The sequence below is a fragment of the Fundulus heteroclitus genome, chromosome 10 (assembly GCF_011125445.2).
Source record: "Fundulus heteroclitus isolate FHET01 chromosome 10, MU-UCD_Fhet_4.1, whole genome shotgun sequence".
Taxonomy (NCBI): Eukaryota; Metazoa; Chordata; class Actinopteri; order Cyprinodontiformes; family Fundulidae; genus Fundulus; species Fundulus heteroclitus.
In genome coordinates this window covers 16,600,241-16,719,025 of record NC_046370.1, presented here as the reverse complement: position 1 = coordinate 16,719,025, position 118,785 = coordinate 16,600,241, and the positions used below count along the sequence as shown (strand labels likewise).

Sequence of the window (118,785 nt, the reverse complement as noted above, 5' to 3'; positions counted from 1 at the left end):
AGATGAAGAAGTTTGAATGATAAAAAGAGACTGGAGGTAGGGAGGGAGTTTCAAGGTGAAAAAAAAACAACAAAGACCAGACAAAGGCCCTAGCTCACATCTGCTGAAATCATTTTGATGATCCCCAAGACTAGTAGAAAAATATTCTGTGGACTGACGAGACAAATGAGCAACTTGGAAAAATTGTTAAACCGCACATCTGGAGTGAACTAAATAGAGAATTTCGGAAAAAGAAGACCACACCAGCAGTCAGACATGGTGGTAGCATTATCATGGTATGGGGCTGCTTTGCTGCTTCTGAATAATCCTCACTTTTCCACATGAAACCATGAACTCTGCTCTCGTGCTGATCCTGAAAGAGATTCCTGAAGCTCAGGAAACACACCAGTGAGCCCACTTCTGAATGACTAAAAATAAATAAATAATTAAATAAAGGTCTTTGAAGTGGCCTAGTCAAAGTCTGGTTTCAAACCCAATTGAGATTCATGTTCAACAACCATCCAATGTGGCCGAATAAAAGCGATACTGCAAAGGAGACTTGAACAAAAATTCGTCCACAGAGAGGTAAAAGAATCATTGCCGGCAATCACAACGAATTATCAATGAATTTCTGTTTCCACGTAGGGCCTACACACGTTGTCTTTGCCTTATATAGAAATCTGTTCAGTGATCTGATAAACGTGATAAAAAATTGATCAAGGGACAAATAGGTTCACAGCACTGTATGCATAAATAAATAAAAATGTGCTCGGGTGTGATTTTATTTCAAGCAGCTTAAACAGAATGCATGTCTGGATGTTTTTTCTCTCTCTCTCTCTCTCTCAAGAAATCTGGTATTTCGTAGAAGTGACTCCGCATTTTTCCAAGCTTCTCAGCGACCTTTGTACTGGTGGAGGAGGGCCAGCTGCGTAACGATGACTGTTTCTCTGGTTTTCTTTCTTCGTCTTTCACGGGAAACGCAGTGCTCCTCTGGGCCCTTAAATCGGAGCGCAGCTGGCACTAATCAGACGCTCTGCGCGGACGTGCGTCCTGCAGAAAGGAGGGGGGGGGGGGCTGGGTGATTAGCCAGCGGTGAGGAGGGTCTTGGCGAGCTGGAGTTTAAATGCGCTTCCAGTCGCTGTGCGCGCTTAAAGAGGAGCGCACTGACTGAGTGAGGGGGGTGACAGGATGGCGTTGGGACTGGTCGGAGACGCAGTGGCCTCCGTGGGCGGCTTCTTCACGGGAGTTCTGAACTTCTTCACGGACTTCTTTCTGACTCCGCCGCTGAAAGCGACCCTGATGTTCCTGGAGGAGGCTGAGCTCAAAACCCTGAAAGGAGGTCGGTCTGAATTAATAAGAAGTGTTTTTCGTTTTTTTTCAACATGCACTGATACTTTTATCGGTTTTATTGATGAAAGAATTTGCTGTGCTGCTGGGCCTCTGATATGACTTGACTTTTTTTTTTATCTGTTGCTCAACTCTTCCCCTCTGCCCTCGTTTCTTTCATCAGAAATTCGGACTTTCAAGGCCAAATCTCTGTGGGAAAAGTCTGGAGCGGTGGTTATGGCAGTGCGGCGGCCTGGATGATTTCTGTGCAGAGAGGTAATCCGTCCTGCGTGTTTAACGTTCAAAACAGGCGTTCATTGTGACACATGGAGCCTTAAAAGGCCCCTTCACGCCCAACCCTGTGGCTTTTTCCCCCCACGCTACTATAGATTTTCATTTTTTTTTCTTTCTACATTTAAAAATCTGAGAGGTATAATGATTCAGTTCTTTTTGTAGATACCTTTTGGTGCAGTTATGGCTGCAAGTCTTTAGAGCTGTGTTTCTAGCTGTGTTTTTTTTTTTTTATTATCATATTACAAAAACTGGATTTATTTAATTTTCTTATTTGCAAATTAGCCCAAGCCCAGTCAGATTTGATGACCCAGGAACAATATGGGTCATAGTACATGAACAGGATTTGGTCTAAACCATTCCATTGTAGCTCTGGCTGCATTTTTCGGGATCCCACAGCTTTGCAATGTCTCCAATGGCTTTCATAAAGGTTGGTTTTCTAGGGTTCACGACTTGTGGTTCTGTCCAGTTATCTCTCCCTTTTTTTTTCTGTCTCTCTGGCTCCTCCAAAGTCATCATGGGCCTCTGGGCTTCTTCTCTGAATTGATTTCTCTTTGATTAGCCTGTTTGAGTAGATGGTGATGTCTGTGTTGATTACCTGCTCCACATACAATTGTTCCTCTTTAAATGACTGCTTATACAATACTCCACTGTATACTTTTCTTGTTGCTATAATTGCGTACTATTTTTTGGCATCTTTTACTATCCCCATTTCTGCCTGTTACAATGCAGCAGTTGTGAAAGGGGAAGGGGGGGAAAAAAAAGCTCTGTCCTGCCTGGTTAAATATGGGTTAACAAAGCACATTGTACTTTGTATGTATAACGTGACAACTCTGTTAATAGTTTTGCAGGTCACTGTAGTTCAGAGGCTTTAAAAATGTGGGTTTAGTTCAACCCTTGGTCCCCAAGCGGAGACAAATGAAATTATTGGCTTTTTTTTTTTTCTTTTGTTAAACTCAGTCCTAACTCCAATCACTGATGTATTTGGGAACTGTAATATCAGATTTTAAACTGTAATCTTATTTAACCAGTATTTTACAGTATACAATGTTCCTGGAGAGATTAAAGCCATATTAAACTTCTTATGCATACCAATTGTTTCTCAGCTCAAACTATTTAGGTAGGTTTTTAGTGATGAATTTCAGGGTCTCAGACACAAAACATTTGTGAAATTTCAGGTATTTCAGCTTTGTTTCCTCCCCCAACAGGAGGCTGCAGAGCTGTCCTCTCTGAAACCCCAGCTGGACAAGCTGGGGGTCCCTCTGTATGCTGTGGTGAAGGAGGACGTCGGAACCGAGGTCCAGAACTTCAGACCGTACTTCAAGGGGGAGATTTTCTTGGATGAAAAGGTTGAGGCATTTTTTGTGTAATTAATTGGCACATTGTTTGGCCTTGTGAGGGAAAAATTAGTGTAACTCTTCAGACCAGATGCAGCCTGTTTTACATGCGTTTGGAGAACACTGGGCTCATTGAGTTTCTGTGATGAATCTGTTTAACTCTGCATGGCTGACTGAAGCGCTCTGCTTTGATTGCAGAGGAGGTTTTATGGGCCCCGACTGCGGAAGATGGGACTCCTTGCATTCATGCGTTTAGGGGTCTGGCTGAGCGGAGTGAGGGCCTTCAGAAAGGGCTTCGTTGGCAACGTTTTAGGGGAAGGCTTTATCCTTGGTGGAGTGTTTGTCATCGGTCGAGGGAAGCAGGTAACTCTTAATGTGAAACAACAAAAATGATCAACTGCATTGTATAGATTTGATCTGTAATTTTATTTTATTTTTTTGTCCTGCAGGGAATATTACTGGAGCACAGAGAGAAGGAGTTTGGGGATAAAGTCAACATTTCAGAAGTCCTTGAAGCAGCCAGAAAAATACCACAGGAAAACTAGCAAGCACCTATTTTAGATTTGTTTCAGGGGCAAGAGGATGCATTTCGTATAGCTGGTCATGAAGCTTCTGGTGCATTTATGATGGTCTGTCTTTCAAACTCATAAGAAGAAGCAGACTTGATGTTTGGCACAAAGTTTCCTGTATGACTGTTGTACTGCAGTGCAACCCTGGGACCTGAGACTGACCTGTCAGAACAATAAAGCATGTCTTTATCCTCTGGTTTGCCTCTGTTATGTAAAGGAGCACAGATCCAAGTTCCCCTGGTGTAAGACTGCTTCAGTGGACCAAGATTGTTGTTTTAAGTCTGTGTTTTTCCATTTGGCTCAGATTTCCACAAACTTCCAATAAGTTATTTTACAGCTGAAGAACCTTTCAAAGGGAGTGGTAGACTTTGTTCAGCCTATTTGCTTTGGCCTGAGCAAAACCTTTAGGAAATAAGTCATGGCTTATTTCCTAATGCCTTTTTTTTTTCCAAACAGTCAGGCTTTTATAAGACACCTAAATAGCGGCGACTGACAATTCTCCAGTTTTTCACTCCTTCACAGTTCAGTGCAGAACCATTCATGGGGCTGTGATGTGCATAAATGACTCCTTTTGCCTTTTTTTATAATCACAAGACTTTTTATCAAGATTTTATGTGAGACTAGATTTTTAACAGTTTTGTATTTGAATCTCCATTAATTTGTAAATCTCAATTTACGATTACTGCTGCAAGTGTTTTTATGGGAGGTCTCGACCAACCCACGGTGCACAACAAGAAAAGGTTTTGTATGTTCCTTACAATAGCTCAAGCTGTTTGGATGCAGTGTGTCTGAACAATTTTCTAGTCTTGTTAAAGAGTCTCAGTGGGATGTACTGAGACTCTTTAACAAGAGGCTGTGACTTAGACCTAGTTTTTCACCACCCTTGTTTTGCAGCCAGGCCGATGGGTTTAGTTTTTAGTCTCAACCAAACAGAGCACCTTAGTTCACATGTAAGCTTTGTCCCCTGAATGATTTGTAAACTAGAATTGTGGGTCTTATTTCTGCAACTGCTTTATTCTTCACTAAAGGCCTGATCAGAGTCTAAAACTAAATTTGCTGTGGGTCTCTGTGACCCCTGTAGCAGTGGACCTTCCCTCGGCTCATTGGCCAATCGGTTTATGTGGGTAGTCATGGCTTGGTAGAGTTTGCAGTTGTGCCATTCTCTTTCCATTTTTAGATTGGGAAGTGGGGGTGGATTGAACCCTGCTCTGCAAGATGTCCAAAAATTGGACCGCTGCATTAGATCTTAACTGTAGTTTAAACTTCTGCTTAGCTCTATCCCTGACCTGCTATATTCCTTGGTCTTCATCGTGCCTTTTGTACAGTGTTCTCTACCATAACTACATGGATATATTTTTGTTTGATAGGGAGAATACAAAAATCGTTACAATTTGAAGTGCAACTGATGCCCTTTTCATTGGTCATCAAACCAATGGCTAATTTGCAGACCAGGGGTCCGTCCTTCGTACGTTGCTTAAAACATCAGAGATCAAATGACACATCCAAGATGATTTCATCCGGCTAATCATGATCCGGCTAATTGGGTTCTTCGAACACACCTGTTGTTTATGATTAGTATCGCTGGATTGAGTTATCTGAGACAACTGCGCGTTCATGCGTTTGTTTAAAAGGGGAAATGTATCGATAGTAGAAACAATGATCAGCAACGCTGCTATTGGCTGTTCAGCATGGCCAAAGAACACCCACAGTTTTTCTCCCAAGCAGAACAAGAGCTTTTAATGGAAGGTAAAAAGTAGCAGACAAATTAATGCATAAATACTGTCCATGGTAGATGTTTCTATCACTTTCTAGAGTATGAATTTTTGCATTTTTATTTCATATTTACTTTGTTCTTTTATATCAGGACCTCCACGGGACCCACTAGAACATGGCGACAAGTAAAAGTGAAATACAAGAATATTCTACAAAATGTAACCTTTAATTATTATAGGCCTACTTTATTTTAAAAAGGCACTTATGTCAAGAGATCCAAATTTCAGTGTCATTCCTTAGACACGAGAAGTAAAGGACGAGTGCAAACTGGGAATTTTAACAAAAAAATTGTCTATCCATAAAAAATGAAGTTCAGTTTACACGGTCAAAAACTGTATTGCTCCGTGTCTAGATAATCCATCCATAGTTTTTTCTAATACAATATACTGCTTGACAGGAAGCAAGCCTTTCAAAGTAAAACTAAACTTCCCAATAAAATAATGAATAAATCTTCTTACTGAATATGAAAAAAATAAAATGCAAACCATCATACAAATAATTAAAATATTTTCTATTTATAGCTCTAACGCCACTTTTTCTCTTGAAAAGCCACTGTTAAATGATGCGTTTGTCTGTTTATAACAGCCACCAAGAAAAATTTCTCTACAATTACACTGTTGCGCTGCGCTGAAGGATATGCGATTAATTTGAAAAACTCTGGAAATTATTCTTGCAGCTTCCGCGACAGGTTGCTCTCGTAAAAATGGACATGGCTACGGCAGACTTCCCTATCTCCTCCGCTTATACGGCTGCGATCTAATCCTGTTTACATGAAATAAGCGTGCGCACATGTTGCTATGACAGCAAGTCCGAGATGAGTTTCGAAGAACCAAACGATCCAAGATCATGCCAAATCGTCAAAAATCAACTCCAGCTGAGTTAGCGACGTACGAAGAACGGACCCCACGTCCCCAAGACAAATACAAACGTAAAAAACATACAGAACATGTAAAAGACTATATACTAAAGTTGTTCCTAATGTTCACAGGACGTGTAAAGGAACAGTTACGCAAAGGTACTGTAACTGAGTAAGAATGTAACTATAACAGACATTGACTCTTTAAATACTTATTAAGTGATCATGATCTTTCTTTCTGGGTTATTTGTATAACTCTCCCTTCCCTTCATGTCTCGCATTCATCACGTGTTTATAGTTGTTACTTGTAACTCTAATATGCTTCTAATTAAGCAAATAATTGGGTGTTTGCAGTTGTGCAACAGCATTTATGCAAAATGCATACCGTCTTCAAAAAATAACTATTTTACAACAATTGGATGCATTTTGTTTCGGTATTATGTTCAAATACGTTGATTCTTTTTTTATTGTTTTATGCGAGCTACTGTTAAGGTCGGGAGTAGCCTGCTGTTGGGTAATAGTCATTTTTATCATCCAATCAGACGCTTTTATATGTTAACGATCCAGCCAATAAAAGTCGCCTCGTGGCGCTGCGTGAGGCAGATCAGATGTCCATTTCTGGTGCGTTGACATGGACGCAGGTGTGAAGACTGCGGTAGTTTGGTATTTCTGGACCACGGTGAGAGTATTTAAAGGACGCTTCTTCGTGTTGTCCGTCAACTTGGATTAAAAGAACAGGACAGCCGCCTGTGTCGGTTTCATTTTGGGCTGGAAGCGCAAAATGTTTGGTGAGTTTTCCTCTCTCATATAACAATTTTGTGTGCTCGGGGTCTAGTTTTCTTATACATGTAGTCTAGGAGATATTTAATAGGGGTAATATTTTTCCCCAATTGTTTTTATTCATTTATAATTTATCTTAGCGACGATTGAAGCGAATTTCTTTGGCGCAGCCGCAGTTTTGCAGTGCGCTGTCCAGGGTCCTGGCGCTCTGGGGAATCAGGGGAACCCCAAAGTGACGACATGTGGACAGACTCTTATCGCAGGTTAAGTTTAGCGACACGTAACCATGGAGACAGCACGTGACTTCCTCGCGGTAGCGGATCAGGTCTGCATTAGATAACTGAGCAGCAGGTGAGCTATTTCTGATCTCACCTGCTGCGGCTAAGATCCTCGGTGACTCAGAGGTTTGTGATGGGAGGTGATCCGAGGAGCCTTGAGGACAGCAGGGCTCATGGCGTGTCAGGTAAACATTTTATGTGTGTGTGTTTGTTTGGAGATTCAGACAGGTGAAAGCGACGCAACATGGAGAGGAATGGACCGAAGTGTGACTACAAGAAGCTAAAGAGTCAAATATCATGTCAGAAAGCAACCTGCATGAGTGAGTTGAGTAAAAACAATACCGCAAAATCACCTACACCGGCATCTTAATAGATTGGAGTGATAAGTAATTCAAACTCCTATATAGTTTAGTTAGACACAATGATATGTTTCAAATGTTTATTTCTGACTACTTTACTGATTATGGCTAACAGATAATGAACCCCCCCCCCCACCCCCACAATTAAATTATCAAATTAGAAGATCACCTAATCTCTATAATTATAAAAATATACAACATTATTACAAACTGATTTTAATACAGAAATATGTTATGGTAAAGGTTTCTGACTTAAAAGTTGTTTAACGGTCATTGAAACCCTTCACAATGAGTGTAAGCAACACAAGGTTGTTGTTAAAGAATTTGGCTGTTCACAATACCATATTCATATCAATGGAAAATTTACAGTAAGGAGAAACTGCCTATTAAAAAGTGCACAATCGGTAGGGGTAGCGAGTCTTGGGAGGTATGGCAAATGGCCAAAATGGTCACATTCCTCATGTTAAGTAAGGGGTGTCTTACCTGGGCTAAAGGGGAAAACGACTAGGCTGTTGCTCATGGGTTCAGATGACTGTAAATATCACATTTAATCAGGAAATCACAGTTCAAGAGTCTGGAAGTAGACTGGAGACAAACAGAACCTACATTGCTTAAAGTCCAGTTTGACGTGTCCCGTCAGTGATGATTTGGGGAGACATGTCATCTGCTGGTGTTGGTGCACTGTGTTTTATCAAGTCCAAAGTCAGCAGAGCGGGCAATTTTAGAGCATTTCAGGCTTCCCTCTGCTGACAAGCTTCATGGAGAAACTAATTTATTTTTCCAGCAGGACGGGGCACCTGCCCACCCTGCCAAGGTTCCAACACCTGCTTTAATGACAATGATTACTGCTCGTGATTGGCCAGTAAACTGTCATATCATGAAACACATAGAAAATCTATAGAGCATCATCAAGAAGACAATTATGGACATCAGCACCAACAAAGCAGACGAGCTGAAGGCTCTTATTAAAGCAACCTGGGCTTCCATTTCACCTCAGCACTGCTACATGCTGATCATTTCCATGTCACAACGCATTGATGCAGTAATACTCGCAACAGGAGGGCCAACAAATTATTGACTATATCTACTGTAGATTATATGAGCATACTTTTCAGTAGGCCTACAATCTGAGTTGAAAAAATTAATGGCCTTAATATGAAAACTGCATTTATTCTAAATTAACCTTTTATTAATCTTTGACTTTTACCTTTTTTCTATTAAATTACTGAACTAAATAAACTTTGTACATTGGTCTTCCTTTAGACTCCTCCACCTGGAGCTGACTGCCAGGTGGAGCGCGTGTGAAAGGAGACCCCGTCAGCCCCCATGGCTTTCTCATCAGACCCGTCCCGCAGGGAAAAGGTCCCCGCGACACAGGGTTCACACACGGCTGCACGCAACCTCTTACGAAAGAAGGAGCAGCGTCGCCGTGGAATCCGATCCTCCTCGCCCATGGGCCGGGTCATCCTCATCAACTCTCCCGTGGATGGTAAGAAGCAGCTGCATGTCACACTTGGCTGTATAAAAGAAGTTCTGCCCTTATTAATGTCTATAAGTAGTAAAACCATTATGTTAACTTTCAAACCTGAAAAAACAGAATTTTTTTGTTAAACTATTGAATAGAAATTGTTTTACATACATTGAATATTGAGGTCAAACATTTTAGAGTTCTTTGCAAAAGTCTTGAGTCTCCATTGGCTCAGTGTCTTGCAAATATATTCACACCCAGTCAACTGTTCCATATTTTCTCAAATTATAACCGTAAACTTGAATGTATTTCATTGGGATTTCTGTGACACACCAACACAAAGTAATGCATGATTGGGAAGTGGAAGGAAAATGATGCATAGTATTAAAACCCTGCATCGGTTTTCAATCCTGTCCTCGGATTCTCAATAGGATTTTAGATCTGGACTCTGACCGGACCATTCTAACACTTGAATTTGCTTTGATCTTGAATATTTCCCTCTGAATGTGGGTTTTGGACCGCTGTCCTGCTGGAAGCTGAACCTCCACTTCCAGTCTCAAGTCAGTTGTAGACTCTTGTCAGGTTTTCTTCCTGGATTGTCCCGCGTTCATCTTCTCAACACTGTCCGGCTTCACTTCTAAAGAAAAAAAGCATTCCCCAAAGCATGACTCTTCCACCACCATGTTTTCCCCATGAGAACGGTGTCTTTCATGATGATGCTGGCTTTTCACCACATGCACGTAGGCCAACAAGTTCAGTGTTCATCTCTGCAGTGTCCTCTCCCCGGCTTTTGACTGATTTGTTGTGTGCGCGACTAATGTTGTAGCTTCTCCCACCTGAGATGTGGATCTCTGCAGCCCTGCCAAAGATTACAGGTTTTGTTTGCTCATCTCACAGTCAGCCTAATATCCTTTTAGGTGGAGATGAAAGCGAAGACCTCCACACAGTCACAGTGGATAAGAGCGTGGATGGGAAGCTCGGCTTCAGCGTGCGTGGAGGCTCAGAGCACGGCCTCAGCATCTTCGTCAGTAAGGTCGAGGACAACAGCACGGCACGTGAGTGGCGGTCTCTGAAATGTGACCGTTGCTGTTGTGTGCTGCTCTTTAAACTCGTCTGGTTCTCTGCGTCGGCAGAGGAGGCAGGCCTGCAGGTCGGGGATAAACTGGTAGAGGTGAACGGCATCAGCCTGGAGAGCATCACCATGAGCAGTGCCGTAAAGGTCCTGACGGGCAACAATAGGCTGAGGATGGTGGTGAGGCGAGTGGGGAAAGTTCCCGGCATCCGATACTCTAAGGAGAAGACCACCTGGTGAGTTTTCCTGTTTGTAATGGAAAGTTGTTACTTTCCTGATTTTCCTTCTACTGGTTTAAAAACCATTTGAGGACTCTGTTCCTTTTCCAGGGTGGACCTGATACAGAGGCGGATGGTAGTGGAGGAGAGCGGACAAACGCCTTCAGAAGCCAGTTCTGACAGCGCTCTGCAGAGGATCGTCCACCTTTACACCACCTCCGACGACTACTGCCTCGGCTTCAACATACGAGGGGGAAAGGAGTTTGGTGTGGGCATCTACGTCTCCAAGTAGGTACAACATTCACTGAACTAGGGCACGGGGAACGAAACTCACAGGGAAGGAAAAAGGCTTGGCCAAGATCTATGTAGATTAGCATGCCACAGTACGCATTGTTCTGTGATAGACTGGCGACCTGTCCAGGGTGTACCCCGCTTCTCACCCATTGGCAGCTGGTGATAGGCTCCAGCATCCCTCACGACCCCACAAGGGATAAGCCTGTTGGAAAATGGATGGATGGCGTACGCATTGTTTTATGCAGCTTGCATGTCCATTGTAGTAAATCTGAATATCTTAGAAAACATTAAGCATTTTCACTTATAGATTCATTATATAAATAGTGGCATATTTCTAATGGATTGTGGCTTGCAGTCTAAGAAAATTCAGTTTCTTTGAAAGTTTGAAGGCAGCATGAGTACAATCTAAAGAAACGTTGGCCTATTGAAAGTGCGTCCATGCACTGACCCCACAAAGTTGGAATTACTCAACTTTGAGGCCAATGGTTGTCTTTCTTTCTCTTTTCACTCAGAAGTACTTGAACATTTCGTTTTTTCTGACCTCATTTTCCCTCCTGTCTTGTTGTCTCAGACTAGATTCTGGGGGTCTGGCCGAGCAGAATGGGATTAAGATCGGAGACCAGATCCTGGCTGCCAACGGCGTGAGCTTTCAGGACATTAGCCACAGCAGTGCTGTGGAGGTGCTGAAGACCCACACACACATCATGCTCACCATCAAGGTGACGACTTGCCTTTTCCTTTTATCAGTGCTTTATTTCAATAAGGGAGGTCCAGCTAAGATGCATCTCACTCTCCAGGGCAGAACTTTACAGGGCTGTCAGTTTTTATTTATTTTTATTTTGCTGATAAAAGTTTTTTTTTTTTTTTTTACATGGGATAACAATTTAGCCTTTTCCTGAGGCCATGAAACTTCCTTTCACCAGTAGACTCAAAGAGGCAGGATGAAGCTGAAGGCTCTTTTTTTCTTCTATTCCTCCAAATATGCTATTGAAAGCTTTTCAGGTGACTCATGGACCTCTTGAAGAGTCAAATTCTGTCTGTCATGGATCATGCTGGATGAGGAAATGTTTTCAGGCTTTTGGTAAACTTGTCATTTAGATAGATGTCTACAAACTCCAAGGGGAAAACGCGTATATACCGACGTTATTAAAGGTATCAGAATCAGATAAAATTTTCTGCAAATCAGCACTTTACTGCAGCAGCGGATAGAAATCAGTCCCGAAATTTCTGATTGGTGAATCTCATCCTCTGGAGCCTGCCTGTAGCCCTTTGATAAAGAGGAAGCTGTAGTGTTTCGTGTTTGACGTATTTACCGTTTATCCATCCACAGCAACACTGTGCTGCTCTTAGACTCTCCTCTTTATTGACTGAACATGCCTGAACAAGACAAATATCAACCAAATCAATTGTTTCTGTTCTTTTCCATAGAGTTGCAGTTAAGATTAGCTGGTAATTAAAAAAAATATTGATATTTTTGTAAATATTTATTGCTAGATATATTTAAGAAAGCAATATTAATACATACTAAATCAAAATAGAAGAAGGCAACGGTTAGTATACTGTGTCTGGTAACTGCAAAATCCAGCATTTAATAAAAGGTAAATTAGTCTGCACAGATGATGGACTGTGATTCTGAGAAGGAGCTTTAAAGGTAGATTGTACTCTGCATCTGAAGAGTAATTCTGCATGATGTGCTAAAGGATTAATCCAGGGGAGATGAAGCATGCACTTTTTTTTTATTGCCATCATGGTCTAACATAAACAAGGATAAGCTGTAAATGTTTCCTTTCTGGCATCTAATGGCAAACATGTTTCCATGAAACAAATCAAGAACAGTTTGGGTCTATATGGTTCCTGCTGAGTCTTTGAAAGTCTGAAATTTGCCTTCATCATTCAAAAAGAAGTCTGGAAAAATGTTCACATTCCAAGACTTTGCTTGTTAACCCTTTACCCTGAAGATTAAATGCAGTGGTACTGACATTGCTATTTTTTTTTTTTTTTTTTTTTTTTTTTTTTTTTTTTGGTTTTGAATGGGTTCATGAATTAAGTTTTTACAAAGCAGTTTTTTCTGCATACTTTTATTTTCAATTAGTTTAAGCACATACCCAAATGTAAAAAAACAACAATAAAAAACAGGTAAATGGACTTTTAAAAACAAAGTTAAGTCAATTTAGAGAAACCACAGATAATCACTGTACCAGTACATATTTTTCACAGAGCCGTTCCAAGGCTTTTTTTTTTTTTTTTTTTTTTTTTTTGGCATTTAGGCCTTCTTAGATCAGTTTTAACTGGATCTTTTGTGTGGTTTTTACAATTGTTTTTTGTTTTTTTTATGTCCAGGAAATCTTTACCCATTAAGTGTGGAAAAGTATGTGTACGAAACCTTGGTCTTTAAACTGTTTTTTTATGTTTAGTTATGTCTTTCTGTGTTATTGACTAAGGGAGCACCGTTCAAGCTTTTCCTTGCCAATAGAAGTTTCCAGTTAAGCCTTCGATTCTACACCCATATGTAGTTTTTCTTTCTGTGTTTCTGAGGACTATAACACATAATTGGTGCTTTTAAATCTAGCCATGAAATTAAGGAATTACAAAATGCATGACAATGTTTAGTGGTTTAATTTTTCACATAAACTGACAATGCTTTGCACAAATTTGTATCTCTTTAACCTTTTCACATGTTCTCAGTTATAACCACAAACTTTAAAGTATATCAGAAGGGATTTTATTTGATTGACCGACATGAAGCTTTTTATTTCTTTGATGTGGATGGAAAATGACACCCTTTTGAAAAGTCATGGTAGGACCAGCCTCATGCAGTGGAGACTTTTTTTTTTTTCCCCAGCAGGGACAGGGAAGCTGTTCAGAGTTGATGGGAGCATGAATGGAGGTAAATTCAGGGCAATCCCAGAAGGACACTTGTTCCTGAGCATACGTCACTGAATACAAATGAATTGTTTGTAAACTAATTTAAAACCAAGAACTGGTTTTCCTTAGATTTCACATAAATGTACTACATAAAGTTGGTCTGTATATAAATCTTATTAAAACACATTAAAGTTTGTGGTTACAACGTGACAAAATGTGGGAAAGTTAAAGAGGTACTGACATCGTAAAGGTCTGTATAAACTAGATGACTTTCTAAGATGACTGAGAATCTTCACCAACATATTTCTAAGATGATGGCAATTAACTGGATTGTGAAAGCTGGTAATGCAGATGACCTACGCTGTATCATAGCAACTTAGCTTCAGTATTTAATGATATGTACTACATGGGAAAAGACTGAAAGGAAATATGTAGTTATCTACAGGAGGTCTCGATGGACTTTGAGAAAAGCTTTTGCAAATGATGTTCGGCCAACTGTTTGTTGTTCACCTGAAAAATCCTCTGAAGTTAACAAAACAGGTAAAAGTTTAATATCAAAGAGATTTTTTTTTTTTATGGAGAGCTGTACTCTTCAGGGAAAATTCCACTGTCTCAAAGATCTTATATCGGAGGCCTGCATGCAAAGCTGTTTGTGTTGACCAAGCTGAAGAGCTTGGATTGTGTTCTACTCTGACTCCGTTCACAGAAACATGTTGGCTTTTTTGTTATCACCACGCCTAACTGACCTGTGTGCATTAACTTTCTGAGCTGCTGCCCACCTCTCGTCTTTATTTCGCTCGCGGGCAAGCAAGTTTTCCCTCCGTGCTGTGGTCGGCCCGGCCCGACAGCTGGCGTGCAGTCATAATATTCCTCCCTCACTTTGCCCGTTGGAGGTTGGGTTTCGCACTGTGAACAAAAAAAGCCCGGCCCTGTGCATTATTCACCAAGCAGCCAGGATCAGGTGCTTATAAAAGCATAGAGCCTGTGTTTTGTGTAACTTTTGTTGCTTTGGTCTGTGGAAACCGATCCACTCCGAGCTAGAGAGCATCCCAGCCATCAGGGATTACTAGAAAGTTAAGACAGGAAAAAAAGATCGAGTGGTTTTAGTGTTGTTCTTTATCAAATATATCAAGTCCCATAAAAGTCTCTGAGTTTTCATGTAGATATCTCTTGTCATGTCTTCACAGGAAGCAGGACGGTACCCTGCCTATAAGGAAATGGTGGCGGAATACATGTGGTTGAATAAATGTATGTATTTTTTATCTTTTATAGTTAGTTTTTTTTTTTTTTTTTTTTTGTAACTAGATCAGTTTCTGTTTTTGGTAGACGTTATTTTCCTACATGGGCAAATAATTTACTGGGTGTATTGGAGCAGCAAGAGCCAACAGACCTGACTGTGACAAATGCTGCTGATTGTAATTGAATCAATAATTGAAAGGACAGAGTTTAAGATGATAGCAGTGCAGAGTCTAGAGCATTCCTGTTTGAAAATCAGAGTAAAATAGTCTGTTCCTGATGTTGTTCAGAAAGGTGAACTTTGATTAAAAGGCTTATCGAAGAGAGGAAAAAATGAAAAGTGCAGAAAATGATGGGCTTTTAATAAAATGGGTAAAAAATGCTTTAAAATTTAAACAAAAACCAGAAAGTGGGTGGGGGAATGGAAAACTACGATTCAGATGGATGAAAAAAAAACCTAAGAATGACAAGAACTGGGTCACTAATCCAGGGTGATCAGAGAGGGTTTGCGCTGAAGACTTTAATGATCACAAGATGCCTATATTTAGCCAAGCTGTTGGCGAGAAGCTTCCACTAAGTCCCATTGTTAAAAAACAAAAATAAATAAAATACTTTTCTGGAGGCAAAACCAAGAAATGCACAAGGATTTGCAGAATGTAGTTTAATCATCTTTGGCTTGACCGTTTTTATCAGTGCTAAAAGTCAGTTAACCCTGTTCAACACAGATATGAAGTAGTTCTCAGAAATTACCTGATTAGTAAATAGAGCTCAAAAGGTACTTGTACAACTAAACGGTAATCCAGCAAATCTGTTAAGATATTATGCAATAGTTTATATTACTCAATAAATATGTATGAATTAATATTTTTTTTGTTTGTTTTTTTTTTGTGCTGCCTAAAATCTTTTCTTTTAGTGCAGTGGTTCTCAAACATTTTCTGCTCCCTGTGCCCCTTTGAAAAATGAAAGGTTTTCAGGGTCCACCATCCCAGCAGCATGAGTCAAAAATTAAAAATGTTATGTTGTCTCATTAAATGCAGCAAAGCTGTTGCTCTGAGGATTACCCAGAATCCTCTTTTATATTTTATAACACATATTTTTTTTAACAATAACAGTTTCTAACAACTGACATTTTTCAACATTGGCACAGTTTATAAACTATATATTAAAAACAGTACAAATTGTGTTTAGCCTACACGAACCCACAGTCAAAATAAAATGGAAATGATGCAATAATGTTCAAAGCATGAGGACACGGCACGTTCTCTCTCTCAAAAAGTAGCACGTTACTTTCAGCGAGTCATGAACCTCTTCATGGATAATATACAGAGACCTAAACCAAACTAGCTGAAAATGTGATGAAAATAATATCTAGACACTAATGTCAAAGACAAAGTACAGTTACATCAGGTTCTTATTTACGCTGTTTCAGGAGTTTATAAATATTAGTTATCCACAGACATTCATATGTCATATTCATATGTTTCCTCGATGCAGTGAAGCCGTTGGGCTGAGGATTACCCAGAATCCCTTAGCTACTCATACTAGTGAGAGGTACAGACAAAACAGCAGATGGTGCTGTTGTCCCATTTAGCAAGATTCATCAATGCATTGTTTTAATTCTGGAAAAATGTAAGGTTGTTCTCACGCCGCGCCCTAGAGGCACGCTGCACAGTTTGAGAATCACTGCTTTAGTGCAAGAACAAATTTGGCGTATTTTACTTTACGTTTTGATTTGGAGCAGAGCAGAATGTGTCCCCAGTGTATTTGTGTGTGGAAATGAAAGGTTTGATACAAAATGTTTGCTCCTTTTTTTTCACCCAAACACTCTGCTGTTATTTTTGACAAAGCTGCGGGCTTAGTCGCATAAATGCTGCCTTGTGTTCAGTGGCAAATGGTGCTCAGCCGTCCTCCTCCCAGGCTTCAGACTCCAACTCCTCGACCTCCTCCATGTCATCCGGGACCCCAGTCAGCTCCCTGAGCGGCCTGTCCCAGGTCATGTTCCCGCCCAGCCTGCCCTTTGGATCAGACATGGTGGACGTTTGTATCTCTACAGAAGACCTAAGGTCAGAGTTTCCTCCATTTACGTGAATATGGAAACCAAAATGACACAACAAAATCTCAAACATTCCTCTTACTCTTCACTTTTTTTTTTTTCTTCACTTGACCCATTTCGCTTAAAAATCTAAAATATGAGGCCTGCAATTCGATTCAGGCTCCTTTCGCTCTGATACCCTTAAATTAAATGCACTGTAATCAACTTAGCTTCAGAAATCTCCTAATTAGTAAATAGAGTCCACCCATGTGTAATCTATTCTTAGAATGAATCCAGCTGTACAGGGAAGGGCTTGGAGGTTTTTTAGAGAACTTCAGTGAACAAACAGAATCGCGAAGACTGAAGAACACAACAGACAGGTCAGAGATAAAGCTTTATAATGGCTTGTTAGGTTTGGTTACCTCTAGACACACTAGATCCACATCTGAGTGCCGGGAATCAGTTGTCTGGACAGCTAATTGCCTTTGTTAAAAATATGGAGAACAGGAAACATGTTGAGGAATGTACTCTGGCCAGATGAGATCAAAATGTAATTTAGTGGCCTGTGCCTGCAAAGGTCTGTGTATGATGAAAAACTAACACTGCAGATCACCCTGAAAACGCCTCCCTCTCTTCAAACATCCTGGTGACAGCCTTTTGCTGTGGGGATGCTTTTCTTCAGCTGGTACAGGGAGACTGCTTAGGGATTATTAGAAAGTGGTTGGAGCTCAATCAAAGCAATACAGGAAGAAGGCCAGAAAGGATTTGAGACTGTGGCAGAAGTTCAGCTTCCAATGGGATAACAACCACTAGCCAGACATTCAATGAAACGGTTTCAGTCAAAGCACAGTGTTAGTTTGGATCACTTTGTGTCAGGATATGCCTGATTATGGAGATGTGATGCGGGTGAAAAAAGGCCATAAAGAGAAATTCTTTGATAAAACTGAAGCTAAGGTTTCTGAATGTGGCACTAGAGGCTATAGAGGCTATAGATGTGATTACAAAGCTGCTGAGTCACAGCTCCTTTGGGGCTTAAAGAAGCAACAGTGCAATCATTATTAAAGAGTTAAACATTAACAGTCATCCAGCATTTTACTTCTAGAGCAGTCTGTAAATTTGTCACCTGGAGATAATCGTGTTTTCAATTTAGCAGGGTGTCATCAGCACAGCAGTAGGAATTTGTCCCTTTTTTTCCTGAACATGAGCATGTAAACGAGATTTAAACTGGATCGGGTACAGAACACTAATTAAGATCCTTACTGACTCTGACGGTGGAGGACATTTAATGTATACGATCGGTCAGATATGATTTAATCCAATGTCTTTAAATGGCCAAGGGCTTTCCCTGAAAACATTTGAAGCTGTTTTGATGTGACTTCTGAATGCATAGAGTTTAATAAAATAGGAGATGCAAATTGATATGACTAAATTAATTGAGAACCGTCAGCAGGGAACTTTCAATGGGTCTTAATAAGGAGAGTGCATATTATGCCCCTAAACTTGGTACGTACGCTGGAACAAGTACTATTTGGTAATAGTGGTAGCTGAAGGGATTTATACCAACTTGAGACATACAGTAAAGGCAGAAGTAAAAAAAAAAAAAAAAAAAAAAGACTGAAAAACAAATCAGCCGATAGACAGTCAGGGCTCACGAGACTGGGAGAACTTCTGAAATCAACCAGACATCAGACCTGTTTTTGTTAACTAAACAAACTCTTTGAGATATATAATTATTGGGGCTGATAAAAAATGAAGTTTTATGTTCTGAACCAATGCTAGTTGTTGCCATCTACTGGTTTTCTTTATTACAATCTTGCTGTTTAAACAGGTACTTTGTAATTGATGATCTTGATCTTAGGATATTTAAAAGTCATTTTTTTCATGTTTACCTGTTTTCCTTTAGGTAAGATAACTTTATTTGCACAGCTGCTTTTTTCACATTGTAATTCAAAGTGTTTTACAGAAAAATAAAGAAAAGTTGAAGAAAATAACTTTTAAAAATATGAAATAAGTTCAGAGAATACTAGACCTATGTAATAATCACTGTGAGTATGCTTGTAGAGACTAATAGTCCCTACAAGCACCAGTGACTGGCAAGACAAAATAATTGGACTATGCATTTCTTTCTGCTTAGGTCTGAGTCAGAACTAACAGAGACGGCCATCCAGACAGATTTTTCCTCTCAGAGAACGGACGCGGACACCACCCGCAGCCTGGGACCAACCACGCTGCTCAAAGACACGGCGATCCGTGGAGAGGAGAGCGGGTGGAAGGAGTCTGCCAAAACGGCCGTGCTCCTGGCTCTCAGCAGACCAAGTCGACCGATCAGCAGGTCACAGAGCCAAGTCACTGTAGCAGGTCAGTCTGCATAAGAAAAAGGTTTTTTTTTGTCAATTTGCATGAAGGTTTACCTCCACTCCAGTCTCAAGTCCGTTGCGGTCTCTAACAGATCATCCTGTTTACTATTCACCAACTCTGACCCCGGGGAAGAAAAGATAAAAACCACCACCGTCATGTCACAGTGTGTGTGGTGCTTTCAGGGTGATGTTTAGGTGTTAGTTATCCTCCACAAACAATGTTTTGCATGTTGGCAAAAAAAAGGTTCTCATCTGACCAGAGCACTCCTCCATAGCTTTGCTCTCTCCACTACATTACTATTGGTAAACTCCAGATTGAACTTCTTGTGATATTTATTACTACTTTAATACCGTGATTTGCTTCTTACCACTCTTCAATAGCATCAGATTTGGGGAGGGCATGCCTAATAGCTGTCCAGACAACAGATTTTCCTACGGAGCAGGAGTCCATGCACGGGCTCCTTGGCTGCTTCTCTGATTAATGCTCTCATTGCCTGGCTTTTAGGTTTAGGTGGATGGTCATGCACTGCAAAAAACGATCTAAAAGTAAGTAAAATGTACTTAAAGTTAGTGTATTTGTCCTTGATTTGAGCAGGTAAATAAGATTGTCTGCCAATGGAAGGAGTATTTTGACCCCTAAAATAAGATAATTAGATATCCTGCACTTGAAATAAGATGATGGAGATGAATTGTTCCTATTTTAAGTGCAAAAATCTTATCTCTGCTGACTTTTTTGATCTTAACAAGGCTGTTTGTCCACTAGTGTCTTCTTACCAACCTCCATGGCCTTTTAAAGAACAGCTGGATTTATGCTGACTTTAAATCCCTCATGGGTGGATTCTGTTGACTAATTAAAATATCCATTTGTAAAAATATATAATCCCCCCCCACACACACACACACACCCTTACAATGATGCCCCTACTTTGTGTTAATCACATGGACACAAAAACGTACACCAACGTTTGTGGGTTGTGACGTGACAAGTGTGAAAGGCATTTTTCAAAGCACCATAACAGATCTGTTCGTGCTCCATCGCAGAGATCAATCAGAAGAAAGACAAGAAGAAGCAGAAGGAGAAGCATGTGAAGGAGAAGAGCCCTCTGCAGCGCTCAAAGACCTTTGTTAACCTGCTGTTCAAAGGAGGACGCAAGAGAGACGCGTCCAGTGGCCGCTCCAAGTCACCATACAGAGAAGGCAAAGGTAGCTTTCATTTGGTTAATTTTTTTTTTTTTTTTTATGTGACAGGAAAGTTAGATCTTTGCACAGCCTTTTTGAGGATGCTGTAGGTTCACATTCTCTAAAATCAGAGGTTGAGAATCAGTGGTAATTTTTTTTTATCTTATAACCAAACTGGATGTGTGCTATTTCTGTTCTGTTCCATCTACTGTCCTTTTTTTTTTTTTTTTTTCAGACCCAACAAACTGTGTTTTGTCATGGACATTAGCCAAGTTTGGTCCCAATCCCAGTAAATGAAGCTTTACATGTAACCAAATATTATATAAACGATGAACTCTTGTTTTTCATTGTAATTTTCAAAGCTTTTTGTGGATGTAGCAACAAAACCAGCCAAACAGACCTGTTATTTTTAGAACTCATTACTTTAAGATAACAAAATAATTGTTTTGTTCACAGCTTCTCTTTGCTTCCATATTCAACACAGCTCTAAATTTGTCTTTTTGTTAATTTTGACATTTAATTCTAATTTTACAATGTTTTTTAAGTGTTAATACTCCTGGGGAAAAAAAAGATAATTTGGATAGATGTGATAAGTCAACCTTGAGCACGTTTAGATACCAAAGTACGCTGGAGTCAAATGTGAGGCTCGGCCCAAACGGCCTCATCAACAGGACAACGATCCCTGTAGAGCAGCATATCTGTTAAAAAACAGAATGAAAAGGGGGAAAAAATGATGTATTACAATGATTTTAAACTCCAGAGCTGAGACTGATTGAAATCTGTGCTGAAACGAATATCCAGAACATTTTTTATTATTTCCTGATATGTAAAATCTTGGAATTTGAAGAACTTTTTAATATGATTATAGTTGTTGTTTTTGCACGAACACAGCCCCTATACCAATAGAAACTAAGGAAATCATTAAAATTCTGGGGCAGGATAAAACACAGTCCAGTCCTACAGAAAACACATAAATCTGTCTCCATGTTTGCAGTAGCAAGCAGAGGATGTCAGCTCTCCATTAATAGCAAATACATAAAAGTAGTAGAAAAATAGGTTGAGGCACTTCTGACTAAGTTATATATTTTTGTCTGCTGTTTGGGGTCCCCTTTTCTTTATGCCACTCTGGGCTACTGTCCTAATGGCCCATATCAAGAATCTCCATAGAGACATTTCATACAGTCAGTCAGATCATTCATGGATGTTGTTGACTTGACTGTGGAACTATATCAACTGCAGGTTTATTACATTTACGGACGAGAGAAGCAGATGGAAACAAGGCATTCCTTATCTGTAGATGTGTTTTAGATGGAACGAATGAAATGAACGCTGTAAGTCGGATATTTTCATTGTGTTTACTTCAGATTCTCGGCTCCTTTGCTGTGTCTTTTTCAGAGGGACAAAGTGTCAGCGCGATGCCAAACTCAGAGATGCTTGGCGTGGTGGAGGACATCGCCCGCAGGCTGTTGAGCGAGGAGGAGGTGGCTGCTGTGATGACGGCGTGCCAAAGGGTGGGGGTCTTTGAAGGGACTTCCAAACACTGAATATTTGTAGACCTAAATATGTGTTTGAATATGGCCCAGAGGCAATTAGCTCTGACAGTAGGATGTCTTCATGTCCTGGAGACATGTGTGTGGCAGCTTCAGCTGCAGTCCACGCCTTGGCGAGCTCCCTCATACTCCTCAGTGGGCCTTGCTCTACAATCCTTTCAAGAATGGAATAATCCCTGTTGCTTTTGCATCTTTTTCCAAAAATATTTTTTCCTTCGAGAAAGCTTTCTGTTAATATTCTTGAATACAGCACTTTGCAAACAGCCTGCGCCTCTCTTTTATGGTTTATCCTCCTTGTGGAGGCCATAGCATGATCACTAAACACTTATCTATCTATCTATCTATCTATCTATCTATCTATCTATCTATCTATCTATCTATCTATCTATCTATCTATCTATCTATCTATCTATCCTGAATTTAAGATTGTCTTAACTATTTGCTACAATCATCATAATCAACAGAAATAACGCTGTATGTTGATACATTTTTAAGATTCCCTTTTTGAACTGAAGTACTTGCGTATCGTAACTTTTCCCTGACCTTCCTATTTACAGATTTACAGGAGAGTTTCTTACTGTTAGAGCAGCCTGGGCAGATTTACAGATGTGCTCCTCCTCGAAAACATACTAACCAGCTAATTTTGCTCCCCCAGTATATAGCAGAGAGGTCAGTGGAGAACTTGATACGCCACCTGCTGGTTGTGCTGGACCGACCTGAAAAGCTGCTGCTTCTGAGGGAAATCAGGTAAGCAAGAGGAACTGGCGACAGGATGTGATTTTTGACCTAGGACATGTTTTATTAACAAGGAGGGAAAAACATAACGTAAATGGTATTAGTTCAGAAAGGTGATGTAAAACAGTTTTAAGGCCGTGACATCGTTTCTCCCATTTTATTCATCAGACTTGTGCTTCCGCCGTCTGATCTGAATGTTTTCAACGACATGGTGGCTGCTGTTGAAGCTGAAGCCTACGACATCCTCAAATATCGGTCAGGTGTGTGTTTTAATTCATCAGAAGCTGCACTACAGTGCGGTCCAAATGTTTTTAACAACTCCCTGTCCCTTTATACTAATCACCGTGTCATAAGGATCTCCCATGACGTTGTAAAAAAAACTTCATCTCACCTAACTACACACCTGCTTTGAAATCTAACTCAGATGTCAAAATTTAATGCTGCATACTAAACCCCTTTATAGTCAATATATTGACTAATTATTTAAGATTTAGAGTGTCCTGCAAACAAATGCCCTTCAAACCTTTTCAGATTGAATATAAATTGAGAATAAATTCAGCTGTTCTTTGAAGTCAGATCCTTGTTGGAGAATATCAGCCAATAAACAGCATTATGAAAACCAGGAAACACAGAAGACAGGTTAAGGATAAAGTTGTGCATATATTTAATGCAGGGCTGGGTTCTAAATATAGCTGTACAACAAGAGGAACAAAACACTGTGATATAGGTATGTAAACTTGCAAGGACAATTTTGATTGTCATAAAACCTCATTTTTCTTCCCCTTCTTATTTCTCATTAGCACAATGTTCCACTACTTATTCTGAATTTAAGCCTCTGTCAACTGAAATCTAGATTTCGGTCGTGTACAAAGGTCAGTGAAAGTTTATTGAGCTGGCCATGTGCATTATTTTTAGGAAGAGCGTTAATGCAAGTCCTCAGAAATATTATAGAATACCAAAAAGTGCATCTGGGCAGTCTTTGATAATTGCATGATGGCACATATTTACATTACAATTAAAATTGCAATTCAATCTGTTCAATCTATCACCCAAAAATGGAAAGACTACGGCACAAACCAGCATACCAAGATAGGGCCGTCCACCTAAACTGACTGACTGGGCAGTGAGTGCATTAATCGGAGAAGCAGCCAAGAGGCCCATGGTTACTCTAGAAGAGCTGCCAAGCTGTTAATCCTGCATTTTAAAAGTCTTGCCTTTTGTTGAAAGAAATCTAAGACAAATCCTGTTTACAGAAAACCATACAGGGGACGGGGTAAGCATGAGGAGCAAGCTGCTCCAGTCAGACGAGGCCAGAATTTAAGCCTTTAGCCTTCATGCAAAATGCTGCATGATGCAAAACACTGCACATCATTCTGCACACAGTATCCCTACTGTAGAACAGGGTGATGGCAAAAAATGCATGGTTTTGTAATCTTAATTGGAAATGGTATTGATCAACAATTTGACAGCCTTTCCAAAGACTTTTTTTTTCTTCTTGTCTCTCCGTTGTAGTCCGAACACCTCCTCTTCGCTCCCCCATGTCGGGCCGAGCCCCCAAACGGCGCCTCATCACACCCATCCCAGGTTAGCACTTATATCTCAGTATTTATTTTTTTAAACTGTGTTGTCAATTGTGTTGCTCTTTAATAAACATTAGGGTTAAATCTCAAAACCTATCTAAACGTGTTTTTATAATAATATAAAAGGTCTTGAGGTCCTTGAGGGGTTGAGTTTTATTCCACTACAGATTTTTAAAACATCTACATTCAGAAATACTCGTGAAATAAAGATTATATTTCGGAGTGTTTGAAACCTTTCAATATTTTATCCTCATGGCATTTTTCTATACACCTGTATCAAATAACAATTATACTTTTAGAAGTTGAAGCCTTTAAAAGGCAAGTTTCTTTACATGGCTCCACTATAAAAACACACTAAAAATACTTTACACACAGATTATTTATTTTTTTAACAACACACACATCATAATCCAATATCAACACCGATACACATTTATCATTTCAGTACCATGGCACCGATTAAAAAGTAAAAAAAAAAAATAATAATAATAATAATAATCAAATCTGGTGGTGAAAATACTATAATAATGAGAAGAGATGGCTTTTTTTTTTTTCTTTTTTTTTTTTTTTTGAAGAGCTAGGTTTTAACCAAAGTGCACCAGAAAAATAATTATGACAATATTTAGAAATATGCACTCACAACACTGATTCAGTATGATCGATTTATTTATTTATTTTTTGCTTTGTGTTTGTGTGTGTATATATAGATAACTTTTTTTTTGCTAATTAGTAGTTAATTACTCTTTTGAATCTGTAAAGTTATACGCTCTCTTTCCAGATTATAGGGGTGGCTTTGAACTCCAAAGTGCTGAGGAGGTGGAAAAGGAGAGCCACCTGCTGGAGGAGCTGGAGAAGCTCAGCCTGACTAGCTCGCAGGGGTCTGAGAGAAAAACCAAGACCTCTAGTTCTTTCTCAGCTCTTCTGGACGTACCTGTGGACGGCTATAAGCCGAGAAACTTCAGGTCCCGCTCTGCTGGGCCCCTGCTGCCCAACTGGCTGCTGGCCCACAGCAGCGACTCCCCCTCTCCTCTCTGCACAGACATCGGCACCATTCGCTCCGTCCACTTTGACGAGGCCTCCCTGCGCTCGTCTTCAGACAAGGCGGAGAGCAGCCTTGAGAGGGGAAGGACTTTCTTCAGGAACAGCCACTCGCACGGCAAGACGGAGAAGAGCGCGGACAGGAACACGAACGGCCTGTTCACTCTGCGGAGTGCAAACCGCAGGAGTCGACCTTCACTGTCGCAGGTGTTTGGCAGCAGTCAGGAGCAGCAGGTGAACGGCCACCGGACTTCCTCCGATGACAGGCTGAACGGTACTGAGCCTGAACAGGAGCATCGACTGAAGACTGTCAGCATCTCCAAAACCAGACAGTCTCTGGGTAAAAAAAACAAAACACTTTAATTCTGTCTCGGTCAAAGCTTTTAAGCCACTTTGTCTCCACACAGCTTTCTTCCTGCTCTAGTCCCAAACATTTACATTATAACAAACAGGTTTATCAGGGCTCCTTTTGCATGAATTTTTGCATCAATGCAGCGTGGCATGGAGGTGACAAACCTGCTGAGGTGTTCAGAAGGCCCGGGGTCATCTTTAAAAGTGGAGCTTGTCTGCATTATTGGTTCTGGAGTCTCCCCCCTTTGGCTATGAGGTTCAGGTCAGACCTGATTATTGTTGGCCAATCAAGCCCAGAGACAGCCTGATCATTATTAGAGGTGTTGATAGTTTTGGTGACGTTGGTAGTCCTGAAATCGGTATCTCCTCAGGGAAGATCTGCAGAGGACAGCATGGAGAGCTTTAAAATGGTCTGATGGATGACTGCGCAGATAAAAACAGGACGGACCTACAGCAGGGGATGACATGACGTCACATAATGTTACAAACGTCCCAGTGGACCTCGAGCATTTTTGGATTCTGTGCTTGTCCACTCTTCCATCAGACTCTGGGACTTGCTTTTATCACGTTTTCCTTCCACTCAGCTTTCCATTAAGATGCCTGAACACAGCATGCTTCTTTAGCAAGGTTTCGTGGCTTACCATTTCTGTGGAGGCCGTGATCGTCACATTTAAGAAGTCGCTCTGCATTTAATGTATCTACATAATAGATTTTATTTTTCATAGTGAGATTAGTACCATAGATGTTCTAATTTGACATGCACCTGTACACGGGACATTCTAAAACGCTTAACGTGAAAAAGCTTAACGTGGCTTAAGGTAGGAAGTCAATGATCACCAAATTTCTCTTTCATATTGCTCCTAATCAGCACATAAACTGTCAAAAAATCTAACCCAAAGTCCAATTATTATAGACATTATCTAACATTAAGCGTTTCTGCTTTCATATAGCCAGCCTCTATGCCTATAACATACTTAATGTCATATAACGTCAAAAAAATCGAATCCAAAGTCCATTTTTTATGGACAGTTTTAAGTGGTTATGATAAGCAATATATAAGAGAAATTTGGTGATCACTGAGCATTGTTTAAGTACATTAAACCACGTTAAGCCTTTTTCTCGCCATAGGCGCCAATGAAGAAGAAAACGTTAATGTGAGATATCTTCTATAATCGTTGGATTTCGGTTTATTTATTTTTTTTGACAGGCTTAAGTCTTCATGACAAGATATGGCCATGCGAAATTTGGTGATGATTCCTCGTTGTTTTCCTACCTTAAGCCACGTTAATCTTTTTCACGCTAAGCGTTTTAGAATGTCCCCCTGTATACGCACATTTGACAAAGGACATACATTTCTTTCTTTTAAAATCGGTCACTGCTGACATTTTCTCCTGCAGGCATCAGCATTTCTGGTGGGATCGAGTCAAAGGTTCAGCCAATGGTGAAGATCGAGAAGATCTTCCCTGGAGGAGCCGCCTCCATGTGTGACGTACTCAAGGTAAAGTGACACTATAGCTGATCCTAATGGCCAAAGTGTGATGGAAGGCCAGTGTATATAGTGAACATTCAGTACTTTGCAGCAGTATACAAGTGCTGGTGACCTCTAAGCTGAATTTGCTAAAAGTTTTCAAAGGTTCTCCCCCCCAATTCTGCTTTTGCCAAATATATTGTGGCTTTGTGAATGTTTAAGTGATTAACTGGTTGTTGGTACTGACCGATTACCAAATGCTCTTGTTAGCAGGCATGCAAAATAAATTTAGCATTTATCAAGATCACAAAGTTGTGATGGTACCACTTGAACCTTCAAATATTCTGAGCTGTATTCTATCCCCCAAAGAAGCCCAAGATCTAGTTCCATGAGTTTACAGCCTTACGCCCAGCTCTGACAGACTACATGATGAAATATCCTGTTTAGTGTAGCCTTAGCAGATAACTTTCAAATTACACGGCTTCAGTTTGTGCAGCCTTCATTGGTTTTAGACACACATACTCAATGACGACTTTATTGGTTTCACCACGTCCCAAAGGTGCTTTACAGGGCTGAGATGTGACGTTGGGGTCATATTCAAGAAACAAGTTTAAAGGCATTTGAGGATTTGTGACACAGCGCATTATCCAGCTGAAAGTAGCCATTAAATTATGGGCACATAATGGTCATAAAGGGACAGACATGGACCGCAATTACCCTGGCATATGCTGGGATGCTTAAATGAGGGTTAGATGGTACTGAGGGGCTGAAAGAGTGCCAAGAAAATATTCCCCAAACACCATTATGTCACCATCAGCCTGAGTGGGTGATACAAAGCAGCATATGTTCAAGATTTGATGGTATTTACACCAAATTCTGACTCTATCCGTTTGACTGTCACAGCAGAAATATACTTATCACACTACGCAACGTTTTTTCACCCCCAATCTGTAATTTTCCTTTTTTTTTTTTTTTTTTGACGAGTCTGATTAAATTGTAGCCAATCCTCTTCATAATTCGATATGTTGAGCATCCAGAGATGCGATTCCGATTAGTTATGAGTGCTTTCCTTTAGCAAGGGTTGCCTTTCGATCGACTCAAACAACTCTGCTGATATCAGAGGGGAATAAGCAAAAGTATTTTTAGCCGAACAAAACGTTGCTCGCTGGATATTATGGTTGTGCGTGGAAATCCCAGAAGATCATCAGTTTCTGATCCACTCAGACCAGCCCATATGGCAGCAAAAACAATAAATAAAAGCCACATTCAAAGTTCCGTAAGAAACTTGAACTGTGCATGACTGTCTGACCGGAGAACCTCTGTCACTTTGTTCCAGGCTGGATTTGAGTTGGTGTCTGTGGACGGCGTTTCCCTCCAAGGAGTGACCCACCAGCACGCCGTTGACATCATCCGCAAAGCCTTCAGCAACAAGGCCAAAGACCCCATGGTGTTTGTGGTCAAAGTTCCCAAAAACCTTTTTTGAAAGACAACTTTGAGCTCCCTTAGTGGGGAATAATGGAAACCCGTCCCAGTGACTCGCAGCTGTGTTATTTCCCCGTTAATGTCGAAGAGGGCAACATGCTGGGCTGGAAAACGCACAACTTTGATGATCCCAGGAATTCAGGACCATGAGGAGAGAGGGGAAATAAAAAAGACTTTGGTTCTGATTTTGCAGCTGAATCGATCTATTCAAAGCATTATTTAGAGAAACAGGGCTCCTGCTGCTCAGTTTTCTCAGCGGTCAACAAGAACACATCTCCCTTTGTTCAGTCCAGTCATTTTGGTGCCTTTTAAGCTCTCAGGAGTCTCTTGTTAACCTGCAGGGGGCAGACATGAGCCATTTAAAGAGGCTCAGAACAAGAGAAACTAAATGTTTACTGAAGTGGGACCAGCCCCAGCCTGGTGTAAAGTAAATATTGAGCTTGTCAAAACTTCAACATACGCATACACTGAATGAAAATACGGCGCATCAAAACCTGTTTTTCAAATTTTAATTAAAACCATATCGGTTTTGTTCCAGAAATGCACAGCATGAAAATATACATTTAATGTCGTCATACAAATATTGAAGGTTATAAAATTTATACTGAGGAATCAAAACAGAAAGGTCAAACGGTTAAATCCAAGCTTGGTATCTGTAGGAGGAAAATAAAACATGTTGGACATTGCTTTGGTCTATTCACAGTGGTTATGCTTTTTATTCACGGGGCAGCTAGACGTCTGCGGGACAAAAAGGATGAGATATGAACCTTATTTGCAGAAGATCTGATACAAGAAACGCGTGCCTGTTTCTGATTTACCGGAACTAAGATGTTTTAAAGATAAGTGGAGACCAGTAGTCGTTAAAAAAAAAATAAAAAATCCTTCAGTGCAAGAGCTCTCTGTTCCAGGGATGCAATATAGAAAATCTAATATCTCACAGCGATGAGCCTCCTTGAAGAGGAAAGGACAACTTTCTGTGATGAAAAGCTAAAGCTCTTTAAGAATCAGCACATCACCACGCAGAAGATTTCCCGAACTTCACAATATAATTCAGAACGTCAGGATAGATATGCAGCTACAGGGATAGTACAATCTTTTTTTTTTAAGTGGGGTTGTGTTGAAAGGTTATGAGCAGTTTAATCTTTTACCTGCTTTAAAATATCAACTTCGGCATCATGATGTAAAAGAACATAATAAAAAAAAAATCCCCCAAAGCTAATTAGGTTTGGGGGAATTTGGCATTTCTGGTGTCAAGAAAAATGGTTTCATCTTTGCACACATTTCATAGACGTTTATACCATTATGTTCGTAAATAAGCACTCAGCCTGTCACCAAAAGCATGAATGTGCTTCCAGCCAGCGCAAAGGCCTAATTGAAAACTGCTGAAGTGGTAAAAAACGAAAAAAGGTGGTTAAGATGAACCACTCGTCTTGATTTGAACACCACTTTGTTTTTGTGCTGGGAAGCTACGCTCGTCTGACACTTACCATGTTTAGTTTAGCAGTGGATGTTGGGGGTACTCTAGGTTTTTCTTTTAAAAACTGTTTCCATCCAATTCACATGCGAATTTTGAGCAAACATTTAAAATGTCCGAAGAAAATGAGACTCAGACGTGATTCCTTCTATTGGTTTGTTGGCGCATTAAATTATACGTTGACGTGACGCATGGCTGTAATAAACAGGAAGCAGGAAGTGGCAACGCTAGCGCAGACCACAGATCAGTAATGGAGCGAGGTTTTAATGGATATTGCCATTTTGTTTATTTAACGAGACAAAAAAAAACGCTCAAGTCTCTTCGTCGGTTGTTGCTTCCAGCCTCGTTTTCCAGAGTTATGGGAAGATTCAGGTGGCAGCAGAAACAGCAGATCAGTCGTGAGGTAAATGTTCGCTACGTCAGAACTCATTCGACAAATGTGTTTCAGCTCCTCTTTAGAGCATTTACCGTTTTTCAAAAGCAAAACACTTCAAGCGAGCATAAAATTATTTTGCGAAATTTTGTTCATTCGAATTTTTCCGTTTCCATCAACCTTTTCTGAGGCGATGCGTCAAAATGTGTAAAATTAAAAAAAAAACATGATGGAAACACGACTACTGTTTGGGTTTAGTTGTGGCAGATGGCTACCTTTATCGAGGCCTGTTGCTCTGGTTCTTTTGTTCCTCTCCACTGTTGCCACATGCCTGCTCAGTCTGGGGGATTGCTGCAAAGTCAGTGACTAGATGTAATTAGGCTTACCTACTTTACCGACTGGCTTTAAATAAACTGAATTTGGTTCCATTATGACTATTTAAACTGAACTGAACAGGATTGATTTCAATGAAATCTAGATTTTTATCTGGAGAATATTTGGGGTCCAGTTTGCCTCGTAGAGCCCTTACATGACAGTGATTAGGTGCTACATAAACCACTTAAACTGAACTTTTGACATGGGAAGTCATTGGTGCAGGCTAGTTTCAAAGCGTTTTTTGTAGAATTGTTCCTAAATACAAGTTGCAATAGTTTTATGGTGTTGGAAATTGGCTTTGGTCTGCATTTAAACAAAAAGATACTGACTGCTCATTACCTAACATGTAGAACCCCACTTTGAAAAATCCTAACTATAAAAAGTTTCATTGGAAGGGGGCACAACATGAGTTGTGGTATTTAAAAAAAATGCCATTGCTGCTCATTTGTTTCTCCATGAATAGCCAAAACGTGAATTTAAGGCTCACATGAAAACCCATTTCTGCTCTGCTGAGTTGAATAGAGATCAGAAGTCTATTGAGTTCATCCATGACATTAACACCTAACTCAGATGGACCAACTCTTAGCATGACACAATGAATGTGTGGTTGGCACATTTACTGTACCAGTGAAACTGTGGACAGAGAGTGGGAGTGCAACGATAAACCCAGCAGGGACACTTTAGCCCAAACCAGGACAGGAGGAGGAGGACGGTGGTGGTGGTGAAGGTTGACCGAAGTTACTCGCGCACATAAACTCCTAAAGGTGTGAAAAGTCACCAGGACTCGGACGTCTCGTCAGTGCAATGGCAGCCAATAACGGAGGAGCGGAGGAACTGATTAATGACATTTAAAGGTCAGCAGTGCGACAACGGTCACAGCTGAAGTGTGGAGACACTTGTCTGGTTGTTAGTCACATGAAGAACACAAGATATTGCTTCTGGGGGGGGAGCCGGTGAGTTAAATGTAGTGCAAATAAAAAAAAAAAAAGAACATAGAGGATCAGATTTCTGTTGCTGCAATCTCGTCAAAATTGATCTCGTTACCGCTGCCCTCGTCCTCCTCTCTGCTCTCCAGTTCCAGGCTGAGCTCCTGCAGGAGCTGCTCCAGCTCTCTGTTCCTGCGGTACATCTGCACATAGTTCTCCTGCAGCTGCTTTTGGTAGCGGATCACTTTGTCCTTCTCCTCCTGCCATATCCGACGCTCCTCCTCGAACCCTCCTGCCTGCTGCTCCACCTTCTTGCGCTCGAAGGCCAACTCGGACTTCAGCCCTTCCATCTGCGCCGACATGCTCTGCAGCGCCTCGGCGGCGCTCTGCCGCCGGGCCTTCGCCTCGTCGCTCTCGTAGGCGAGCAGATGATCCTCTGCTTCCTGGAACACCTGACATTGTCTGTTTCCCGCCGCCTGGGTGGCCAAGGTGTCTCTGAGGTGAGCCAGCTCTCCCTCCAGGCGCCCCACCTTCTCCCTCAGCAGTTCAGACTCGCTCTTTCGACGCTGCAGCTCGTTCTCGCACACCTCCAGCTCCATGGTCCTTGTGCGGGTCGTGCCGTGGGCCTCCTGGAGCAGCACCTGGGTGTTGGTGAGCTCGCCGCGCGTCTCTCTGAGCTGACCCCGCAGGGAGACGATCTCGCCCACACGCTGAGCCAACTCGCTCTGCACCTCCTTCAGCTGCTGCTTCAGCAGGGAGATCTCCCCCGACTTCTGGCACACCTGAGAGAAGACAACGTAGCTGATATGCAGTCTTTGGGGCAAAAGAAAATATTTTTATAGAACAACTTCCAATTTCTCTGCCAACATCCCAGTGTCTGCCAATAAGCTTTCTGATTTTAGTCGTCAATCAACTCCTAATGGCACAATGAGTGCTGCAATGTTCAATTTAAAGCAGTACAATACTGTATGGCATTCAGTAAGCACTAGGGCTGAACGATTTTGGAAAATAATCTAATTGCGATTTTTTTTTCTTAATATTGCGATTTAATGCGATTGTTTTTTTTCCAGTTTAATTTATCATGTCTTTTTAAACATATACAAACAACAAATCATTTTGTTTCCTCGCTGTGCAGATTAGTTGCTAAAAGACCCGCAGCATCTAAACTCAGAGCAGAAATGATCGCGTTCTGCCTACGATATATTTCAACCAAAATTGCAATTTTGACTTTTGTCTGCGTTAACCACAAGCAACAAAAATAGCCTCTAAATAAAGACGTTTGTGAACAAGGACTATTCAAAACAAGAACTTTTAATGTTTCTATTAATCAGAATATTATTCAAGAGAAAAGCTTTTAGTTGATTTGGACATCAATCCTTGTTGAACATAAAGTGCAACCAACAAACAAGTCTATGTATTAAACTGAATGACCTGTACTTAATGCTATGTATGATTATATAAACTCTAAAACAAGTAATAAAAATATATTATCTCACTGCTGCAACTCTCTTCCCTTCCATGTGGAGGCAAACCCACTTTAAACATTTTACCAACACCTAATGGACGTGTCTAATTCCCTAATTGTTACATAGCCAAAAATTGCAGACTCTGCAATTTGGAAATTGCATTTTTTTAAATCGCTATTATATTGAAAATGCGATTAATTGTTCAGCCCTAGTAAGCACCGTTGATTATTGTGCATAAAAATGAATAAAATTACTCCTCCTCGATTTAAACTTTTTCCTACCACCACAAGTTCTAGAATATGAAGTTTGCACGCAAATACCATGTCCCTTTTATTTATGAAGCACTTTATAACAAAGTGCTGTACACAAATAATAGTGAGATTAAAACAGTCAAGTAAAACACAGACAAGCTAAAATACAAAGATAAGAGGTTAAAACTGTTTTAAATAGTTAAAATGAATTAAAAATATTTTAAATCCATTTTCTGCTTTTAAAAATGCTAAAAGAAGAAAAAAAATTGGTTGTATTTTTTTTTTTCGTTTTCAGACATACTGTCGCAACAAAAACAGACAATTGCTGTGTCCGCTTTCTTTGGATGCAATTAGTTAAAATCTGAAGTTAAAAAACAAAAAGAGCTCAAAGAAATGAGGCGGGAAAATCCTCGGTGCATCATTATAAAGATGGCTCGGTTACATTTAGTTGATAAATACGAATGTTCAGACGTGCCAATAATTGTGGCATTAGTGATGTTTGTAATAAATATTTCTCAAAACTGTGTTTTTCTCCCACTGAATTAGTATACCAACGTATGTTTATGTTATATGATGATGCAGCAGCAAAAAAAAAAAAAAGGGAGGCAGTAAATCTGAAGACCGCTGCCTATAAAAGTCTTAAATGTGCCCCAACATTCACACATCTACATTTCTTCATCACGTCTAAAAGGATCCGATGACCAATACTAAAACAACTCTTCTCAGTTTAATTGTCGAGCCCACCGTGAGGATTTTATTCCTCCTCGCTTCAAAATGACCGAGTCACGTCTGCTTACTTCCCACTTGGTCTCCTCCAGCCGCGGCCCCAGCTGGATCTTCTCGTGCTCATAGGAGGAGCAGCGCTCCTCTAGCTGCTCCCTCTCCTTTAAAAGCTGAGCAAAGTCCTCCTGCAGCTTCTTCTTTTCCTGCTGGAGCTGATAAACCTTAAAGAGCAGAAAACATTGCATTGAGAAAAAGGAAAAATAAACTGAAATATGTATCGCAGAGTTCTTCGAAACGTCCGACAGTTTCACGTTTGGCCTAAACAGCCGATCCTAAATAAACAAAGAATAAACATTACTAAAAATTTGGAAGAACACTGAGGTTATGACATTGTACTTTTATTAGTTTAAATATGAGACCACCCACTCTTAAACCTAATCTTTATCTTCCCTTTAGGATGCTAAACTTTCCGTCATGATTTCTTGAATGTTCTAACAAAATATACTTTTTAATCCACAACACTGCGCGTTCGGAGTAGCGACCCTGATTGGTCGGATCGTTCCTGGTGTTTGTCCTTCAGTACATTTTATTTTTAAGATCTCAAAGACCTGGGGGCCATTAAAGTTTGGGACGAGTCGATGTTGGTCAATGATAAACGGAGGATTTGGATGCTCAGCAGGGTTCCTTTTTTTGTTTTGTTTTGTTTCTTTTTTAAATAGTGTCCTGTCTGGCAACATGGCAATAAGAATTGTTGTCTTAATGCCAAAAAGAACCCAATATATATTACTTTCACAAGTGGAGCCTTACTGCTTTCGTCGTAGTGCTCCACTTGATTTATATAAAAGTAGCTTTATTAATTTATGCAGGGAATATTTCGTGTTTTATGGACACTAAAACAAGAAGGTAGAAGAGAAAAAAAAGGAGAAAAGGTGAAAGAAAGAGGACAAAAAAGGTTTCCTTAGTTAAACACCGGAGCACAGCGCAATGTGTGAATGCCAGAGGAAGATCAGAGTAAAAAAAAAAAAAAAAAAGCCACTACGTTTTTTAAGCAGCTGAATGCGCTCTTTAAGTTAGACCGCTACATTTCGCCCTAAATAAATATTTGAGGAACTGTTTAGACAAGACTATGGGCCCATGTTTGTTTAATTCACTCTGCTTGTGTGTTTTAACGAATGTTTCTACTGCGTGTTTTAAGCTCATACAACCGTAAGGGTTTAAAGTAAACAGATTTTTTTTTGTGGAGATGCACTCATGACTGAAATTTGTCTTTTGGTATTTATTTCCATTTGACTCATAAATGGGGAAAAACGAACCTGACTCTCGCCAGATGTATGTTGACAGTGAGCTGAAAGGAAGAGGGGGGAAGACAGGCGGCAATGCGCCGCGGGTCGGAGTCGATCCTGCCAAATCCGGTCGGGAGAAGGGCGAAAACATCGTTTCCACCAACAAAAGCCTTCAGAGGCGTTCTCTGATGTTCTTTTAATGAAACAATATTAGGTAGATTGGACAACACGGAAGAAATAGCAGCATCAATGTTAACGCTTGCTTCTTCGATGCGAGCCGCCATTGCTATCTGAATCAAAATAGTCTCACGTCACGGTCGCTTCTCCACTACGTCACATCTATGAAACTCCAGCCCTGCATCCTGATTGGCTGGACAATAAAATTGGTTGAGGAAATCACTCTCTATGGGAGATGTCCCAGATGCATGTAAGTGAAGCTAGGGGGAGCGACATACATCTGGCGAGAGTCAGGTTAGGGAAAAACATCATCAAATTATTAAATTGATGAAGATTATCGACCCACAGAGGGCTTAATCCAAAGTCACAGAGAAAGTGAAACTAAGAAACTGATGCTGCAGGCTGGTCCAGTTTGCTGAAATGTCATTACAGCACCTCAACAAGGTCCTCAGTAGTCTGTATGCCCCCCCATATGCTTGTCTGCATGCCTGAAAACGTCGGTATGTGCTCCTGATGAGAGGACATTTCAAGTGGAAATCTACTGAAAAGCAGTGCGACAAAGGAGGGACGTAATGTCTGTGGTTCCTGGTTTGTGGTCGTCTCATTGTTGCCCCTTTGTGTGCCTGTTTTTTATTTCATTTCATCAGCACCACAACAGCCGACACTGACTGACAACCCCCTCCGCTGCTGAACTGACCAGATCAATATTCCAGTTTGACTGACTTTTTAATATCCTCTGATTGAAAACTGGTCCTTTAATTTTTTTTTTAGCCGCATATCCAACGTTCAACACATGCTGACTATTCTGGAGTGTTATTGTGAGAAAAGTTTGTCTCCTTTTGCCAGCTTTGCTTAGAAAACAAGGTTTTAGGTGGTGTTTTCCACTTTATAGCGTTTACACTGCAAAAACGGAACTAAAAATAAGTAAAATGTTCTTAAAATTTGTGTTTTTTTTCTAGATTTGAGCAGGTAAATAAGATAATCTGCCAACAGAATAAGATTTTTGCACTTAAAATAGGAACCACTCATCTTATTTCAAGTGCAGTATATCTAATTATCTTATTTTAGGGGTGAAAATACTCATTCCATTGGCAGATAATCTTATTTACCTACTCAAATCAAGGACATAAACACTAATTTTAAGAATATTTTTAGATCAGTTTTTGCAGTGTAGATCCTGTTATTGAATATTTTCCCTTCTTTGGGTGGTCTACTGCATATTATTGACAGAGAAAACTTCTGGTTTGCCTCAGAAGTTCAGACCTGCAGCTGTAGCACCTGTTGCGCACGCTGGGCCTTCTGAGACGCCACCTGCATCCTGGTGGCACAGCTCTGCCTCAGCTCCTCCAGCTCCAACTCAAAGCGCTTCTGCTTCTCCTCATAAACCTGCAAGACGACAACAGGATTGCATTTTAAAAAAACGTTAAAAAAAAAAAGAGGACAGAGCTTACGATGCATCACTGGAAGAGGAGTTTGGATTTATACAGACCTGACAGATTGCAGCTTCGTTGTCGTCCAGGTTGTCTTTGAGTTGCTGCAGCTCCAGCTCCCTCTCCCTCAGCTTGTCCTCCAGGTCCCTCACCACGCCTTCGTAGCCCTCCACGGGGCCTGGAGACCGCCCGCCGGAGCCGCTGTCCGACAGCAGCTGGCCCCGCCCACTTATGGAGCCGGAGCCCGTGCTCTTACTGGAGGAGGAGCGGCCGCTGTCCGAGTTGGAGTGTCCGTGTGCGCCGACCGACGGGACGCTCTTTGCGGCCTCCGGGTGACCCGCGGGGCCCTCGGCTGAAGACAGACTGTAGGCGGTGCCGTTGTAAGGCGGCAGGCTGGAGAGGGAGTTGCGGCCCGAGTCGGACAACGAGCAGGACTGGCTGCTGCCGCTGCTGGCGTTGCGCCCCCCGCTGTAGGAGCTGCGTTTCTCAGAGCAGGACGGCGACACCTCCCTGTGGGCGGGGCTGAGCAGGTTCAGGTTGTTTTGGCTTTCGGGGACATTGGCACCGTGGCGAGGGGAGAGATACTGCATGGCGGAGCGGCTCTTGGGAATGACGGGTTTGAAGGCGGTGGGGCGCAGCACGGTTTTCTCCATGTTCTGGTAGAGTTTGAAACACAAGTGTAGGAAGGTCAAGGAGGACACATGTATAACTTATTGCATTAAATCCAAAGGATACTGGCCACGGGTCAGTTACTGGTGTGAGGGTACACCAAGGTTTTAAAAAGTTTATGTTTCAACACCGAGGAAATGTTTCATCATTCGGCAGATACGTCTTGAGATCCCCATAAAAGAGTAGCCCAGTTTTTTTTATCCTGGTGTATATAACAAAATTAGTCAATGCAGCCCCCCTCCCCTAGCCTCGTGAGACCATCCTGATCTTCACTCGCAGATCAGTCTGGCTACTTTCCATTAAAGAAAATTTGGAGCCGTTCACCAAACGAACGTCCAATCAGCGTTGGCTTTGAGGCGGGTTGAGGTGTGACGCAACGGGAAGCGCGACAGTTCAGTCTAAAGAACATGGCGGCTTCAGCCGATTAAACTAGCGTTAGCGTGGCTATCGAGCAAGTTTTATCGGAATTACAGAGTATTTCTTCACTGAAACAAGAGCGAAACATTGCTCTGGAGGCTTTTCTTAGAAGAAAAGATGTTTTTGCTCTTCTTCCGACTAGTTTCAGCAAGAGCTTGTGGTTGTGTTTTCGTCGTCGCTGTTAGTACGTCATATGCTTCGTTGATCTGATTGGTTTATTTGGCCCGTCTATCACCAACATAGGCCAATCAGCTAACCAGTATTTTCGCCCCTTCCCAAAATTACTTCAACTGAAGGTTTCCAGATGGATATGCGGAGCAAATCCATCTGGCGGAGTCAGGTTACCCCTCCCCCACCTGTTGCTATATAACGGCTGTCAACTATACATGTCTGTGAACTCAGATCACTCATCTCATTTAAAAAGGTATCTGGACAGAAAACTTCGGTTTATTTAAAACCGTATCGCCATCATGCTGCTAACCAACCAAAGCTTAATTACATCTAAAAACATAATTTTTTTTTAGGTTTCCCAGAACCACTGAGAAAACGTGTTACTTCCTGACTGAAATGTGTCTGGGACTTATCAGTAAGCGCTCACCTTTTCCAGTTTTCCTGACACTGGGATCAGTCTCGGAGGAGGTCCCCCCACGTTCCCGTTCATGCCCAGTCCTTCTTTGGTCTCTTCCAGCTCACTTTCCAGGCTCGCGGGTCTAACGTGGTTGTCGTTCCAGTCCCCCACATAGTCCTGATTTATATAAGTATAGTTTCCGTTCGCCCTTTCCTTCTCCAATCCCCTGCTAGACGTTGCGGAGCTCTGTTTCTTCATGGCTGGGACATTCTGCAGAGGCGGCTCCCTGGGTGACTCTGAGCCTAGGCAGGAGGCCCCCGGCGTGGGTCGTCGCACTCGGCCCCCCAGCTCTACAGCAGAGCGGTGATCGTGGTAGGGATTGGAACGTGCGCTGATGAGGCTGCTGACAGAGCCCGTTGGGTCCAGAGCGGGCGGTGGCAGGTTGATGGGGGGTGAAGGGCCTGAGCGGTGTCGTCGGCGAGCTCCTCCACTGTGGCTGGGGGCGTGGGGCTCAGCAGATGTGGGCAGAGCCTGAACCAGGGCCATGACGGCAGCGTGGAGGGGTCACTTGCACTAAAGAGAGAAGAAAGAAAGATGGAGATTAAAGCAGCGTCGTGTAGCGTTTAGCCACTAGGGGGCTGAAGGTCATCTGCAACACTGCATTGTTGCAAAATTAAACAGCCTCCGTTTTGAAATCTGATAGCAGACCACTTTGGACCAGCAGATTAAGAAGACGTCTAAATAACTTGTAAAGACAAGGCTGTGTTCACCCCTCTAGATTATACTCGAAATCTCCAATTGAAATGGAAAAGGACAGGATGAGACAGAGACGGGGGGAGAGGGAGAGGGAGGGGGAGCTCCAGCGGCCACGAAGGACAGGGCAGTCAACAGGCTCAATCATCCAATTATGAAAGGCTGCAGGAATTACAACAAAGGAGAGCTGACATGCAGGTTTGTGAACCATGTTCACTGAATTTTTAAATAATAGCCATGGATGTGACAAACTTTGACTCGAGGATGAGAAAAGTAGAAGCATGTTTAAAGGGAGCTCAGACTGCCGTAAAGCAGCGCTCTAGGTTACATGAACCATTCAGCGATGGATCTGCACCTCTCAAGTTACATAGGCGAGTTTCTGAGAAGGTCAGCCTCTTTACTCTTCGTCCACACTGACCTGAAAAAAATCATTATAATCACAAATTAAGCTAATACTTGGGTCAAAACTTACACAATGCTGCTTTAAGGTAGAACACAAACCATAAGACCTTTAGATGGCTGTAGGTAAGATAATGACTGCTGATGGAGCTCCGGAATCCTAACCTGACTCTAGCCATATGGATTTCGCTCAGCCTAGCTCCACTTACATCCATCTGGGACCTCTCCCATAGAAAGTGATTTCTCCAACCAATTTTATTGTCTAGCCAATCAGGCGCAGGGCTGGAGTTTCATAGATGTGACGTAGTGGAGAAGCGACCGTGACGTGAAAATGTTTTGATAGCAATGGCGGCTCGTCGAAGAAGCAAGCGTTAACATTGATGCTGCTATTTCTTCCGTGTCGTCCAATCTCCCTAATATTGTTTCATTAAAAGAACATCAGAGAACGCCTCTGAAGGCTTTTGTTGGTGGAAACCATGTTTTCGCCCTTCTCCCTTGACAAACAGGCATAACATTATAAACACCTGTCTGATAGTGGGTTTGTCCTAGTTTTGTTTCGATAAAACAGCCCCGATCCATCACAGCATGGACTCAGACAGCCCTCTAAAGATTTGCTGTGGATTCTGGTCCCAAGATGCTCATTAGCAGCAGATCCTTTAAGTCCTGTACATTGTGTGGTGGGGCCTCGGATCAATCCTGTTTGTCCAGAATATCCCTTAAATGCATGACTGGACTGACCTGTGGGGAATTAGCAGAACGAGCGTACAACTCAAAGCGCGTTGGTTCAGACGCCTGTGACCCGATCCCTTCTTCATAACTGTGTCTTCTTTCAACGCTTTTTGACTGATAATGACCACAGCAGACTGGAAACGCCCCAGAAGGTCTACAGTTCAGGAGATACTCTGACCCAGTCGGCTACTCATCAGAACCTAACTCCCCCATTTGCTTAAATCCCTAAGCTTCAACACAAACTTAAAGGGACAAATGTTCACTTGCCGCCATGCATATTCCACCCACTCACAGGTAAGATGACCAGGGTCCCAATGTCGTACGTAATCTGTGTAAGATGTCAACATTTTGCTCTTCAAACTGTAAAACGGATTGTTTTCCACCACCATACATCTCCTGCTTGCATCTAGGAAATCAGTCCAACAGTTTTCTTGTAGTGTACACTTTTTTTTATATCTCCGCAGGGACACAGTAAGGGGAATGCGTCTCAATCACAGTCACCGTGTTTGTGCCGGTGCCAAAACCAAAGCTTATGCGGTAGACTAAAACATTAAAATATTCCACAGGGGCATGGTGGCCCACACACACACACACACACACACACACACACACACAGAACCAGGACGAGCCATTCAGCAAATTCAGCCAAGCAGCACAAACATGGCTGCAGCCACAAGGCTTCTGAGGGCTCATCTGATCGGAGATGTAAAACCGTGACCGACATTGCTGCCGTTTTCCTTGACAGCAGCGAACGCCACCGTCTCCAAAACCTCGAATCAGCTGAGGGAGTAACTACAAGTTCACAGCTATTCCTCCAGCAGCGCAGCAAATTAAAGCGGAGGCCGGTGGAACCTGCCGGAGCACTTCGCGGGCCAAAATTCCTGAGTAAATCCGTCTGGGAAGCACTACGGGGCGGGAGAAGTCGCAGACTAAACGGCTTCGCTCCCTCACTCTCACAGGACTGAAGGTAAACGTTGACATCATAAGACTGACAGCAGCGGTTTTTATGGGTGGCTGCTGAATCTTTGTGTTCGGAGAACAATGGCCAAACGGACACCTGATTATGAGGTCATGCTGCATTCAAAAACAATGACGAAGCCCGTTACGTTTATAAAAACATAAACACAGTGAGTCAGAATATGAGGATATCCGACATGCGGGTGCGTCTGGCTCCCAAGTTTCGGACTATTGACGGAGGCGTCAGACCTTTGTTCTGTTTAAGCAGCTCTTTAAACCTCTCAGCCTGAAACTCCACATGGTCAAAGACCCGAAGGAGTATCAGAAAGTAGTAACGACGGTGAAAAAGGTCAGAGAAAAGCTGACAGCTGGAATGCTGATCAGACACATTTCTGGAGGGGAGCAGCAAAAACAAAGTAAGTTTCCAACACGCCTATAAGGCCACTTCTCCGATTTGACCGATTAGCAAACATTAATCAGCAGCTTTAAAGCTGGCTGGTCCTTCCTTTGACCAATCTGGCTCTACGGTGTGTCGTTAGGATTTATGAAAGAAACACCACGATTAGATGATCTGAAAGAATTCCCTATTGTGTTTTTCTGTTTTAACAAAAAAGGTAAAGTTGGAGGTGTGTGTTTTCTTTTTTTTTAAAAACAAATGGACATATTATTAGCTAGTACATTACATTGGGACTATTAGAGGGTCAAACACATGTGCTCTCTTTTAGGACAGTGCATATCTTCAATGGAGACAACACCATTTAGAGTTTAAGGCCATGTTTCCTGTTTCTGAATATTTGTTGGTTTTGCCTTTACATTAAAAAGAAAAGATCTTCACCATATCCATGTTTGGGCTCCTTTGTCAAAATAACTTCCCTTATATTCAATTCAATTTTATTTATATAGCGCCAATACATGAAACATGTCATCTCAAAGTCAAATTGAATCAGATTATCCAGATTGGTCAAAAAAGTTTCCTATCTAAGGAAACCCAGTAGATTGCATCAAGTCTTGACAAGCAGCATTCACTCCTCCTGAACAAGTGTAGAGCCACAGTGGACAGTCATTGATTCGATTGTGTTTTTCACCATATTATAATACAATATGGAGCTCAAAAACACAAAATTAATCTCTCTGATACTGAAGCTGTAGAGCAGGCGCCCCCAACACAGGGAGGCCTCAGTCCCTGATACATAGGTCCATTCACTTCATGCCTTCTTCACTTCTCTCTATGCCCATTTCCTGGCTGAATGCTGTGAATAAAGGGTGACAATTTTTTTTAATTCACAAATATTTCTCATAAAAAACCTGTATATATAAATCAGGGGGTTTAATTGTGTCCACTGTATCTGCTGCTAAATAACCATAAAATGTAAAATATAACCACAAATATAATAAACAAATCAGCACCCATCTCTTTGAAAATTAGTATGAAGGTTTACTCATCCATAAAGATAAAAAGAGAAACATGTATGAATCTCTGTATTGATCGTTTCCTGCAGTTAACCTCCAAGTTGGCGATTTTTTTTTTTTTGGAGTCCCAGCTGGTCCACATTGAACGGTCTCATTTGTTTGAGACGGACACCTGTCCATCTCATCCTTTCAACTTTTTATACTTTGATATTTCCTTTACTGTTCGATTAAAAGCATCTCCAGAAGACCTGAAGAGAGCTGCCTGATATACTAAATTACAATTGTCATCTCAACTGCAAGCACTGCTTGGATGCTATATCTTCTTGGCTTTAATAATTCAGGTGCTAGGCATTAAAACTCCACTAATTTATCTAAATATCGGCATTCAGATGGACCTTCAGTGTCGTTTGTGCCCACACCTGGGATCTAAGGCTACATTCACACTGCAGATCTTGATGCTCAATTCCAATCTTTTGCTGAAATCTGATTTTTTTCTTTTTTAGGTGGCTGTTCATGCTACTATTAAATGTGGTTCAAGACCCCAAAGCAACCCACATGCGCCGATGACAGAAGGAAACGTCTTAAAGCAGCGCGCCGTTTACGGATGTAATGGTGAATGTAATTGTTTCTGGACGTGTTCAATAAAGTTTCGTAAAAAAAATAAACATAAATCAAAACTACCGGCTGATGTTTCTTAGACAGGTTTTGCGCAACGGGAGCCGACAATATTAATGCCACATCACAGCAAGATGAAGTAAGGTAAGAAGAAAGCAGCACAGCTATTAAACACGGTCGTTAGCGGCGCGCTAGCTGCTGCTGCTGTGTGTTGATGAGTAGCTGGAGCCAGGAGAGTGACGTAAAAGACGGATAAAATGCCACATGACCGTTCAGACTGCGGACGCCTTGAAAAATATCCGACGTATCAGAATTAGGACCACATATGGATGTGGCACAAATTGTATTTTTTTGGGGAGGTGAAAAAAAAAAATCGTATTTGGGCCGTTCACACTGCCATAAAAAAGACGGATATGGGTCGCAAATGGGCAAAAGGTTCGGATTTGGGTCACATTTCCCTGTAGTGTGAACATAGCCTTACTGACCGAGATCAGAAAGCTCAGGGAGTTTATCCGGGGATGATAGAAAAAAAGAACGAGTAGCTGGTTAGATATTTTCATTCTAATATTTAACACTTAAAAAGTTTAATACACCCAAATACATCAGTCTGTGGTTGCCTTCCTCAGGTCATTATTTCTGATCAAGAGGAGTCCACCTGTTGTTTACAAAGTCAAGATAATGAGCTCTATTCCCAGAAAGGAAATCGCGAAGCATAAGGGTCTCAAACTGTTTTTAAAGCCTCAATCATGTTCATGCAGCCCTGGTTTTTCCTTTTGTTGTCACAGAGACGAGGGCCTCAACCATTAAATGGAGGAAAGTAAAGGGAGGGGGATCAGAGGGCTGACAGGGAGGCCAAGACCCTCCTTAGCATCTTAAAAACTTTAATCGTTTTATGGCTCTCGCAGTCCTCAGTACAAGGCCCAATGGAAAATAAATGGACGTTAACAGCTAATGATTAAAGGGTGGATTCCTGCCCCTCACACAGAGCAGAAGGACTCCAACACATTTATAATAAGGGGAAAACATAAAACGGTGATGTGGTCGTAAAATTAAACAAAAAGAAGTAATTTACAGCCATCGTTTAACAACCCAAACTTCATTAACAATTACAAAAGGACCACATCTGACGGCAACAACAAAAACGTTGTACATGGCATGTAGGCGATGTTTCAGCTACCCGCACCACGTCTCCACCGTCAGCTGATTCTGACTAAGCAGACTGTTGTTGTCTGGGAAAAGCCTTTGTGGGTTTTAATGCCTTTTAGTCAGTCAGTCACTCCTCCAGTTGGAGGAATGTGTGCCGCTCCAGCTGAGGAGAGCCAACGACAAACCTGAGAGGCTTTCCTTAAACTTCACCAACCACAGCTTCAAAAAAAAATAAATGTATTTTATAGAAAGCACCTATAATAAATCTGTTGTCAAATTGATTCAACTGAGCGGAAGAAGGAACAACAACGTTAACAGGAAGGAAAGTCCACCAGTGTCTGGCGAACCCCCGCCCTTCCCTTGCTAACAAGAAACCTTCACAGGTTGTGACACATAATCCACAAGAGAAGGAGGTTTTAACAACAGAAAACCACAGATTTCTCCTATTAAAAAATTAAGTTGGGCACGGCTGGTGTCCATTTTAAAATAAGGATGATATTTTCACATATTCAACTGTTCTAGAAAAGATAGTAAGCTTTGACCTGTCTTGTTAAGGAGTAAAGATATGATGGGATTTTTCTTCACTGTCATCCAGCAAGCGAAAAAAGTATATTTTCTCATTTATAGTTCCTAAAAAAAAAAAAAAAACATAAATCAGAATCAGCTAAAAATGGTATTAAAAAGGTGAAACGTTTACAGAAATCAATGCATAAAATACAACCAATGCAACTCTATTAGAGACTGAAGCCTGAGCTGTGAAAAGAAGACATAACCCAAGATCCTCAGCGTTTCACATTCCCGTTTTCCTGTTATTGTAGCCGTTTCATTAATAATCTCTCCACTGCCGCTACAAAAGAGGAGCAGCAATCGACGACAGACAGATTTTTCTTTTCTCAACTTTGGAGGGAGTGCACCCATTAAGAGATCCTCTCTAAAGTACAGAAACACCAAGCAGGTGAAAACCGGTAAAATATCTGACTGGGATTTGCTACTCAACAAGTTTAGAACAAAGTGATCATGATAAATAACTTGACACTTAAGTGGTAAACTTACAGCTACCATAATAGTCTCTTAATTCATTTTAATATGGACCAACTTGAATTCATTTAGATAAGCTCGTCAAAAAATAGCAAACTTTTTTTTTCATCACTTAAGGAAAAATGTGTAAAAGATGATTAAAACACATTTTCGGATGAAAAACGCAAACCCATCCCGAGAGTCGAAGGACTACATGGTATTATGTAACAATTTGTTACAACTAAATTATATTATTATTATGTAACAATTATGTAACAACTAAATAAAATAACACTTTAGATCACAGGTGTCAAACTCAAGGCCCACGGGCCAAATCCGGCCCATCAAGGTAAATTATCCGGCCCTCAAGAGCCAAAGAAAAGGCATATCATGTCATAAAGTAGAGGCATATATCCTTTTAAAGTGAATAAAGTGGCTAAAACTGTGCTTCCTGTAAGTGTAAGTCACCCCAATATCAACTGTTTTTGCAGATAAACTGTATAAACTGGGCCTAAGGTTACTACTTTCATGTTACTGTGCATTTTTTATACTTCTATGTGAACTGGAATGAAATTATGGAATGAAAAGTATCGTCTATACACGTGCTACCGGCCCTTTTAATGACTTCATGACGCTAAAGTGGCCCCATATAGAAATTAGTTTTACACCCCTGCTTTAGATGCAGCTCATTGGATGGTTGTGCTATCTTTGGAATAAGCTTGCACTGCAATAATAGAACTAGAAATAAGTAAAATGTTCTTAAAATTTGTGTATTTGTCCTTGATTTGAGCAGGTAAATAAGATGATTTGCCAATGTAATAAGATTTTTGCACTGAAAACAGGAACAATTCATCTCCATCATCTTATTTCAAGTGCAGGATGTCTAATTATCTTATTTTAGGGATCAAAATACTCATGCCATTGGCAGAAAATCTTATTTACCTGCTCAAATCAAGGATAAATACAATAACTTTAAGAACATTTTACTTATTTTTAGATCCGTTTTTGCAGTGTGGAGCACCACATGTGAGTTCTCGGGGGCACCATGTTGGGGACCCCTGCTCTGCGTGATGCATAGGACTGGTATCAGATTATCACTGTGTGAGAAACTTCAGTGACAATAACACGGCTTTAATTTGAACACTTTTAAACTTTTTTAAAAGCTTGATTTAACCTGATAGCAGTAACCAGACTGCGCCTGGGTCTGGAGAGGTATACTCTTCTTTCCATCTACAATTGAATAGGATCAGAGATTTAGCCAATAGAAACAAAAAAATCTTGACAAGCTGTCAGTCATTCATCATCTTATTTATGTGGTGGAAACGGAGCCGGAAAAAGACGACAGCTCAAAACACCGAGCAGTTTTTTTGATGTGGTACGAGTCTGGAGATGCATAAACTTTGTCAAACATAAAAAAAAAAGGTGAAACAGTCTGCAGCCAGGTTTAAAATAACTCCAACGTCTTACTTCAGTCTGACATCCAGGTCACACCAATCCACATAGAGCAGGCCTGTAGAAATGTATATTCACTGGCATTCAGAGTAGCTTCCTGCTATGCCTGTGACTGCTCTTTAGAGGCAGAGGGAATATAAAAGCTGTTTTATAGGGGCAGTTCATACAGGTACAGTGTATACCTCAAATCAGCCCTACCTCTTAGGTCTGCAGCGTCATACAAACCTACTTTTACCCTAAGTGAAAGAGCCTAAGCTAAATCGCTCTTTATCTGCACCACGCCATAACCACACATCCACAGAGCCTGAAAATATAGCACACACCAGGTAAAATGTTAAATGTGTCCCAACTTGGGCTTCACCTTTTGAGAGCCTCCAGATGGATATTTGTGGAGGGTGAAGAAGCAGAGAGAGCATCTTGGTTTTCTGCAGGGACCGCATGCATGTCTGGAGATCCCCTCCTCCACCCTACCACCACTCAAACTTCTGAATCCCACTCCGTTACCCCCTACTCCCACCTCTTTATTCTTCTCCCTCTCTTCAGAAACTGGAACAGAGGGCGCAAATGTGACAATGCTATTTTGGTTCTAACGACAGCCTTGCTTTCTGCAGCCAGACGCCTCAAAAAAAGCCAGACCTGACAAAAAAGTAGACCCACCATGGAAAATGTAAATATCCCCAATTAAGGCTGCTAATGATGATGATGCTAATTACCTGCTGACAAGCTGTCAAAACCAGGTTTACTGTCATTTGTTGCATGGAAATTATAACCATGGATGCTGGTGAAGATTCTCAGTCATCCAAGTAATTTTTTTTCCCAAAAAAAAAGTAAAAAACAAAGCAACTGGACTTGTTTTCCGTAGTTAAAGACATTTCGCTTCCTCTCCAGGAAGCTTTCTCAATTCAAAAGGTCTAGAGTAATGATGAATACCATGATGAGTAAAAGCTTAGTACTCATCACTACTCTAGACCTTTTGAATTGACAAAGCTTCCTGGAGAGGAAGCGAAACGTCTTCAACTACGGAAAACAAGTCCAGTTGCTTTGTTTTTTTTACTTTTTTTGGTATAACCATGGATTTCCATTGCAGGATTTCACAAAATCTGAAGTTTTCATGAAGCACAGAAATGGGGGAAAAAAAACAAGACCTGCTAATTCTGCTTTCTGCATATTGAGCAGAAACTGAGCAGATATCCTGGCATTACAATATATTATGGCAGATGAGCAACTTGACATATTTTCACATATGTTCTTAAATGTTGCTTGCTTTTGAGTCGCAAGTGGCTAAACCTTCCTTTTTTGAATTTGCCTCTGATGACCTCCAAGCCTAGATCAATGCTGCCATGGATGCTGTGACAGGGTACAAACAACTATTTTATATTTAATAATATATAATCTATAGTGTTGCGCCGATGGCATTTTTTGGCCCCGATACGATACCCGATACCTAGCTGTGCAGTATTGGCCGATACCGATGCCATACCAATACCATCTGTTTGATATTTATGTGTGTGTGTGTGTGTATATACATGAAGAACTGCATACTACTTTGGGTAGTAGAACTTTTTATTGCCTACCTGGAATGGGTGACAATAGTTGAATAAACTTTTGGCTCTCAAAGGCCAAAATAGTGCAACATTCGTGAAATTATAACATGTATAATAGTAGTGCAACAGTAAGACAGTAAAATTACATTAATAATTGAATAATCTCTTTTAAACCCTGATTTTTGGCTCTCAAATGCCAAAATAGTGCAACTTTCATGAACTTATATAACATATATAATACTAGTCAGGACTTGCCTGTACAGTGGCACTGCAGTCAGAATGTACTCACTCTACTTTAACTCAACCAAACAATTTCTCTCTTGACTGCCAAGCGAAAGGATTTTTCTTTCACTTCTCAGCTCTGAGTTTGTCTGGAATGATGGTTTAAAGCTATGCTGCAGGTGCTCGAGTTATCGGGTTAACTGGCTTTTTGCGTTTGTGGGTTTTACCTGAAATCCTTGCTGCGTTTTTCAAACAGAACAGACTACAACTAAATCTTTGTAGAATGTCTTTGATTTAAAAATAAAATGTCAACAAAGAAGAGAGAACTACAAGAAATGCAAACAGACAATGCTCAAAGGAGCTCTGACAAGAGAGAAGTACATACATGTTTTTGGGAGTAAGTTTCAACTCGATTAAACCACAAATGAAATGTTCTACTATGGGCAAATTCTATCAAAAGTAGGTTTGTTAACTCAAAAAAAAATTCTAGTTTTTAGTTTTAGTAGAAAAAAGGCATGTATTTCTAATAATGAGCAGATGTGACAGAAAACTTGAATCTGTAAAAGTAGCTATGTTATCTTAATTATACAAATAAAGTAATGATACAGGCAGTTTAAATGTTTTTTTTTTTCTTTTTTAAATGTCAGTTTTTGTGTTAATATACAACAAACCTGCATAATTGACATGCACCAACTACTCAGGTACATTAAACTATCCTCAAACATCCCATTTCTCTGCCTAAAGAAGTCAATAATGGCAACGTCCCATTTCTCTACCGGTCTGAGTTTCTTACCCCAGTTTGCTCCTCGCATGGCTGCTTTGGTGCCTGACCAGCTCCTCCTGATCACCCAGCCTATACTCCAACCTTTCTCAGATGTAAGCTCGCTCACTCACTATGTTCCGTTTCTAAAACCACCTCTCCCACAAAAAAAAAAAACTCTAAATCCCCCTCCAAAAATAAAAGAAACAGCTCAGTCTCAAGACAAATGCCACCAATGTGAATAAGAGCTCAGTCCCCTCCCCTTCCTCAGCTTTCATTAGCTCCCTCCTCCTCCTCGTCCTCACAACACAGCCCACCCTCTCTCTGATACAGATACACCTCCTTTTTCCCTGTTTCGGTCCTCTGCCATTTCCTCTGACCAAAGAAACTCAGCAAAGCCCCGGGCTTCCTTTGTTGGACAGCAGAATGAAGAGAAAGGAGTAAAATAAAAAGCTGTGGAGAAAAAAAAAACAACAACAACAAACCCCGCTCTGAGTTAAAAACTATTCAGCTCTTTTTACATGTATTAAAACACCAAGTATAAAGCCAACAAGCTGTCACAAGGCAAAGAAATAAGGATATATATATATATATATATATATATATATATATATATATATATATATATATATATATATATATATATATATATATATATATATATCAAGTGCTTGGACTGCAATTAAAGAACAAACAGAGAAAAGAATTATTTATAGCCTTATAGATTTTTGATTGTTTGGACCTTTTCTCTCCCATTGATTCTGTAAGGCAATCATTTAATATGAATTTAAATGGAAAAAAATATTAAAGGCTATTATTTCCTATACTACAGCCCTGAAGTAGCCGGTTTAATCAAGAGTCTTTTTTTTTATTTATTTAACTTTATGGGGCGTTGACTATAGGAACTGACATATGACTGACCCAGTCGGTCGAGGCAGATGACCGTTCATACTGAGCCCGGTTCTGCCGGAGGTTTTTCCTTCCCGTTAATGGGGAGTTTTTCTTCCCACTGTCGCTTCATGCTTGCTCAGTATGAGGGATTGCTGCAAAGCCATGGACAATGCAGACGACTCTCCCTGTGGCTCTACGGTTCCCCAGGAGTGAATGCTGCTTGTCGGGACTTTGATGCAATCAACTGGTTCCCTTATATAGGAAATTTTTGACCAATCTGTATAATCTGACCCGATCTGTATAATATGATTGAACTTGACTTTGTAAAGTGCCTTGAGATGACATGTTTCATGATTTGGCGCTATATAAATAAAACTGAATTGAATTGAATTATAATGACTAAATACTTTCTATTCTAATTGTTGTGACATGACATCTATAAAATGTAACAGAATTTTAAGGCCTTTATTTCTTTTGAAAATTGCAGTGATTATTTTCCACAAAATAGAGTTGTATCTCACAATTATAATGTTTTTTTTTATTGAAATTGTTTTTTATTTGCTAAAGTCTGAAAAGGTGTTTGTCTTGCTTGGCTAAAATTACTCACTTTTCTGCAAACTTATGACATCTGTCTACTACACGTAAGGGGAGTATTACTAATAACTTAAAAAAAGGAAATCTGAACCCTCCCTTTAACTTGTAACCCACTAAGTTAGTAAAAGAGGTGGTGTAGTGGTCTGCATAAATCAGCTGATCGGCGCCAACAACAACACCGGGGTAAAGTAGGGTAGAAGAAGTAGGCTAGTGCCCTGCTACACACTTGCACACAAATCTGTCCCTCATTTCTGCTCCCTCTCCCTGCTCCTACAAGTGGGTCACATTGGAGGAACAAAGTTTGTCCTTGAGCTTTGATGCCTGAGCTGGAGTTCACGCTCGCTCTTGACGGCGATGTCTCAATGGGAGGTCTGCGTAGCACTCAATGTGCCACAAGTAAAGCCCCCGTAGGGCTGCAGCCAGAGCGATATAAACCGCTTCCAGAGTCCAATACAGAACAACAAACATCAATCAGCCGGCCCAAGGCCACCAGCGCTGGAATAAAGACGCAGGCTGCAAATCACCTCTGCGAACCCACCATTAACATCACGTCTTTACAGAGCGGCAGGAGGAGGGAGGGGAGGAGAGGGGGGGCTAAAATGACTCAGTCCCCTGTGAGGGAGTGGATTTACAGGCCGAGGCAGCGGAGGAAACTAAAGACTATGTGGCTTCTTTTATTCAGCAGGACAACCAAGCAAACATGGCAAGAAAAACACAGTAAAGTTCTGGTTACACCTAATAATTATATAGTTACATTGCAATAATATTAGGATATTGTGGTCACATTTAGGACCAGATCATTCCTAGAAAAGAAATTATTGCAGCACCATCTGTTGTTCCATCTTTAAATGTTTAATTAATTGAGGAAAATGAAGTACATTTCTGTAACTTCACTGCTGTCCCAAATTATCCTAGATCATTGACGACCGTTTTTTGCTTCGCTTTGTTAAATTTCTGCTACCATGGATTTATTTTGAACCTTCTCCTGACTGATACTTTTGCACAATCAGATTCTTTTGATCCCTTATAACCCATTTTTAGACCTGTTTTATGTTTAGGTAAAAGATGGGAATGAGCAAATGTCAGGAATAAAACTCAGTAATTGACATGAAATGTGAACAGAAGACTAAATGTTGTTACTGAATCAAAAGATAATTCCACAAAGTGATTTTTTAAGCCTTTGCACTTGTATCCAAACAGGTTATGATGTATTTTTCACAATTTTTCCCATAATAAATTACTTTGTTTTTCAATTTATTCATACGGGCGGTGCGTAATATCAAGCTTAGAAAGTTTTAATTGCATTTTTCCAGCCAGATATGTCTGCACCTCAAAAACCCTGGCGTTTTAGTCAGAGGTTTATATAGTTTTGAGTACCGCTGTAGGTCAGTCCAGTCACGCACAATCTGAAAGGATGCTGAGAGGAACCAAATGTCTAAGGGATCAGGACGTGCTTCCTAAGAGGCCACGATTCGGCTTTATCTCCATCTCTTATGGATGCAAAGCAGGTGATCATCCATCACAAGACCAGATGTCATCTCTCTGCGGTCCATCAGCCTGCTTCCATCCATATTTTCATAACAAGGGCTCCAATGTGGGACTAGAAACTGGCAGAAAGCTAGGCCATCCATCAGTGTCCGCCCTGCCTCGGCATGGGGACATCATTCCCATTGGATGCTGCAGCTAAAACTGGCACCAACCGGCCAGCCCTTTGGACCACTTGTCTCCATAATAATCCACCAAGGAGCAAAGCATTACAAGAATACCTCAGGGTTAAAACAAGTGAGAAAACTGAGCCTGTGTCATAGTGGTTCATCAGTCTCAGACCCAAATAAAGAGAGATTGAAATAAGCTCTCATAGTACGGCCAGTCATAAATCCACACACTAGCTGTGCCGAGTTGGCAGGCACTCTTAACCACAGTTCTGATTTACTGTATAATGTGCCAAAGAGATTAAGCCTGTGGCTTGAGCTCTGGACTTACAGCAATACCCCATCCTTGATTAAGATCTGTTCTGCTTCACACTCTCACGCAGCAGAAATCTGTTAACGGCCACACAGGATCAGTCCTGCAACTTAAAGCTACATCACTATAATCTCACTCAAGGCTGCTTCTGGACTTATTTCTTTCAAACTACGGTCCGATTTTAACAAAAAAAGTCTGCTCCTACCTTTTAACGACGGCCTGTCTTCAGCTTCTGACGGCCTTAGAAGAGCACGGACACGTCTGCTGTGTGTCGTAGTAACTCACACCGGTGGGAAAAATCATTTTCTTCTGAGCCTCGATGCTGTCTCGGACTGAGGGAAGACAAAAAAAAAAAAGTGCATGTTATTCAACATGCAGCAGCGCTGTGGAGAGCTGGAAAACCTGAAATGTGACAACAGTGTTTACAGAAGTCAGCAAGAAAGAGGAAAATCTGAGTCAGAGTGGTAAAAAAAAGGAAAAAAAAAAAGCTGCATGTGCAGGAAGGTTAAGACGGACATGAGTGAGACCTATGCTAAAACTGTAAAACCCCTGTTCACAAAACAAAAAGCCTGCTGTGTAAAGTCTAAATGCTAACAGCTGATGGCACATTTTCAGTGTTTCACAATCCTCTACACAGGCTTTGTTACATCGAATAACTTAGTCATTCACACAGACAGAGCATTTCAATTGTATATTATCTGCAAATCCATATTTACTTTGGTCCAAAATCTAATTTGGACAAGCTGACATTTAAAAACAAATTTAAAAAATGACTACCTGGTTTGTGTTAAATATATTAGAGTAAAGAAGCCGCTGTAATTGGAGTGTAACATTACCCAATAACAAACTTTCTGAATCAATAAATGTTGCTAGTACTAAATGCAACATTTATTCTTTTTGTTTACATTATTCTTTTAAAATTAACTGATCCCTAGTGTCCTTTAATTTATTTTTAAATGTCAGAAATGTAATTCCCAAAAAATGTTTAGTGAAATACTATCATTTACCTCCGAGGCCAGGTTGCTTTATTTTTTTTCCTCCGAATCCCAATGTTGGAAACATAGGCAGCAGCTCTAATGATCCAAATGAGGCAGTAACCACACGATGAAGGCAGAAGGTTAGTTATAATTGGCAGCGGTGTATAACATGAGTTGCTGCATAACTGGTAAATATGATAAATGTCAATCAGAAATAGTAAGCTGTCTACTTCAAGGGCATCTTATATATCCAGTTTGCCCAAATTTCAAGTTGCATAATCAAACTTTAAGATTTAACTGCACAATAAAGCAGTTAAAAGCCTATTCTATTATTTTTAATGCAAAAATAAAATTCTTAATATTCTTTTTTTTATATATATAAATATTTATTTGTTGTAATCCCTATTCTGTTTTGGATTAATAATTGAAAACCGTTGTCAGACGTGTGAAACAGAACGAGGCAGGGAGCATCTGGCTGGTGTGTATTCTGTTTATCAGCAGGATCAGGCGATGTTTGCTAAAACTAACGTTAGCAACTGCCTACAGGGATAGTGTAACTTAAGACCATCAGCTCCTCCATCTGTGGCTGACGCACCACAAATGTACGTCGGAGACAGATGGGAGTGCTGAGGACAGTGTGGCTGCCCACATGTAACGTGCTTCGACCGAGAAAAGGTTACGGAGCGGCTTTGCTAAACGCTGCCTTAACAGGGCAGAACCGCAAGTTAAAACGCAGCGCCCGGGAAAAGCGATACCCTCGAGTGTTTGGTTTAAGCGCTGAAAACTGCTTTACAAAAAGGACAAACGGGTGTTTTCTCTAAGAGGGTCACACCCCTCACCTGCTTTTTCCGCACAGACCGGGATAATCCTTATTAAAAGGGAAGGCCCAACAGAATAGACGGAGGAGTTTGTGGGAGGTCACATTCATTCACTAAAAGGCTGCTTTAACATCACAAACCTGGATTTCTGATCGATAGGGAGATGCAGCTTCATCTAGGAAACGCAACTTAAACAAGGGCACACTTGAATGGATTTACGCATCTTGACACTCCTCGTTAAATTGTCCTCAGGTGCCCTTCAATTCCTCTCGAAGCAACTTCTAACTTCTGTTGTGAAAAAGCTCATGTCATCCAGAAGAAGGATCTTCGTTCGGTTTCAAAATGTCCTCGGATTCCTTCTTGTGTCACGTTAACCTTCAAAAAAATGTAAAGTTACCGCTCAGTAACTGATAAAAGCAGCACTTCATCGCAGTGGCTGGAAGAGTTTTAACAATCGAGCCCTAAACCGAAAGCTTGTAAGAGATCTGGATACTAGGACAGAATCGGTTTAAAAATCTGCCTCTGCTCAGCTAAAGAGGGCAGACGGAGAGAAATGGGACACAGATTAGAGTTTAATCTGGAGGCAAAAGGTTTACCAATGCTCCGGCGAGCGCACTCTACCAAAGAACTGCAAATGGAAACAAAAAAAGAAAGAAAAGTAGAAAACAAAGATAGTAAATGTTGCGAGAGTTAATAGTAATTTCTGTTAAAAAAAGAAAGTATTCACTCCCCTAAGGATTTCTGTTTTCACCGCTAAATGTTTTTGATCAAACTAACTTTTGTATTGGACAAATATAACCTGACAACAAAACAGCATTTTAAAGTAGCCATTTAATTTATAAAAAAAAAAAAAAAAGGGAAAAAGATATCCAAACTAACGTAGCCCTAGAGGACAAAAATAATCGTCCATATTGGGAACTCATGAAATCAGAAAGCCAAGTTAAACTTCCCGGATGTGAAAACTGCCAAACCCATGAAGTCAAGAAACAATTTAAAAGGTTACAGGACAGGTTAAAAATCTAAATAAATGAATGACGTCTTATTATGCTTAAACATTTAACATAGATCTATAGCCCACACAAAGCATGTTCATTGCAGAAATATCATTCTCAGATAGTTAAGATTTCCCCCTCCCCAGTTTTTCCCATTTTGAGCTTCATTCAGAATGAGCTGTTTTTAGGCCTCTGTCACTTTTATGCAAATAAGCGGTAACTGGCCACGCCCACCCCAAACGCAATGTTTACACTCGCACTTTATGCACAGGAAAATTCTTCACAGTTGTTGTAGATGCTGCTGGCTGCAGGCGGGAAGGATCTCCTGCAGCGGTCTGTCTCACAGCGGGTCTGGAGAAGCCTCTGACTGAAGACACTCCATTGTTGCACAACAGTCTGATGAAGAGGATACTCTGTGTTGCCAATGTTTTTCATTTTATGAAATATCACTCTTTGCACAGTCGTCTCTAGAGGTTCTAGAAGAGTCCCCAGAACAGAGCCGACCTTCTTTATCAGCTTATTGAGCTTCTTTAAGTCAGTTGCTCTGATGCAGCTAGCCTACCAGATGATGGTGGAGGAGATCACACTTTCCAGAACAGACTTAGAGAAGACATGCAGCATCTTGTTGCTAACCCAGAAGGACCTAAGCTTCCTCAGGAAGCACAGTCTGCTCTGTCTCTTCTTGTAGACAGCTTCACAGTTGCATCTCCAGTCCAGTTTGTTGTCCAGGTGAACACCGAGGTATTTATACTCCACTTCTTCTCCCAGTATGGTGATAGTATTGGACCTATTCTTGTTTCTTCTTAAATCCATCTCCCTTGTTTTATGCCTGTGCAAATTCTCACTTATCCGTGTCATCACAACAGCAAACAAGCTTAAATCTGAGGAAAACCGAACTTTGTCTTATCCACATATTGTTTCCACACCATGCCACAAAGCGGTCCACCAGCTCCCTGTACTTCCTGTCCATCTCTAACCCAACAACTGCAGAGTCATCTGAGTATCTCTGCAGATGACAGGAGTCTGTCTTGTATTGGAAGTCTGAGGTGTAAAGAGTGAAAAGGAATGGTGAGAGTACAGCCCCCTGCGGTGCTCCTGTGCTGATCACTACCCGGTTAGACGCACAACCCTTAGATCTCACGACCTGTGGTCCGTTTGTCCGGTAGGCTTGGATTCAGGCCACTTTTGAGGCCTCCGCCTGAGTCATCTGGGGTTTCTGACAAAGCAAATTGGGCTGAATTGGGTTAAAAGCACCGGAGAAATCAAAGAACATGATCCTCACAGTGCTGTCTGCCTTGTCTGATGATGTCAAAAAAAACAACTTCATTGACAACCAACACATCTCATTAGCACGAACGTCATGTTGTTGTGAGAAAACTGTAGACAGACAGTGTTTGGTTGGCTTGACAGTCTGCGTCCTTGGAATAATTATATAACAGCTACACTATCGTATTGTAGCTAAACCCTCAAGTAAAACACGTAATGCTTATGTGGAACTTGTACTTTCAGCTGCACAAATAAAACAGTTTCATGTGAAGACTTCTTGCCGCCGGGCATTTTATAGTGACTCCGCGCACGTGGTCGAAAAAATTTAAAGTTGTTGTTTTTCTGAATATACATTTTGTAAGAAGTATGGATGATCAAATGCAGACTGGGTATATGCCAAATAACTCTTTAATCCCTGGGTGCGTTGCTTGACCCGTTCGGTCTCCAAGCCACTACTAAGAATTATTTTAACCAACTTCCTCCTAATCACTGGATAAATTGGCAAATATTCAATTTATGAACTCAAATTGAAGCTGAAAACATTGTGATCATGATGTTCATTTTTATTGATGGCAAAAGTTTGGTTTTCTATAAGCAACATCATCAATCCTTGGTAATATAATTGTGGACATGAATGTATCCATCATAAACAACCATGTGGAAAACGATAGAACATTTTAAAAAGTGTTAAAAAGGAGGATATACCCCCACTAAGTGTGGTTTCTGAATACCTCTGCTGTTAAAATAGTGAAAGCCTGAAGCACAAAAGGTTTATTATTGTTATTCTCATGCTTAACCAAGTGTCTACGGTTCCAACCAAGCTAGCAAACTCAATGAGAAAACATGGGACCGTCACACCGAAACAAAGCCCGGCTGGAAAACAGGGAAGTATTGGAGCGAAAAAGAACATCATTCACAAGTGGTACTGAGACCATTCTTTATATTTACATACGCTGGCTTGTTTAAGTGTGACAAAGGGCATAATAACAGCGCAACAAGCACTTAGAAATCCTTCTACCACAGACATATTTAATGTTTTAAAGAGCATAAACTGGGCAGAGGGCGGGGAAGTCAGTCAACAGGGAAAACCAGCATGCCTGACAGTCCACATGGAAAACATTACATTCCATCTTAAATGGCTCATAATCCCCGTATTTTCCGCAGACCTCCTCATTTAGTCTATCATTCAAGCCAAACCTCAAACATCCTCTGACATCTCCAAAACGTACCGAGAAAAAAAAAAAACTCCTCCGTTCACGCTGACCATTAGGTGTTGCATGTATATTTTTTGCATGTAATGAGGTTAATGTGGTAATATAAATGGAGATTCAATGTACCATTAGGCTTGTTTTAATACATAAATGCCCAAAATAAGTTAATTAACTGATTGGGTTACTGTTTTTTTTTTTCAACTCTCCCAAATAATTGTGCTTCAGAAAGCAAAAAAAAGAAAAAAAAACTTTAACGCGCCAACTGTACATTTGTGGGAAACGGTGACGATTCATTGGAGCAACTTTGATCCTGCTAAGCACACATGGATGGACTGATGACTGTTCGAACAATAAATATCTCATCAGGGCTCCCCACGCTTCAGAGCTACATCCCCGCTGCCTACGTCTGATCTTATGCAACACTGTGACGCAGCTACCGTGCTTCCCACCACTCACGTAGAATGTGATTCGCACCTCCAAACCACCTCTTCACCTTTCACTCGCTCATCCACCCACCAACTGGCCAGTCTCTCCATTCAAAAAAAAAAAAAAACAGCATTCACTTACTGTACTGTAGAGGTGTGAATCTGTTGATACTTCTGTTACCGTCCTGTTATCTTTGATTTTTTTTTTTTTTATATTGCAGAAAACTTGGTAAATAAAGTGGAGCTGGATGTTGTCATATGTCCTCTCAGCTGGATAATAATCAGGCCAGAAATCACACCGACACAGAGGAGAAATGTATTTAAAAATACCCAAAACAACCAAGCGGGAGGATTCGTCCCACTTACATAATGAAAGTCCAGTTGAACACCATGTTCCCCCCCCTCTGTCATGAGAAAACTAAATTTAAATGAAAAGGTTGCAGTACAAGCAGACCTGATAAATGTTTAAAAAAAAAAAAATACCACTCTAAGCTTCCTTTTTTTTTTTCTTTTAAAAACCACCCAGAGTGATCCGGAAACCTTAGTCAAGAAGAGCGGTGATGTGGGAGAATAATTCAACTTTGCCACGTGACGTAGAAGGAAAGATACAGAATAAAACAATTAGCAACCAATCCCACAGGAATGTCAGTGAGCAAAGGCACAATCAACAATTTCAAGATATACCAAAGTTTTAAAATGTTACTCTCAAAGCTGCTAAACATTTTCCTGTATACCGATCCGATAAAATGCCTGATAAATGGCTAGCGTGAACAGAGCAATGACCCTACTGCATGCTGCCCTTCCACCTGTTGCTGCACCCTGTTAGTCAGCTGGCTTAAAAATCTTCCAGCACCAAACAATAATTCTGATAAGAATAAAAAAAAAGAAGAAATCCATCCCTTTTCATCAAGATACAGGTGTTTAAAAAAAAAATACAGATAGACAGCATGTCTGTGAAGCGCCGCCTCAGTAAATAGCCGGGCTAATTATCCATTTAATATGAGCTTGTTATACTCTTAGCATCACTCAGTTTACTTGAAAGATACTCATAAATTGAGTTAGTGTTGATATTTTTGCTCAGATTTACATTTTATAATAACCATAATAATGGCTAGGTTGTATTTTAGCAGCAGTAGAAGTTAGTGATTCTTTTTTTTTTTTTTTTTTATAAAAATAATTAGATTACATTTCATTTCTTTTGTGAGTTAATACAGATACAGTTGTTTACCGGCTCATGTCTACTCACAGGTAACCCTTCAATTCAGTATAATGAAACGCACAATGACTCCGTAGCCCCAGCAGGTTCTGCTAAGCAAGCAATAGTTTAAAAAGGATGAACCAGAACATTAAACAATCCTCATGTTGTAAGACAAAGTGGGAATTCAGTCAAGTTCTGGTGGTGACAGAGTGGGCGTCCCACTGGGGAAAAACCCTTTGAGATTTTTATTTTGCCAACTCCAATATGACATTCGCTGCAATGTCACGAAACAAACATGAAACAAACATGGAAAAGAGCTAAAACCTCTTGCTTTATGAATTACCGATTTGTTTTGTTTGCCGTTTCTCATGTTCCGGGCCTTAACGAGAAACATTGTGGGCTGACACTGTCGTCGGAGGTTACAGATGGATTACAGAAGGACGGCGAGCAGCTGACGCCGCTGAAGAGTAAACAAGAGATGACACCGATGGTCATGATTGAAGAGCCAAAAATGTGAGAAAGAGAGGATGACAAAAAAAAAAGAAAAAAAAAGAAAGCAGAACTGGAAGTGAGAGATCCTGCTGGACTGCTCTGCACATATGGGCCTCCCTGCAGCAGCTGTGTATGTCGTGATCAAACTAACTACACCTCTAATCACAGCTGCTCATGGGAAAAGGTCATGTTGTTTATGCCTTTCCTTTTTTTTTTTTTTTTTCAATGCACATAATCACCCACAATTAAAAACAGATGATGCAACAAAGTCTGTGCGGAATATCTTCCTGACGACTCTAACAGATCGGCGTAATCACACATGTGGGCACCGCTCCAAGTGTAACAAGACTGTGGGCTAAATCTTCTTACGCCCCCCCACCGAAGACTGAGCTAATTGAATCCAACCGCCTGCAAACGAACTCTGCAAAAACGGTTTGGCTTTATGAAGATTTAAAAAAAAAGAAAAAAAAAAGACAAAAGCTTAAGTCAACGTGTTAAAAATGCTCACCACGAAATATGGCAGTAAAAATCTGCGCAGCTAGCCAATGTGCCTGCACATGTGCTTCAAAATTTCATTCATGAACATCAGGAGCGCTCCGTATTTTATCGCATCTCAACCACAAACGTCATTGTTTTTATAGTTTTTTGAGAAAAAGCAGCACATATCTGGAGTCGAAGAAAAAATGTTTTTTTTCCTTTTATAAAAAAACAAAAGCCATGGCAAAAAAAACTGCATTGACCATAAGAAGTCCTGTTTAAAGCTTGTCACAACCTACATAGAAGACACAGCAAACATACGAAAGCAAGTCCACTGGTCAGATAAGACCCAAATTAAAGTGTTTCGGCCCACATGCAAAATGTTATTTGTGGTGGAAGAAACGAACTCTGCACATCACCCTAAGGACACGGTGGTGACAGCATCATGCTGTGAGGACGCTTTTCTGCACAGGGTCAGGAAAGCTGTAAGGGCTGAATGGAAAAATGTGTTCGGCTGAATTCAGGGCAATCCTGAGAAAAAATAAATAAATGTTAGATGCTCCAAAAGCTTTGTGACAGGGGCAGTGGATCACCTTTGAGCAGCACAACGACCCTAAACACAGACATAGGCACAACGACATGGTTTAGATTAGGGCTGAACGATTTTGGAAAATAATCTAATTGCGATTTTTTTAATTTATCATGTCTTTTTAAACATATACAAACAACAAATCAATTTGTTTCCTCGCTGTGCAGATTAGTTGCTAAAAGACCCACAGCATCTAAACTCGGAGCAGAAATGATTGCGTTCTGCCTACGATATATTTCAACCAAAATTGCAATTTTGACTTTTCTCTGCATTAACCACAAGCAACAAAAATGGCCTCTAAATAAAGATGTTTGTTAACAAGGACTATTTTAAATATGAACTTTTAATGTTTCTATTGATCATAATATTATTCAAGAGAACAGCTTTTAGTTGATTTGCACATCAATCCTTGTTGAACATAAAGTGCAACCAACAAACAAGTCTATGTATTAAACTGATTGACCTGTACTTAATGCTATGTATGATTATACAAACTCTAAAACAATACAATTAGATTATCTCACTGCTGCAACTCTCTTCCCTTCCATGTGGAGACAAACCCACTTTAAGCATATTACCGACACCTAATGGACGTGTCTAATTCCCTAATTGTTACAGAGCCAAAAATTGCAGACTCTGCGATTTGGAAATTGCGTTTTTTTAAAATCGCGATTATATTGAAAATGCGATTAATTGTTCAGCCCTAGTTTAGATCTAAAACTAAATCTGAGCATCTTTGGACTCAAAACTCTCAAATTATCCCAAAAAGTATTGATTAGGGGTGACTGACGACAGATGAACGCCAACCTTTTCATATTTGTCTTTGAAGAAAATGAAAACTCCCACCATGTATCCCGTCCTACCACTTCAGACCGGTTCAAATTTATTTGGCTCCGTCATATAAAACCCCAACAAAACACAGAAGTTAGCGGTTTTTCTGTGAAATCTGAAAACGTTCAAGGGCCTAAACGCTTTAGCACAGCACTATACGTTACTTATCAAATCTATAACCAACAGATGGAGCTACCAATCTAGGGTTGAGGTAAATAACGTTCTCTTGCCATGACAGAGAGACATTCAACGACATTACATCAGAATTAACTTCCTCCAAGGACGCTCTACCCAAACACCGAGTGATTTCTGTCACGCTGACTTCACGGTGAGCAAAGCAACCTTGCGTCTTATCTGCGCTGTTTACCAAAACTGTTAATCTAATCGCGGCTGCTGCAGCAGCAGCTCTGCAAAGCTCATTCACAAAGTGACTGCAGAAAAAAAAAAAAAAAAAAAAAAAAAAGGCGCACCGACGCGGGTCAAGTCCGAGGGAGACGGGGAGGAAACATTTGGGAGTCGTTAAGAAAACGGATGGGGCTAAGCGGAGCAGTGATCGAGTACGGAGGGGCGACGCAGGCGCACCCTCTCATTGTCATAAAGACATTTGGATGACTTATTGTTTCTAATGATCTATCTTTATAAGTAAATTGCCCTTTAAAATAAGAATATTTTGCTGAAACTTTTAAATCAATGTGATACATACACGTTGGCTAACTTTTTTCCTAACACTTGGTGTTTTTGCCAAAGTCAGTTCATTTATATGAAAATCAGTCAATACAACTCATCTCAAGGCACTTTACCAGATAAACGGTTAGGACTCAACAGAATCCCTTTAAATACAAATTCAATACAAGTAAATCAAAGTCATTTAAAAAATAATGGAGTCCTGATCCAAATTAGATCGCAGTGCACTCAAATTCAATAAGTCGTGTCGTGTTAATCGGTTAGGAGTAATCTATCCAAGGAGGCGGTGATTGGGTTCTTTTCATCTGTAACACAATCTGGGGATACTTTCGAGGTATGCAGCTCGAAAACTAGCGGTTTCTTAAATGTTCATTTAGAGGGAGAGATTGTGATATACACGAAGAACAAAATAAAAAAGGTATATAGCTAAAACCGATCTTTATTTAATGTGCTTGTCATTTAAAGAATCCCCTCAAGGCTGCCTTTATCCCGGCGTTCTGTGCCTGTTTTTCCATTAAACGTTTTCCTCCCACTAAACTACCAGTTAATACGTTTAGAAGCGGCGGTCTATAAACGCATGTCAATGACCGTCTCCTGGACCACGGTCAAGTCAGCAGTCTTCCCCATGGCTGGTCAGTGTCCCATGACCTTTAGGGGCGCCCTTGGCCCACAACACCAGAATCAAATGGCTGAATTACCTCCTGGGTAAGCAGGTAAGGTTTATACACTGCAAAAAAGGAACTAAAAGTCAGTAAAATATTGTTGAAATTAGTGTATTTGTCCTTGATTTAAGCAGGTAAATATGATGATCTGCCAATAGAATGAGTATTTTTACCCCTAAAATACGAAAATTAGATCTATTCACTTCAAATAAGATGATGGAGATGAGGTGTTCATATTGTAAGTGCAAAAATCTTATTCCATTGGCAGATTAATTTATATATCTGCTCAAATCAAGGACAAATACACTCATTTCAAGAAAATATTACCCACTTTTAGTTCCTTTTTCGCAGTGTACAGTCTTATTAATGATCTTCTTATTGTTTTAAGGGAACGAGGTCACAGCAGTGCAATGCAATTGTATCGATATGTGGTCATTAATCAGAGCAGAGGGAGAAGAGGTGACAAAACATGGCAACGATGCCAAAAGATGTGCTATGGTCTCTATTCTGGTCACCTAAAACTGGTATTTAAAAAATAAAATAAAAATTTGTTCCATGAACCAGTGAGGCAATCATTGAATCCACACCTGCTATATTCCAATTTTTAAGCTGACAGATGCGTGTGTGGCACAGAGGAATTGTCTAACCTGACCAAACCAGGTCAGGACAGGCGCTTTGTCAGGTTCAAAAAGAGGAGGAAACAACCGAAACGTGTCGCCTTGTTCACAGACTCAGAATTTTATAATGTCCATGAAACCTTCTGCCCCCTGCAACAAACAGCTGCACTGCAAAAACGGATCTAAAAATAAGTAGAATGTTCTTAAAACGTGTGTTTTTGTCCTTGATTTGAGCAGGTAAATAATATTATCTGCCAATAGGATGAGTATTTTGACCCATAAAATAAGATAATTAGACATCCTGCACTTGAAATTAGATGATGGAGATGAGGTGTTCCTATTTTAAGTGCAAAAGTCTTATTCCATTGGCAGATCATCTTATTTACCTGCTCAGATCAAGGACAGATACACTTATTTTCAGAGAATATTACTTATTTTAGTTATGTTTTTTGCAGTGTGTCCAGTCCAGCTGTGCAAAAAAAACTAAACTAAATCACTGCCGATCCGAATGCAGCGCAGGGATCACAACCCTTGCACCTTGATAAAGATCCACAATTTTAAATGCCGACCGGAATGAAACGTACACTTTCAACCCCGGGTGCACAATCGCTACAAATTGACATATGTTCTCAGCCACTTTCAGGATTTATAGGTTTCCCCCGTTTCATTCATCGATGCCTCATGATCCGTCAAGTTCACGTTTTCGCGTAACTGCAGAGGAAAAGTTATGTAAACACCGACTCCAGTCGTTCGACCGGCTTTCATCCACCGCTGTGAAAGCAGCCAGAAACGTGGAGCGGTGCCAGCACGAAATGCTCCTTCCGCCGCATAAACAGGAATGTCAGGAATACTGATTTCAGAGTGTCCTTTTATGTCTTATTAAAGCCAGAACACAAAAAGGGAACGGGTTAAATATTCACAGCCAAGTTAATATTTGCCTCACCGAGAAGGGGAAAATGTTTAAACAGTGTCTAAGCCGTTAACACTTATCCACACAAAGCTTTTCTCTTCTTAAAATACATCCTATCTAAAAAAAAATAAAAAAAAGAAAGCCGTTTCATGATTTGTTTCTGAGCACAACACCGAATTGTCGTGCAAGTGCAGATTCCTTTGTGGCTGAAATAGGTTGACGACATAATTACAGACAATCTCAGTACATCATTGCTTCAACTATTTATAAAAATTAGACTCTTAGAAACAAAAAGAGGGACCTCAAGGCACTGAATACAGTTAAAAGATATTTATTGCTTTTTTTTCTTAAAGAAGCAATTAATAAAGCACGTTTTAGAGCATTGAAACCTAAGACTATTTAAAAGTATGAAGCCTTTTTGTTGGGTTTCAAAGCTGATGTGAAATTTTATAATGCACTTCTCTGAAGCAAATAAATAAAAAAAAAAGTTATATTATCAGTCATAACCATTGATTCCTTTACGACTGAACAGACTAGAAGTGTCACGATGCTGCCAATTCGTTTTTGTGTGTCAGCAGATGCCTCCGTCAACAGCATAAAACGGGCCTTGCAGCATGTTTCTGCTATTTAAACAGATAACTTTACTGTTCAGAACGTTTAATAGTTTGCTGTTTAGGGGCTTTACAGACTTTTTTTTATACTTCCTAATCAGCGGGGGTCGGCCTTTCATGTGGTTCACCAAGTCATCAGCTGTCAGACCACCGCTCTCAACAGCTCAACGTTTTAACTCTCAGCCGTCGGGTAAACCGTCAAGCTCACCTGACATATGTCACAACATTTTTATTAGTTTGTGTTTCTTTTCTTGAACCGTCATTTGGTTGGTTTATTGCTGCAATACGTCCTGCTGCTACATGTACTTGCACTAGTCACGAGGCCTTACACACGCCTTTTCCGTACATGTAAAATGCCTTTTTTTGGTTTACCGCTACATTCCTGGCAAATGACAAAAACTTATTTTTTTCTTCACTGTTTTTACTTGGAGCCTTGCAAGAAAATTTCGCTCAAATACACGTTGCGAATGAGCAGTCGAATGATGAAGTCTGTCTAATTTCTACCGCTTTGCTGTTCAAAGACCTGTCCCTGAATTTAACGAAGACAATGGCTGAGGTTTGACATGAGTGTCTTTTAAATGCATTTTTTGGTATAAAAAAAAGAAAGAAAGAAACTTTTCCAACTAAAGTCTCACCAGTTTAAAAAAAAATAGAAATTTTATACTCTTACAATCACTCATTTGCCGTTCCACGTATCCTGGTGACACGGTTGAGAGAAATGTGAGCACAGAGTAAAAATGCTGGTCAGAACCAGAGCAGAAATGACTTCCAACTAAATACAGACGACATTTCTGTCTTTTATCACAAGTTGCCTTTAAACACTGGCAAAGAGAGCTTTTAAATCCCTCTGTGGGGACCTGGTTTGTTAGGTCTCTAGGACAAACGTTCTCGTGACTTACTCATCCACACTGCAAAAACCCTGCAGGTAATTCGTAACGTCATGAATTCCAGTAAAAGATGACGTCTTTGTCTCAGGCGGACATTGTGTCACGGCTGATACCAGAGTTTGGTGTTTCAGACGCAAAGTCATCACAAGTACCGCCTCTCTTCTTGGCTGCCTTTTGCTCACCGTTTGGCAGATTTCTCGATGACGAACAGGGAGTCAACATTAACGATTGTGCCACATTCCCTTATTTGGAAATACCAAAATTAGCCAGTGTTACAGGCGCGTTTGCTGTGCTTTGGGGAAATCACTAATTACAGCGAAGAGCAATCAACAGCAGAGTAATTCCCACACAGTGAGGGACAGCCTAAACAAAGGAAGCCTGTAAATTCTCAAACAGCGCTGTTCTTGATGTGACGGTCCCACAGGAAAACTAAAACGCAGCCTTCATGTTGCCTGACAGCTCTCACTGCGTTCCCATTGTTTACTTGTCTCCTAAACTTCGGTTCTCTTTGTTTGTTCATGAGGAAGGTTTGTGGAGCAGAACAGAAAGAGCAGAGGAACTTGACCCCCCCGGGTTTAAAAAAAAACTCAAGGACAAACTTCGGAGCTTCCACGATTTGAGGCGAGACGCTTTTAAAACCCGAAAGGAAAACGGCGCGTCGGTCGAGAACCGGCCAGGTGTTCTTCCAACGAAGAGGCGTTAGGTATTTTTCATGCAAATCGCTGAAATCCTTCGAGTCAAATAAGCAAAAGCGGGATAATACCTACAAATAAGAACGGAGTTAAGAGGAATACGACAGGAACAGAGTCAAATAAAACCCTAAAAGACTTAGAAATAAAGCCATGTCTGACACCGAGACCCTACAGCGAACATAGAGGATGTCTAAAACGTACTCAAGCTGATGTGTGCTTACTGAGCAGATCTGCTGTGATGATGCAAATAAACACAAACGTCCCTCTGACAAAGCTCCGCCTCCTCAGGTGTGTGCTTAAGGTGCAGAAATGTGAATCCGACCCACTTACAGAGCTGGAGCGTTGGGGTCTACTTGCTCGGTGTGTTTTGGGTTTTTCCTCCCCCTCTCCTCTCCTTCTTTGTGATGTTCTGATCCTGTTCCAAACATTTGGCAATAGTTTATAGATGAGGCAGCTGCTTGCAAAAATAGACTAGATGCTTTACTTACGGCAAATGAGCACTCCCGGGGGGGATTTCTTCTCGCAAAACGCGCCACCAGCGCCGCCGTGAAGCGGTGCATGACAAACGCTGGTAAACAATAGCAGCGCCTTGCTAAGAAAGTAACACAAGATTGTGTTTCCTGGAGTTTCCGGCTTCACACCTGTCAGCGTAACACAGCCGTGCATCTTTATCGAGTAAGGAGTGGCTGCACGCGGCGGTACAAGGGGAATGCCGTTTATTTTAGGTATTCACACAGGTCAGCCAGGATAAGCAAACTCATATCGGTCGGCGTCTACTTTAATGTCGGTAAGGAGTGCCGATCCAGATGTTTTTAAAAAAATAAAGCAGGGCAGCAAACAGCGCTGTTTAATTTATCCCACGGAGCCTCTATGGATCTGGAGGTGGAGATGTTTGAGGTGACTCACATCCATCGTGTTTACGGATCTGGTCCAGCACGCCCACAGCCTCCTAGGGACACGTTTTCCCCTCAGTCCACATCATAACATCAGATGGCAGAATGTCATTACTCACTTCGCTACGTCACACGTTTTGGGGCCCAGTAAACCTGACTTTGTCCAAATCTCCCTTGATTTTTTCCCCCCAAAAACTTGGTGCCTTTCTAAATAGCATGCATTCAGCACTACACTTCAGCCGTATCATGCACACATTTAGTGTATATCCGTAGTGTCTGACGTCAAAACGAGCAACAGGTTCTAAACGATCTGTCCGTTTTAAGGGGGACATTAATCTACAGGGACTTGCAGAATGAGCCACGCCCGCTTGAACTGAGGAGCTGCGGAGCTCAGCCGCTCAGGTGGAGCAATCCTTTGAAGAGGACAAGTGCTGTTGACTTTACGGGTCTGATTGGAGGAGGGCAGGAAGAACAGTGCAAAGCTTCCTTTTTTTTTTTCAGCATAAATGTGGGTCAAATGAAAAAAAGCCCCACCTCGATCCCTCTGGTAGTGATCAACAACCAAAAAGCCCACCGGTGTTTGGTCTTTTCTTGGTAAACGTACTGAACTTATATAGAGCTTTTCCAGTCATACTGACCGCTCAAAGCGCTGCACACTAGACACGCACGCATTCATACACCGACACGCAGCTCAGTAGGCAATTTGGGGTTAAGTGCTTTGCCCTGGGGTACCGCGACAGGTGACAAGGGGAAGCTGGAATCTAACCCACAACCTTCCGATCGCAAGACAACTACTCGACCCATTAAGCCACAGTGACCCACATTGGAAACTACGCACTTTTAAATGCCAGACCTGTTTCTAAAAAAAATGTCAAATTGAGCCCATTTTTTATCTCTTTTCTTATCCGTTGGGGGCATTATTAAAGAACACAGTAAAAAAAAATAATAATAATATTAATCTCTAGTGATCTTTCTAATATTAGATCATTAAAGAAAGCCAACATTAATATATCCTCCCCCAGCCAATCCACTTTGGGCTGAGCTTAGATATAGAACGCCACGCAGTGAAACCGAGAGGCTGAAGATAGCTGTTGATTAGGGTTATGGCATGTTGTTTTGTCTTTTTTTTTTTTTATCTACTGATTGTACAGCAAACTGTCCTTCGAGGAAAGTAAAGATGAACTAAACTGAAGAAAGCAATCCATAGACACAAAGCCGTTTAAGAGTCCTCCCTCAAGTCAGGATAGGATAAAAAAAAAAAAAAAGAAGATGCTTTGGTCGGATGAGCTCAAAATTGAATTCCTTGAATACCAACGCACTCCCCACAATCCAGATTTGAACTATCCTTTTCCTCACACTGCGCAAACTGGTGGTCAATCACACTAAATCCCAATAAAAACACATATGAAGTTTGTGTCTGTAAAGTGACAACACATGAACAGGCTGTGCCTTCAGTCAGATCACAGAGAGCTCACTGATCATCAGACAGGGTGGCTCTGCAGAAAACGGTCCAGATCCGCTTGTTTCCGAAGAGAAACCAGATAAAAGAAATGAGATTTATTTGGATTAGATGGAGGAGAATGCTGCAAGTCCACGATAAGGATAATTGCTGGATTGGAGCTGCGGTCCGAGCAGGAAATGTGAGCAATTACTCTGCAGGAGCTACTTTGTTGTGTCTGCGTCCATCCAACCTGTCACGCCTAAACCATGGGCACCGATTTAAGACATTATCAAAAAGGACGAAGCACAACTCTGTTGTATTAGATTGCTGTTTGCTTTTCGCTTTACTTAAAATAAATAAATAACTGCTTCGGTAATTTGACCATTTCGTTTCCTGCTAATCTAAAACGGAGGAGACAGAAGCACGCGGATTTAACCTCCTCACACCTGTCCTCAGGTAATTAACGCGCTTAGACGCTACAAAAAAAACAAAAACAAACCCACCCGGAGAGCAGTTCAACCAATACAACAGCGTACACAAACAAACCTTTTACGCATTAATTTTTTTTTTATTTGGATTGTTTTGGGTTTTTTTTTAAAACTCGTTTAAAGTAGGAAAACTCGAGCAGACCTACCACGAACAGCTTCCTGTAGGGCATTGGTTCCTGGCGTGACGTTAAAAGTGTCTTTAAAGGGGAGAAAACTGCTTGCAACGTTGACTTTCTTCTTCTGTAGCCGCCTGTCGGGGGGTGTGCTGATGAAATGGGAGGTAAACGTCCTGCCCGAAGCTCTGCGGCGTCTCCTGGTTTCACGTAGCGCGTTTGTTGGCTCGGACAGAAGCTGCTGTGGGAGTGAGGGAGCGACGGAGGGGAAGCTAGCTGGAGCGGCTACCACCTGCATCCGGTTGAATCTTTTCAAAATAAATAACTACACTTCTTGTTATAGGCCACTAACTTTATTGTTTTTTTTTTCTTTTTGTAGCATTTTATGTAATTGACCACATGTCTTGTGTAAAGTATATGCATTTGTTCATATTTTACTTTTTTTTTTCTTTTTTACAAATCAAAATCTGAAAAGTGCGGCATGCGTTTGTTTTTAGTCCTGAATTGCAGAACCACCTTTCTTTGCAATTGCAGCTCAGAATCATTTCACTGATTGTTGCTCTTTTTCAGAGTTGATGGCCTAAGCTATGTCCCAGTTTATGTTCCTAGAAGGATTTATGGTTGCGCAAAAACAACAGAGTAAATACCTAAAATTCATCATTCCAGTAACTTTGACCTGCTGTCCTTACACTGCTCTTTTTTTTTTTCTTTTTTTTTTTTTTTTACATTTATTTAACCCGGTAAATTAAGAACAAAATCTTATTTACTACAACAACCTGGCAGGGAGGGAGACACAAGGACAGATCAAGCAACACCAATGCATGAAAATACAGTTGTGTTGTTTACAAATGATAACAATACCATTAAAAATTCTAAAAACAATGCTGTGATATAAACATAGAAAGAAATTAAACGCTTAACCTTTACCACTACCATTTAGTTTTACTGCTGTAGAATAGCTTCTCTTGCAAAAAGAGAAGCTATTCACATCACTCTGAAGCTTTAACTTCAGAGTGATGTGCATCTAAACAAAAAAAAAACCTGACAAAAGTATCTTTTTCCAAACTTTTGATGTGTCCCCCTACATGACCTCAGGCCAAGTTCAAAAGGGACTTCCTGTGGCTTTCCTTCAACAATGGCGTCCTTACCACTGTTCCACAAACTCCATAGTTGTCAAGAGATTGGCTAACAGTTATAGTATTGACAGATTAATCCACCTGAGCTCCTTAATCTCTGCAGCTCTTCCAAAGCTACCAAGGGCACCTTTGCTGCAAAGGGCCATGTCATTTTACAAAATTTCTGGCGACACCTTACAAACCTTAAAATCAAAAGCTTTAAAACCTTTTTTTTTTTTTTTTTTCAGTGTTGGTTGAAATTTTTTAAACATTTAGGCTGTGGTGATGCTGAGCAACACAGTCAAAAGTATTGCCTTTATTGTACCCCAAACGTCAAATGTGTATAAATTATCTGGTAGAATAACACGAAGAGACCTTTGTGCAATCCAATAAATGTCACTGGAAGAGAAAATATTCTTCTTGTTATTATTATTGTTGTTGTTTACCACTATAATAATAGATTTTATTTAAAAGTGCCTATCAGAGCACTCAAGGACACTGTACAAATTCAACAGTATACCAACAATAAATCCTGAGAAAAACGACACAATAAAAAGTTTCAAAGAACCAGCAGAAACAGCGCGTAGAATTATTCAACAGATGTGTTTTGAGTTTAGACTTGAAGTTAGAAAAAGTGTTGGTATTGCAGATGTCCCGAGGGAGAGAGTTTCAGGGTCTCGGAGCAGAGCGAGGGAAAGCTCTGCTCCCCGTGGTGCTGAGGCGGGCAGGAGGAACCGTGAGGTGAATGGGAGGGGAGGATCTAAGGGTGCGGGAAAATAGATGTGGAGGTGATCAGAGAGGTAGTGGGGGAGCGAGGTTGTGGATGGCTTTCAATGTGTGCAGAATTATCATCTCATTGTCATGGATGCTGTTACAGCTACATCTTTCTCAGTCTGTTTTCAGCAAACAAAAGAAACTTAATTTTGCGGGCTTTTAATTTGAAGGGAAAATTACAGTTTCCAATTTTTTTCTGTCACAACAGTGCCGACTTCCCTGCCTTTCTCTCTCTCTTTCTCTCTCTCTCTCTCTCTCTCTCTCACACACACACGCACACACACACAAACACACTTGTTTAATGTATGTAGTAAGGACCATGCCTTGACATCCATAGACTTCCATTCATCTTCAAGCCTTTCTATGACCTAAACCTGACCGTGAACTTAACCCTAAACTTTGCTAGTTCATACCTAACCCTAACCTAAACCTAATTGACACCTTAGTCCTAAACCTAACGCCTAGCCCAGAAAAAAAACCCAGTGAAGACCTTTTTTTCGGTCCCCACTTTACATCAAAGTCCTCACTTTACTAGTATAATTAGCAATACAATTGTTCTCGCTCAGCTGGAAGTACAGAAACACACACACATGTTTCACTTTCTCACTACCCTTTGCCCTAAAGGCTAACCCAAACCCAGCCTTAAACCAAATAGCTTTTTTAGACTGAAATAAGGCATCCCTTTCAACAGGACACACCAACCTAAGGCTTTGTGTAAAATCAGTTTAAAATCCCATCAGTTATGCATAAAAGATGTCTGGCTGAATCTTTATTGTGTTGAGTAAATAATTCAAACTGCAAAGTGACTCTGCACATACCCCTAAAATGGCTATAAGGAAAGGTGCAATTTGTAATAAAAAGCGGTTTGTGGAGAACATACCCCAGATTCAAAGGATGTCCCTGAACAACCTGTTCTTTGCTCCAAATATGTAAAACGAGGTCATATCGAAGTAACCTCAGACAAACTTCCTCAGCAGAGTAAAACAAGACAGTAGAAGTAGTAATAACACGGTAAGAGGTCTGAGTTCTGGAGATGGTGTTTGATTTCTAAAACCACCCATAACTCTGAATTGTTTTGCATCCTCTGTGGACAGCTCACAGTTCTTTTTTTGTTCTTTGAATGCCATTTTCTACCCATAGACTCGTTTTCAATTCCCCTCAGTACTGGACCATGGCCACTGTCAAGAAAAAAAAAAAGAAAGCTCTTGCTAAGAAAAGGTTGAAGTAAAAGGTTCTAGATTCACATTGCTGTGCATAAAGAGGTTCGTTTGAGAACGTTAGAGGACAAACAACAGCACGGAGATAAAAATGCAGTGTGTGTGACGTAAATCTAACACCCTGAACATCACGTTTTCTCCCTACACCATCCTCAGAGAAACACGGTGACACAGTTTATGGTACGGGGTTGCTTTTACTCAGCAGGGAGACAGATCATGATAGAACACGTTTAATTCTCGAGTTTGTAGATTGGTTTTATTTTTTTTCAACATCTTGGTCTTTCTAAACGACATTTTCTAAAACTTAAAAATGGCTTCTGCTCAAATGGATGAAAACACTGAGGGACATTCTGAGCTGTTCCAAGACATCTTTTTTTTGGATCTGCACAAAAGTTAAAATCAAAATAGTGAATGGACCGAGACTTTCTCATTGTCATGCCCCAGCTCGTGGCGTGGAAAACCATCTTTGCACCCAGCGCAAACCAAGCAAACGTGATTGCATTTTCCGTTTCCTGATTGTCAAAGTTCTGCATTTCATTAACTCCAGCATTTCCCTCTCAGAGAGCTCTCTAAAAACTTGGGTTCCATTATGCAGGAATGCAGATTAAGACTGTCCAGCTCTCCCCTGACCATGAGAGAGAGATTGAGCAGTTACAGTAATGGATAATTATACGTGGGCTGAACGCCGCATGCCTGTAGACTCCCAAATTCAAACCTCCGAGTCTGCTCTTTGCCACTCGAGCGTGAGGACTTTGTGTTTTCTGGTTAGTCCCTACTCCCAGCTGGGCCGGGTTACATGCACGCTGAGGATGCCTATCGCCAAACAAATCAGCGGCCCTTCTGCAATTATGTTGTGCTGGTTGATAATAACCCCCCCGCCCCCCCATTCCCTCCAAACTCACTCAAACATGCCACATATACACGAGTTATGAAGAGTAACTGATAAGTGACGCTGCGGCTCATTTCAGTCGGACAGGGCCCCCAGATCTCCGCCGTTTGAGAGCCGACTTCCTGAAATGTGAAACAGCAGAACTTTCCATTATGATGCATTAGGCAAGTGCAAGAGGGGACGTCTGGAAAAGCCATTTAATGCTCTCTCCAGGTGCAGCATAAAGGCTTTTTCATGCACATTTATTACTCCTGTTCGTGTTGTTTGGAACGGATTCAGACGGTGGGATATATATACACACGGCCCTGTAGTTCCCTCATCATAGTTAGTTCATGTTTGCATTTCAAACACGTGAAGAAAAGATAAAGCGTCGTTTTATCAGCAAAAGGAAAGAAAGAGTGGAAACCACAAACGAAGGGTGAGACTCAAAGCCCGAAAAAGGAGCTGTAATAGTGAAAAAACAAAACGGACACTCGCCCAGGGAGGACAGCAGTTAACATTTATGGCCACCGGAGTGACGAGCTGTCAGCCTGATTTACGTGGATCTAGTTACAGGGTTTGGAGCACAAGAGGGGAACAATACCTTGTATTACAGATGGTTGTTCTGATTTTCACTTCTTTGATTGACTGGTAAATCAAAACAGTTTTAAAAAGAGCAGCAGTTGTTACCTAGATTAAACAGGAAAAGGTTTAAGTAGATATTAACTAAGGACAAACAGGCTTTTGCACAGAAGGTGTGCTTTTGATTTATGTGAATAAGATTAACGGAGAATTGTGGTCTCTTAAAAATCGGGTAATGCCAGGACTACAAAGACCATGAGGGATGATGCTCCATAAAAGTAAAGTCTTGATAATTTAAGTAAAGCACCAACGCTTTTATATTTAATCCCTCTTCTTCTATTTGTTATATATTTCTCTTCTAAAAGTATCTGCAGCAAAGCCTTAAGCAAGAAAACTTTTACTATGCTGTACAACTCTCTGAACCCTGGTCTTCACGGGCAAACTAAAAGCAACATAAGGACAATTGTTGTTTGTCTTGTCCTTACAGTTCTGTTTAGAAATGTTTGCACACTCATGAGTTTCTTTTACTGCTGCTATGCGAGTCAGAAGCTGAAATGTTTGGGGATCACTAATTTAGAGCACTTCTAAAGGGCACTGGGCTTTACTTGTACAGTGTACCAAAAGACGAATATTGTTTTCATTAAACTATGTGTATTTAAGGAATTAGGAAATCCAAATTTGTCAACTTTGAACATTCTGAACTACAAATAATCACATGTGCGAGCAAATCTTTTTTAGCAGGTCGTACTAATACTATAAAAATTGCCCCAAATGCAACTTGTGAGCAAATTTAAAGTCAGGGCCATTGAGATATTTCATCCTGATTGCTAATACCAGCGGTGTAACTAATAGGATTTGCAAGGAAAAAAAATTATATTTTCCTGTAGCGTGTGGCTACTAACCATGGACATGTTTGGTTACTGGTCAGTTTCTGCATCCAGTACGCTTTTCCCAATGCGTTGTGGGGGAAAAAGGGTTTCGAAATTTCTTTTTTTGTAAAATAAATAAATAAATAAATAACTGAAATATGTAGCATGTATTTCTGAAAAATAGTGGTGGCAGCTTTAGGCTGCAGGGATTTTTTATTTATTTTTCTTCCACCAAGCACAGAGAAACTTGATAAAGTTGATGGGAAGATGGATGGAACTACATACATGGGAATCCAGGATGAATATCTGTCAGAGGCTGCAAAACCCTGGGGCAGGAGGTGAATTTTTATAAAAACTTTTATAAACAAGTATCCATTACCCACCCCATCACGCTACTGATTTGTCTGACTGTAACTTAGAATCCCAATCCAAATATCTTAATCTTTTTTGTATACTAAAACCAATTAAATGCAAAGTTTATTCCACCCATGTTGACCACTTTACTGTAGGGAAGTGACGAGGACAAAGCGGCTCATAAATGCACAGGGTTCTGCAGTTCCAGCTAAAGCCGTACCTTCCCATTTGATAAAACAAAAACACAATGTGACATTTGGGCAAACAGAAGTGTTAAAGAAGAGGAACATCCGCAGACAGCAAAGTTCAGCTTTCCATCACAACCCAGCGCTGCTATTCCGCTTTTGTTCAGTGGCTGGAAAGAGTCCAACAGTACATCCATTGTTCTCTGTCTTCATGCTTTGAGAGCAGAGGAGTTTTTTTTTTTTTTTTTTACCACGCAGAGCACTGTTTGCAAAAAATGTTAGAGTGCTCCAGAAAACACGAAGACGGAAACAAAAGGCAATACGGGTATAACAAAGACGGTGTAAAAAAAAAAAAAAAAAGTTTGAACTGGGTGTTTTAGTTTCAAATTATTAAATGTTGTCTTTGTTATAACCGTTTACCTTTACATAACATTTCTTATTTCTTAACAAGTTTAATCTGTGGATAACTGTGGCCTGCAGGTTGGCTTGTTTAACCTTTTTTGTTTCTCCCAGAAATTATTTTGAAGTCTGTGCAAAAAAAAAAAAAAAAAACAAGTTAATATTTCCATCGGTATGGCTCCAAAAACAGCATTTGTCCTCAATGTAACAAGTGCAGTGACGATCTGTAGATAATCATACGGACTGGTGTTTTATGGCAGCCATAAGTGTTTTGTAGTTTTTAATGTTTAAAAGCTGATTAAACAGAGAGGTTAGACAACCCATCATATGCGGTATGAACTTTTCTGCCACTGGCTTTTAGAAACACGCTTATTCACAGAAGTTAAGACGTGTTTGTGTTTTCTTTTCTAAAGAGGTATAATTTAATAGTTTCTGTTCCTACTGGACGTTTTTAAACTAATTATGCCTCCGAAAAAGCAGGTCTGAATTTCAAGTAAAATGTCCAAGCAGGAAAGGAAGAAGTAATTTGCTAGAAATGACATCATATGGAAAAATCATATTTCTTTGAAAGCCGCAGAGTCAGATATTAAACAATTTTACATTATCTGAAAAATAACATATAGATGCGCCTGATCATGTACTTTACATGTGCCCCATTTGTTTTGAGGCGGATGTTGCAAATTGGCAATTTATGACGAACTACAGCCATCTGAAATTTAATAATCAGTTTCTGCCATTTGCCATTAATGTCAATATATTTGGCAGGCTTTTTTTTTATATTTTTTCTGGCTCTGTCTATGACTCCTTTCAGCAATATTTCAGCTGCTGTTGCTGTTGTCCGAAGCTTTGAGATGCCAATTGATCTCAGCTGTCCTGTCACGAACGGTGCCCTCATTTTGATTCTCATCATCAAACAACATCCTTTTGTAACTCAGGGCCTCCTCACCGAAAATGTTACCAATTTCATGCGCTTTTTAGCTGACCTATTTAAAAAAAATATATGTCGACGATGGCAACAAACAGAACTCCTACACGGCCAGGGCTCGGCCCTTATGTCGCTTCGCGGAGGACGGCAAACTGATAATCAGCTTAACTAACCGTGCTTATGCTGATAATTCTTCAATTAACCGCTGTGTTTTTCAGCGTCCGGGGGCCCGGTGACGCAGACGGCCGGTGTGTGCACACGGTCCGAGCAGATTAAACGGAGAGGGGGCCTCGTTTGAAGGTGTCCGTGTGGACGGCTAATTTGAGAGTGAATAGGGCGTTTTTCTTTGGCCCCGGGGTTTTGAAGTATATGTCTGGTTAGCCGTCCCCGTCTCGTGTTCTTTCTCGCCTTCAGAGTGAATTAAAAGAGGCTCGATGTGAGGAGCTGGAGCCCTGCCAGGTGCTTCATTTGTCCCAGAAGCACGGGACACTAATTCTAACCACTCGTTCGGAAAGGAGAGAGGCACTACCACTCGAATAAAGCTTTTTTCCATCAAAAACCCAACATTCTCACCTTATAATTAGGCTTTCATTATCACCCTCCTTGCCCTCTCATTTAATCTTTAAAGGTGTCCGGCTCATGAAAAAGCCGGGACTCCAATGCATGACCCTTTCCAATTCCCTAAGGGCTCTTGAAACAGCCTCCACACCCCCCGGTGCCAGAGAAGATTAAGCATCTTGGCTCTCTTGTCGGCCAGATTTCAGAGTTATATGAACCTCAGATACAATGAATTCCCTCAAAACCTTTTCTGGGCAGGACACGCCTAGCAGAGCAAACGGAGATGGCAGGTGTTTTGCGGCACAGCTGTGTGGCCGGGGCGGCTCAGGGTCCATGTCTAATGCAACACGACAGTTTAGCGTATGAGACATGAGCACATGGTGTCCACAGAGTGGTTCGAAAGGGACAGAGGAGCATAAGGAAGAATTTTAAACAGGACAACAATGGAGACTACAAGAATGTCAGCAGAGTTATTTTATAGCTCAGTCTTCTTTTGACAGAAATGCATGATGAGGAGTGCTTTAAAGGGGACGTATCATGCTTTTCAGTTCTTCCTTTTCATATTCAAGTAATTCAGTTGTGGTTTATATAAAGTGGAACTGCTACGCTTTGGTCTGAATTCCTCATTATAGTCGACCCACAGACCGTCTTTTACCCCTTTCTGACGTGCGTCTGAGAGCTACTCGTTTCGTTGCTGTCTCTTTAAATCTAAATGAGGCGCTTCACACCAGGCCACCTTCCAGATCCCAAAACATTCAAATCTACCCCATTCGGCCATTTTTGTAGCATACTGTGGGATGGTATAATGAACTGTGAGGGGAAATTACATCCAACGACCAAACATTTTCACTCATCCGCGTGTCGCTTCGGCATTCCTCGGTTTGGACCACACAAAATCGCAGAGAAAAATAGAAATGGCAGATTCATGAAACTGGCTGGCGAGAAGTCCATGACCTTTGTTAGCAGCTCCGGAGCAAATACTGTGATATAATTGCTCGACAAATATAGTAGATAACAGAGGAAACTGAACAGCTTGAAAAATATCATCCAAACAGAATATAAAGATATCTACACAGCTCCTGTACAGACAACATTCAAAATTTTCTGCACTCCTAGAGACTCCAAGTACACCACAAAATGTATTTAGGAGCTAAAAAACTGAATTTTGCATGACATGTCCCCTTTAAACCTCTGCCAGTCTGCCGCAGGGGCAGCTGTGGCTACTAACATATCTCTCACTATCTGGGTGTGAATGTGTGTATGAATGGGTGCATGACAGATTGTAGTGTAAAGCGCTTTGGGGCTGTCAGACTAGATAAAGCGTCATACAAGTACAAGCCATTTGCCATTTTTAAAGGGTAACTCACCCCCATACCGGAGCCTTACTCCGCCCACGTCTAATATTTGAAAAATATGCCTAAAGGAGGCGGACCACGGGACGTGTAGGGGGAGGGCTGGCCGGGATCTGGGGTACTAGAACAAGAAAAATAAATGCTAAACAAACTAACTTAATGTTAAGCCACAAAATCGCTAACCTGAAAATTGATAGAAAGATAAGATAAGACAAGACAAGACAAGACAAGACAAGACAAGACAAGACAAGACAAGACAAGACAAGATAAGATAAGATAAGATAAGATAAGATAAGATAAGATAAGATAAGATAAGATAAGATAAGATAAGATAAGATGATAGTCTTTATTGATTTCACATTGGAGAAATTCACTTGTCACATCGGCTCAATAGTCAGTCAATAGTCAGGAGTAGGAAAGGGTGCATCAATTATATACAGTGTATCTTCCTATATACAGTGGATCAAAAAGAAAATGAGAAAAAAAATAAGAATAAAAAATACAAAAGAAATCACACCACTCACTACTCCAACTCCAACTCGCGACAGAGGTATGTACGAGACAAAGCCGCTTTTAGACCTCACAGCAGCAGAGCTACTAATGTCAGTTTTTTTTTTTTTTGGGGGGGGGGTGTCACAATATCTTTTAAGTCAATACCAATACTGATTCAAAATTCAAATGCAGTACACTTGTTGAAAAAAAGAGGAGGGCGGCGCACAGATTTTAGACAGAAGCGGGATTTCAATTGTCAAAATAACGACCGGGGCGTCTAGAGTAGAACGCACTATGAGACCTCCATGTTTACAGTTTATCAGCAAACAATAGCTGATTTGGGGGTGAGTTACCTTTTACGTAAAACAAGGAAGGCACACAGTAAAGGAACCCACAGTCCCTTCAACAGCTCTATTCAAGAAAAAGACACAGCAACACCAGGCCTGGTGAACTTTCTATGTGAGAGTAAAGAGCAGTGAATTAGCAGTTAATGAAACCAATGACTCAGTCAATGGCTCTGTCCAGGTAGGAGGCAGGTGTTTGTGGCACACGTGCATGATGGCTGCGGTGACTCACGGCCCACATCCAACACATCACGTAACATACCATGACAGTTTAGGACACAGATAGGGAGGGCTTCTAATCTGGAAAGAGGAGAAAACGCCACGAGAAATTCACCGGCACCATTGCTGGTCTACTAATAATTGTACTCAGCACACGGGTTATGTTCTGTTGCCTTCGTCCTTTCTGTTGTGCTGCATGCATTCCTAGTGTGTCTCAAAAGCTGAATCCTAATTTATCCCTTTACCTAACCCCTTAGTCCTCCCCTTTGATTTGCTTTTTCATGTCTTTTTCGCATGAAAGAACTCAGTGACAGATGACGTAGTGGCTCATAAAAGAGTGTACCATTTCCATGTGATGGGTTGTAACCGCTGCTTTTAGTAGCTTGAAACCTTGGACCGTCCCAGCTACCCTGAAGGCCCACGGAAATCCTTTTGTTGCTATTTCACATCAGCTATTCAATCTCAACGTTTTTGCCCAGAAAAAAAACATTGTGAAAATAGAACAAAGATGTCAAAGAGCTGCCTCGGAAACCCTTTTTTTTATTTTTTGTTAAGCCAAACAACTTTTTCAAGCATATCACACGTCAATAAACATCTGCATGTGGATGGCTTTTCAATTTTCTCTTTTATTTAGATGGAAGGTGGAACATTTGACTTTTCGCATATTTTAACAGCTTTTCACCACATCTCTCCTAAGTGTCTTTGCTAGACTTTCAGGTTTATCCAAAACAACCTCTTTTCCTATGCAAATCAACTCAGAACTTTCAAAATATTAATATGTTTATGTCCTTGAAATGTTATACTAAAACAAGTTTGTCTGAATTTTTGCCATTGTATTTCATAGTTGCCTTTGATTCATCTTATTTTATTAATTCAATAGGGAAATGTGCTTTCAAATAACCTACAATTAGTTAACTTTGATTATTTCGTATTCAGAATTCTTGTTTGGAAAATTAAGGCACCAAATGTGGTTCCTGCTCATTTTTCTTTCTCCAATCATCAACATTAGTTACCATATCTTATTCTAAGGCATAAACACTTTCTTTGAATTTTAGAGAAATTAGTAAACTACTATTATTTATACAAATATTTATAAATATTATATAAAAAAATGTTTTGTCATAAAACTGCTTGTTTTAACTATAGCTATCTTAAGTTTTAGTTTCTATCTGTTTGTCTGTTTTTACATCTGTAGTGAGTAGACCGTAGTGTGAATAATAATAAACAAAATCTTTGCTTGCATTAAATATTCGATTCTGGTGGTTTTACTGATAATCCGTAATTGAAGATTTTTTTTTTAACAGTGTCAAACAAATCTTAGTCTGAGAAATATACATTATATCCATGCTTATTAATATGATAGAACTTGTTATGGGAAGGAAATAATTAACTTGAAGTTCTAAGTCAGATATATACGACATTAATATATTTTGACAGCTTTTAAAGCCAATGTAATGTTTATTTCTTTTTGACAAATCTTTGCTCATCAGAGGGATAAGAGTAGCATTATTAAACACAGTTTAGTCAATCTTTGTTCTTCTTTACCCAGTAGATTCACCTATAGTCCTAGTCGTTAAACAATTCTGTGTCAATACGATGCTTGTAACAGAGTTCTCTAATCTCTCTTTAATTTAAATCGTTGCTCATATGCTGGGTACATGTTCAAATAAACACTTTCAACGATCTTTTGGAAACCTGAAGATTGATAATTTACGAAATTACAAGAACATTTGGTAGCAACCTTTGCACGGTGCTACATCACAGAGCATCACGTCAGTAACCAAAGAAATTGACATCTTATTTATGACAAATGCCACACTGCAGTATGGCGTGGATGATAAACTCTATTTTTCACGAAGAGCTTCAGACTACGATATGCGGTAGCGGAATAAACCGATAGTTAATTTGCTCGTGTGCTCGTGTTTGTTTTCTAATTACCAACGTTTCAGTTTCACATAGCGGGCTGAAACCTGAGCTGCGTCCTGGTCTGAGAGCACACAGAGGAGTATGTGGCTATTAATACACACAGCAGAAGGCATAATGTGGGTCAAACGTGTCGGACGCCACGTGACTGAGACAGAGCAAAGACCCACCTCCCTCATGCCCTGACATTAGGGGAGGGGTACGGTAGCAGAGCTGCTTGAATCAGCTGTGAGTCTGGAAAAGGGCCTCTGGTTAGGCTCCAAGCGACATGAGTCCTCAGCACAGTGGAGCTGCAGAGCCACACAGAAATGAAGCTCAGATGTCATGATGGGAGGGAAGTTTGTTTTTTTTGAGGATTTTAGATTTAAAATTTGTAGAACCGGCGTATTCATCTGTACTGCTGAATTATGTGATTTAAGTGTTTTTTCATACTTCATCATCGGGCTGCCTTAAGCTAAAATGTCTGCACTACAAAAACGGATCTAAAAATAAATAAAAATGTTCTTAAAATTTGTGTTTTTGTCCTAGATTTGAGCAGGTAAATAATATTATCTGCCAATGGAAGGAGTATTTTGACCCCGAAAATAAGATAATTAGACATCCTGCACTTGAAATAAGATGATGGAGATGAGTTGTTCCTATTTTAAGTGCAAAAGTCTTATTCCATTGGCAGATCATCTTATTTACCTGCTCAAATCAAAGACAGATACGTTCATTTTAAGAAAATATTACTTATTTTTAGTTTCGTTTTTGCAGTGTGTGGAGGCTTGCACTGCAAAAAGAGAACTTAAAGTTAGTCAAATTTTCTTGAAAGTAATTTATCTTTCCTTGATTTAAGCAGGTAAATAAGACTATTTGCCAATGGAATTAGTATTTTTACCCCTAAAATAAGATCATTAGATATACTGCACTTGAAATAAGATGATAGAGATGAAATGTTCCTATTTTAAGTGCATTTTAGGGGTAAAAATACTAATTCCATTGGCAAATAGTCTTATTTACCTGCTTAAATCAAGGAAAATACATTCATTTCAAGAAAATTTTACCTACTTTTAGTTCCCTTTTTGCAGTGTGCTGCTGCTTTGATTTGAAGGAGGCAGTGGATGTTTTTTTTGCATATAAAGTTCATGAAACTTTGATTCAACCAAAACAGCAAGCTAGATTCTGTGTGAAGAAATGACTGATATTTGAATACTTTCGTAAGACTCATAAAGAGGTGTCTTTTTGTTTAAAAACGGCCCAGCAGGTAGAGGTAGCATCTTGAATCAAATGCATCTTTTTCCAAGAACACGGCTAGAAAAATATGACGACATCAAAGGCAGATGTTTCATTTTCGTATATTATTGAACCATGAGGTAACATACCATGTCATAGTTCAATGTATTGAATCATAACATATGCTAAATTTATCTTGTAATGTATAGTATTTTACAGTATTATATTATGTTAAATAGTAAGTTATCATGTGTACATCATATCATAATGTAGTTGCGCAATACGTACTATATTATATTTTATTAGAATGTAAAGTATGGTTTCATATTAGATTGAAGAGTATTTTCTCAGATCATATAGTAACAGATAATATTGTACTTTATTTTCTCATAATACATTGTATTATAATCATATAATGTATTGAATTAGACTATAATAAAATATAAGGTGTCATACCACGTTGTATGAAAATGTATCATACACTGTCATCATTTTATCATAACGATTTGTTACACACGGTATAGGTATCATATTGTCATATATCATATATTCTATCATATTGTGCTGTGTCATAGCCCATCGTATTGTATTGTATAGTAAAATATCAAAAACTGAATAAAGATAGGGGGTTAAGATATATAGATGCTCAAATAAGACATTTAGGAAATCACACAAATTGAACTGCTGGCAGCTAGACCTGAATAAATATTTCCCAGCAGACAATTTCAAATAAAACTTAAAAGGTAAAACGTTTTAAATAATGTTTAAAAACATGCAAAAATAACTTTTTCCATGCTAGCAGATAAATACACATTTAAAAAAAAAAAAATTTAAACATGTCTTATTGAGCAGCAGTGGTGTTTACAGCATGCTCCAACCAAAAGTCTTTCTTTTATGGCTACAAATCCAACAGTGGAAAACGAACGCTTTCCTTCATTGTTTAATATAATAAGATTGAGTGATGTGATAATAAACGACTTTACAAACACACAACAAACACAGCTGGTCGCCCTGTTGCCTCTTCCTATTTAATGTTGCAGACATATTTAGGTCTGCAAGTGGGCTCACAGCTTGTTTGTCTGCTCAACGTGGATTTGGGCTGAAACCAGACCAGAGACTGATTGTTTCGTTTATATTCACGCGGTTCTTTTAACGTTCACACAAACAACCGGCATATTTACCATACCATACCGTTGATGGAATAATCCTTAACAATACCACTTTCATTTATAAAATGCTTTAAAACAACCACAGCTGAAACAAAGTGCTGCACATAACTGCAAACTATAAGCATACATGACAATACATAAAAACTTTTTTTTACAAATATTACATAAAAACAGTAAGAGATTAAACAAACAAGATCAAACCAAGTCTCACTGATGTTAAAAGCCAGAGAACAGAAATGGGTTTTAAGATGAGCTTTAAAAGTTGGCAGTGAAGGAGACTCTGGGGGGGGGGGGGGGTTGTTCTTTTCACTATCTTCCTCAAAATGCATCTAAAAATGCATCTAAAAAAAATTTTTTTTTAAAGAGACTCTCAGATGTACCTGAAAACAGGGGATAAAAAGGGGGAATGTGGGGGTAAATTAATGAGCAATTCAGACCAACGAATTGCAGTTCCATTTTATATAGACGACAAGTAAATTATTTCAATGTGAAAAGGAAGAACTGAAAAACATGATATGTCCCATTTAACGTAAACGTTTTGGTCTAAAATTTGTTTTCTTATCATCTTCGGTAGTCACCCTAATTCCGGTGATAGACCTGCAGTAGCAGTTCTCAGGGGACGTTCTTTAAGATAACGATCAGACTTTCTGAATAATGTAACTGTTCTCAATTTGAAAAGGAAATGCACCATGCATCTTTGTTTTGGCCGCACCAGCACTAACATTAAAGGACTTAGTGAGGAATAAAGTGGGTTTATGTGAGCATTTTTTAATATTTGTTGAAAATTACATCTCTGTATCTTAAAACTTAATCAGCACATACCAGCATTTTTTTATGTAACCTTTAGCTTGAAAACATGTATGATGCCCCAGAAGATCTAAATATTCTACAAAAAAAAAAAAAAAAAGTTAAAGGACTGAATTCACGTTGCACTTTTGTAGTCACCAACATGGACACCTTCATACACTGACGTGCAGATCGGTCAGCGATTTGGGTTTGGATGCTTGCTCGGTGGCTGGAATTGAACCCACAACCTTTCACCTAATCTACCCGCTCATCCACTGAGTCGTCGGCCCAACGCCATACTTTGTGTTATAGCTTCAGGGATTTTTGTTTTTACCTTTTATAATAAATGATCTTTTACATAAAGAATGATCAGAACTTTTAGATTTGTCTTTATTGCATCGTGTTTTTGACTAAATTCTCTTTGTAGAAAAGCCCTCAGGCGCCTGAATCTGACTGCAGACCCTAAACTACCTCCAGACCTATATAGCTAAATAAAGGGGAGCTAATGAAGCTTGGAGCTGTAAATGCATTTATCCATGCATCCCACCCTCAACTCAGCGCCGAGCCGCCCTCGCCTCCATCTTTTGCTCTTTGCGTCATACCATACAAGGCTTGCATTTGTGTGCAATCAGTTTCTGAAAAAAAACCCCAAAAAAACAATGTGTTAAACACATGATTGTTATGTTTTGACATGTTTTTTTTTTTTTTTTGCTGATTTATGAGCAGCTGAAACATCTCTTCTCAACTTTGTTTTCCCACATCCTAAAGGATTTGATAAAGTGGGATTCTTTCGGTCCCCGCGCTCTTTGTTTCCTCCGTGATTAAAAAGCCGGGTTTCCCAAGTTGTTTCATCTCCTTCTCTCTCCAGATGGGAACTATTTGAATAGGCATGCAAAAAAAAACAAAAACGCAGATCAGCCCCAAACTCATCCAGTGCTTTAATCTAACAGAGGCATTTTATGATAGAGCATTTAGTAAACCTTTGCTTCGTGCTATGAATAATGACTAACAGCTAAGAGAGGGTGGGTGCTGTTTGGTTTGAACTTGTGCTGACTTTTGAGCACTTTCGCCTCCTGAGGCAGCACACAGGCGACAGGGTGGCCATCAGTTTGATGCAGTAATGCCTGAAAACACAAAGAGGCCCATACAGAGACCCATGAAGCCACGTCCCACACCCACAGAGTCAAGAGGACAAACAGGCCCATCCAGCACTCGGCTCGAGGTCAGGACAAAAGCCAGTGTGTACTTACACAGTAGCCAAAAAAACAACCTGGGACTCACCACTCCCGTGCACAATGGCATATAGAGATCTATGTCTGTAAAAACATGCAAAAAGCAGTTATCCACAAGGCGTACGAGGTTACGTTTAATGTTTTTGAGCGATCCGACGCGCTCAGAGTTCCACGTAGCCCGAGTCGGCTGAGTTTGGCGCCAGGGGGCTTCTCCCTGGACCGGTGCGGGAAGAACGGATCCAGCAAAGAAATTAGAAGCAGACAGAGAGGCCCCCCGACATTGGTAAGGTCCACACCAGGTCTGCACACAATGCTGCAGAAACATTCAGGGTGGCTCGCAACAAGTTGTCTGACAAGCCTCTGCTTCTTCATCTTATCTCAAATTTGGAAAAATTACCTGTCGATTGTTGGCAGGACTTACTCGGACCGCTGTCACCCAGCCAAAAATCAGTATTAAAAAAAAAAAGCAATTTGATTACTTTTAAATTAGGATAAAATGATTTAATTGTTCTGTATCGTACTGTACTGGCGCATCACAACCAAATGGAATATAATCGTTAATTTATCATAGTCTCAGCCCACGCCTTAAAGTCTGGAATGGGGATTGTTTTGGATTTTGTGAAAAAAAAAAAAAAGACAAGGACACGTTGTCGTGTTTGTTGTGTTAGTTGACGGACTGAAGCACAGGCAAGAGCTCCGGAGCCGCGTGGTGAAGAGAGCAAGACGATTTATTGAATAAAGAAATAAAACTCACACCTAGGGCAATAAATGCAAAACTAGAAGGAATGAGCAGGGTATGACTAAATAAACTCTGTAACTGAACTAAAGCCAGGCAGGCAGGAAAATAAGGGTCTAACTCGAACAAAAGTGACTAAATTATGAAGAGAAGTATACTAAATGAAGACAGGTAACAACTGAATCAGACTAATAAACAATACGAAGATAATACAGAGAGACTCCAAGATCCCCTGGAGCCAAAAAGGCTCAAAGGCCTGGGGATTGTGACACTTAAGGTTTTCAGGATCAGTTTGCAAGCAAAAGTCTGGAAAGTGAGGAATTCATAACCCTCTACCCTCTCAAAAAAATATATAAAAAATCCACTGCCCTCATCAGAAAACCTGAGGTTTGTTAGAGAGCGTTGGTGAACAGAAACCATCATGAAGACCAATTAAAGGCCAGACAAGTCAAGGGAAAAGTGATGGAAAAGTTTCAAGCGAGGTTAGGTTCTAAAACAATATCCTAAGCTGTGATCAAAGACACCTGCATACATACTGGTCTACGTCGGAAACTAAATCTGCACATCACCCTGAACACATCATCCTCCGCTGTGAAACGGATCGTGTCAGCATCATCATGCTATGCGGATGCTTTCATCAGCAAGTAGGGGGAAGCTGGTCAAAGTTGGTGGATATTAAAATAGACCTAAATACAGGGAAAGAAAGGGAAAAAAAACCTGAGATGCCTTGGAGATACATTTAGGCTCAGATCAAAGCATATGAGCCTAGTCAAAGTCCAGACTGAAGTCCAATTGAAAATATGCGGCAAGACTTGGAAAAACTGATGCTTACAGATGTTCTCCATCCAATCTGACTGAGCTTGAGTTGTTTTGCAAAGACGAGTGGTCAAAGTTTTTATTCTCTAGATGTGCTTAATTGGTGGAAACGTGCCCCCCCTCCCCCTCCCCCCAAAACAGCTGTAACTGCAGCAAAAGGTGATCCTTCAAAGTATTGCCTCTGTGGCACTGAGTACATATGCACAATGTTTTCATATGTAAAGAAATATAAAAAACATGTATCTTTCTATTCCCATTTGACAATTACAGTATGTACTACCCTCTGTTGGTCTTTGATATAAAAAGTTTGTGGCTTTAATTTGACAAAACATGGAAAAGTTCAAGGGGTTTGAACACTCGCAAAGCCCTTTGCATTACATATGAAAGAAAAGAGGAAGACCACAGTGAAGGTCCGTGGACGTAGTGATGAAGGACATGTGGAGGATGTGGCCGAGGAGAATGACAGGGTGAGGTGAAACAGGACTTGCTCGGTCTGCACTGTCAAACCACAATAAGAACAGAACACTAAACTGTCGGGAATGGAGTTGCGCCATGGTTTATATCTCCAACGGATCCCCAGCGGGACAAAAAGAGAGGCAAAATAATCTATTTAGATTGTTTTGATGGACATTTCACACTACAAGCTGTTGCAGGATTTTCTTAATCATATTCATATAGGATTAAAATTGTCTACTTCTACTTTGAACACAATTCCCAGGAAGACATAAAAGCTATTGAGCGAAGATGCCAAGATCATAAATTATTAAAAAAAACAAAGGTAGGGCAGTTAATTCTACCAATTAAATATTCATATGAAGACAATTTGAAACCCGTTGCATTTAAAGTTCTTAATAATGGATTGTGTAACATGATGCAGGAAGGGTTTGGTGTGCCTTCACTGTATTTGTATTTTTACATAAAGATGCCAGTGTTTAAATGTTGGGAGGTTAAATGGAGGAAACAAATCAGTTTCACCCAGTTCTGAGGGTTTCTCAAAGGGAAACTCCATAACTGAGCAATGCGCGTATAATCAGAATTAATCTGCAATTTTTTTTTTCTTTGTCATGCTGTAGTTATTTGTAAAATGCACACACACACACACACACCTAGGGCAAATTCCTTCTTCATTATGGAAACAATTGCTGCTGCTAAGTGCTCAGTGGGAGTCTGTTTTCAATTTTTTTTTAAAATCCCACACTGCCCCCTGTTGACCACCGAGGAAAGCGCATCAACACCAGACATTTATAAGAAAAAGCTTATTTTATTAAAACTCGGTACATATTAGGTAGAAATACAGTAGAGGGAGAACACATCGTGGTAATGCAGACAACGATTGTGTTAAAATGAAATGCATTGGGTTCACATTTGATTAGTTTCACAGTATAGAAACAACTGATCAGTGAATTTTGAATGGAATACTTGGGCGTAAAGCTTTTAATACTGTATTGAAGGTTAATTTTTTTATTTTTTTTTACCATCTTTCCTTCAACCTATTACTGAACGTATGCCCATCACACTGTAGGGAATATAAAAGCATACAAGTATCTCATGTGCACATTAAGTGAAGAAAAAAAGCGCGCCACACCTTCTGGACCAGACGATAAGTGTTGCAGCATGAGCGGTGAACCATATAGACAAAATATTCCCCACACATTAGCACCGCAAATCATTGGTCTGATAATGGCGATGGCTTCAATTTGCACTCAAAAGGTAGAATTTCTGGACCCAAAGCCAAGAAATCGGATTTAGAACAAGCCGCAGCTCCACGGCCAACCCCAGGTTCAGATTGTGTATGTTGTCACGCTTTATACTTAGATCAATGCAGGTGTACCTCTTCAAAATTAGAATATGATTTAAAAGTTTATTTCAGTAATTCATTTCAAACACTGAAACCCTTCATAAATCTAATCATTATACATACAATCTATATAAGAAGTGTTTGCTTCTGCTGAATGTAATTAAAGCTTTCTAATAAACTGGACTTGCTTTAGACATATCCGGTCATTAAAATTGTCACATGGATCACTCTATGTGTGTTACATCTATATGGGTTTCAATTTCAAAATTGGATTACTGAAATAAATGTTCAATGAAATTCTACCTGATTCACATGTCTGTGTGGTGTGGGTGTGTATGATGGATATAAAGTGGAAATAAACATTTATTAGCCCTTCCAATGGTTTGCATCTCATCAGGCTCTGTGAGCATCTTCCTCTAGAGCTTCGACACATAGAATGTAGCGATGTTATAGGCTGGATGTGGGAATTAGATCATACACGAGTCGAACACGGTCCTGTTGTTTTATACATTCAATACATTCAAACACAGGAACATGTCCACAAAACTATGTGTGTTGTGATGAGATCTAAGCTGTCGGAATACTAATAAACAGCTTATATCTGTAACTTTGAGACCAAAGTTAGGGCTGACTTTCCCAGACTAGCTGACTCAGCTGAACTGACCCAGTCCACTGATTCGGCTAACAAGATATTGACCACAAGAGGGCGCTCATAGTCAGTGTGCTTGAATTTACGTTCATCCCAAAATGCTCAAGAGATTATCAAATCTTGAAAAAGGTCAATGAGAGATGGTGACACGACAGCAAAAATATGATATTCTGTTATATATATATATATATATATATATATATATATATATATATATATATATATATATATATATATATATATATATATATATATATATAGTGTTACAGCAGTAAATTCTACACGCTTAACCAGCAACTTGATGTTTCCCAGAATGCACTAAAAGCATTTATGCGCCAAAGTAAGAAACCGTGTAGGCAGCTTAAAAACACTGCTTACTTATTTTTAAGGTTTCTTTTTCACCATCAGAAATACCACTTGCTTTGCATTCTGAGCACAGCACAAAAGTTTTTAATCACCAGTGTTTCGCTTGTTTCCCTTCTTCTCCATATTTCTCCATCTTTAAATGGATTTTCTAATAGTTTCCCAGGCCTTTGGAAGTTTGTCTTAAAAATGTGTCAGCTTTTATCTAACTTTTAATCCTGTCCCCGCATCTGAGCAAGACGGCGCATCACGCTAGCGAGTACTGGAGACAGATATCTTCCTAGGACCTGAGAGATGCAGCATGCATCAGTTTATCGTCTACAATCTTGGCTAAATCCCTCTTTGGGAATCCCTGTTGAAGCTGAAATACAAGTTTCTCTCGTACAACTTTGTTAGATTTGGTATTTCTCTAAAACGGCCGAGTAGTGGACTGAACAAAAGAAAATAAAAGCTGAGGAGGATACCTTTTAAGGCCTTCAGAAAGTCTAAGGAAACTTTGATCAGTATCACTTTGAAAGATTACCAGACGTTTTAGCTCCTTACAAGCAAACTGTAAAATAATAAGTTGACTGAAGACTTTTGCACAGTACAATGGATATTTGCAGTCAGCTCAGCTCAACTATGAGAACTTTAAATATCTAGGGTTCGCTCCGTTCTTTAAACTTCTTGTGCCGTCACTTTGCTTTCTCGCTCCCATTAGCCGGGCTCTTAACCGCCGGTGACGCCTTAGCTGTTTTCGTCGCCTTCTCCTTCTTCCCCTCGTCCTTCTTTAAAGGCGCCTCGTCGGCCTTCCCCTGGGCCTCCTCCTCATTTTCCGGCTTGGCGGCGACCTTCCTCAGCTTGTGCTTGCCTTTGATGGGGGTGGAAAAGGTGAGCGAAGACTTGATGAAGTCCAGCGGGAAGATGCCCACGTCTCCGTCGAAGCGGTTTTTGGTGACCTGCAGGGATCTGCGGCCGGGACACGTCACCAGCTTCTTCTCCTGCAGGATGAGGACGTTGTCGGCCTCTTGGCTCGCCTGGAGAGAGAGAGAGAGGGGGGGGGGGTTACAGGGCCAGGATGCTCGCGTTAGACGAGTCTGCACAAGTATGCATTCTGCTATACTTCTTTTTGACTGAACCGTGGCTTCTGCAAGTTTCAGTCATTTAACTAAAAATTAGTTCCATGGATGCGATCTGATTATGACTCCATAGAAGAACGTCCTTGTAAAGTGCGTTGGGGTGACCTGTGTTGTGAATCGGTGCCATAGAAAGAGAGTGAACGGATCAGGCTTTTCCTACCTTAGCAGAACCGAAGATGGACGCCGTCTGCAGTTCTCGGTCGTCCTCCTCTTTCCTCGGGTGGATGATCAGGGTGACGTGGCAGCTGCTGTTGGTGGCAAACTTCCTGAACACCCCGATGATGTGGTCCTGGACAGCAAACCTGGATCATACATTCATTTACACCTTTCATTTCAAAGGCCTTAAACTAGCCGGTTTCAGATCTACTTTGTAAGTAAACAACTTAAACATGTATGCTTTTGTCCTTTCTTTTGATCATTTGCCATTTTAGCTGATCAGGATTTTAGACTCTGACTTAATTGATTTTTTATTTTTTTTTTTTTTTTTAAATCAACCAATAGTGTCTTGTCATGACCATAAAAACAATTGTTCCTTTAAACAACAACATCCTCATTAACTGCGAGTGTCCGTACAATTGTTTTTCATTTTCCATGCATAGACCTGTTCATTATTTCTTTTCACTTCTGTTGTTTTGTTTTACACGGCTCTGTTCCGAAACAAACACCTTCAAACAGAACTGAAGAACAACTACTAAGCTTGTCACTGATCAACCCGACTGGCATGGGAATGTCTTGAGGGTGTCTGGAGGATGGTGCTGGCAAGAGGGATGTCTGAGTTTCCCTGTTGCCCCTGCAACCCCACCTCGGATAAGCGGAAGACGGTGGCTAGATGGCCTTCCCAAACCACCAACCTGCCCCCTATTGAAAACTAACAGACTATGTATAAAGGGTAGGTTTTGTCAAGAAACCAAAGAAGTAAAATAAACTCTGCCATTCCTACCAGGAAGAGTGGTCAAATATCCAGCAAGTAAAACCCCAGAAGCTTGTTGTTGGCCACAAAAGAAAAAGTCTGTGGGTTCGTTTCTTATTGCTAAGGCACGATGTTCCAAATATTATTGTCTAGAAAAACCTAGGCTAAATATCAACCTATTGCACAGCATTTTTGCTTTTAAAGCTATAGTCTGTAATCCTGTTCAGAAACACTTTTTGTTATACTGGGTAAAATCGTCCTTCCATCCTGAAAGTAGTCAATACATTATGTATACACAAAAAGGTTTAAAAAACTGTTCTCTGTGGGAGCTGCAGGCTTTTAAAAACTATAACCAATCTCTGCAGTTCAGTACGAAGGGTATGGGTTTTTCAGAGCTTTGTTCATAGATCTCACCCATAGACGTTATATATGCACTCCCCACTGTCCCTCAAGTTCTGGGGGAAATCACCTTATCTATTGTTTGTCCCACATGCCAATCATTCTGATGCACTCAAATAATGCCAGTGAGCATGTACTTCTTTGTTAGTTTCCGCTTACTGGCTTCACGTGCACACCCATAGTGTTTATGCATCCGTTAGCTTAGCGGCTATGTTAGCAGTTAGCTTAAGGGTTAGCCGTTCATTGTAGCTCCGCTGCTCTCACTTTGAACATGGCTGAGAGTCACGGGAAGCAAACAGGTTTATGAAAAGAAGAAGAGGAAGGCCTCAGTAAAAACAAATAAGACTACAGTGGATTATGGAGATTTTTTTTCACGTGATCCCCTTGAGGAGCAGTATTGCGCAATCGCAGTTATTCAAAAAAAGGACTTGGGGAAACTTCCGGAAAAATCGTCTACCCTAGCTTTAACTGAACTTGGGTTTATAGGTATAGATAGACCAAACTGCCCATGGCTGAAATTTTGTTGGTTTAAAATTATTGGCCCAGTCTACCTTGAGTGGGCCAGATCAGGTAAGTGCTAGATTTTCCAGCACTAAGCCTTTCAGCATCGTGCAACATTATTGATCTCTGGCTATTTGCTGCATTGTTGTGGTTGTCCTTCATCAGTTCCAAACAAATCAACATTTTAACAAAAAAAGTACATTCGGTATGTTTGCCTTTTGAAATTGTAGAACATTGAGCTCAGCCTGGCACAGGATAAATGTTTATGTTGTTACTCACTTATCTACTGAGAGGTTTTCTTGACCCATCATGAACTGCAGGTTATCAATGATGACATGGTTGATGTCATAGAGGTAGACGGCGTGCTGCATGGTGTCCATCACTGTCCTGAAAAGTTCAGGGAACAGACCTCAAATGATGGCCACAATGGCAAAGGAGGTGGAAAAAGAAGGCGAGGGTAGGTAAGAACCCACAGGCCCTGCTAAAACCCACTTGATGTTCTGCTGTCCGTGGAACGTCATAAAGTAGAGCGGCAGCTCCTCGAATTTGTCCGCCCAGAAGTCGTACTGCTCCAGGTTCTCCTCCAGCCTCTGCATGGCGAACTGCGTCAGCATGATCTTAGCCAGACGCACGTTGTTGATCTCAAAGCTGCCCCATAACGTGTTGACGCCCTGCATGCAGAGGTCCAGGGCAAGCTCACTGATGAAGGTGGTCTTCCCGCTCCCAGTGGGACCTGGAGGAGAAACATACTGATGGGAAACTGGACGGAAAGGGTCAATTCGCCCCTTTGCCGGTTCGTGACTACATTTCATCCTTCCCCTCTTCCATTTCATACCTTTAAACAAATTGCTTTGTATATTTCCTTTGCATTTCCTTTAACTAAATATTATTCCCTGAAAACACATTACAGACAATGAGGTGACATCTAAAAATATTACATTAAATAATCGGTTTATAATTTGGGTACAAATTGACCCTTGATGGCTACGGAACGTCCAGTCGGCAGACGGCTCCATTTCAAATGTAATAATCTCAAACAAACAAGGTATGAAATACCAAAGGGGCAAAATGCCTCAGCATTCTACAGCTTGCAATAAAAATAAAGTTTCAACATGGCGTGTGCATGTCTGCTTTACCTTCTTTGTGCATGCTTTTCCTTCTCTATGGATAAATTTATCCCTTTCAGCTATCATTACAGTGTGTCTAAGTCTAACTGGGTCAGGTGTGAGCTCTGCAGTCAGACTCTATTCAGCAGGCTGCCTTTTCTAGAGGCATGGAAAGAGTAAATTCTGCTTTGGAAGAAACGTGGTTAACATATACTGTTTATCAAACTGGCATTTGCAATATAAACATTGCAAACGGTGACTCGTTTACGATGGATTGTGCAGCCTTAGCATGCATCCATATTTCCAGGTCTTTCCGGAATTTTGTTGGCCCTTTGTGACCCAGAATCAACAACACTTTCAATTTTGATGCCCTATTTTGCACCATTTTAAATAAAGTAGATAAACAAATGCCATATTACATAGTAAACACAGCTAAACCAGCACTCTAGCTTTAATTATAGCAGCAGGACAGCTTAGTACCTGTAAAAACTGTGAGCTCTCCTTTTCTATGGCCCTTTAAGATCCGATTGAGCTCTGGAAATCTGGTCCATTTAACTCCGGCTACCTGGTCCGTGTTCATCAGCTCGCCGTACACGTCCTCTCTGAGCTGCTTGAACGAGACGATGGACTTGTGCGCCGCTGGGATGGCGGCTTTGACAATGCGAGACAAGTTCTTCCCCTGGGAGAGGGCCTCCAGCGGACACGGCTGGAACTCCCCCGGCCGCACCAGGGCGCAGCGCCGCAGGCCCAGCTTACGGGAGAAGATCTTTGACGCCTCCCAGGAGCGGATGTCGCCCCCCAGCCATAACGTCACCCTCTTGAACTGCTCCAGGTAGGGCAGCAGCGCCGGCGGAAGGCAGCTGACCCCGCGGGGGAGAGCCACGCTGGGGAGTCCCGTGCCCTGGCTCACGGCCAAAGCATCCAGCTCGGAGCCGGTCACCACCACCTCCGAGTCCATGCGGCTCACGAGGGCGAGGCCGAACAAGTTGTAGTAGGAACTGCACTTTGGAACCATGGCTTCGTTGTAGGCGACTTTCTCTGCGTCTGTCATTTGAGCAGAGAGAAGCTTGATCCCCTTTAAGGAGGAGTCAGGACCCCCAAACCAGGGGAAAACCAGACTCTTGGTGGGCTTAAAGAGCCTCACTCCAAACTTTTTCAAGGTTGCATTGAAGATCTTCGTGATCTGTAAAAGTAAAACATTGTTAAGCAACACCTTGTTGATCAGTCCTATCCTTATTAATTCATTAATATAACAGTCAGCTTAGCTTCCCTTCATTGGCTCCCTGTTAAATCTGGAACAGAATTTAAAATTCTCCTTCTCACATATAAAGCCCTAAATAATCAAGCTCTATCAAACACGAAGAGATCTGATTGCTTCATATGTTCCCTACAAAGCACTTCGCTCTCAGACTGCAGGTCTACTGGTGGTTTCTAGAGTTTCTGAGAGAAATTCAGAATAGAATGGGAGGCAAATCTTTTAGTTCTCAGGGTCCATTCCTGTGGAACCAGCTCCTGTTTTTAGTCCATGAGGCAGACACCCTGTCTACTTCTAAGACTAGGCTTAAAACATTCCTTTTTAGAGTGGTTTAGGTTATCCTGAGCTATCTCTGCAGTTACGCTGCTATAGGCTAGAATGATAGAGGACAACTTTCCCTCACTCTGTCACGTTCTCCTACTACTCTCCAATTTTGCATTATTTCCTGGTATTTAAACTTTGTTCCCTTGTTTTCCACTTCATAGTAGCTACATCTAGCCTGGTCTGGCGTTGTGTTTTGCTGTGACACTGTCCTGTAGTGTGTGTGTGTGTGTGTGTGGGGGGGGGGGGGGGGGTGCTGCTGCCAACAACCTCATATTCTCCTTCCATAGATGATACAGTTGGCCCAGTCTTTCAGTGTTCAGTCCTGTTTCTCTTCTAGACTACGCAATGAGCTTTCACTGCAACTAACTGTACGTGCTCTCTTTCATCCTCAAGAATTGAAAACTGGCTCAAAACTTCTCTGCTTAGCTGTGTTTCTTCCCTAGATAAAGCCACGTACACAGCTAGTGTCCCATTGCTTTTCTCTCACGTAGAAAGTGCTGGTGGATCAGTGCGTCTGTGTTATTTTTTTTTTTTAGCTCCGTCTTCTCAAACCGTGAGATGGGCGTTCACACTGAGACTAGTTCAGCTGGAGGTTTCTTGCCTTTAAAGGGGGGGCTTTCCTCTCCACTGTCGCTACATGCGTGCTTGGATGGAGGGATTGCTGCAAAGTTAACGACCTAATACAAGCGTCTGTCCACTTGTGGCTACACTCTCATCCTGGAGGCATTTCTTGGGTTTCCTTAGACAGAATTTGTTTTACCAATCTGTCTGGATTGTTTTATTGAATTGACATTGTGAAATGCCTTGAGATGACAAGCGATGTGAATTGGCTCTATATAAATAAACTGAACTGAATTATTAATCTATGGCTTGTTGCTAGAGATGCAGAGTTTCTTTTCTAAGGACTGTAACAGTTTACAAGCGTTCTTTAAATTCAGCAGCTATGTTTACTTGCAAACATATTCATACCTTTGAACTAGGGCTGGGCGATAAATCGATTAAATCGAGTAATTTGAATTTACAATTCTTTAAAATTTCATTTTTGGAAAATCTGGATTTTATTTTGCCAATACACTCATTGGGTTTCCATGAAGACAACAGCATGTGATGCTGAATATATGTTTAGGCAAATGTATTGTCAAAATATTGTTAAGTGGAAACTTTTTTTTTACCATAATACGAGGTACTTCATTTACCGGTATTTACTTTTTTTTTTTAACTTAGTTCGAAGTTCACAAGTGCAGTGAAGCCTGTTCTTAGCTCAATGTGTAATACCACTAGCAGCAAATGTTTTGTTATATTTTCATTGTTTATAATGGCATGGCTGCCATCTTGTTTTACAAGCATGTTTCACAGGTTGTTTTTAGTTGCAATTTGAATTCAGTTCAACTCCCTGACGAAATGCTTGACATAAAAAGCAAGGTTTTAAAATAATTTCTTTAATTTCTTTTTATGAAACAAAAAGGAGGGAAAAATCGATTAATCGGATTTGGTATGATAAAATCGGAGATTTATTTTTTAACCCATATCGCCCAGCCCTACTTTGAACTTTTTCACGTTTTGCCATATTACAGCCAGAAACTTTTAGTCTTTAAGGGGGTTTGATGTGACAGATCAACACAAAAAAGAGTATAATTGTTAAATGGAACAGAAATGGCACAAGGTTTTCAGCATTTTACACAAAAATCAGAAAAGTGGGGTCTGCACTCACGTTAGCCCCAATTACTTTGATGCCCCTAAATAAAATCCACTGAAAAACTCCTTGAGATGACCTCTAATTAGTAAATAAATGAAACCTGAATTTTATTTAATTTTAATACGAATTAGGCTTTTTTTTGCAGGTAAAGTTACAACAAACACACGGTGAAGTCACGCTCAGTCCTACCTGGAACATGGTTTTAACCAGCTGACCCTCCTCCTCTGGGAGATCTGCAAAGGGCACCGAGCTGGACCAGATCTCCTGGACCTCCCTCAGCCCCCTCTCCCTCTCCTCCTGCTCCTCCAGGCTCTCCGGATACCCCAGCAGCACATGAGGGCTGAGCGAGTCCTGCTCGTCCTTCTGCATCACCTCCAGACAGTCCTGCAGGTCCTCCCAGCTGCCCTCCACCAGCGTGTCCTTGCACAGAAACTGGCCCGTGGTTTTGTCGACGAACAGGGAGAAGCCGTCCCTCCTCTGGGACGGGTCCACGAAGACGCTCGGGACGTGGAGGCAGCTGTAGCCATCGTGGAAGGGAACGTCTTTGGAGCGCAGGTACAGCTTGATGTCTGTGACCGTGATGGGAATCAGGGGGAATTCTACGGTGGACTTGGCATCCTTTTTGTAACTCCTGATAAGGTTGTGGGGCAGGAAGACGTCTGTGGGTCTACGCGTAGGGATGCATGGCGTCCCACGGAGCCTGTGGAGGAACCTGCTACAGGTGAGAAGTCTGAGACCCCGGGAGGAAAAAGATATTTGATGGAGAGAGCTTTGGGCTGACACCTGCAGGAGACAGGTGGTGCCCTTCAGCAGCAGGCCTCTCCACATTGGCTATGTGGTTAGTGCTCATGTACCCTACAAAAACACACAACAGCAAAGGAGATATGTGCAAAACATTATTCAGCTGCATGATCACGTCTACAGAAATTACCTTTATGGGAACAGCAGCACAGACAGATACTGAGGCAGCAACTCTGCTTTTTCACTGAAGCAAACACAGCTTAGAGCTTGCAAATAGAAAGTTGTGGACACTGGGAGCTTCTTTCAAAGGTGCACCGCGTTTCTAAAAAAAATAACGTGTCGCATAAAGTCGTCTTTACCTGCTAAAGCTCTGACCTCATCTTGCCCCACGCTCCCCATGCAGCCCGCGATTTTCGGTACGCTTTGAAAACAAGTCCGTCTGAAACACGCTCCGAAAACAGACGCCGCTTGCGCGTTCGGATCGAGCGTCAATGTTATCGCCATATTGTGAGTGGCATGTTGTTGGTTGCAAAAAAAAAATAAAAATAAAAAAAAATTATAATAATCAAATAATAAATAATTAAGCTGTATAAGCAGATTGTTGCTCCAAGGGCTTTGGGTCAAGCCGTGTAGATAACATGAAGGACATAGAAACGAATGCCAACATGTTATATATATATATTTTTATTGCCAAACCAATTTCCTAAACCGAAACGTTAAAAAATGTATTATAAAATGTGATGAAATGTTATACATTACTAATTATTATGTAACAATTTAGGAAAATTTGTTATATAGAAATTTAAGGGGTTTTTTTTATTGAGAAAAGTTTTTTTTCTTAATCTACTTGCATTGGTTTCCAAACAGAACCTGCCACACACAACATGGGGAAGTGCGCTTGCGATGCGAGGCGAAGAAACTACTCCCGGTGTTGTGCGAAATTTAGTCCTCCTGAAATAAGGGGTTCCGCCGCTTTGACTACGCAGGGGAACAAAGTACATCATTTGTAATCGTTTATCGAGACAAGGTTGTACATTACAGTAAACATATTAAAAACTCTCTTTTGTTTTTGACACGGTTTTGTGTCTTTATCTCTCTTTTTTACCGAACGAATCAAAGTATTTTCAAACTTGAGTCATGTTAACTTGCACACTATAAAAACAGTATATTTATTTGAAGTTTATAAAAGCTCGGTCTGAGCTTACTGACAAGACCAGTTCCTTCAATAAAACACACTGCTGGATAAAATAAACATATTTCTAGTATATTCAAACTCACAGGAATAGTTGTGTATGATGTTTGAAAGAAATCAAGTTACTTCAATAATACTACAGTTAAATCCGCTCGCTGGCTGAAGCGGAACTGAATTTATTTCAGTATCTATAAAGGTTCCGCGTGTATGTTTCGCACCGGACGTTTTAAGCGGCGGACTGCCCTGCGTGTGTGAGCGAGAGGTTGTCCTCTACGGGTTTTCGGAACCCCCTGGTTTTGTAAGGTGGTGTCTGTTGGCGGCGGCGTGTCTTTATCGGCTAGAAGCTCAGGTTAAGGTGGGAGGATGACATCCAGAGGGACGCCGAGCCGCTTCCTGAGGAGCGTCCTTCAGAACGGCGTGGGCCGGTACGTGTGTCAGCTGAAGCGGATCTCCATCATCTTCTCCAAGAAATCCCAGAGCTCCCTGGGAGTCAGGTAAAAACATGCACTGGGGGTACACAACATACACCATTTAACCTTTTTTTATATTATTTATTTCACGTTCCAACTAGATACATTAGTGCATTAGGATTGGATTAGGATTGTACACAGCCGTGGACTTAAACAGCGTTATTAGGCGGCCAAAATGTGCCACAGGAAGTCGTTGCTACCCCTTGAACTGCTCCCTTAGGTTTGACACCTTCTATGATGGGATCGGTGCGATGCCTTTTTCAAATTATCCGTGCAATAATCATGTGGGGAAAAAACTCAAATTATCACCATAACTATACTATCCATTCAAATATCAACTTTGCTTTACTTATTTTGATATTCTGTTGTCATATTAACTACTCTATCTATCTATCTATCTATCTATCTATCTATCTATCTATCTATATATATATATATATATATATATATATATATATATATATATATATATATATAGACAAACTAAATCTAACATTGTCCTTGTCAGGAGTCTTGTTGACTAAGACCGCTGGATAGGTGTCGTAACGTCTTTATTCAGAGAAGCTCAATGAAGACGTTACGACACCTATCGTAACGTCTTCATCAGAGACGTTGCCTCTGATTTAAAACTCTTTGTGGTTGCCTTGACCCAGATTTGAATTTAGGACGACTGTTTATGTGTGCACTCCATGAATCCAAGGCTAAGACGAAAGGCGTTGTTTAAGGAAAGCCTTAAGACGACCTACAAGCATTTGCCACAAAGTACACAGGAGACACCGCAAATCTAGGGAAGAAGATCCTCTGGTCAGATGAGACCAAAGTGTACTTTTTTTTTTCACTTACATGCAAAATGTGGAGATAAACGAAGACTGGACAGTGATCCGAAGGCAGGGCAGTCCTGGAGGAAAACCTATGAGCAACCAGAGACCATGGTGGAGACCATCCTTCCAGTCCGAAGCCCATTTGAGAATCCGTGACGAGACTTGGAAATTGATGTTCATAGACGCTTGAGCTGATTTTTTCAATAAAATGGGCAAAAGATGGTAGAGACACAGACCAAATCCGGTCAATTAGAGTAGAAACAACAGGTTAATAATTATTTTAAAATTTCCTTCCACTTTATGCTATACTTCATGTACATAAAGTATAATATAATCCCAACAAAAGCCATTGAACTCCGTTGTTCTAACACAACACCATCTACAGAAGGGCTGTGAAGACTTTTGGCAGGTGGTACCGAACTGGGAGCCTATTATCTCTCTGCAGAAAGACGAACACATCTGCAGTCTGAGAGGAAGCGGCGTTCTGTATTTCTCCTCTAAATTTAAACCAGTGTTCTAACTGAGTCAGACGCTTATAAGTGTGTTTTTTAGGGCGTTCTGAACCGAAGCTCTGCTCTAAAACCTTAAGGTGCAATACAAAGAAGGCGATAATTTGGACTGGCATCCACTGAAATGCTCCATTGCTCAGCTTTAATTCTTAAAACGCGTCACATTTGCTGGAACTGAAGCGACGCCATCATCCCCTTGTTCTCCTGCAGGGATTTCATAGAGGAGGGAGTGGTGGATTACGCCAAGATGAACCCAGGCACCGTCGTCTACGTGTCTCCTCAGCCCTGCAGAGTCCCTAAAATAGTTGCCGAGTACTGTAAGTACCCACACTGTTGACAGAATATTAAAATGCTTTTCTCTTGAGGGGGGGGGGTTATGTTTTTGTCGCTGTAGCTATGCGATAAATTGCTTGTAAAATCCAATCGATTCAGACGATACAGGGATGTTCACCTAAAGAATAAGAGCAAAGCATATTGACAGTTGTCATATAATATAAAGGATTATTTTGCAACGTGTTTTCTTAAAAGCATTTTATTACCTGAAAAATTGGGCCTTCTAGCTTCAGACTGAGTAGAGCTTTATTTTCAGTAATGGTATGAAAAAAATAACATTGCCGACTCAGTTTTGTGGACTTGAGTGACGCTTATATCTTTTAAATTTTAAATATAACTGTTGCTTTTTTATTGATGAGCTTGAACTGAGCAAAACAAAAACTAAGATACTATTAACTTTGGTAATTCAGTATATAAGACGTTGCGGATATTTCTCCATTTATAAGATCGTGGTGTGTGTTGTGTGTGCACCATGTGCTCACCATTCAGTCCTGCTCAGAAGTTTACATACTCTCATAATGGGCTTGAATGTCCGTTGTGAGGTTTGTGATCTGGGGGCTTTTAAAAGGATTTGAAAAAGATTTCAGCTGCCTGGTCAAAATGGTAGGAAGAGGAGCCAATAAGAGGCTTGTAAGTCGCTGCTGCATCTTTATCCTGAATTTTACTGCAATGTACTGTGATTTTTCAAGCTGTATGCAAACGAAATTTCGTTCTGTAAGCACTTTGTGCATACAAAATGACAAATAAAGTTGTCTAAGTCCAAAGCCAGGAAAGCTGTAGGTCACACATGGTGGCAGCAGCATCATGCTGTGGGACTGTTCTCTCTGCCAGTTACTTTTGTATGGGACAAGGTAGGTAGAATAAACTCATCCCTCAAGTTGACCTCAAATTAACAGCTGGTTTAAAGTTGTTCATTTGGACAGTAATCCCAAACACGTCAAGAGTAGTTTGGGGGACGTTTTGCATCTGGAAAGGCCCCAACCTCACGCCCTGTTAAAAAAACGTGAGGCTTGTGCTTAAAATCTGGACTCTGTGCCACTAAAAACAATTCCATTGCACAACACTAATTCTACCTAAAAGATGGGTATAATACCCAGCCTCAGTTATGCCTAAAGGTCGGTTGTAGCAACAAATATTCTGCTGAAGAAATGTAAGCGCAGCTTTTTAATCAGCCGATGTTATCAAGTCCTTCAAACTTCTGGAATATTGATCTGAACATTTCAGTAGCGGGGGGGTGGGGGGGTTAATCAGTGTCGGCTGTTCTGGTGTTGATTATAAAACGTGGATGCTTTTGAACATGATGGTGGAGAAGTCCTAAGTAGACTGTTTACCAGATTTTCACTTCAAGAGATACATTTTTATGCTATAATTGTTGGAGCCCAAAAGCAGGACTGGTTCTGAAGGTGGAGGTCCAGTGTTGGTCTGAGGAGGCATATCCATGGAGGGACGCACAGACCTGTAAAGGAGAAATGATGGCACCCTGACTGCCGTTGGCTATCGGGATGAAATCCTCAGAGCCATTGTTGGAGCCTTCACAGGCGCAGCCGCTTCTGGGTTCCTCCTCGTCCATGATAAAGCCCGATTTCATGTGGGACTGATACCGCTCAGTGGCCTCCAAGCTCCCCTGACCTGAATCAACAGAACTGCTTTGGGACGTTAGGTTTAATTTCATTAAGCCCTCTGTGGGTCGATCATCTTCATATTCATCAAACGTCGTGGCATCCTTTTGTTTCTAACACATCACCCGTCCCACATCAGTTTGGATACCTAGCATATTTTTCCCCCGATTGAGATCTGATGTGTTTTAAAGTGTTCCTTTTAATATTTTGAGTAATGCACAAATTTTTCCCTTAGGGGCTTTGTTGAATGTTTTTATTCATATAAAATCCTGGTTTTATTACAGCATCGATCTGGTTGTGCTTTTATAGTGACTGCAATGTTGCATTCCCTTGATAAATGCAGACTGTTTCCTCCTTGATGCGTCAAATAAGAGTAAAAAAATCAAGAAATCAGTAAGAAAGCAAAAATGCAAACTGTACATGGCTTTGGAATAAATTAGCTGATTAGAAAAAAAATAGACATGCTAATTATTGCCTTTTTTTCGGGGAAGATGTTAATACATAAAAGTTTGAGAAATAAACAGGAATTTATTCATTATTGTGAGCTGTGATGTAACACTCTTAAAATACTGTAGGGGGCAGTATGTTACCTTTACAGAGAACAGACAACAGTTTGTGATCATGGCGTAGTTTCTGTCACTAATGTCTTTTTTTTTTTTCTTTTTTTTTTTTTGGTTTCCATTCAGTCTCTTGCCAAATTACATTTCTTGTTTTCCTCTTCAATTCTCCCGTCTCTCAGTGAACGGAAACACGAAGGAGGAGCTGATCACCAACAAAACGTCACAGCAGGTCCTAGAGGTCCTCACCAAGCTGACCAACCAGTCTGGCCTCGACATCATCCGTATCCGCAAGCCGCTTCACACCGACAGTCCCAGCATCCAGGGCCAGTGGCACCCGTTCACAAACCGCCCCCCATCCCTCGGCCTCATCAGACCACAGAACCAACACGCAGAGTAAAGACTGGCTGGAACTGCTGCGTGCTTCCAGAAACCAATCGGGTTCCTGCAGACCGACCCGTTAGCCGGCAGCATCAGGGCCAAACGCAGAAGCTTCCAGGCAGCTTTGAACGCCGGATGCATATGTCAGCGACTCGAGAGCTGCCGTGCTAAGCAGCAGTTGACTTTTTTTTTTTTTCATTGCAATATTATTAGAATTTTTGTGTGGTCAGTGCATTGTATTAAAATTTAAGAACAGTCAAAATAAATGATGCAGATGTGTTTTTATTTGTCATTGACTGGGCAGCTTCTTCTCAACGGGAGCCAAAGAGTAAAATCCTTAAACTTGTGGTGGATCGTGGGGCCTTAATGGCTATGAGAACACTACTACTTTGGAAAATTAGTCATACCCGTTAAAACACATTTTGTCTCATTACACCCAAAAACATCCCATTTATTTTAGCAGGATTTGATCAACAGTGGTGCATCTTTAAGGATAGAGATAAATGCTTTTTTGAACATGATGGTGAAGAAGTCTTAAGTGGACTGTTTGCCAACTTTTCACTTATAGAGACACGTTTTTCTGCTATAATTGTTGGACTTTATTCACACATTAGGTGACCTCTGAATGCAACTGGTTGCAGTGCATTTTATCTCCAGGGTATCACGGGAAGGCGGGGCTTAATGCAAATAACTGTCCCACCTTTCAAAATTTGATTTGCCAAACATGTTTAAAAAAACGTGCGATGCTTTTCCCTCCGGCTTACATTTCGGCTTTATTTTATGTTCATCTGACACGTTAAATTCCAAGAAAATACGTGCAAGTATAAAAAGTGTAAATAAAAAAAAAAAAAAACACATTATGGCATAAGAAAAATACCGTAAAATATGTGCGCGTCGTATTTACACGGCCCATGGGATGGTCTCAGTTTAATAAGATTTGAAGGTGTCCCTTTTGCACATTCCTAAATGCCCCAAAGCGTGGGTGAACATGACAGATGGTTGTATGATAGCTGGAGGGGAAACAGTTTTTATTTTTTATCATCAAATTGAGCTGTCCCCTATAATGACCTCTAACAGGAACTTAGTGTTCCAGCATGTTTTTTTTTTTCCCCCAAACTTAACGAGCCGTGTACGCAGGATCCAACGACGGATCCGGCTTTCTCTGCAAATCCTTACCCATAATTCATCATTTCTGACAGCAAAAGTCACCGATGACCTCTGTGATGTTCTCTGCAAGTATGCAGACGACGATGTTTAGTAGCCGATCACTGCCGGAGGAAAACCAATCGGCAGATTTTTTTTTTAATCAAAGTCGTACCAGGAGGGACTTGATAGGATTTTAATTTACAGTAAAGAGCACCAGGATTTCTGAAGATCATGAAATGTTCTCTGACTGGTCACTATGTGTGATGTTCTGGCCACCACCCACAGCGTGTATAGAGTTTAAGAGAACAACTGTTGGAGAACTACAGCATCTTTGAGCCGCCAAGTCTCCATAACGATTGGATGTTAGTCAAAGGTGCTTCTCAATAAATCAGAATATTTCTATTTACGCTCTTCCTTCGGACGCTGGGACCTTGATTTCCAAATGAAATGCTGCTGTCGTCTGAAAAGTGGAGTTTCAACCAACAGTTGTCTCTGGTTCAGCTCCACACAATGTGACGGCTTTAGCCTGTAGGTCCTGAAAGTCTGTGTGTGGTGGTTCGTAAATAACGGGGCTTAATTCCCCCCATCCTGTCAAAGACATAGTTATATCTGTTACCTGTGCAACTTGTCTACATTTTTCCCTCCACTCAACTTTCCCTGAATATGTTTGGATGCAGCACTCTTAAAGCGGTCAACTTCTGTAGCGACGACCCTGTGTGGCTCACCCACCTTGTGTCAGTGGCAGATTGCCGGACAGCTGCAAGGTCAGCAGCCCTCTCCGTGGTTGTGTAGGCTGTAATAATTCTGTATGTGATCCGTTTTTTTAAATGATTTTTATGTACTTTAAAATACATAAACGTTCTTTGATGGTATTAAAGGACTGATGCCCCAATGAGATCTAGAGAAACAACGCCATCTTCACAGGTCTACCCAAAAAAATCAGACGGATGCAGCTGATCCAGAACGTGCTGCTGTTGGTGTTCTCACTAAAACCAGGAAGATAGAGCACATCCTTACACGGGCTCCCTGTAGCTCAAGGAATAGACTTTAAAATACTTCCTTTAGTTTATAAATTCCCAAACGGCTTAGCACCAAAACACATTAAAGACCTGTTGTTGCTGTATCAATCCTCCAGACCACTCAGATCTTCTGCTTCTGGTCTACTGTGCATACCTAGAAACGGAACCAAACATGGAGAAGCAGCGTTCAGCTTCTATGCTCCACAAATCTGGAACAAACTTCCAGAAAACTGCAAAACAGCTGAAACACGGAGTTCCTTTAAGTCTGGACTGAAAACCCACCTGGTTGTAGTTGCTTTCGGCCCAAAATAACAGGAGCATTGACCAACCTATTCGATGTGTATTGATGTTTTCACCTGATGCAATTTAATGCTTGTTACTGGCCTCACAACCGGTGACCGTTTCCACGTGTTAATTATGTTTTTATGCTTTCACGATGTAAAGCATTTTGAACTGCCTTGTTGCTGAAATGTGGTCTACAGATAAACTTGATATGAGTTAGACACACCTGCAAATGCATTTCCACCCAGCATTTTTTGCCTTTTCGAGATTACACTAACAAAACAAAATACTTTTTTTTTAAGTTTTTTTATTTTTTTTTATTACACATCTTTACTACAGGCGCCAATCGGTGCGGAGGACCTTGCACTTGGAGCAGAGAACTGAACCGGAGACAAACTCTGGAGCTGGGCGAGAGGATCTGCTCCCTCCCTCAGATCCCGCATCGTTTGTGCTCTCTGAGAACAAAAAGACTTGGGAACTGAAAAGGTGAAAATTATTTTTGATTCATTCTCACCTCCTTCCCTTTTAATCTGACTGTGGCACCAATTATAGACATCACATCCGCCGCTCTCCCCGAGGCGAGCTGGCACAGCTTGACCCATGCAAGGACATTAAAGGCTCTAAATAAAGTTGCTGTTGCTAAGCTACTGCTCTGCAAAATGGTAATCTAACCCCCCCCCCCCCCCCCCCCCCCTTTTCCCAGGGCTTATGTTTTACCTCTGCCCTGACATATTCATGTAGAAATGTAAATGACTCTGGGACTTATTTCCCACCGGAAGACGCCGGCCTTTCCTCTCGCCGCCGGCTGAGAACAAACAAGCTGCCTTGAGAGCAGCATTCAGGATTGAACATGTCTTACATGTTATGTCGTGATTTTTTATTTTTTTTCCCCCTCCTGGCTGATGACACTCATTTCCTGTTCATATCTCCAAGCGCTGCACGATGCCAGTAGCCGTTATTGTTCATTTCGTATTATTATTATTTATCATTATTCTCAGGACTACCAGCGGAAGCCTAATGAGCTGCAATAAATAAGAAATGAGTCTGAAAATGAATGAAATAATTTCCTGCCAAGGCCTTAAGTTGCTTTACTGTTATGCAATAAGAGTGGCTATAGGTTCAGTCTGAAAGGAAACACACATTTACATCAAATAGAAGGAAGATGGATTAAACAGGTCACAGTTTACAGGAGATTTTACATCATTTCAAAAGAAATACATTAATAAACGGCGCAGACTGCCAAAGCAATCTGTTTGGACAATAAATAAAGAAATATAGCACTGTGACATATTATATAGCAAGGATAAATGACAAGAGTTTGAAGCCAAAAATACACATTGCATTGTAGCTTTCGGTACAGTGCTGCGTGCATGTTTCAGCGACTGGATGTTCTCCTGAAATACCAGCAACAAAAACATTCATTTCCACTTACTAAATATCACATTAGAGGCTAATAATAATGTAATATTTTGCATTTCAAAACAGAAAATCCAGCAACCAAAACGAGCCTTTACTGTACAGCGTTGACTCCTAAACTCAAACTCCAAATATACAAACCGAAGTGGCAGAGGCTTAAGATCTGACCATGCGTGAGTTGTTTAGAAGGAAAACTGAACGCAAGTAGCTTTCTGTTCATCTAACACAAGAGAAAGCAGCTTTGAATCCTTTTACGAGTGCTACAAAATACAACTCTTTACACTTTAAAACTTTGATTTAAACAAAACTGTACCCTATAAATATATAGCATTGATATAGACCAGCTGGAAGTATAAAAATATCCTTAAATACGGGCTAAGCTTCAACATAGAAACTCAGTATCTTACCCCTGCGTCTGCAAAAACACAAGCGTGAGTGTTCTTGGAAATCTGACTCAAATTGATTAGCAAGTTTTTAGGAACTTGAGACCTGGAGAGAGCACGTGAACAGGAGGGGGGGGGGGGGGTAATGGGGTGACAAATGGCACAAACTTTAATGTAGAGGTAGTGGGATGAGGAAACTCTGGAGACGACAAAGAAGCGAATTGACAGACAAAGATTAGAAGCAGGAAATCTGCGTTGGCAAACCAAAAGCATCCTGAGCCTCTAGAAAGAAACAAAAACAAAACAAAAAAAACTTTTATAACCTAAAAGTTTCATTGAAAATAGTTGATTAATTAATAGTTGATATGCTGCGTTCGATTTTCGTTGGAAGTTAGATGTCGCCCTTGAATTGAGGGCCTTCTAGCTGGAAGTGGATAAACCAGCAGGGTTTGCTAGCTGATCCCAGATGTAACCATTCAAATGATTAAGGAACATGTTCACAACACACAGTGCTGCATGTGACAACTCCCACTAGTTTAACATGTCTGACAGCCATTTACATCTCATTGAACCAATGGCAAAAATGTGCTGTACAATCTTTTGAGTGTTTGAACCAGAAAAACCAGCAAAAGCCGACGGTTTACCAACTTCCAGCTCAACAGTGGTAGGACAGCGACCCCACATCCAATGCTTGTTTCATCAGGCGACGTATAATCTGCACGGTGAAATGTACTCGTCCCACCACAAGCTGGACGAGCGGCGGGATTTTCTGATTTGCGTATTTCAAGTAGCATAGTTCAAATTCTTATTTTGAAAGTCAGATTTTGAACTGAACTCAGGGTTGGCCGAAAATGGCTGCAGAGGATTTCCAAAAATGTGCTGTAAACTGTGGGATTAAACTAATTACTTTGCACATGTGATGGTTTGTATCTCATTACAGTGGTACATACGTTACTTTAAAAACACTGTATTTGAACATGCTCATTAAAAGGATGCACAAAAGCACCGCAGCAAGTGGCTTTCCCTTTAGTTTCCTGACTTGCATACGGACCAAGCCAGACTGGGGGGACGCAACACGGGCTGATAATGACATATTTCTTAGTTTGTTTGGTTTTTTGCACTTTAAACTTTAAAAGGGACAAATGAAGTTTGTTCAGCCGACCACCAATTAAGGAGATACAAACAATCGGAAGTGAAATCAAACCGTTTATTACATTTTAGGCAGTGTAAAGAAAAAAAAAATAGCTTAAAAGATACAACTCAAATTTGGTAGCTCACATTAACAAATGCTCTGTTATTGTCCAAAGCGGCAGACTGAGACTTGACTTGACATGAAAGAAATACAATGAGCAAAAAGAGAACAAATAAATAAATAAATCAGTGTACAAAAATGCTAAGAATAGTGTTTGAGGCTTCAGGAAGCCTGAATGCTCCTGTCCGCTCTTTGTGTGGAGGTGAGCCACACTCCGCTGCCCTGACTTATGCGCTGCAGGCCGGCGAAGAGGCCCGCTGCCGCTGCTGCTGAGCTACAAGCGCTGATTCAGCACTTTGCCCGGAAGACAGATCTTTATTCACAAACGTCCGTGACACGTTTACAAACTGCTCGCAGATTTGTTTCCGTCGTTGTAACTTATACCAAGCTCTATGTGATCACAGGCGTGCTCAGCTATAGCCACGGAAATACTGTGAGCTCTGCAGATTCTTAGCAGCTTTTGGCATCCCACCGCGTCTCTGCTCCGAGATCTGCCACCTGCAGCCTTTTTTTTGCTGCAGAGGACACGCTAATCGATAAGCATTGTGTCCGTACGGGCTTTACGTTCTCTGATTAGGTAACAGCCGTCAGAAAACTCTTTTCTCCGGTGATATTATTACATTGTTACTAGAGAGACATAAATGACATAGAGGAAACTCTCAACGATCGGGGGCAACCATGGACATAACATTTATGACACGGCAACTAAACAAACACAAAAGAAACGACTCTAATAATGTAAAAAGAGAATTATAATAAATTATTAAAATAATAAGAAATGTAATACACATTTTGTAGTTCTTTGCCTGCACACGTCATTGTGTGATGCTGTGTGTCTCTATATGCGCAGCTACGTAAGCGCGCATAGAAATGGAGGCGCAAGTGGTTTGCCGCTAAGCTGTGGTCGGAGTCATAGTCAAGGACAATTGAGACACGTTTTACAGCATTTCTTCTGTTTTCCTTCAGGGCGCTTCTCAGGAGGCGCCAAAGCCCGGCCGCAATCTTTGGATCCACCAGTTAATCCAGGTGAATGCTGGCTCCTCCTTTAACACACGGCGTATTTTCTTTAAAGCTGTTTTTTTTTTTTTTAATCTCTTTTCCCACATAGATGGCAAAAAGGAGAGACAAACAATAAGCCAGTTGAATAGGTGTTTTGTTTTTTCTGGGCACAACACATGGAGCCTGTAAAGTGAAGCAATTGTTGCTACAGTAATTTACACTATAAAAGACAAAATAGTGCTTTTAAATTACAGTGACACAGAAACATGTGTCATTACAGGATTCCTCTAGCTATTCCCCTACCAAAAAAAAAAAGTAATTTCAAAAGAATGTATCGTCCATTAAAGTCGTTTTAGGGATGCAAGATGCAAGACGTCTCGGTTGCCAAGCCTTCTTTGCTTCTATCTCGTTCTTTGTAGGAAGGAAAGAAAAGAAAACAGAGGGAGGAGTCTGGAGAGAGGAGGAAGGAAAGTTAGAAAGCAGCAAGCCAGGGTGCAAAGGTGATGCCGCAGGAAGTGGAGGTACTGGAGGTGGATGGGTTGCAGCAGCCAGGGTCAAGCATCCAAAGTAATTTGATTGTGCTGCACACAAGGGGGGATGAAGAGGAGAGGGTGGACAAGTGTCAGGGAGGAGAGGATGGAGGAGAGCTTTAAGAGGTGACAGAAAGGTGGAGAAGGGAAGACTCACGAGATGGCAGTGGAACCTGCAAACCGTGCCTTAGAAAAGTTTACATACCTTGGAAAATCTTCACATTTTGTCATAAAACAATGAGAAAATTAGGTGCCATTTATTGCCATTTTATGCGAGGCAGTGATTAATACATAAACTGTGAAAGGGAAGGAAATCGTTTGCAAATAAAGCCTTTTTGGCCCGTTTTGACCCGGCGTAGTGTTGGCAGCATCATACTTACAGGGATGCTTTTATTCAGCGGGGACAGGCAGGCTTGTCAGAGTTTGATGGGAAGGTAAGTGGAGCTAAATACAGGACAATCCTTAAAGAAAGCCTGTTAGAGGCTGCAAAAAAAAATAAATAAAGACTGGGGCAAAGGTTCCCCTTCCAGCAGGACAACAATCCTAAACACACAGCCAGAGCTACAATGGACATGTTGACAGCAGATTCCTGTATTAGAAGAGCCTAGCCAAAGTCCAGACCTAAATCTAACAGAAAATCTGCAGCAAAACCTGAAAATGTATGTTCAAACACAACTTGCATCCAATCTAATTTAGCTTGAGCTGTTTTTTCAAAGACGAATAGGCCACAAACTCAGTCTCTAGATGTGCAAAGCTACCCCTAAAGACTTGCAACTCTAATCGCATCAAAGGCATTAGTGACTCAGAAAGACTGAAAACGAATGTATGCCACACTTGTCAGATCGTATTTGTAAAACACTTCTGGGTCGAAACCTTGTGTCGTTTTCTATCCACCTCACAATGAGACATGTTAGTCTTTCTTGTAGACTTTCTTTCTATTGTTTTGGGCTATCATGAAAGAAAAACGCAGCTTGTCGTTGCACTGTAACAAAAGGAAATCATAACTGCTCAATGGGAAATAAAAAAAAAAAACTGCAACCAATTTCAGCCAAAAAAAACTCTGTCCCGTTTCTCCAAACTTTCCCAAATAAGGAAAATTGAAACTGCTACCTTTACCACCAGCCTCAGTTCTGACCATCCAGATGGCCAAGTCGACATAACGATCAGAGACAGAAGAAAACATAAGAGTATTGTGCAAAGGTCTCACTTTTCAGGGTTCAGACTTATTAATGTTAGGTAAGACACTATTTTCCTTAAGATTCACATTGGAAATATATCACTTTGAGCTACACATGGAATAAATATTACATGATGTTAAAACCATGGTTGTTTAAAAAAAAAAAAAAAAAAAAAAACATCCAGTGATTCATTGCAATGTGACTCGCATCCTTCCTAAACCTCCACAGAGTTTAATGAGGTGACATCGTACGGCTCCCATTTGCTTCCTGTTAGTGCAAATTCTTCACAGCTACTAAACTTGTTGCAATCCGTCTCGTCACTTTGGTCCATCGTAAAGGGAACTCATGGGCTACTCCGTGTTCTCCAGACGCAGGGGGGGCTCAATGTTTCAAATCAAGCTGCGACGAGACCTGCAGCCTAGATAGTGAGGGCAACATTTCCGCTTTACCCCCCCAAAAAACAAAAAACCCGTCAGCCGTTGGGTTAAAGACAATATAACTTGTATGGCGATGTCGACCGGGCCGTCCTAGATGGAGCTCTCGTCAGGATGCATGTCCAGCTGCGTGTGTTTCCTCTTCTCCAGGATGCGGTTGAGCTCCTCCGTGAAGGAGTGGTAGAGCGGCGACATGCCCTCGGGGTCGGCCTGCCTCAGCAGCACGTAGCTGTTCCCGTTCATCTTCCTCAGCACGCTGGGCAGCGTGGCCGACAGCCCGTTGGCGTAGTCCACGTTTGGGAGCGGGGGCGGATTGGGGAGCGGCGGGGCCGGCGGGGGCGTTTTGGCCGGCGACATCTGGTCCTCGCCGGGGATGATCTGCAGGAAGCTGTCGTTGAAGTCCCCGAAGGTCGACATGGAGATGGAGCGTCGGCCGTGGCGCCCGTTGCAGTGGCTGGAGATGGTTTTGAGCTCCAGGTGGGAGCTCCTCTTCCTCTCCGAGCCCCCGAGAACCTGCAGGTTTTGATGGGAGAACTTGCGCCTCTGGCTTGCCCGTCTGGTGCAGAAGCTGACGTACAGCAGCACCACGGTCAGCACCAAGCAGAGCCCCCCGAGGACCGCCACCAGGGATATATAAATGGCCTCCATGTGCCGGAAGGTCTGGAAATTGGCCCCCGGCGGCAGCGGCGCTGGCGGCGACGGCAGGGGCTGCTCGGTGGGGCTGACGGTGGAGGGGACCACCGGGCTGGAGACGGTAGTGGGCTCCGTGGTGACCGTGGGCTCCACCGGGAAGTACGGATCCGTGTGAACCTTCACCGTGTAGAGGTAAACCAGCACGGAGACGCCGTTCTCCACCGCGAAGCAGCGATACGAGCCGGCCTGCTGCGTGCGAGCGCCCAGTATGAGGAGCCCGTCGGTGCCGACGCGGTAGCCCGAATTCAGCCCGTAGCCCAGGAGCTCCTTGCCATTCAGCGTCCAGCGCGGAGTCGCCAGGTTGGAGCGCAGCTCGCACTGGAGCAACACGTCGTCCCCCAGCATCACGGCGCGTCTCCGGTGGATCACTGGGTGACAAGCACGGGGACAAGAGCAGGTGAGGAACGTGACAGCAGACTAAAAAAAACGAACAAGATGTCGGGTCACGGAGGTGGCGCCGTGAAAAAGCGCAAGTCGAGCTGCGGCATCGCTTTCTATCGCATCTCACGAGCCTCTTTGAAAAGCGGCGAGCCCCGCAGTGCAGCAGCAGGACCGCCTGACCTCCAGCGAGAGAGGAGCTGATTAAAATGTGTACGCTGGGACCTGGGGGATGGGTGAGGAACGTGCACCTAATGAAATCCCCTCCACAAATGATTACTGCTGGAGCTTTTTCCAGGCAGAATGAGAAGGACTCTTTTAACCCCATAATCTGAGCATGAAAAAAAAAAATAGGAAAGCTCATCAAAGAAGGGCGGGAGGCAAATTAAGTATTCAACTATTTTAAAAATCAAAGTAGGGTCTGCTTAATAATGGATTTATAATAACAATGCGTGTGTGTGCGTGCGTGTGTGTGTGTGTGCGTGTTGTAATACACACCATTTCCTGGATTCTCCTTACAGCCTCGGATTCCTCTAGAGATGTCTTGCGTTAGGTTCGACCTGAAAAGGAAAAGAGATTTTAGGAAAAATAACGCATTTAGCTTATCAAACCAGACCTAAAGAGGTTTTTTTTTTTTTTTTAAAGTCCTGGCAAAGTAACAACAGAGTTATAGACAAAATAGCACAAACTTGATGGGCATATTCTGGAAACGTGAATGCATACAGCAGAGCTCTGAGCCTACCATGTGTCTAACTAACTAACATCGGTACAAATGCAGCTGCTCTGTCAACGCCTCTGAGGTTTGTTAGAGAACATTAGAGAAAAAAACAGCAGCATCGTGAAGACCAAGGAAAACAGAGAGAAGGAAGTGGAGAAGCTTAAATCCGGGTCAGGCTGTAACACCCCCCCATCTTTGAACATCCTATGCAGCGCCATTGATTCCATCTGTAAACTTTCCTTGCAGAAGCGACGCATCCCCTTATCATGATACTGCCCCCGCCGTGTTTCACCATGGCGATGGCATGTTCAAATGAACATCAAGAGATTTTCTCACCGAGCATTTTGCATGTCGGCCAAAACGATTCCATTCTGGTCTCACCTGACCAGAGCACCACGTGCAACAATCTGGCTTGTGGCAAACTGCAAACAGGAGTGTAATGGCGTTCTTTCAACAATGTCTTTGTTCTTATCAGTCTTTAATAATTAATACAGGCCAGATTAGTGTAAAGCAACACCAATCCTGTCAAAATACTGTTCCACAGGAGCTGAGACTCCCAGCAGCTCCTCCAGAGTTGCTATTGGCTTCCTGACCATCATTGCAACAGAACATCTGGACTTCGGTTGGTCGGTCAAATCAAATTTCCAAGAAAATATTTAGAAGTTTGAGTTGGTGACGTGACAAAATTTGAAAACCCTTGAGGGGTAAGAAGGCTTCTGCAAAGCACCGTATGACACCGGGTTTGATGCCTCCAGTTTCAAGGGGGTAACTTAAGAAGATAATGATTTCAGGCCCATCTGCTCCTCTTTATACAGCAATCTGTCTGTTGATTTGGAGCGATTTAAGAGAAATCCTTTCACAGCATCACTTGTGTTGATGGTATGACGACGCTAAAATGAAATTGGCTGGTCGTTTTGGGGACTGGGGAAAACCAAAAAATAGCTTTAATAACAGTTTTAAAAGCTGACGGTTAATAATGAATTGCAATTTATTAAAAAGAAATATTAAAAGACACATTGCAGATAATAGAAATCCATTGCTGTCTGTCACCGCTGAAACTTTTGCTGACATTTAGATTTGTTATCTAAAGCAAAGCTTCTGCAGCAAGCGTTTCCATGCAGGAGCGCATTTTGCAGCCCTTGAGCTCACTGCAATCTTCTGGCGGAAGGAGCCTACACACTTGGACCCTTTACTCGCTTAAATGTAGAATAGTGGGTGAGTAAATCTCTTCGAGCTCCATCGCTACTCGCTCTCCAACGCCAAAGAACAGAACGTTCAGTACCGTTTATGAAAGATTCACAGAAATCTGCGCTTTAAAAAAAAAAAATCGGAGAGGGACGCGTCCACTCTGATCTGTAGGATGTCTCATTAATATTCAGATATTAGTGCTGTGATGTTGTTTTTATGTCTTCAGCAGCCATCATGAGTAAAACATGATGTAAAAATCAGGAGTGGCAGAAGTGTCTGCCGCGCTAATAGAGATTAAGATGTCTGCTGCTCGCCGACGCAGAGCGAATGAGGAGAGGCAGTCCCAAATGGAGGGCTGAGCCCACTGTGCGTGTGTTTGTTTTGGAGGGCTTTAAAGTTTATGATTGTGCTGGTTTATGGCTGGCTGCACGGGGAAGCAGGCTCCAGAAAAAAAAACCCAGCCTGGGCTTGTTCTGCGTTTGCTCTGTGTGGTCCTGTGGGTTCTCTCTGGGTACTCTTGCTTCTTCTCACTGTGGACAAACATTAATTAATTTTGTAATTCCTGGATAACGCTTTCTTTATGGATTTCTCCTTTACTGTTTCTTTTTACCTTTAGGGGTTTAGTCAATGGCTTGTGTTAGTTCTCTCTATATTAGTTTGGTATTTTTTGTCATTGTGCTCCCTCTCCCTCAGTCCCCTGCCTTCATTGCTCTCACCTGTCACCCATAATCATCTATTTGCTTTCACCTGCTCCTCTCTCTCTCTTCTCTTCCCCAGAATATGTGCCACTCCGTCTTCGCGTTTGGCAGCTCTTCCATTATGTCGCCTCCTGTTTGCTCCGTGTCTGCGAGGTGCCTTGTGTACCATTGTGAGTGGATTTATTTTATTCATCTCATCATGCGGCTCCCGAGCCCTCGTCTGCACTTTGGTCTGACGCCCACCTCAGGGACCATGACAAACAGGCATTGTCTGCCTTCAGTGAGCTACATAAAGCCAGGCCCAAATTTAATATATATATATATATATATATATATATATATATATATATATATATATATATATATATTTTTTATTTATTTATTTTTTTTTTTTTACTTGATTTCATTTTGATTTTAGCACATTCTGACTTTTGTTTTTTGTTTTTCTGACAATTTTCGAGGTTTACAAAGTCAATGCATACACCTATAACAGACTTTAAAGGGGACATATGCTTCTTAATGCATTCCTTTTCACATGTAAAGTTGGTCAACATAAAGTGGAACTGCAATGGTTTGGTCTGAATCCTTGGTTATTGTCGCCTCCATTATCCCTGTTCTGAGGTGCATCTGAGAGCAACTCGTTTCAGCGCCGTCTCTTTAAGTCTGACCTTGTTAAGCGGCTCCGCAGCAAATACTGTGATGCAATTGTTTAACATAACAAATTAGGGAAGAGAGAAAACTGAATTGTTTGGAAAATATGACCCAAATAAAAACGCTTCACCTGGAGAGGCTACATCCAAGTTTTCGGCAAGCTACGTTCCCACGGCAGGTTTTGATGCTCAATTCTATTTTATTTCTGAAATCAGATTTTTTTTTGCGAAGTCGTTCCCATTCATTTTAAAACGTTGCCTGTATTTGACTCCAGTCTGAACTGTTTATGGCTCCAAACTGACCCGTGTGCGCAAAAGAACAATATTGATGATTTAACGCAGCCCGCTTTGGTCCAGCAGACACGGAAGAAATGGGTTTTATGGATTAAAGTGTCCAATGGAACCCATTTAATGTGTCAGCTGGTGCTAAGGGGAAAGCGCACAAATAAAAAGGGAGTGAATCTCTGGTATTTTACAAAGCTTCGGCTGCACAGATGTCTGTTTGGCTGCGAGGATGCAGCCAGAACTGGTGGGGCAGGGATTTTAACAACTTCACACAGACCGAATTTATTATTAACTTTAGGAAGTCGAGGGCAACCTTTTAATAATATATATC

At 41.1% G+C, this 118,785-nt stretch overlaps 6 protein-coding genes across 13 annotated transcripts in view; 3 read left to right on the top strand and 3 right to left on the bottom strand.

Annotated features, from left to right (window-relative positions):
• The first annotated feature begins 1,055 nt into the window (after window positions 1-1,055).
• Window positions 1,056-3,698, top strand: LOC105937912 (peroxiredoxin-like 2A). The gene is made up of 5 exons (XM_012879472.3): window positions 1,056-1,318; window positions 1,490-1,581; window positions 2,805-2,945; window positions 3,132-3,296; window positions 3,383-3,698. Exons 1-5 carry the CDS (start codon window positions 1,168-1,170, stop codon window positions 3,476-3,478), a joined length of 645 nt encoding a protein of 214 aa, XP_012734926.2. The 5' UTR covers window positions 1,056-1,167; the 3' UTR covers window positions 3,479-3,698.
• A 2,421-nt stretch (window positions 3,699-6,119) lies between these two features.
• On the top strand, window positions 6,120-28,658 carry LOC105937913 (PDZ domain-containing protein 7). 4 transcript variants are annotated; one of them, XM_012879475.3, is made up of 18 exons: window positions 6,120-6,919; window positions 7,414-7,509; window positions 8,812-9,037; window positions 9,934-10,071; window positions 10,150-10,324; window positions 10,418-10,594; window positions 11,172-11,319; window positions 14,653-14,713; window positions 16,587-16,764; window positions 18,868-19,091; window positions 20,132-20,293; window positions 21,665-21,780; window positions 22,475-22,566; window positions 22,723-22,814; window positions 24,067-24,138; window positions 24,913-25,512; window positions 26,921-27,021; window positions 28,328-28,658. In XM_012879475.3, exons 3-18 carry the CDS (start codon window positions 8,875-8,877, stop codon window positions 28,472-28,474), a joined length of 2,646 nt encoding a protein of 881 aa, XP_012734929.2. In that variant the 5' UTR covers window positions 6,120-6,919; window positions 7,414-7,509; window positions 8,812-8,874; the 3' UTR covers window positions 28,475-28,658. The 4 variants fall into 4 exon arrangements, with proteins under 4 accessions (XP_012734929.2, XP_021180668.2, XP_035998012.1 ...); XM_021324993.2 differs by having other exon boundaries at window positions 7,408-7,509; XM_036142119.1 differs by lacking the exon at window positions 6,120-6,919 and adding an exon at window positions 6,958-7,262 and having other exon boundaries at window positions 7,408-7,509.
• Window positions 28,659-30,235: 1,577 nt separating this feature from the next.
• LOC105937900 (leucine zipper tumor suppressor 2) lies at window positions 30,236-70,575 on the bottom strand. Of its 4 annotated transcripts, none has more exons than XM_036142120.1 (7): window positions 70,367-70,575; window positions 53,265-53,391; window positions 38,636-39,178; window positions 37,011-37,607; window positions 36,785-36,907; window positions 34,136-34,282; window positions 30,236-32,403 (listed from the first exon to the last, which is right to left on the bottom strand). In XM_036142120.1, exons 3-7 carry the CDS (start codon window positions 39,149-39,151, stop codon window positions 31,696-31,698), a joined length of 2,091 nt encoding a protein of 696 aa, XP_035998013.1. In that variant the 5' UTR covers window positions 39,152-39,178; window positions 53,265-53,391; window positions 70,367-70,575; the 3' UTR covers window positions 30,236-31,695. The 4 variants fall into 4 exon arrangements, with proteins under 4 accessions (XP_035998013.1, XP_035998016.1, XP_035998014.1 ...); XM_036142123.1 differs by having other exon boundaries at window positions 36,800-36,907; XM_036142121.1 differs by lacking the exon at window positions 70,367-70,575 and adding an exon at window positions 54,995-55,199.
• A 19,129-nt stretch (window positions 70,576-89,704) lies between these two features.
• On the bottom strand, window positions 89,705-99,819 carry twnk (twinkle mtDNA helicase). The gene is made up of 7 exons (XM_021324996.2): window positions 99,683-99,819; window positions 98,772-99,437; window positions 95,788-96,490; window positions 94,694-94,934; window positions 94,481-94,588; window positions 92,552-92,693; window positions 89,705-92,289 (listed from the first exon to the last, which is right to left on the bottom strand). Exons 2-7 carry the CDS (start codon window positions 99,408-99,410, stop codon window positions 91,948-91,950), a joined length of 2,175 nt encoding a protein of 724 aa, XP_021180671.2. The 5' UTR covers window positions 99,411-99,437; window positions 99,683-99,819; the 3' UTR covers window positions 89,705-91,947.
• Window positions 99,820-100,744: 925 nt separating this feature from the next.
• On the top strand, window positions 100,745-105,488 carry mrpl43 (mitochondrial ribosomal protein L43). Its single transcript, XM_036142118.1, has 3 exons — window positions 100,745-101,009; window positions 102,526-102,632; window positions 105,007-105,488. The coding sequence occupies exons 1-3, from the start codon at window positions 100,879-100,881 to the stop codon at window positions 105,222-105,224; spliced, it is 456 nt and encodes a 151-aa protein (XP_035998011.1). The 5' UTR covers window positions 100,745-100,878; the 3' UTR covers window positions 105,225-105,488.
• Window positions 105,489-113,572: 8,084 nt separating this feature from the next.
• Window positions 113,573-118,785, bottom strand: part of sema4gb (sema domain, immunoglobulin domain (Ig), transmembrane domain (TM) and short cytoplasmic domain, (semaphorin) 4Gb) — a 42,293-nt gene continuing 37,080 nt past the window's right edge. For both annotated transcript variants that reach the window (XM_036142116.1, XM_036142117.1), the window contains exons 14-15: window positions 115,414-115,475; window positions 113,573-114,905 (exon numbers count right to left, since the gene is read on the bottom strand). In XM_036142116.1, coding sequence (XP_035998009.1) covers window positions 113,938-114,905; window positions 115,414-115,475 — 1,030 coding nt within the window. In that variant the 3' untranslated portion in view covers window positions 113,573-113,937. The remainder of the gene's footprint in view (window positions 114,906-115,413; window positions 115,476-118,785) is intronic.

Coding starts and splice junctions, on each gene's coding strand:
- LOC105937900 (XM_036142120.1), bottom strand. CDS start 39,151: ATGGCCCTGGTTCAGGCTCTGCCCACATCTGCTGAGCCCCACGCCCCC. Junction 36,908..37,010: donor ACGAAGCTGCAATCTGTCAG/GTCTGTATAAAT, acceptor GTCGTCTTGCAG/GTTTATGAGGAGAAGCAGAA. Junction 34,283..36,784: donor AACAGGTGCTACAGCTGCAG/GTCTGAACTTCT, acceptor CTGCTCTTTAAG/GTTTATCAGCTCCAGCAGGA.
- LOC105937913 (XM_012879475.3), top strand. CDS start 8,875: ATGGCTTTCTCATCAGACCCGTCCCGCAGGGAAAAGGTCCCCGCGACA. Junction 10,325..10,417: donor TCTAAGGAGAAGACCACCTG/GTGAGTTTTCCT, acceptor TTCCTTTTCCAG/GGTGGACCTGATACAGAGGC. Junction 27,022..28,327: donor CCATGTGTGACGTACTCAAG/GTAAAGTGACAC, acceptor ACTTTGTTCCAG/GCTGGATTTGAGTTGGTGTC.
- twnk (XM_021324996.2), bottom strand. CDS start 99,410: ATGTGGAGAGGCCTGCTGCTGAAGGGCACCACCTGTCTCCTGCAGGTG. Junction 94,935..95,787: donor AGAGCTCACAGTTTTTACAG/GTACTAAGCTGT, acceptor TTTCTCCTCCAG/GTCCCACTGGGAGCGGGAAG. Junction 92,290..92,551: donor CCATCTTCGGTTCTGCTAAG/GTAGGAAAAGCC, acceptor CTCTCTCTCCAG/GCGAGCCAAGAGGCCGACAA.
- mrpl43 (XM_036142118.1), top strand. CDS start 100,879: ATGACATCCAGAGGGACGCCGAGCCGCTTCCTGAGGAGCGTCCTTCAG. Junction 101,010..102,525: donor CAGAGCTCCCTGGGAGTCAG/GTAAAAACATGC, acceptor GTTCTCCTGCAG/GGATTTCATAGAGGAGGGAG. Junction 102,633..105,006: donor TAAAATAGTTGCCGAGTACT/GTAAGTACCCAC, acceptor CCCGTCTCTCAG/TGAACGGAAACACGAAGGAG.